Consider the following 144,179-nt stretch of genomic DNA (forward strand, 5'->3'; position numbering starts at 1 on the left):
TCTTTATCATAGTTTATAGTGAATACTTCAATGATGGCGCATATTTGTCAACTATGGATGTTGGCTCCAACAATTCTCATTGGCCTCAAACCAATGAAGTGCATCAAGATAATCATGAATATGAAGTGGATGAGGACGGTGAGGGCATGGTTTGTTGGAGATCGTAGTAATTTCATAATTTTCCTACGCCAAACAAGGATTTATCTATGGAGAAACCAACAACGAGTCAAGGAGTAGAGCATCTTCATACCTTTGAAGATCGCTAAGCGGAAGCGTTGCTAGAACGCGGTTGATGGAGTCATACTCGCAGCGACAGATCGCGGTGGATTCCGATCTATGCGCCGAACAACGGCGCCTCCGCGTTCAACACACGTGCAGCCCGGTGACGTCTCCAACGCCTTGATCCAGCAAGGAGGAAGGAGAGGTTGAGGGAGAGCTCCGGCAACACGACGGGGTGGTGATGGTGGAGCTACGTGGCACTCCGACAGGGCTTCGCCAAGCACTACGGAGGACGACGAGGAGGAGGAGGTGTAGGGCTGCGCCGAGAGAGAGAGAGAAGTTGTCTCTAATCAGCCCCAAAACCCTCACTATATATAAGAGGAGATGGAGGAGGGTGGCCACCCTTAGGGTTTCCCACCCTAAGGGTGCGGCAGCCCTAGATGGCCCTTGGGGCGGCGGCCAAGGGTGGAGGGAGTGGCGCCCTAGGGTGGGCTAGCCCACCACGCCTAGGGTAAGCCCACCTCCCCTCTTCTTGCGCCTTGGGCTGCTGGTGGTGGCGCACCAGCCCACATATGGGCTATTTCCCATCCACATTTTGGCCCATATACCCCTTCGGGGCTGGTGGCCCTTGCTGGTGGACCCCGGAACCCTTCCGGTGGTCCCGGTACATTACCCGTGTCGCCCGAAACAATTCCGGCGACCAAATCCTCACTTCCTATATATAAATGTTTACCTCCGGACCATTCTGAAACTCCTCGTGACGTCCAGGATCTCATTCAGGACTCTAAACTGCCTTCGGTAACCACGTACACTATTCCCCTATAACCCTAGCGTCATCGAACCTTAAGTGTGTAGACCCTACGGGTTCGGGAAGCATGTAGACATGACTGAGACACCTCTTCGGTCAATAACCAACAACGGGGTCTGGATATCCATGTTGGTTCCCACATGTTCCACGATGATCTCATCAGATGAACCACGATGTCGGGGATTCGATCAATCCCCCGTATGCAATTCCCTTTGTCTATCGGTATGATATTTGCACGAGATTCGATCACCGGTATCCCTATACCTTGTTCAATATCGTTACCGTCAAGTCTCTTTACTCGTTCCGTAAGACATCATCCCGTGGCTAACTCCTTAGTCACACTGAACTCAATATGATGATGGATTACCGAGTGGGCCCAGAGATACCTCTCCGTCACACGGAGTGACAAATCCCAGTTTTGATTCGTACAACCCAACATATTCTTTCGGAGATGTGACGTTTGATACACCCAAAGCACTCCTACGGTATCTGGGAGTTGCACAATCTCATGGTCTAAGGAAATGATACTTGACATTAGAAAAGCTTTAGCAGACGAACAACACGATCTAGTGCTATGCTTAGGATTGGGTCTTGTCCATCACATCATTCCCCAATAATGTGATCCCGTTATCAATGACATCCAATGTCCATGATCAGGAAACCATGATCATCTATTGATCAAACGAGCTAGCCAACTAGAGGCTCACTAGGGACACATTGTGATCTATATACTCACACATGTATTACGGTTTCCAGTTAATACAATTATAGCATGATTGAAAGGATCGATATGGTTGACTAGAGGGGGGGGGGTGAATAGGCAACGACCACATTTTAAATAATCTTAGCAAGTCAGGGTAAACTACATACGAGTTCACAAATGTAACAACAATGGGGTGAACCGTAATGAAGCTAACAACGAGAGCTACTAAGACAAGTAAGAGATAGACAACAACATAAGCATTCACAAAGTAAAGGTTAGAGATAACCACAAGTGGAACCAATGAAGACGAGGATGTGTTACCGAAGTTCCTTCCCTTTGACAGGAAGTACGTCTCCGTTGGAGCGGTGTGGAGGCACAATGCTCCCTAATAAGCCACTAAGGCCACCGTATTCTCCTCACGCCCTCGCACGATGCAAGGTACCGTGATTCCACTATAGGTGCCCTTGAAGGCGGCGACCGAACCTTTACAAACGAGGTTGGCGCAAACTCCACACAAAGCTTGGAGGCTCCCAACAAGACCACGAAGCTTCACCACAACGGAATGTGGCTTCGAGGTGACCTCAACCGTCTAGGATGCTCAAACACCCAAGAGTAACAAGATCCGCAAGGGATTGGTGGGGGAATCAACTTTTCTCTTGGTGGAAGTGTAGATCTAGGCCTTCTCAACCAATCCCTAAAGAATCAACAAGATTGATTGGCTAGGGAGAGAGATCGGGCACTTTTGAGCTTAGGGAGCAACAATGGAGCTTGGGAGGGTAAGAGATAAGGTTCCACAGCTAGAAGAACCCCTTATATAGTGGGGGGGGGGGGGGGGAATCCAACCGTTTTCCCACTCACAGCCCATGCCTAGCGGTACTACCGCTGGATGCAGCGGTACTACCGCTAGCACTCCTGCGGTACTACCGCTCGCACTACTACCGCTGGCTGCAGCGGTACTACCGCTGGGCCCATGGTAGTGCATAAGCACTACCACCGCCAAGAAAGTCTTCGCAAAAAGGTCCGTCCAAGTACAACCGCTAGGAGGGCGGTACTAAAATCCTGGAGCGGTACTACCACTGACCAGGGGCGGTACTACCGCCAGCTAGCGGTACTACCGCTGGCTGCAGCGGTACTACCGCTAGGGCTAGCGGTACTACCGCTAGGCCTAGCGGTACTACCGTTGAGGGACCATTTGCAAAGAAGAGAGAAACACAAGGGCGGGAGCCACTCCAAAGTTGCCGGCAAGGGGGAAAAGAGGTGAAGTGTGTGCGTGCAAGATTGATTCCACCCAAACCTTTCCACTACGGTTCCCCTCTTAATAGTACGGCTTTCCTATGACTCAAATAAAGAGAATCGTAGAGAACACTGTGCTTCTGTTCCATGAAAGAGGGGGCGAGTCGTCTTGTGCCGTTGACGTGTGTTATCTGAAATCTTAACACACACGGTTAGTCCTTTGCGGTACTGTCATCAATCACCAAAATTACTTAGGCATAAACTATGCCCTAACAATCTCCCCCTTTTTGGTGGATTGATGACAATACCGGATTTACACAGTGAATAACATGTGAACACAAAGATAGAGATATATGAAAATAAGGAGCATATGACTCACAGCATATGATGGAAATAAATCTCACACTAGTTCATGCTCCACGTCACACAAAGCAAAGATAGCAAAATAGAAGCAAACCAAGTTCGAAGCAAACACGAAAGATAAGCAAAGCTAAGCAAAGTTCAACTCTCAAATCAAATCCAAATCCAGCTCCTAGACTCTCTCCCCCTTTGGCACAAGACACCAAAAAGGGGTACACCTAACGACACAGGTGGTCACTCCTCATCCTCATCATCCGCAGACTCGTCTGTAGCATCCAGATCGTCCTGCTCCTCTTCATTGTCCTCCTCCTCCTCTGCATCAGACCACTGGTAACCTTGAGCCCGCATCCAAGCAGACTCTGGAGTGATGTCGTCCTCTGATTCGCTGGAGATGTCAACATCAAGTGTCCTCAGGACACGATTGTGCCTCTGACGGTTCTCCTTCTGGGCCACGTGCGTCTGATACTGTCCCTTAGCCTGCATACAGAAGAGAGTCTTCATCTTATCCTGCAGTTTCACGGCCCAAGATGGCATGGCAGAAGAGCGGGACTGAGAAGCGGTTCCTCTGTCAGCAGCAGTCTCTGTGTCAGCGTCCATGTGTTGTGATGAAGTTGATTGGTTGGCCCATTTATCCTTGATGCGGAGCTTGATAGGATCGTGCACAAAGTAATCAGCCTGAAGGTGGAACTCCTCAAGCGGATAGGTGTCTTGCCACTTCTGACGAATGTAGGCAAACAAGTAGGGCCCGTAGATGGGAACCTTGCGCATCATGATGCAGTTCCAGAGCTCAGTGAACATCACATCAGAAATATCGAGAGGGGCAGACTCCTTAGTCATAGCCTCCTCACAAAGCAGAAGCATCTCAGCCAGAGAGCCGTGTACCTCGTCGAAGTTGCCAATGCAAGGAAAGAGGGTGTTGCGGAAGATCCGATGCATGATATTCAGATGCCTGGGGAGCACACCTTTCTTCACATAGAGTTGCTGCAACCTGTCCTTGGCGGGGGGCCTATCAGTGGGAGCTGCAGCATGAGGACGCGACCCAAGTGGAGTGTCAGCTCCCTGAAAATCAATCTTGAGAAATGCCATGAATTCACGCCAGGAACCTGTCATCTTCTGAGTCCCAGTCATCCAAACCAGGGAGCGGTCGTCATCAGGCGAGAAGTGAACCGTGACATAGAACTGGACAACAACATCTGGACCAAAGTCTTTCTTGAAGGAGATGATCTCCTTAATGCCCAGCTTGTCAATCAGAGAGAGAGCGTCACCAAAGTAATCCAGGTTCCGCTGAAGGTGAGCCAAGTCAATCCACTGAACGGGAACAAAACTCTTCTTGAAATGCTTGATGATGTCACGATAGATCCTGCAGTGATCCGTTGCCCAGACATGCTCGACATTCCTAATCACAGCCCTCTCTTGGATATAGTGATTTTGGTTGCGGAACCGCAGAAAATCCTTAGGGGGCATAGTGCGAACGTTGACCCCCTTGTCCTTGTGAGTGGCCTTCTTGAAGGCCTTCTTTTTGGGTTGCAGACCTGAAGTGGCGGAACCCTCCGGAGCCTCTGGATTGCGATAATGCTTTGACTGTGTGTCCCCTGGGGGGTTCTACCGGCGAGCACCACCTGTGACACAGAACACACACCAAAAAAGAGCGACAGAAGGAGTCAAGGCAATGAACAAGAAGAGGCATAAAAGTAAACACTCATTGCCAAGCAAATGAACACAAGAAACAGAGTATCCTCCTGGCGGTAGTACCGCTACCCCTGGCGGTAGTACCGCTGGGGTCCTGGCGGTAGTACCGCTATCCCTGGCGGTAGTACCGTTGGGGTCCTAGCGGTAGTACCGCTGGGGTTTGATTTTCAGATCTGAATATGAAAAGAACCCATAGAGATGGCTACATGGAATTTACGAGGGCCATCGGCTGTGTATAATCACTAGGAACTCCACCACAGCCCTAACCACATGAGGATCACACGTACCATCTAAATAAGGACATGCCTAGTCAGGAAAATGCAAGTTTTAGATCTAATCCAAAAATAGAAGACGTGCTTGATCTAAAAGATGAAAATCCTAGGGCATGACAATATAAAAGCAAAGATTCATAGGACCTACACTCCCCTCGAATACCTTCTTCATGCCATCCAAGAACAAAGCACAATATCAAAGACATGGATCCAAACCAATGCTCCTAACCCTAGAACAAGAAAACATCAACCAAGAGAAGAAAGGGAGGAGCTTTATCGGGATCCATGGCACTTGGAGGAGGAAGGAGAAGTGGAGCAAACCCTCCAACTCAACGGAGAGAAGGGGCTCCATGGATAGAGATCCAAATAGGGGGAGTTCGGGGTTGGGGAGGGAGGAGCCACGAGGAAGAAGAAAGAGGCAGGAAAAACGGGCTCCCCCTCCTTTATATAGCCCAAGGGGTACGGGCCAGCGGTAGTACCGTTGTGGTCCTGGCGGTAGTACCGCTACCTGGCGGTAGTACCGCTGGTTGCAGCGGTAGTACCGCTCGGGTCCTGGCGGTAGTACCGGTCCCCCTGGCGGTAGTACCGCTCCCCCTTGAGACAGCCCTAAAAATGTCCTAGTTAGGTCGTGGTAGATTGGGGTCCTGGCGGTAGTACCGCTGCAAATGTCACAACGGGACCTAGGAGACGAGAAGAACGTGGGCAAATGACAAGTTAGTGAAAAAAAGAAGATAGCACCAGCAAGACATACTGACTTGTCATTTTGTATCCTTTCTTCCATATGAGAGAAAGGTGGGGGGGGGGGGGGGCGGTGGCCGAGGCCACCTATGTTTGAGACAAAGGTATGACACCGCGAAGAATTATCCTTGGGTTCATGACCAACGCTCGTCTTTGAAGCACAAGTGCCATTTGGCAATGGCTAAAGTGAAAGACTAGATCGATTTATGCATAATGGGGGGAGGAAGAGTTCATTGAGAGAACAACACTCCCCCTATGTCCATGCCTACATCTAGAACAAGATAGAATGCATAGTAAGGTGCAACGTGCCTAGCTTCAATCCACATTACTTGAATCAATGATATTTAGCTCATGCCTTAACTCCCGGAACCTTGCTTCATCTAGGGGCTTAGTGAAAATATCTGCAAGTTGCTCTTCAGTGTGGATGAAGTGAACCTCAATATCACCTAGCTTGATATGTTCACGAATGAAGTGATGGCGAATATCAATATGCTTGGTTTTGCTATGTTGCATTGGGTTGAGGGAAATCTTGATAGCACTTTGATTGTCACATAGAAGAGGCACTTTGTCACAAGTGACACCGTAATCCTTTAAGGTTTGCCTCATCCATAGCAATTGTGCACAACAACTTGCAGCTGCCACATACTCAGCTTTGGTGGATGATAGAGAGACACAGTTCTGCTTCTTTGAAGACCAACTTACCAGTGAGCGACCAAGGAATTGGCATCCTCCAGAAGTTGACTTCCTCTCCACACAATCTCCTGCCCAATCTGAGTCAGAATAGCCTACTAGGTTGAAGTTTGCTCCTTTGGGATACCATAGGCCAAAGTTTGGGGTATGAGCCAAATATCGAAAGATTCGCTTAACAACCATATAATGACTTTCGTTGGTGCGGATTGAAACCGTGCACATATCCCTACACTCAACATAATATCTGGTCTAGATGCACAAAGGTAAAGGAGGGATCCAATCATGGAGCGATATACCTTTTGATCCACTGCTTTACCATTGGGATCACTGTCAAGCTTGCATCTTGTTGGCATGGGGAACTTGACCGGTTTGACATCTTCAAGCTCGAACCGTTTGAGCATGTCTTGAGTGTACTTGGCTTGTTTGATGAAGGTCCCTTCTAGGCCTTGTTTAATCTCGAACCCGAGGAAGAACTTCAACTCTTCCATCATGGACATCTCAAATTTCTCAGTCATTAGTGCAACAAATTCTTCATTGAAAGAAATGTTAGGAGAGCCAAAGATAATATCATCAACATATAGTTGGCATATGAACAAATCCCCTTTAACCCTCTTAGGAAAAAGAGTGGGATCTATCTTCCCAATTTCAAACCCACGATCTTGTAACAACTCAGTAAGATACTCATACCACGCACGTGGGGCTTGTTTAAGGCCATAGAGTGCCTTATTAAGTTTGTACACATGATTGGGGAGCTTGGGATGTTCGAATCCCGGGGGTTGTTTGACATAGACCAACTCATTTAAAGGACCATTAAGAAAGGCACTTTTCACATCCATTTGCTGTAATTTGAAGTTATGATGAGAAGTAAATGCAAGCAACATGCGAATAGATTCTAGACGAGAAACAGGGGCAAAGGTTTCACCGTAGTCGATACCATCGACTTGGGAGTAGCCTTGAGCCACCAATCTTGCCTTGTTTCGAATCACAATCCCATTGGCATCTTGCTTGTTCTTGAATATCCCCATTTGGTCCCGATGACATTATGTTCCTCCGTTGGCCTTGGTACTAAATCCCAGACTTGGTTACGCTCCAAGTTGTTAAGTTCTTTATGCATGGCCATAAGCCAATCCTCATCATCGAGCGCTTCCTGTACCTGTTGAGGTTCACAATACGAAACAAACGCGTGATGCTCACAATAATTCCAAATCTGTTGACGGGTGGATACTCCCCTTTTTAAACTGCCAAGTACATTCTTCATAAGATGTGACTTGACTCTCAGCTTGTTCGCAATCTTGGCTGCTCGACGCTCCAAGAGTTCTTCATTGGATAACTGGGGAGCATCGACTTGTTTACTTTGCTTGCCCTTGCGTCTTGAGCCTCCCTTGGCACCGGCTGTTGGTGCTGCAGAAGGGAATTGTGAGACAGTATCCTGATCATCTCGACTTTCGACTTGAGCAGGTTCACTTGTTTGTCCTTGTACTTGTGGTTGCTCTTGATCTTGATCTTGTGCTTCTACTTGGTCTGGATCTCGTGGTTGCACTTGATCTTGATCATGAGCAGGTTCGGAGTCTTGGGTGAGTGCTTGAATATCATGGGACACATCATCATTCTTGGGCAATTTATCTTGACCTTGAGCTTGTTCATTTTGTTGAGAGTCTTCTCTTTGTTCATCGGAAGCGTGTGGGGCTTGTGGAGGTGATGGCTCCATTTGAGTAGAGCATTGTCCTTCTCCTTCAGCCACAAGGGGTTCCTCAATGGGGAGTATTTGACCAATCCCCATTCTTCTTATGGCTTGGGGAGGAATTTCATCACCTACAACACACAGACCACTTTGCTCCACTTGGGAGCCATTATTTTCATCAAACTCCACGTTACACGTCTCCTCAATGAGTCCGGTGGACTTGTTGAGGACACGGTAAGCATGAGAGTTTGTAGCATAACTAACAAAGATGCCCTCATGTGCTCTAGAATCAAATTTAGCTAAACGTGCACCTTTCTTGAGAATGAAACACTTACAACCGAATACCCGGAAGTACTTGAGATTGGGTTTGTTTCCAGTTAGAATCTCATATGGAGTCTTGTTCAAGCCTTTGCGGATATAGATCCGATTGGACGCATGACATGCTGTGTTGATGGCCTCTGCCCAAAAGTTATATGGAGATTTGAATTCCGCCATCATTGTTCTTGCAGCGTCTATCAAGGTCCGGTTCTTCCTTTCTGCCACGCCATTTTGTTGAGGGGTATATGGTGCTGAATATTGATGTTTTATTCCCTCATCACCTAGAAACTCATCCAAGGTGTAGTTCTTGAACTCGGTGCCGTTGTCACTTCTAATCATCAAGATCTTTGCTTCATGTTGGCGTTGAGCTTCATTAGCAAAGTTGATGACAGTTTGTTGAGTTTCACTCTTCCTTTTGAAGAAATATACCCAGGTGTATCTTGAGTAGTCGTCAACAATCACCAAGTAGTACTTTATGCCTCCAAGACTATCAAATGATGGAGGGCCGAAAAGATCCATATGGAGGAGCTCCAATGGCCTCTTAGTGTAGATGATAGTCGTTGGAAGATGAGCAGTTTCATGAATCTTTCCTTCAATGCAGGCACTTCAAGCACGATCTTTAGCAAAACTCACATTTGTTAGTCTACGAATATGGTCCCCTGTTAGAATACTTTGCAAAGATCTCATATTGACATGAGCTAATCGGCGATGCCAAAGCCAGCCCACATCAACTTTAGCCATTAAACACGTCGCGGTCTTAGTGGGTCACTTTGAGAAGTTCACCACATAAAGACCATTTTCGACATATCCAACATAGGCTACTTTAAGAGTCTTGCTCCACAGGAGGACGACAGTATCAAGATTAAAGAATGTGGAAAAACCCATAATTGCAAGTTGACGAACCGAAAGTAAATTGTAGGCAAGTGACTCAACAAGCATGACCTTCTCAATAGATAACTCTTGAGAGACGACCACCTTACCAAATCCCAATACCTTTGACGATGATGCATCGGGGAATTGGACATGGGTGGGCATAGATGGAGAAGGATACACATCCACCACTGAGTCCTTGCTTCCGGTCATATGATTTGTTGCTCCACTATCGAGCAACCATGACACCCCACCGGAAGCAAACTCCTGCAATAGATCAAGGCTTGGTTTTAGGTACCCATTTTTAATGGGTCCTTTCATGTTAGAGACAAGGGTCTTAGGAACCCAGATAGCCCATTCAATGTACTCATAGTAGGAACCACAAATCTGGCATAAACATGCCCATCACTAGCACGACATAAGACATAAGAAGAATTGAGTTTGTCGGCTGTGTTAGTAGGAATGGTTTTGCCCTTCTTGACGTTTCCATCGTCCACCTTGTTCCTGTTCACCTTCTGAGTCCCCTCACCCTCTTTGACAAAGATGTCCATGAGGGTAGGAGATCGTTTGTTCCTGTTCCTCCTTTTACCTTTTGACTTGGAGGTAAGTCCAAGTCCCTCCTTTCCTACAACACCTTTTTGAGTGCTCAAGAGGCCGTTCAGGCTCTTCTCACCTTGTATGCATGCCACAAGGCCCTTCTCAAGTTTCTCCTTTAACTTGGCATTTTCCTCCACAAGATGTACATGCTCACAACAGGGATTAGTTGCACAAGCATTATCAATTAACACAAAGGGAGGACAAGTAGAGATCTCCTTGGTAAGCTTTTCTTGGAGTTGATCATGAGACTCTTTCAGAGAGAAATGAACACCTTTCAAGACCTTGTGGGCCTTTTCAAGTGTGTCAAACTCCACTTTGAGTCTGTCATGGCCAACCCCAAGAGCATACTTCTTAGACTTAAGCATACGAGTAAGAACAGTATCATGATCTAGTTTCTTTTGCATTTTAGCGCAGTCATCGTTATATGACTCCTCAAGATCCAAACGAAGAGTGCGCTCCTTTTCTAGAGCAATAGATAATTCAGCAATTTCATCGGCATAGTCACGACTGTGTCCCTGAAGCTCGAAGATGGTCTCCTCATGAGACTCAATGAGGTCATTGGCCTCACCTAGTTGTTCCAAGAGAGCAACAAAGTGCTTCTTGGATTCTCCCTTAATAGTGCACAGAAACTTGTCAAGATCATGCTCATTAAGTTCCCCAACATCACTATCATCAACACAATTTAACAATGAAGGAGCAGTAGCGATGTTGGTCTTAATGATGGGGGTTACCTGATTGATACCTTTTTCCATGAGGCACTTGGTGATGTGGTTCTCGTTGGGGGCATTGAAGAGAGACACCTTCTGGGGAGAGGTAGTGGCAATAGCAACAGTTGCCGTTGCCACTGTATCATCATCATCATCATCATCGGAAGGGTACTCTTCAAGGGCCACCATTCCTTTTGGGTGGGGTTTCTTCACAAAGTTGTTCTTGATTGGAAATGGTTTTCTTTTGTCTTTGCGAATGAGCTTGCCCCCGTTGTCTTCCCTTTTCTCATAGGGACATTCGGCCACGAAGTGGCTCACGTTACCACAGTTATAACATGTCCTCACTCGTTGCTTGGGTTTGAACCCACTCGAGTTGTTCTTGGTGAAGGTGGGTCTTGAGTTCCTCTTGTTGCCCCAGAATTGCCTTGACGCAAGAGCCATGTGCTCATGATAGGCATACTTTGTGTCTTCAGGGCAACTCTCCTCTTCCTCATCCTCTTCTTCTTCTTCAAACATTGCTTTTGCTTTTAACGCAAGGTTGGGTGAAGTTGTCTTTGAGCGAACACGAGCAAGTGCATTGTCAGCTGTTTCGTTCATGATTGACATTGCAATAAATTCATCCAACACCTCACTGGAAGACAAGGAGTGGAAGTCTCGTCGCTGACGAATGACAGATGACATGGCTTTGTTGAAAGGCATGATGGCTTTGAGAAACTTGCGTTTGACCCATGTATCATCCACATCCTTGCTCCCATGATCCTTGAGTGCCACAGCAATAGTAGTCACCCTCCGATAGAGATCACGAGGGTCCTCGTCTTCCTTCATCACAAACTCATCGGCCTTATCAAGTATCACTTCATAGTTGGATCGTTGAATGCTTGAGCTTCCCTTGTACAACACCATAATATGTGCTCCCAACAATCCTTGACCAAGGTGAAGGGACGCAAGTGAGGAAGATCTTCAGGTGGCACTGCGGACTGGAGAATGAACAAAGCGGAGTGATTGTATTGATTGTCTGCATCTTCTCTTGGAGTGAGGTTGCTTGGATCATGGGGATAAAATCCTTGCTCGATGATTCTCCACAAATTTGTTGAGCTGTGATTCAAATGAGACTTAATAGAAAATACCCAGTTAGCAAAGTCACCTTTCACAAGCTTAGGAGGAGGACCAACAGGGTTAAGACGCGGTGTGGGAACGGATCCTCCATAGACAATGGGGGGGGGGACTGAGGCATAGGTTCCAGTCCCATCCTTTTCGTGAGATGAGGAAGGTCGCATACCTTTAGCCACTTCCTTTGAGGAATTGGCCTCCAAATCGGTGATGGTGGGTTTAACCACTAACGCCGGTTCGAGTGGACTTTTAAATCCCTCAATTAACTCTTTAAGCATGGTCTTGACTTTGTTCGTCAATGACGTCTTGAGGGCGGCCATAGCCGTATTCAAGTCGTCCCTTGTGATCGAAGTCAAGTCCATGGCCTCGGGTTGCCCATGGGTAATTCCCTCTTCGCCTTCCATACTCTTCGGGTGGTGAAACCCTAATAAAGAGATGTGGCTCTGATACCAATTGAAAGGATCAATATGGTTGACTAGAGGGGGGGGGGGGGTGAATAGGCAACGACCACTTTTAAATAATCTTAGCAAGTTAGGGCAAACTACATACGGGTTCACGAATATAAGAACAATGGGGTGAACCGTAATGAAGCTAACAACGAGAGCTACTAAGACAAGTAAGAGATAGACAACAACATAAGCATTCACAAAGTAAAGGTTAGAGATAACCACAAGTGGAACCAATGAAGACGAGGATGTGTTACCGAAGTTCCTTCCCTTTGATAGGAAGTACGTCTCCGTTGAAGCGGTGTGGAGGCACAATGCTCCCCAATAAGCCACTAATGCCACCGTATTCTCCTCACGCCCTCGCACAATGCAAGGTACCATGATTCCACTATAGGTGCCCTTGAAGGCGGCGACCGAACCTTTACAAACGAGGTTAGGGCAAACTCCACACAAAGCTTGGAGGCTCCCAACAAGACCACGAAGCTTCACCACAATGGATTGTGGCTTCGAGGTGACCTCAACCGTCTAGGATGCTCAAACACCCAAGAGTAACAAGATCCGCAAGGGATTGGTGGGGGAATCAACTTTTCTCTTGGTGGAAGTGTAGATCTAGGCCTTCTCAACCAATCCCTAAAGAATCAACAAGATTGATTGGCTAGGGAGAGAGATCGGGCACTTTTGAGCTTAGGGAGCAACAATGGAGCTTGGGAGGGTAAGAAATAAGGTTCCACAGCTAGAAGAACCCCTTATATAGTGGGGGGGGGGGAATCCAACCGTTTTCCCACTCACAGCCCGTGCCTAGCGGTACTACCGCTGGATGCAGTGGTACTACCACTGGCACTCCAGCGGTACTACCACTGGCTGCAGCGGTACTACCGCTGGGCCCATGGTAGTGCATAAGCACTACCACCGCCAAGAAAGTCTTCGCAAAAAGGTCCGTCCAAGTACAACCGCTAGGAGGGCGGTACTAAGCTCCTAGAGCGGTACTACCGCTGACCAGGGGCGGTACTACCGCTGGCTGTAGCGGTACTACCGCTAGCACTCCAGCGGTACTACCGCTAGGCCCAGCGGTACTACCGCTGAGGGACCATTTGCAAAGAAGAGAGAAACACAAGGGCGGGAGCCACTCCAAAGTTGCCGGCAAGGGGGAAAAGAGGTGAAGTGTGTCACGCCCAAGATGCGACCCTATCCTCAATTTGGCACGAAGGCCTCGTCAGGGATAGAAGCGCATCTCGTCGTGTCGCAAGAATGGATATCGTCACAATTACATGTACTGAAAAGAAGAGATAAATAAAGAGTTGGCTTACACTCGCCACAAGCTACATCAGAGTCACATCAGTACATCACATAATCATGAAGAGTAAGAGCAGGGTCCGACTACGGACGAAAACAAACGACAAAAGAAGAACGACGTCCATCCTTGCTATCCCAGGCTGCCGGCCTGGAACCCATCCTAGATCGATGAAGAAGAAGAAGAAGAAGCAACTCCAAAGGAACACTCAACACGCTCGCGTCAAGTAACCTTTACCTGTACCTGCAACTGGTGTTGTAGTAATCTGTGAGCCACAGGGGACTCAACAATCTCATTTCCAAAGGTATCAAGACTAGCAAAGCTTGATGCGTGAGGTATGGTTAAGTGGTCAGGTTGCAACAGCGACTAAGCATATATTTGGTGGCTAACTTACGAGTACAAGAATAAAGAGGGGGAAGATCTACGCATAGCGGACGTGAACTACATATGATCAAACGAATGATCCTGAACACCTACCTACGTCAGGCATAACCCCACCATGTCCTCGATCGGAGAAGGATCTCACGAAAGAGACAGTCACGGTTACGCACACAGTTGGCATATTTTAATTAAGTTAACTTCAAGTTATCTAGAACCAGTGTTAAACAAAGCTTCCACGTTGCCACATAACCGCGGGCACGGCTTTCCGAAAGATTTAACCCTGCAGGGGTGCTCCAACTAGTCCATCACAAATTACCACAAGCCGCATAGAAATCCTCAATCACGAAGCTCGCGATCTCGTCGGATTCCCTAGTGGAAAACCTCAACTCTGAGATTACCCAAAGCATCACCGGAATCCCGATGCTCAAGATATCTCGTCAAAGGTAAAACTAATCCAGCAAGGCCGTCCGGCGTGTCGACGATCCCGATAGGAGCCGCGTATCTCTTTCTCAGGACACGACGGATAAGCACAGCGTACGGTGGCCTGATAGAAATCTCCCGAGTTGCCCCGGGTTGGCCCCGCAAACGGCTCTAGTTTTGGACCAGCACCAACAGCACTGGCCCCCCTGTATTATGTGAAATTACTCCTCGGGTTCATGACGCCCTATGCTTTCAGTATTAACAAGTTATTATGTTGGGAAAATGTAGTACCAATGTTGGGCCTTGCCAGACCAGCTTTAATCTAAAACGAATTATCAAGGGGGTCCCCATAACAACCCCGATCGTGTTAGGAGCGCTCGTTTACGGAACATAACACCGGTAGCCAAAACTAAGGGGGCAAAGGTGGAACAAAACACTAGGCTAGAAAGGCCGAGCCTTCCACCTTTTACCAAGTATATAAGTGCATTAAATTAAGTAGCATTAAATATGGTGATATGACAAGGAACCCATGTTATCACATGGAAGCAACTATAGCTGCAACTAGCAACGCTAACAATATGGTAAGCAAACAGTAACATAGCCAATCAGTGGTTTGCTAGGTCGAACAGGTTGAAGGTTATCATGGCATTGTTGAGAGGCTGATATTTAACAAGTGGTAGGTAACGAGACATAATCGATAGAAGCGGTAAACTAGCATGGAAATGATAGTAATGGTATCTGGGGAAATGATCATCTTGCCTGAGATCCCGCTTGGAAGAAGAACAACTCGGAGTAGTCGGCAAACCAACGTAGTCGAACGGGTCCTCACATTCCGACACGCTTGCGGAACTCTATCGAGACGGAGCAAACCGGAAACAAACATCAACACAAGTATTCACCACAACAAGAGCAAGACATGATGCATACCCTAATATGATGCATGATCAGTTCAATGATGCAAGGGATGGCATGGCAAAACACCTCACGCAAACACTACACACTAAATGAAGCTCGATATGCAACGGGTTGCATATCGACGAAACTCCACGTTTAATTATTTAATTCACTCCCGTTAATTATCACAGCAATATTACATTGTGATTATCATGGCAAGGGTGAAGCGATGATCCTACAAGTCCTAGTCGGTTATCACGCGGAGCATAGAACGGAGCTACGACACGAGAGACATGCAACACACGATCATATGCCATGAATGCGTCATGCATGAGAGTTCAACACATCATGTCAAGGAGGGAAATAAGCATGGTGCCGCCATGGCGAGCGAGAGGAAACCATGGCGGCAAATCGGAAACGATGCCACGGCTACGTTCCGGTCCCGATAACTCGAGGAGAAACCGGTGCCAACGTATACGAACACGTGCGGGAACGGTAAATAAAGATGGGGTGATCCCGTATCTCGGGTTCCCATGTGTCGAGGGCACAACGAAAAGGAAGACAACGTGCACGGCCAAACAACAGTGCATACATGCATTCAACTCAATCAACTCATACATCACATTCGTTACACGACACGTCTCATCGGTATACCTTCGAAGCGTGCAATCGGAGCAGTTCGGTTCGGAGAAGGAGACCAAGGATCGTCGTGGAAGTCGTGGATGTCGAGGTACTCGGGTCTCGTCGACGGTAGTCGTACTCGGCGTCGTGGTACAGGGTCTTTGCGTCGGTAGCCGAACTCGTTCCGGGGGTCGTCGAGGACGTCGTGGAGTTCGGTGAATCTTGTCGATGACACGCGACAGCGGGGATGGTGCACGCGGCGACGCAAGTGGCAGCAACACGCAGCACAAGCTAGTATCAGCTAGCAACTAACATCTACCTAGCCTACTACCACAGCAACCGACAACAACCAAGCTAGCATCACCTAGCCTCGGCTAGCAGCAAAGCAGGGCAGGCAGCGAGCAAGCTGGCAAGCATCGACAAGGCAGGCTAGCGACTACACAACAACAGCAAATAGCAACGGCGACAGGTAACGCAGCCACAACAAACTCAGCTACAGCAAGGCAGCAACGTAGCAATCAGCAACAGCAAAACGTAACCACTAGCAAGCAGTGGCATGCACGGCAACAGCAGCAGCAAAACGGCAACGGCTCCAGCTAGCTAGCTAGCAGCAGCAAAGCAATGGCGACAGCACATGCAACAACAACGGTGCATCAGCTAGCAGCAGCTAGCAGCATCGACAACAGCCGGGAGCGGCAGCAGCAACGGCAGCCACGCAGACAGCAAGCGGCACGCGGCAAGCTAGCAGCAGCACAGCGCTGGGCGAGCAGCAAGCACAAACAACACCAGCACAGCACGCAAGCAACAGCAACGGTAGCGGCGTGCTACCTCGGCGTCGGCAAGGGAACGGGCGATCACCGGCGAGCACGGCGACGGGGAGGCGCGGCTCGGGAGGAGGAGGCCGGCGAGGTGCATCTCCTCCAACGGGCGGCAGCAGGCCACGACGCAGGCGGGGCGGAGCTGCTCGGCCGACGGGGCTGGGGGCGAGGTGCTGCGAGGCAGGGGCAACCGGCGAGCAGGCGGCTGGAAGCGGGCGCAGGGGGTCCTGTAGGCGGGCGACGCACCGACGTGCAGCAGCAGCAGAGTACTGCTGCGGCGCGCAGGGGCGGGACGACAATGAGGCGGCTGCGCGGGGCGGCGAGCTGGAGGCGGCGGCGCAAGGCGCTCGGGAGGAGGAGGCCGGCGAGGTCGGCGCGAGGAGGACGAGGCCGGCGGCGGCGGAGCGACACGGCGGCGGTGCCGCACGCGGAAGGGGCGAGGTCGAGGGCGGCTGGGAAGGGAGGCAGCGCAGAGGGGCGAGGCGAGGGGAGGAAGAAGGGAGGAGGCGCTGCCGGCGCGGGGAGCCGCGGCACGGCGAGGGAGGAGCGGCGCTCGGGCTGGTGGCGGCGGAGGAGCATGCGGGGAGAAGGAGGCGGTGACAGGGAAGGAGCTCGGCGCGGGGCACGGGATCTGCAGGCGAGCGGGGGCGAGGGAGGACGAGAGAGGCACGTGACGCTAGGGTTGGAGGGGGCCTGGGCCTTGGCCGGCTGGGCCTTGGTCTGGGTCCTCTCATATTGGTTTTTTTTAAAGCCTTTAAAATAGAATTCTTTAAATAAAGAAAGGATTTCAAGAAAAAAAAATAAAAAAAATGCTTTTTGACTTCTTTAAAACAAACCCCAACTACAAATAGATTGGGCATTTTTTAAAAGAAATAAAAAAATGAAACCTTTCTTAAAGAATAAAAATAAAACCCTAGTTAAAAGAATTAAAAATTCAAAACCCTTTTGAAGAATCAGAATTTAAACCTTTTAACAAAAGATTAAAATCAAACCCCTTTTGAAGAATAAAATAAAACCTCTTTTTATTTAGAGAATAATATAAAAGCTTTTAAAAGAGAGAAGAAAAAGAGACGATTTAACAATAAAACAAAAGGAAAAATAAGATTAAAACCAAAGGGTTACCCCCACATTTAATAAAATGGTTTTAAAAGAAGACACCTTTTTTAGAAGGGTTAAAACGGAAGCTTTAGCAAACCGCAAAAACAAAATAAGAAGGGAGAGAAGGGGAGAAGGTTCACGTCCTCGGGGAGCAGGGGTTTAGCGGAGGCTCTCACGCACGCACTCTCAACACGCCAACAAACGACGTCACACTCATAAAGCTCTAACACCCAACAACACGGTAACAAGCAACACCGCCAAAACACAGTTGACATGATGCCATGCATGATACGATGATGCAAACTTCATGACGATGCAACAAATAAATCTAATCACACGACGGAAACGGAAATAAGGGGGAATCTTCTGGAACGTCGGCATCGGGCTGTCACAACTCTCCTACACTACAAGAAGATCTAGCCCCGAGATCCAAGAATGAAAGGGGGAAGAGGATGAGAAAGAACAAGAGGTAAAAGTTTAGTCGCTTCTTTGACAAACGAGTGAAACCAACGATCCTTGAAGGTGGCAAGGAGATGAGGAATGACATGAGAAAGAAGCCAGAATTCACGGAAAATTTCGGCAGCACTTCGGTAGGAAAATGGGACAAAAAATTCGAAAAGGTAGGAGAATTAGACAATATTCATAACAAACAACTAACTAGAGCAAGGGAACACCATGATCTTGGTAGAACAACAAGATTGACCCAAAAGAGCAATACCACAAAGCCTCCGGAACAATAGAATAGGAACTAGCTCAAGCGGAAGAAGAGAATGAAGAAAGGAATGACAACTATCATCACAAATGAACTTGACAAGCACCCTTGCGAGAAGAATTGAACAGAGTTGTTGGAAAAACAACAACGAAAAGAACAAGACAGTAGTGGGCTTAGGGAAATCATCTCACATTTATGAGGTGACCACCAACCACTAAAAGGAACAAGGATAGATTGGGAGAAACAAGATATGAACAATTTCTTAGACCAAGAGGATACATTGAGAACTTGGATTAATGACAAGCACCATGATAGCAACAATCCATAGGAAAAGCTTTAGGTGAAATCCAAACCAAGATAGCTCGATGAAGAAATCATGGGTTGCAATATCTCATGATCATAGAATTGGTGGGTTTAATTATCTCATTCTTGAGAGGAAAACTCTTCGAGGCTCCTACACTAACAAGAATGCTATAATACCACCTCAAAGAATAAAGGAAGACAAACGCGCTGGAAATGCAAGAGAAAGAATACTTGAGGTACTCCAACAAGAATCCTGAAGAACACTTGAGAATGAATTGAAACCTTGAAGAACCACCAAGAAGGACCTCCGTATACAATTGAATGATGCAACAAATATGAAGGTGGAAAAGAATAAGATTATGACCTTGCCAAGATTTAGATGAAGCAACACGAAGAGATACTTGCGAAAAACTTAGAACTCCGGAAAAGAAAAGATAAGAAACACTTGAGAAAAGAATTGATATCATGAGCCACTCTGGAAGAAGAATTCAGATTAGAACGAACAAGAATAAGAATTATGTTATGCTAATCCTTCATCAAGTTAAATTGACGAAAATCAACGAATTTAGCATACAACTTATTCTTCTTGAAATGATCTTGAAGAGACAGAGAGATAAGCACCATTTGAGGCACAATTGAAGGCAGCACCGGATAGAATTCACAATTGAATGGGAACACCACGAATTAATGGAGATGCAAGATAACGAAGAGATCATGAGCCACCTGAAAGAAAACTAGAACAAGGGACCGGATAAACGAGAGACGAACGAAGAGACAACAATTGAGAAGAATCTGAGAATGAAAGCTGCAAGCTGAGAACGACAAAATCTTCTCGATGATGGCCTTCGGAGGATCGAGAATGAAAACAACTCAGAAAAGCACCGGGTAGCAAGAAAAGGGATACTCATGATTGGAACAAATTCAAGATGATAACATGAAGCTGAAATGACGAATATCCAAGAGAATAGACCAAGATTGAGAGAAACACTCCTTCGGTCTTGAAAGAAGAGATTGATGAGAAGAACACCAGCAAGAATTACTGAGACACTCCGGAATAGAGAAGAATGAAAGGTTGAGCCAAATATGAGAACTAATTTCTGCTAGATCTTGGAGAAGTACTATGACTGTTGACATTCATACTTACGTCATAGTTGAAAATAATTAAAGATCTACGGAAAGAAATTAAAAGAGCCAGGAAAGATCCTGGGAAAGAACCTGTGGGTTATGGGCCCACTCAAGAAACCACCGTTGAAGAGATTACTAGAACGGGAGATATTGCACCGGTAAAAAGAAAACTAGATGAGGTTGAGCACCTCGAAAGAATTAAAAGAATTGAAAACACGAAACTTCCGAGATATTTTCAACACTCCGGATGAAAAGAGAGGAATGAATAACCAAGATAGGCTGAAAGAATCTCCAACATGAAAAAGAATTACAAGGATAATTAGGATATGATGAACACGGACAACTGAATTAACTTCACCGGAAAGATAACAAGATTGAACAAAGATGAACACGAAGCTCCTGAGAATCTTCACAACGAATCACCGGATAAGAGAGAAAAGAACACATAGCGGAAGCACAATGAAAAGAAACTCTTGGATGGAAATTGAATCACTGAGAAAAGGGCGGGAGGGTGGGGAAAAACAAAGACAACTTGGGCTAGATGAGATGAACTCCGGAATACACGAGAGAAAGATCTTGCAAATTGGAGAGGGTTGAATACACTTGGAGAGAAACACACCGGTTGAAAAGACTTGATACGATGACACCGGTTGAAAGGAATTGATAAGACAACTGATTAAGCAAAAGGATTTGCATTCTCACATAAAAATATGAGAACACCTCTTAAAAAGATCTGAAATCACCACTTGACATCGAAGCAACACGAATTACCATATTCAACATAAACAAAAGGTGTGGCTTATGAAACAAGCCAGAACAAACTCATGAGAAATATTTCGTCCGATATTTTCGTGGACAGGATCACACGGGCTCGATTTTACAGTAGTCATCAAGTGCAAGGCAGTGCACCCGACATACGAAGCGTCCCCGAGTCGTAGCAAGCTACAAGGACTATTTAAGACACAACGTGTACCGCTGTAAGTCGACCGTGAACAAACGAATCCACTAGATGTCGAACCCCAACCTAACATCATGCATTTGTTGGAAGACTGTCCTATAAGCAACTACTTGAATTCCCACCTATGAATTCCCGAAATATCTGGTCATGCAATCTGGTACACGGATACAAGGAGTAATATCACACAACTCCTATACTAACCCGTCACCTGTATCACATCCGTCAACACACGACCAGAATCTCGGACCTTCATCTACAGCAGACCCTCGTGATCACAACGATACAAAGTATGGCAGTACTCCCGAACAATCTGCGCCAGTACTGGGGACATCGGGGTTATCTCGCCACTACTAGTATTGAAGCAATTACGAACATCCTTCGTTCTGAGATACTAAGAAATCTGAATGATAACAATGTGCTCAAGAATCCCCTGGAGCTCAACTCCCCGGAAGAAAATCAAGCCAGACAGGAGGCACCAAGACAGAACTCCGTCACATCAGCATCATATAGATCTCAAAAATATCCGCGTGATCCTAAATTTTTTTTGAGTGAGAAGAGGAGTAGAATTAAAATATCACGTCAAGATTCCTCACCAGAGCATAGAAGAGGAGAAAAAAGAATCCTACTCTCCGATATATAACTAAGACTCAAATAGTTTTTCACTAGACTCGACTCGGCCAAGTTCGATCAATCAAGGGGGCTCCTAGGTCGGTACGACTCTGATACCAACTTGTCACGCCCAAGATGCGACCCTATCCTCAATTTAGCACGAAGACCTCGTCACGGATAGAAGCGCATCTCGTCGTGTCGCAAGAATGGATATCGTCACAATTACATGTACTGAAAAGAAGAGATAAATAAAGAGTTGGCTTACACTCGCCACAAGCTACATCAGAGTCACATCAGTACATCACATAATCATCAAGAGTAAGAGCAGGGTCCGACTACGGACGAAAACAAACGACAAAAGAAGAACGACGTCCATCCTTGCTATCCCAGGCTGCCGGCCTGGAACCCATCCTAGATCGATGAAGAAGAAGAAGAAGAAGCAACTCCAAAGGAACACTCAACGCGCTCGCGTCAAGTAACCTTTACCTGTACCTGCAACTGGTGTTGTAGTAATCTGTGAGCCACAGGGGACTCAGCAATATCATTTCCAAAGGTATCAAGACTAGCAAAGCTTGATGGGTGAGGTATGGCTAAGTGGTGAGGTTGCAGCAGCGACTAAGCATATATTTGGTGGCTAACTTACGAGTACAAGAATAAAGAGGGGGAAGATCTACGCATAGCGGACGTGAACTACATATGATCAAACGAATGATCCTGAACACCTACCTACGTCAGGCATAACCCCACCATGTCCTCGATCGGAGAAGGATCTCACGAAAGAGACAGTCACGGTTACGCACACAGTTGGCATATTTTAATTAAGTTAACTTCAAGTTATCTAGAACCAGTGTTAAACAATGCTTCCACGTTGCCACATAACCGCGGGCACGGCTTTCCGAAAGATTTAACCCTGCAGGGGTGCTCCAACTAGTCCATCACAAATTACCACAAGCCGCATAGAAATCCTCAATCACGAAGCTCACGATCTCGTCGGATTCCCTAGTGGAAAACCTCAACTCTGAGATTACCCAAAGCATCACCGGAATCCCGATGCTCAAGATATCTCGTCAAAGGTAAAACTAATCCAGCAAGGCCGTCCGGCGTGTCGACGATCCCGATAGGAGCCGCGTATCTCGTTCTCAGGACACGACGGATAAGCACAACGTACGGTGGCCTGATAGAAATCTCCCGAGTTGCCCCGGGTTGGCCCCGCAAACGGCTCTAGTTTTGGACCAGCACCAACAACACTGGCCCCCCTGTATTATGTGAAATTACTCCTCGGGTTCATGACGCCCTATGCTTTCAGTATTAACAAGTTATTATGTTGGGAAAATGTAGTACCAATGTTGGGCCTTGCCAGACCAGCTTTAATCTAAAACGAATTATCAAGGGGGTCCCCATAACAACCCCGATCGTGTTAGGAGCGCTCGTTTACGGAACATAACACCGGTAGCAGAAACTAAGGGGGCAAAGGTGGAACAAAACACCAGGCTAGAAAGGCCGAGCCTTCCACCTTTTACCAAGTATATAGGTGCATTAAATTAAGTAGCATTAAATATGGTGATATGACAAGGAACCCATGTTATCACATGGAAGCAACTACAGCTGCAACTAGCAACGCTAACAACATGGTAAGCAAACAGTAACATAGCCAATCAGTGGTTTGCTAGGTCGAACAGGTTGAAGGTTATCATGGCATTGTTGAGAGGCTGATATTTAACAAGTGGTAGGTAACGAGACATAATCGATAGAAGCGGTAAACTAGCATGGAAATGATAGTAATGGTATCTGGGGAAATGATCATCTTGCCTGAGATCCCGCTTGGAAGAAGAACAACTCAGAGTAGTCGGCAAACCAACGTAGTCGAACGGGTCCTCACATTCCGACATGCTTGCGGAACTCTATCGAGACGGAGCAAACCGGAAACAAACATCAACACAAGTATTCACCACAACAAGAGCAAGACATGATGCATACCCTAATATGATGCATGATCAGTTCAATGATGCAAGGGATGGCATGGCAAAACACCTCACGCAAACACTACACATTAAATGAAGCTCGATATGCAACGGGTTGCATATCGACGAAACTCCACGTTTAATTATTTAATTCACTCCCTTTAATTATCACAACAATATTACATTGTGGTTATCATGTCAAGGGTGAAGCGATGATCCTACAAGTCCTAGTCGGTTATCACGCGGAGCATAGAACGGAGCTACGACACGAGAGACATGCAACACACGATCATATGCCATGAATGCGTCATGCATGAGAGTTCAACACATCACGTCAAGGAGGGAAATAAGCATGGTGCCGCCATTGCGAGCGAGAGGAAACCATGGCGGCAAATCGAAAACGATGCCACGGCTACGTTCCGGTCCCGATAACTCGAGGAGAAACCGGTGCCAACGTATACGAACACGTGCGGGAACGGTAAATAAAGATGGGGTGATCCCGTATCTCGGGTTCCCATGTGTCGAGGGCACGACGAAAAGGAAGACAACGTGCACGGCCAAACAACGGTGCATACATGCATTCAACTCAATCAACTCATACATCACATTCGTTACACGACACGTCTCATCGGTATACCTTCGAAGCGTGCAATCGGAGCGGTTCGGTTCGGAGAAGGAGACCAACGATCGTCGTGGAAGTCGTGGATGTCGAGGTACTCGGGTCTCGTCGACGGTAGTCGTACTCGGCGTCGTGGTACAGGGTCTTTGCGTCGGTAGCCGAACTCGTTCCGGGGGTTGTCGAGGACGTCGTTGAGTTCGGTGAATCTTGTCGATGACACGCGACAGCGGGGATGGTGCACGCGGCGACGCAAGCGGCAGCAACACGCAACAGAAGCTAGCATCAGCTAGCAACTAACATCTACCTAGCCTACTACCACAGCAACCGGCAACAAGCAAGCTAGCATCAGCTAGCCTCGGCTAGCAGCAAAGCAGGGCAGACAGCGAGCAAGCTGGCAAGCATCGGCAAGGAAGGCAAGCGACTACACAACAACAGCAAATAGCAACGGCGACAGGTAACGCAGCCACAACAAACTCAGCTACAGCAAGGCAGCAACGTAGCAATCAGCAACAGCAAAACGTAACCACTAGCAAGCAGTGGCATGCACGGCAACAGCAGCAGCAAAACGGCAACGGCTCCAGCTAGCTAGCTAGCAGCAGCAAAGCAATGGCGACAGCACATGCAACAACAACGGTGCATCAGCTAGCAGCATCGGCAACAGCCGGGAGCGGCAGCAGCAACAACCGGCAGCAGCAACGGCAGCCACGCAGACAGCAAGCGGCACGCGGCAAGCTAGCAGCAGCACAACGCTGGGCGAGCAGCAAGCACAAACAGCACCAACATAGCACGCAAGCAACAGCAACGGCAGCGGCGTGCTACCTCGGCGTCGGCAAGGGAACGGGCGGTCACCGGCGAGCACGCGACGGGGAGGCGCGACTCGGGAGGAGGAGGCCGGCGAGGTGCATCTCCTGCAACGGGCGGCAGCAGGCCACGACGCAGGCGGGGCGGAGCTGCTCGGGCGGCGGGGCTGGGGGCGAGGTGCTGCGAGGCAGGGGCAACCGGCGAGGAGGCGTCTGGAGGCGGGCGCAGGGGGTCCTGCAGGCGGGCGGCGCACCGACGTGCAGCAGCAGCAGAGTACGGCTGCGGCGCGCAGGGGCGGGACGACGACGAGGCGGCTGCGCGGGGCGGCGAGCTGGAGGCGGCGGCGCAGGGCGCTCGGGAGGAGGAGGCCGGCGAGATGGGCGCGAGGAGGACGAGGCCGGCGGCGGCGGCGCCGCACGCGGAAGGGGTGAGGTCGAGGGCGGCTGGGAAGGGAGGCAGCGCAGAGGGGCGAGGCAAGGGGAGGAAGAAGGGAGGAGGCGCTGCCGGCGCGGGGAGCCGTGGCACGACGAGGGAGGAGCGGCGCTCGGGCTGGTGGCGGCGGAGGAGCACGCGGGGAGAAGGAAGCGGCGGCAGGGAAGGAGCTCGGCGTGGGGCACGGGACCTGCAGGCGAGCGGGGGCGAGGGAGGACGAGAGAGGCACGGGACGCTAGGGTTGGAGGGGGCCTGGGCCTTGGTCTGGGTCCTCTCCTATTGGTTTTTTTAAAGCCTTTAAAACAGAAATCTTTAAATAAAGAAAGGATTTCAACAAAAATAAAATAAAATAAATGCTTTTTGACTTCTTTAAAACAAACCCCAACTACAAATAGATTGGGCATTTTTTAAAAGAAATAAAAAGATGAAACCTTTCTTAAAGAATAAAAATAAAACCCTAGTTAAAAGAATTAAAAAATTCAAAACCCTTTTGAAGAATCAGAATTTAAACCTTTTAACAAAATATTAAAATCAAACCCCTTTTGAAGAATAAAATAAAACCTCTTTTTATTTAGAGAATAAAATAAAAGCTTTTAAAAGAGAGAAGAAAAAGAGACGGTTTAACAATAAAACAAAAGGAAAAATAAGATTAAAACCAAAGGGTTACCCCCACATTTAATAAAATGGTTTTAAAAGAAGACGCCTTTTTTTAGAAGGGTTAAAACGGAAGCTTTAGCAAACCGCAAAAACAAAATAAGAAGGGAGAGAAGGGGAGAAGATTCACGTCCTCGGGGAGCAGGGGTTTAGCGGAGGCTCTCACGCACGCACTCTCAACACGCCAACAAACAACGTCACACTCACAAAGCTCTAACACCCAACAACACGGTAACAAGAAACACCGCCAAAACACATTTGACATGATGCCATGCATGATACGATGATGCAAACTTCATGACGATGCAACGAATAAATCTAATCACACGACGGAAACGGAAATAAAGGGGAATCTTCTGGAACGTCGGCATCGGGCTGTCACAAAGTGTGTGCGTGCAAGATTGATTCCACCCAAACCTTTCCACTACGGTTCCTCTCTTAATAGTACGGCTTTCCTATGACTCAAATAAAGAGAATCGTAGAGAACACCGTGCTTCTATTCCATGAAAGAGGGGGCGAGTCGTCTTGTGCCGTTGACGTGTGTTATCTAAAATCTTAACACACACGGTTAGTCCTTTTTGGTACTGTCATCAATCACCAAAATTACTTAGGCATAAACTATGCCCTAACACATGAGTGATAGACAATCATCATGAACTAGGAAATATAATAATAACCACTTTATTATTGCCTTTGGGGCATATTTCCAACATGGTTGATGCACCGAGAGGAAGGGCTTGCAACTACACCGTGGACAAAGACATCTTGCTATGCAAGATATGGTTGAATGTGTCTATGGATCCAACCGTTAGGGGAGAGGTGACCGAACTAGAGATACATATTGGGATCTGACGAAGGAGTACTTTGATGCAAAAAAATAAGAGTGAAATTGAACGCACCAATAGATTTTTTGCTCCCGTTGGTCGACGATCAACATAGATTGCCAACGGTAAGCGGCGGCAATGTCATCCATTGACAAGATAAACCCAAGTGACACTAATGGTAGAGATAGGGCAAGTGCCATTTCTTTATGTTCCATGTTCATGCTTCATCTTTTGTGTTTCAAGTGGTAACTTGTTCTTTTGTTTGTAGCACAATATTGCACAAAGCTTGTTTCGAGGAGAAGAAAAGAAGACCAAGAAAGACAAGGTTAAGAGAGGGAGACCATTTGTGTTGCCCCATTGTTACGAAGTGTTGAAGGATGAGGAGAAATGGAAGAAACGTGATGATGTTAATTATGAGACCAAGAAAGGCAATGTTGATGCGGTGGTCTTAGATGACGATGACGAGGAGGCATCAAGTGATGGCACAAAGAGAAGCCCTACAACCAACTCGGTTGCCTACTCCAAGCCAAAAAGACCAAGTGGAGTTGCAAAACAAAAGAAGAAGAAGAAGAAGAAGGGAGGAGATGATGACGTAAAGAATGCTATGGATGCTATTGCGATGGAAAGAAAGGAAGCAAACGAGGTGAGGAAGGTGGCAAGGAGACAAAAGTCAGCTGGCACGTTGACGGGAGACTATCTTGACTTGATCCTCCCCGGCAATGGCGCCAGAAATTCCTTTTGATGTCGCTTGAACTACGTCGGTATTTTCCCCAAAGAGGAAGGGACGATGCAACACATCAACGTAGGTATTTCCCTCAGTGATGAGACAAAGGTTATCGAACCAGTAGGATAATCATGCAAAACTATGTAGATGGCACCTGCTCACAAATAACAAACACTTGCTACCCGATGAAAGAGAGGGGTTGTCAATCCCTTACGGGTAAAAAGATAGATAGTTTGATGATAGTTTGGATAAATAGACCTCCCATAAACGCGAAATAAAAGAAGTAACAAAAAAGTGCAACAAGGTATTTTTCTGTTTTTGGTAATATAGATCTGAAAATAAAAGTTGCAAATAAAGGAAAAGGCAAATAACAATATGGATCTCAAAGTATGATGATGAAATAGACCCCGGGGCCGTAGATTTCACTAGTGGCTTCTCTCAAGAAAATAGCAATGGTGGGTGAACAAATTACTGTTGGGAAATTGATAGAACAACAAATAATTATGACGATATCCAAGACAATGATCATGTATATAGGCATCACGTCCAAGATTAGTAGACCGACTCCTGCTTGCATCTACTACTATTGCTCCACACATCGACCGCTAACCAGCATGCATCTAGTATTAAGTTCAAGGAAAAACGTAGTAATGCAATAAGAACGATGACATGATGTAGACAAGATCTATTCATGTAGGAATAGACTCCATCTTTTTATCCTTAATAGCAATGATACATGCGTACCTTGCTGCCTCTTCTCTCACTGGGAAAGGACACCGCAAGATCGAACCCATCACAAAGCACCTCACGGGAGACATGGCCGGCATGGGAGTCATGGGAGCACATACGGGAGGCATTGGAGGTATGGACGTCATGGGAGGCATGGGAGCACCTACGGGAGGCATTGGAGGCATGGTCGGCATGGGAGGCTTGGAAGCTACGATGGAAGGCATGAGTTTTGGGTCTCTTGCGGGAGGAATGGGAGCACCTCGCATGACACCTCACATGCCTTTGGAGATAATGCAAACACCGTTCGAGGTTCCAATGATACGGAGGTGCTTGAGGATGGTGAAGAGGAGGAGGACGGGAAGGATGAAGAGGAGGAAGAAGAGAAGCAAGAAGATGGAGCATGATTCTCGATGTTTCATTTATTTGTGTGAACTTATTTGTCATGAACTTGCTTGTGGTAGATGATTTTGAACCGTGCCATGAATTTGAACTATGCTATGTTTCTCAACTCATCGTTTTGCAATTTTTTTAATTTTTAAAATCATTTTGTAATTTGTTCACAAATTATACATATGTGCCAAGCGGTTGGGCGCGTGCGCTGTATATTTAGCACCACTCTTGGGCGCGACCTGCGACATGCTAAATTTTGTAATGCCTCCTGTCGTGGTAACGATTCCGACAATAGAAAGGGGGTAGGATAACGGAGCATGATCTATCAAGATGCACATGGGTGACACGGTGGTTTTAGCGAGTTCAGGCCTCTCATAGTGGAGATAACAATCCTACGTCTCGTGCTCCGGAGAGGCTTTGTTTTATGTGTCATGGACATGAGTTACATGGTATAGAGAGAGCGAGAGATCCAAGGAAAGAATGAGCCCGCCGGGGGAGAAGAAAACCCTCTCCTAAGCTACGTGGTGGGGGTGGCTTATATAGAGTGCGTCACCCCCTCACCTCCTATGTTACAAGATGGAGCATTAGTGCCATGATGACAACCCACTATGAAACCTCCACTATGAGTATGATGCTTCGACTACCCTGTTGGTCTTCACATATCCGAGTGAGACATATGGCCGAGTGGTTTATCATCGTCCGAGTGGATAGTGTGTACTTGTCCGAGTGGATCCATACCGAGTGGATTAGATGTTGTCGTGATCCAGCCAGAATTTCCCTTGTAGTCCTAATAATGAGGTGCACTTGGGTAGGACATATAGGTCAGGCCTATGACCCTACCCTAGGGCTGTATCCCCGTCATTAGCCCCCGAATGGATCAGGGTCCGAGTGGTGAAGGTGCTAATGTAAATCTTGTAGCAGCAGACCGAACTTGAACGTGCTTAAGGGCCTTACAGAACTGTGCGTAGATTGAAGTATCCATTATTCGCCCTGATCGATTCTGCTGAGTAGTATGTTCGAGTGAACTTGAGAATTGAAGTAGATCCGAGTGACCAACATGATCTTGAGACTCTAACTGATTGTTGGTAGTCGGTTGGAGTCTGTTGAATCTGTTGAACTTGAATGTTGTTGCTGGACCTGACCAAGCAGAATGTTTTTTTGTATTTCTCTTCCTGTGGGGGCACGCTCAGTGCACCCACTGGGTGTAGTCCCCGAGCCTCTGTCGAACTAGATGAGTCTGGCACAAGGTTTAAGACTTCCAGTGCTTGTCATGTTGAATGTTTGTTGAATCTGCATTATATGATTTCTGGATCAAAGTCAAGTCTCCAAGTGTATTTTTTAACTTAGACGATACGGGGTCACAGCTAAGTTCCTTAGTGTGGAGTGTATATGTACCCGGAGTAGTTTTTAACTTAGGCGATAAGGAGTCGCAGCTAAGTCCCCGAGTGTGGAGCATATCCGCACCCGGAGTAGTTTTTAACTTAGGAGATACAGAGTCGCAGCTAAGTCTCTGAGTGTGGAGCATGTCCGCACTCAGAGTTGTTATTAACTTAGGCGATACAGACTCGCAGCTAAGCCCCCGAGTGTGGAGCGTGTCCGTACTTGGAGTTGTTTTAACTTAGGCGATACGGAGTCGCAGCTAAGTTCCCGAGCGTGGAACGTGTCCGTACACGGAGTAGTTTTTAACTTAAGCGATACGGAGTCGCAGCTAAGCCCCCGAGTGTGGAGCGTGTCCGTACTCGGAGTTGTTTTAGCTTAGGCGATACGGAGTCGCAGCTAAGTTCCCGAGTGTGGAACGTGTCCGTACTCAGAGTAATTTTAACTTAGGCGACACGGAGTCACATCTAAGCCCCCAAGTGTGGAGCGTGTCCGTACTCGAAGTTGTTTTAACTTACGCGATACGGAGTCGCAGCTAAGTTCCCGAGTGTGGAACGTGTCCGTACTCGGAGTAATTTTAATATAGGCGACACGGAGTCACAACTAAGTTCCCGAGTGTGGAGCGTGTCTGTACTCGTAGTAGTTTTAACTTAGGCGATACGGAATCACAGCTAAGTTCCCGAGTGTGGAGCGTGTCCGTACTCATAGTAGTTTTAACTTTAGGCGATACGGAGTCGTAGCTAAGTTCCTGAGTGTGGAGCGTGTCCGTACTCGTAGTAGTTTTAACTTAGGCGATACGGAGTCGCAGCTAAGTTCCCGAGTGTGGAGCGTGTTCTGTACTCGTAGTAGTTTTAATTTAGGTGATACGGAGTCGCAGCTAAGTTCCCGAGTGTGGAGCGTGTCCGTAATCGTAGTAGTTTTAACTTTAGGCGATACGGAGTCGCAGCTAAGTTCCCGAGTGTGGAGCGTGTCTGTACTCGTAGTAGTTTTAACTTAGGCGATACGGAGTCGCAGCTAAGTTCCCGAATGTGGAGCGTGTATGTACTCGTAGTAGTTTTAACTTTAGGCGATACGGAGTCGCAGCTAAGTTTCCGAGTGTGGAGCGTGTCCGTACTCGTAGTAGTTTTAACTTAGACGATACGGAGTCGCAGCTAAGTTCCCGAGTGTGGAGCGTGTCCGTACTCGAAGTAGTTTTAACTTAGGCGATACAGAGTCGCAGCTAAGTTCCCGAGTGTGGAGCGTGTCCGTACTGGTAGTAGTTTTAACTTAGGCGATACGGAGTCGCAGCTAAGTTCCCGAGTGTGGAGCGTGTCCGTACTCGTAGTAGTTTTAACTTAGGCGATACGGAGTCGCAGCTAAGCCGAGCGGTGCCGCGCGGGGCGTCCGAGTGATGAAGATGTGCCACACGGAGTGGCGATGCGTGGGGCATCCGAGTGAGGTAGACGAGTCCGACTGAGTGGCAACGTGTGGGGCGTCCAAGTGATGTATGTCGAGGAGGCGTCCGACCCACTGACGGCACGAGGGGCGGCCGTGTCCACTACGTCATCGAAGGGGCTTCCGTACACGTGAAAACGTACAAATGATTGTTGCGGCGACTGAGCCTGAGTAGCGACGAGGATGGCACACGGATGCGTCGAGTGATCGCGTAACCTGTGTATGAAAAATAGCACAAGCCAGCATGAAAATTTATCAAAGTAATTTGACCTTTTGTGAAATAGTTTGTGTAAATAACACCCATAGACACCCACTGGGTGTGCCAGGTGATTGTACTTGTGCAGGATCCGACTATACTTATGCAAGTGAAGGATTCGACTGAACTCGTTTGAGTACTGGACCAAAACGAAGCGGAAGTGAAGTGTTCCACATAAAAATAAAGCGCAGAGGTACACTCGAAGGCATGGCCTCCGAGTGAACGTCATGTGCGACTTACTTTACACTCGTTAATGCATAAATAATTATTTAACTGAATGCACTGTGTGAAGAATGACTTAGCTGGCTAACGACGCATGAAGCAGTCGAGTGCTGACGACACGTCTGACTGAGCATGGCATGCAGGGCGGCCGAGTGATGACGACGCGTCCGACTCAGGGACAGCGCATGGGGCGGCCCAATGCTGACGACGTATTCGACTAAGGGACGGCGCGCGGGGCGGCGGAGTGATGACGACGCGTCCGACTGAGGGGCGGCGCACGGGGCGGCCGAGTGTTGACGACCCGTCCGACTGAGCAACGACGCACGGGATGGTCGAGTGTTGACGACGTGTCCGACTGAGGGACGGCGCGCGGGGCGACCGATTGATGACGACGCGTCCGACTGAGCGACGGCCCATAGAGCATCCGAGTGATGACGACGCGTCCGATTGAGTGATGAGCGCGGGGCAGCCGAATGATGAAGACTCATCCTACGAAGTGGCGACATGTGGGACGGCCGAATGATGAAGACGCATCCTGCGGGAGTGACGATGCGTGCGGCGGCCGATTGATGTAGACGCATTCTGCAGAGTGGCGACACGTGGGGCAGGCGACTCGCTGCATGTTGCTCGTGTGTACATAAATTCCATCTACGCGTCATCGTATTAATAGTTCGAATGAAATGTCCGTCCGAGTAAACCGTTGTCCGCAGACGACGACGGACGAGTGATCTCAGCCGAAACGGTTAGTCCATGTTTAATGCATGGAATTGATCCTCCACCCAATTAACCCGACGTTAAAGGCCTGGCCAGCCTGTTCCGCAGGTATTCGTCACATCGCTTCTCCACCAATGAGACCGTCGCCGGCGACCGGCATCGGAGGAAGGAGCGTGCACGCCTGTGCCGTGTCGGGCATATGTCTCCAACACGGAGGTCGTCGTCCAGCGACCAAGAACATAAGGCCGGAGTCGACGACAAGACGAACGGTGTTGACTCCGCTCAACGACGTCGTTGGAGACGACGCGGGCGGTTGTTCGCGACAACAGTGAGGTAGACATCATCGGTAGCCGCGCGAGACTACGACGAGGCAGATGGCGCCGGTAGCCGCGCGTAACGATGATGAAGCACACGACGCCGGTAGCTGTACGTGGAGGCGCAGTCATCTGTGCAAGGCCGGGGTCTTCTGCTTCCACGCCACCGTTGCTGCTTGGATGCATATCTATTTTTCTGTTGCTTGCGATGCATTGCTCGTCGTGAAGATGAAAAATACAAAAAATGTGTTAAGCATGAAAATGAAACCGAATAGAGGGCATCAGCAGAAATCGATCTGCCGCTGGTAGTTAAAAGAAATAACCATCTGCATCATAGCTCGATAGACGCCATGCCCCACGGTGGGCGCCAAATGTCGTGGTAACGATTCCGACAATAGAAAGGGGGTAGGATAACGAAGCATGATCTATCAAGATGCACATGGGTGACACGGTGGTTTTAGCGAGTTCAGGCCTCTCACAGTGGAGATAACAACCCTACATCTCGTGCTCCGGAGAGGCTTTGTTTTATGTGTCATGGACATGAGTTACATGGTATAGAGAGAGCGAGAGCTCCATGGAAAGAATGAGCCCGCCGGGGGAGAAGAAAACCCTCTCCTAAGCTACGTGGTGGGGGTGGCTTATATAGAGTGCGTCACCCCCTCACCTCCTATGTTACAAGATGGAGCATTAGTGCCATGATGACAACCCACTATGAAACCTCCACTATGAGTATGATGCTTCGACTACCCTGTTTGTCTTCGCATATCCGAGTGAGACATATGGCCGAGTGGTTTACCTCGTCCGAGTGGATAGTGTATACTTGTCCGAGTGGATCCATACCGAGTGGATTAGATGTTGTCGCGATCCAGCCAGAATTTCGCTTGTAGTCCTAATAATGAGGTGTCCTTGGGTAGGACATATAGGTCAGGCCTATGACCCTACCCTAGGGCTGTATCCCCGTCACCTCCTAAAGCTACAACACGTCCGCGCATGCTAAAACTTTATTTCATCGCCCAAATTTTTTTTAGCGCGCCGCGGTCGCGTGCGTATGTTGGAGATGCTCTTAGTGGGGGTGTGACTTTCCCATGCAGGTTGCAGGACGATGTGGTATGCTTGCATGCTAAGAGAAATAGTTAGTGATGACTAGTTATTTAGATATAGAAGATTTGAGCTCCATTTAATATAACAAGACAAAGTTTCCGCATTTCTAAATATTTCATTTTAATTCTCGCATTTACTAAATTTCATTTACATCTCCTCCATATGTATTAAATAATAGAGATGTGAAGATATAAGTTGTACCACTTTATTTGCCGATTTGGAACTCACTCTTCCCTAATAATGGCCACCGGAAATTCATCTATATAAAGGACCCATCCCTTATAATTCTCTTGCATCTCATCATGTCTAAACTTAATCTAGGATTACATATTCTTGCCATATATGTTGTTTTCATTGCTTACCAAATCCATGGAGGTGGACTGCATCCAACCAGCCAAAAGGTAAACATGTTGTTCCTACAGATTTGAGTAATTAGTAGCTCGAACCAAGGGGTGATATAGTAGTGAAAATACAAAGGATTGTCCATTATATAGAAAAAGAATAATCCGTAGAAAAAGAACGTGAAAATAGAGGAATGCAACTATGTGATGAACTACAACCCTTTCTCTCATGGCGAAGGTGTAGGAGTTTGGAGTATAGGAGTTGCTGGGGTTATTCAAACTGGATTTTCTTTTAGTTTCCTAATTTTCATCTCTGTACTATGTATGAGTGGTTTATTTTGATATGAATGGCAAATCTGCATGGATTGATTACCACAAAGGCATGGGGATATGGCTTACGCCTCTTAGATTCGATGCATGGTACGTGATTGGCTGAACTTACACATTATAGTTTGTTTTCTAGTATTTAAAATGTATATTTTGTACTTTACATGTTTTAATTTAAGCTATGCGTATTTAGTTTTGCTTTTAAAATGTATATTTTGTACATGGAAGGTTTTTCAGTCACCCATTATACCTATTTAAGCTACACATATTTAGTTTTTGCCTTTAAAATGTATATTCTGTTCTCTACATGTTTCAATTTTTGTAAAGGCAACAAAAGCCGAACAAGCAATATCTGGATTTGCATACTCACTCTGAAGCCTTACAGGCATGGTATGCACATGCTTCTCCGTCAAAATATTCCAATGACATCGTTTATGTGAGTCACCCTATCATGCAACTTTTAACAAGCCAATGTTTTCTTACTGTCACTCACCAAGCTTTAAACTTTCTGCCTTCTATAGTTTGCGGCACATAGGACACATCCCGGTAGCTACTATGGACTTGCTGCTACAATGGATGTGTTTGGACACAATATCAGTGCTGGTCATATCATAACATCTATTTGGATTGCTAACATGGAGGGTGATCCAAAGACAAACGAGAATGCAATTTGGGTTGGATGGCAAGTAAGTCGTAATTTACATATATGATGATTTTTTACATATTGTATACTCCCCCGTCTCAAAATAAGTGTCTTAACTTTGTACTAGTTCTAGTACAAAGTTGTACTAAGCTTGAGACAGTTATTTTGGGACGGAGAAAAAGTACATCTTACCATCATTAATTTGGACATACTCAATGCCATTTAATGCTCTTAATAAATCTTCAATTTGTTCCCAGGTTGACCCGAAAAAATATGGGGACTCACATAGTCACTTCTTCACGTGTTGGACGGTATGTTTCTACCTTTTCACTCAAATTATCTTCCTCAACTATAGCACACAAAGTTAGAATATCTGGTGACCATATAGCTTTTGTGTGAAACAGAGAGACACATATCATACAGGGTGCTATGACATGGATTGTCCCGGTTTCCAGCTAGCGAAGGGGGCACCAATAGTTCCGGGTGGTACAATAAAACCAGTCTCTCATGTTCATGGTGCACGTCAAAAGATTACAATTAAAGTGTTTAGGGTAATTAAATATATCTTGCTTACATACTTGCCAATTGTAAGCATGTGGATCATAATGATCTAATCACATGTTGTTGAATTTGTGGCTTACATTACTCAAATTGCTTCTATCATATGGCAGGAAAAATCCACCAGAAATTGGTGGATACATTATGGCTTCAACAAGGTTCCCACACCGGTGGGCTATTACCCAGCAAAACTGTTTGACAAGTTATCGAAGAAGGCGACTCAAATTTCAATTGGTAGCGTTGTTGGAGGGAGTCCGTCTGTCCCATCCCCTCCAATGGGCAGTGGATTCTTGCCGTCTGATAAAGCTGCATTAATCACAGATATTTCACTTATTGGGCAAGATGGCAGGATGACACCTTTTACTGTGAATACAGACAGATTAGAGAGTAAGAGTAGCTGTTACTCTATCACACCTATCGAAGGTGCAAAATGTTCATATGGAGGACCAGGAGGTTGCTCCGCCTAGCTTAAGTAGATTTTACTCATAGGTACATGGATGTGTTGCCATGAGTCATGTAAACGCTTAAGAATAATGATTTGGCTTCAAACTCATGTTCTTTTATTTCAAGCATGGGTACGTCTTGAACCTTTTCAAACCATAGGGATTATGCAGATAACCAAAGCCAACAAAAATAATGCAACTTCTATTAACACGTAAAACCAAGCCAATTAGATGTCACCACATGGCATGCTAAGAGCCCAGGAAAACCATAAAGTCTTATAATTTGAAGGTGATTGGTCAGCACTTCAATGACGCAATATTGCGAGTGAGAAGGCGGTGATGCAGTAGAATGCATGACAAATACATTCGTGCGTCGAAATGATCTCGCATATAATATTTTTTTGATAAACTACTGATATACACACATAACAGTATGGTTGTCGACGACAATTGCTTTTGTCTACTAAGTCTTTAGCATTTCCTCATTGATTTTGTTACTCTCGGAGGTTGGAGACCCCTAGGTGATAGGAGTACTCCGATGAGGAATGAGTTATTGTGAGTCACCCTAGAAAGTTTGTGAGGGTTTGTAGGTCACGTAAAGGTCTACCGTTAGTTATGATATATATCTTAAAAAGAATAGGGTTAACCTTTGTGGTAACACACATTCCTTCAACAGTGATTGGCTTCCTTTTAAGGAAGTGAACATCGGGGTACATCCTAGTCTCTGAAGTTTCGTTTATCTCTAATTCTAACTCCTTACTTATGGTTACTTTATCTTTTGCCCTTACTTGTTATGTCTCATTGCTGTTACTTGCCTACCAATTCTTCTGTTGTTCATTATATTACTAGCACTAGCATCATCTTTGCAATAGTTAGATCCACTTTCATATTTCGCATATAGTCTAAAATTACTAAGCAGTGATTAAAGTTTGTAATCGTACCTATTTAACCCTGTTTAGATCCATCCCAATCTTTTCACTGTCAAAAGTGATGTTCTGATTCCAAACTCACACGTACCTTGGTGAACAGTACAATCCAAAAACATAACAACAATATTTTAAAATCTATCTATTTTTGGCAACAAACATTGACGAGTATTTTACCCGCATACAAATTTTTGTGATGAAATGACATCCGCGGAGGTCTGGGCAAAAATAAAATAAAATAGATACAAAAAAGATTAAAATATGGAAAATATTACCTTCTACCGGCCAATCGCGTGCGAGCGTCCGTCATCTCCGTGTCCGTCAGATTGACTCTACATCATACAGTCGAGAGCAAGACCATCCGTGTCCATGTTTTTCTGCAACTAAGCATTTGTTTCAGAAAAAAGAGAGTTTACAGCGACGGAGACTCGTGCGGTTGGAAGGGCAACGAAGATGAGGATTTCTAGCTGGATCTCGTCGGATCCGACGAGGATGACATGCAGGGACTTCCAGGAGCGACGGAGGCCGAGACTCGTGCGGATAGGAGGACGACGACATAGAGGATTCCAACTAGATCCGACGAGGATGGCATGCGGGCAAGAGGCGGGGACGTCTGCGAGCGGCGGTGGCTAGGCTCAGCGAGGTCCAGCGGGGTTGGAGGCGAGCTTCTCAGCGAGGACCGTGACAGTAGCGGTGACACTTGTGCGGAGCTCGCCGGCGGCTTCGCGAAGGAGGGGACGAGTGGCGCCAATCCTCTGTCACCACTATCTAGCAGAGCTCGCGATGAACACAGTGACACTTCTTTCTGCAACTTCCTCTTTGTTGCAAGATTTTCTGTAACATCAATCAAGTTGCAAAACATTTCTTTCGTAACATCATACAAAGATGAATACAAAATAATTCTGCAACATTACCACTGTCGCAAAGTTTTTTCTGCAACAAAACCTTCGTTGCAAAAGATTTTTGCAATAAGACATCCTTTTAAAATAAGACTATCAAGGTTTTGTTGGAGGATGTTTGCAACGAAGGTTTTGTTGCAATAAGACTATCAAGTTTGCGATCCTACTGCTATCAAGGAGGAGGATGTTTTGTAAAAAGTATCTGATAGACGCGTAACATGCCCCTTAAAATATTATTTTTGTATCAATTTTTCTGTCGAGACCTTCATTCCATGGCAATAATTTGCACACAAATAGAACTTTCATGAATGTTTATAAAAGTATTTAGATTATTGTCTTTGTAGAACCTTCAGCCACTTACTTACCTTTATTTAGGGGCGTTTATTACTATTCACAGTACGGTGCCTCGGACCAGAAGCTCCATGTCCCTACGCAGCTCTGTTTTCTCTCCGCGCGACCGTGCGCCAGACTTGCCGCCGGGAGGGAACATTCCTCCCGCAGCCCACGACGGACTGACCCAACCAGCGGTGGTGGGTAGCGGGAGGGAACATTCCTCCCGACGGGGGCTTGGATGGAGCTTCTCGTGGCGAACAACCGCAGATCTAGGTTTTTCCGTGCTCCGGCCGCCGCATCCATCTGCAGTTCCCCCTCACCCCACATCATCCATGCCAGAGTTACGGCATACATCTGCATCAGGTCAGGTGGCGAGGTGGGTGGAGCAGATACCTCTGGCCTCTGGCCTCTGGGCTTCTCGTTGCTGCAGCTCGACGTCTTCTTCACGGGGACAACGTTTCCAAGGTTATGCGGACAAACGCAAGTCAATATGATTTCAAGTGTTGGTTGCACAGATGATTGTACTAGCAACCCGTGTGAGGATTGTAGAGTAACCCAACGCCTGTATTCATAAATTCAACTGCCAGACTTATATACTGCACGCCATCTACTCTTTACAGATTGTTTTTTTCTATAATATAAGATGATGTAACTAATCGACTAGTGAATTACATTTAGGAGAGATGGACTTGTTCATGGATGTATTGGTTGTCTTTAAAAATCTGTGCAAATGTTCTTTTTCTTTCTTGCTACTATCATCATTTCGCAGTCTTAACTTCTTGCTTACTTGGGTGATACTGAACTTGAGCAATAATATTTGGTAGTCAGACCGTACTTGCTCCCATTAGACAAAAAAAAAAGGTACCAGTATGTCTATCTATATAATATAATAGTGGAAATCCTGATCCATTTGAACCAATGCCAGACATACATTATGAAACAATGGAGTATCCCTGTCATACCATTTTGTTGCTGCATGAGTGCAGATGATGCTATGACTGGGGCTGTATTTTCTTTGAGAGGTAACCTGCTCTTAGCTGTGTAAAGCCTAGACTCTGTAAGGACCCTCTCTTCCTTTTGTCTGGTCATAGATCTGGGTACTGGGATTTACATTCTCCGTGATAAATATTTTGGAACAACTGACGGGATGCTAAGTTCGATTTCTGGTTGTTTTGTGTTTTGTGCAGGTTTCTTTGTGACAATATGGATTGTCGTGCTGATGTTCAAGTTCAGTTATATTCCATGAAGGTAGGCTGCTTTGAAGGTTCATGCTTGTTTGTTGAACTTTTGGTGCACACTAATAAATGGATTAAATAATAAGTGTACAATTATTTATAGTCTGAACAACAAGTTATATTCATAAGTTCCATTGCCAGAATTATTACTGCACACCATCTATAATCTGGAGTATTGTAAGAACGATTTGATGTAAGTTATATTATATCGTCCTCCGTCCATTCAGACGAGATTTTGTAGTTTTCCCTGTTGTACAGCAACCACATATACCAGAACCCAGTTTCTAGACTAAATTATATAAATGATGGGGAAGTATGTACATAACTCTCTACAAGCAATTATGTGCATATGCATACATAGCTGTACATAAGCATGCTCAAGCTACATTGAACTGAGTAATGATTTCTCAATTTTCAATCGTATGTGTATAATTGTTTATCGATTCTTTTCCGTGGAATGCCCTCTTAGTGCTCTTCCTTTGTCCTACTAATTTTGCTCTGTTTTTTTATCTTTGAAGTTTCCCCATCAATCTTGATGGTGGAAGTGGAGCTATATAGAGCAGCTGGAGATACTTGAGAGTATAACAAGGTCAGAGCTGTTCTTTCCCACTTGCAGTTACACCACTTCTGCCTTTGCAGTCAATATGTCTAGGTGTAAGATTGCATTGTGTTATTTTGAACTCGCACCCTCTGTTTTCCATAAGACTGCAACTGAGACCATATATATATATATTAGGCTCAGTGTAACTCACAGTTCAGGCGTAAGATTGTTCTGTTGTAAAGTGAAAAACATCATACACTGTTGTAGCCACAAAGAGCTTTTCAGAAAATATGTCTTGACTTCTTTAATAAACTCCTACAGTTACTGTGGAGTGGGGTAGTAGTGAACTCTATTGTTTTCTTTGTTTGTTAGCAAGAACGGTTAAAACTCTTACATGGGTAAGCATTTGATTACTCGTGGGGTGGTTACTGAATTCAACAACAATTTCTCCAGTAACTTAGTGCTTTTTGTCCATTGTTATGTAAAAGTAACTATCTGCAAAAACTAGAAATCTAAGATTAACTAGATGTGAAGTTGTCTATTTGACGTCAATTTACTCTTCGCAACTTCACATGTTCAGGTAGAAAAACAGCAAGAACAACAAAGCCTTTAGTCCCAAACAAGTTGAGGTAGGCTAGAGGTGAAACCCATAAGATCTCGTGACCAACTCATGATTCTGGCACATGGATAGCAAGCTATCACGCACCATTGTACATGGCTAGTTCTTTGGTGATACTCCAGTCCTTCAGATCTTTCTTTACGGATTCCTCCCATGTCAAGTTCGGTCTACCCGACCTCTTTTGACATTATCAGCACGCTTTAGTCAATTCAGCATCGATTTTTAATGTATCATATCATGATTAGTATTGCTCGATTTGCTGCTTTCTTGAGCTTTGCTTAGTGCATTTGCCACTTCAACGAAGACTTACCATCTTTCCTTTGGTGCAGTTTAATTCTAGTTAAAAACAAAGAACCATGTAATATCATTTTGGTTTGTACACTTTATCTTTATATGCTCAAATACCACCTCTTGCTATTCTAGAAAGCAGCAGGTGCTGTCATGCTGAGTTTAGCTTGTTGATGGTGCTAGTTTGCCCAGCCTGGTACTAATGGCTTCTCTCCACCCCTCCTCTCTCTCTCTCTTTCCAGTGTAGTGTTGCTGTTCTTGCTCTATGGCTAGCACAGGTAGGTTGCCATCAAAACTTCTCCCAGATATGTTTTAGGAAATGAGTGTTTCTTGTTTTTTTGATGTTTTAGGAAACAACAGATGTTATCATCGGCAAGTTTAGCTTACTGATAGTGCTAGTGTTCTCAGCGTAGGAATCCTCATCCTCCTCTCCCCCCCCCCCCCCCCCCCCCCTCTCTCTTTCTCATGGCTGCTGGTGCGCCAGGTCTTCCACATGACCCAAGCCATTTTCTTCCCCTTCCAGCACCTGTATGTGAGGATTGTAGAGCAACCCAACACTGATATTCATAAATTCAACTGCCAGAGCTATATACTGAACACTATCTACTCTTTACAATTAGTTTTTCGAAGATGATGCTACTAATCGATTGGTAAATTACATTTAGGGGAGATAAAGTTGTTCATGGATGTATTGGTTGTCTGTTAACAATTTGTGCAAATGTTCTTTTGCTTGTTTGCAACTATCATCATTTCACAATCTGTGACAGCCCGCTTACCTGGGTAGTACTGAACTTAAGCAATATTTGGTAGTCAGACCGTACTTCCTCCCATTAGACAGGAAAATACCAGTATGTCTATCTTTGTGATAGTGGCAATCATGATCCATTTCAACCAATGTCAGACATACATTATGAAACAGATGAAGTATGGCTATTCTGTCATAGCCTTTTGTTTCTTTTTCTCCCTGATGCACGACTGCAGATGATGCTATGACTCGGGCTGTATTTTTGTATGAGAGGTGACCTATTCTTAGCTGTGTAAAGCCTATACTCCGTAAGGACTCTCTGTTTGTTTTGCTTGGTCATAGATCTGGGTAGTAGGGTCACATTCAATGTGGTAAAGTTTTTGGAGGAAATGGTGGAATGCTAATTTGGTTTCTGGCTATTTTGTGCAGGTTTCTTTGTGACAATCTGGATTGCCGTGGTGATGTCAAAGTAAAATTATATTGCATGAAGGTAGGCTGATTTTAAGGTTCATGCTTTTGTTGTTGAACTTTTCGTGATTGAGTAGTAACGTGAAACCATCCCCTTTCCTTGTGTGTTGGTTACTGTTCTTCACTTTTTTTCTCCGGTCATCTTCCAACGCTCAAAGACATGGATGTAACTTTTGACCAGAGTTTCAGACTTCACATGACGTGTAGTTAACTTTGATTAGTGTTCAACATCATTGATGATTTGAACTTATTATTAAGGAACTAAATAATAAGTGTATAGTTATTTTGAAGTTTGAACAGCAAGTTATGTTCATAAATTCAACTGCTATAAACCAGAGTATTGTAAAAACGATTTGATGTAAGTTATATTGTAGCGTCGCGCGTCCATTTAGATGCGATTTTGTAGTTTTTCCTGTTGTACAGCAACCACATATACCATAAACCAGTTTCTAGACTAAATTATGTAAATGATGGGGAAATATGTACATAACTCTCTACAAGTAATTATGTGCATATGCATACACAGTTGTACGTAAGCGTGCACAAGCTATATTGAATTGAGTAACGATTTCTCAAATTTCAGTATTACTGATATAATTGTCTATTGATTCTTTCTCATGGAATGCCCCCTTAGCGCTCTTCCTTTCTTCTACTAATTTTGCTCTGTTTTTTTTATCTTTGAAGTTTCCCCATCAATCTTGATGGTGGAAGTGGAACTATATCGAGCAGCTGGAGATACTTGAGAGTATAACAAGGTCAGAGTTGTTCTTTCCCACTTGTAGTTGCACCATTTCTGCCTTTGCAATCAATATGAGTAGGTGCAAGACTGCATTGTGTTCTTTTGCACTTGCACTTGAAGTCTTTCTGGTGCTAATTTGAAATGATATGCTGATCTATAGGATGGTGCTCTGTTTTTTCGTCCCCTCAATACTGGCTGCACTTACTGATAGTTGCATGATGTTTTCTCTACAATTTCGAGAAGTACGTTGAAATTGTACAATGTTGGCAATTCACTGTAATCTTTCTGCTTCTGATCATAGCTATTCAGCATTGATGTTATTCTACTGTGTGATGACTATTCTTGCTCGATTTGCTGCTTTCTTGAGCTTTGCTAGGTCAGGTAGTGCATTTGCCACTTCAATGAATGGAAGACTTACTATCTTTCCTTTAGTGCAGTTTAATTCTAGTTAAAAACAAAGAACCATGTAATATCTATTTTTGCACGTACACTTTATCTTTATATGCTCAAATACAACCTTTTCCTATTCTAAAAAGCAGCAGATGCTATCATACTGAGTTTAGCTTATTGATGCTGCTAATTTACCCAACCTGCTACTAATGGCTTCTCTCTCTCTCTCTCTGTCCAGTGTAGTTTTGCTGTTCTTGCTTTATGGTTAGGACACGTAGGTTGCCGTCAGAATTTCTCCCAAGATATGTTTTAGGAAATGAGTGTTTCATGTTTTTTGACGTTTTAGGAAACAGCAGGTGTTATCATCGCTGAGTTTAGCTACTGATAGTGCTAGTGTTCTCAGCATAAGGACTCCTCTTCCTTCTCCCTCCCCATCAATTTCTTTCTCTCTGTCTCATGGCTGCCGGTGCGCCAAGTCTTCCATATGATACAATCCAGTTTCTTCCCCCTCCAGCACCTCCAGCGAGCCTCACTTTCTGGGAGATCCTTGGAATCGCCCTCATCATCATCATCGTAGGTGTAGCTGTCCTTGTGGTTTTAGTCCTTGGTGGAGTATAACATTCTGCTGAAGCTTATGCTCAAGCAGCAGCGAAGCCACCCAGGAAATGATGGTGGCGGCGGGGATGTGGAGTTCTCGGCCATAGCAGAGCTTCCACCAGCTCCCCGGCATGACCCACATTTGCGCCCTGCGGCGTGACTGCATGAGGTATGTGCGTCCTGCTGTTTTTCTTTCTCGCTATGGCTTGTTTGGTTGTCCAGAACCCCCCGAGATCCTGGCATAATGCCTGGCAGAGGAATCCACATCCTCGCTCCCATCCTTGACTTCATATGCCTCCCTCCGACGATTGCTGCTCACACAGCCTCTTCCTTAAGCAGATCCGGTACCTGCCTCCCGCATACCTGGCATCTTCCCAGCTCAGATCTCATGGCTCCTCCTCCGACCTTTTCACTGCATGGGTCAAGCAGCGGCTATGCTGCGATTCTTCACCTGTTTGGAGCACTAGCCACCGCTGCCCCTCGCAATTGTGGCCATGCTGCGATTCTTCACCTGACAAGCCTCTGCCTGACAATGTTGGATTTCCAGCCCTAACATGAACTAAGAATCCTACAGGAAGCGTTACTACACACACAAAAAGTAAAGTCTTCCTTTGCAAATAATTATACACCTGTGTCACTTTTATCTCTGAATATTCATGTCAGTCTTCAGGTTTGATTATAGGTCCAAAATAAAATACTACACTTATTCTGCACCAACATGGTTATTTGTATATCGCTGAGCTGAATATTCATGTCAATCTGCAGGTTTGGCAGAAGCTCCAAAATACTTGTCTCTTCAGGGATGCTTATGTTGGCGTAGAACAAGGACTTGGCCCTATAAACTTCGTGTGTGTATGTTGGTGCAGAACAAGAGCTTGCTGTGTTGCATGGATTTTATGAATGAGCTGAATAATGGTTGCGAGAACAATACTTTTCCAGGAGATGTGTTATTGCTATTTGAATATCTGAATACTGCAGTTCTTCTGAGAGTTGTCTAGTCATCTATATATCTCTGAATATTGTAGCTCTTGTTAGAGGAAGGACTTGAAATCGTTGTCAGTTATGTAGCCTGTGCATGCCCTGAACAGTGTCCTTAGCATCTTCTTTTTCCTTTGTGCTACCCCTTATGAATCAAAATCTCCTTTTTGTCCAATCAAAGCTACTCCCTCCGTCCGGTAAGATCTTATATTATGGGATGGAGGGAGTACAAAACACTGGAGGAAACACGCTCTGCAAACCTCACTCTCTTTGTAAAGATGAAAAGAGATGATCAGCTAAGCAGATTTCTTCAGCCTTGCGTATTAACATCTTACGGATTTGATAACATTATACTCCATCCGTTCTTAAATATAAATCTTTTTAGAGATATCATTAGAGACTACATACGAAGAAAAAATTAGTGAACTGTTAGTTCAGTTATCGTGTCATAGCCTAGTGGTAGAGGTTTGTGTCTCGTGTGGGAGAGGTGGTGGGTTTGAACCCCCACCAAGCCTATTTTTTCTTTTCTTTCCATTTCAGCTATTGTGTGTGGGGTGTGTGTGACAGTTGGGCCACAGTGCCACATGTCATACTAGGGGCCCTGGTGTCTATGGGTTTAGGGGTTTAGGATTTTTAGGGTTTAGGGAATACGTTTATATACATCTGTATGTAGTCGGTAGTAAAACATCTAAAACGTCTATGAGGCCAACGAAGAGGTCAACATTGAACATGAACCATTGGTAGAGGCTAATGATGAGCACGATGATGATGAGAATGATGGTAATGTTCTTCATGACAACAATCTTGGTGATTTGGACAAATATAATTTGCAAGAGACAATGGACCATTCCATTCCGTACTCACGTGGCTATGCCTCTGAGTTTGACGATGAGGGTCCCGATGAAGAAGTTGATGAGGAAGGGTTCACGGCAAAGGAGGCTGAAGCTTTCACGAAGGTATTAAAGCGTGATCACCGGACACCATTGTTCGAGGATCTTAGCCTTGCGGATGAAGCCGTGGTTGACGGAGGCGAAGGCATATTGTTTGGAGTTAGGCCACCTTCTCATCGGGACACACATGGGAAGAATATTATTTTGCCGGGGTCAAAGTTCGAAACATTCTTTGAACTGAAGATGTGGTTGGATGAATATTCTGTTACGCATTATAGGCCACACAAAGTTGTTCATTCAAACATGAAGCTGCGTTACACGGTTGCATGTGAGGATAGAGGTTGTCCTTGGATTGTCCGTGCAAGACCATGGAAAGGAGGGCCAGGATGGAACATTGTCAGTTGTATGCCTCACATGTGTCGAGGCAAGAGGGTTGATGGTGCCCTTTCGTCGCAAAGCCATAGACAAATAACCTCCGAGTTCATCGCTTATAGGCTTTCCAACTTCATCTCCTCTCTTCCTACAATGAGCATAAAAAGCGTACAAGACCTTGTGAAAGCCCTCTTTCACTACGAGGTGAAATATGGTAAGGCATGGAAAGCAAAGCAAGCCGCATTCAAGATGTTGTATGATGATTGGGAGGAAGCATACAACCGCATACCTAGGTTGTTGGGAGCTATTGCCCACACTAACCCGGGCATGGTTCATGTGGTCGAGCCGTATGGGGAGAAAACAAGGATTCTGAATGGAAATAGGGTCCGCGTATTTGGCCATGCATTTTGGGCATTTGAGCAATGTGTGAGGGCTTTCCAGCACTGTCGTCCTGTCATCTCCCTCGATGGCACGTTTTTGACCGGACAATTCAAGGGCACTTTGTTGGTTGCAATAGAAAGTGATGCCAATAACCGGTTGATGCCTTTGGCTTTTGCTTTGGTTGAGGCAGAGAACAATGTTAACTGGGAATGGTTCTTGCATATTTTGAGAACCAAAGTATTACCGTTTGAGAGGGAAATATGTGTCATATCGGATCGCCATCAAGGCATACTTAACGCGGTTGACATTGTCATTCCCGGCCATGCTCCTTTGCATCATCGATGGTGCATGAGGCATTTCTGTGCAAACTTCTACCGGGCATGTGGTAGCAAGGAGTCGGCGGATGATCTTCAAGATTGTTGTCAAGCATTTTCGGACAAACGATTTGCAAGATTGTACAATGCTTTGCTTGTAAACAAAAAACTTGATGCAGGTGGGCTTGAGTTTCTTAACAGGCACATTGAACTTCAGGCCAAGTGGGCACGAGCTTATGAAGAAGATGGCCGAAGATATGGTCAAATGACAAGTAACATGGCAGAATGCTTCAACCGGGTGTTGAAGGGTGTCCGAGTTCTCGATCATGACCACGAAGCATACATGGGCTCCTAGATTTGAACCATACTTTGACCAATCACAATGGCCGGAGTATCATGGAGTACAACTATGGCCCGACCCAGAGTGGAAGGTTGTGAAACTGGGAAGACGAAAGACAAAGCGTTTTAGAGGAGACATGGATGGATGGGGCCATGGTGGTGGCAGAGAAATGGGGAACAACCAATTCCAAGAGCCTACTGAGAGATCACATTGTGGAGATTGCGGTGTAACAGGGCACAACACAAGAAGGTGTACGACGCGAAAGAAGAAGTCCAAAAACAATGATTCCAGGTCAAGCCAACCAAGTCCTAGCCAACCAAGTTCAAACCAACAAGGGACGGGTCAAGGAAGCACGAGCCAACAAGGGACGGGTCAAGCAAGCACAACCCAACAAGTTCCTACTCAACATGTTCCTAGCCGACTTGGCCTTACTAGAGGACGTGGTGCTAGAGGAAGTGGTGGTGGTAGAGGCAGGGGTGGGATAGGTCGTGGTGGTGCTAGAGGCAGGGGTGGGATAGGTGGTGCTACTGCTAGAGGCAGTGGTGGGATAGGTGGTGGACTTACTAGGATTGGTATGCGTGGATACCTACGAGGACCATTTCCGTATGTCACATATTTCACTTATCTTTATCATGTTGTTTTTCATGCTCCTTTGTGTGTTATTTTACTAACTATGAGCTTTGATGCCTGTTTTGTAGGTATGGCCGCTTCTCAACCCAACAAGGCAAAAGCGGAGTGGGGGGAGGAGAAGGATGCAGCCAGTGAGGAGCAGCGGTTGATGGAGAGGGTTGCAAAGAAGTTGAGAGAGGAGGATGCAGCGGAAGCGCGAAAGAAGAAGGATGAGGAGCATAAGGCAAAGATGGATGAGGAGTGGCAAATGTTCCTTGAGCATAAGCGATATGAGGCTAGGATAAAGGAGAATGACAGGAAGACACTAGAGAAACGTAAAAAAGAATATGAAGCTAACTTTAAGAAGATGTGGGCAGAGGCCGCAGCAAAGAGAGAGCGGGAGCATCAACGCTTCACGGAGAGGGTTAAGGAAGAGGCTTCAAAAATGCGCAAAAGGGAAGAGGAAGAGGAAGAAGAGAGGAAGAAGAAGAAGGGAAAGGGGCCTTGCTCGACCCAATAGAGCCGGATGCTTCTATTCTATGTGTTGTTGAACCTTGTTCGCTTCCGCTCTTTCTTACTATGAAACTCCACTATGTATGCACTTTTGGACGTATGTTACTTCAAGAACCCTATGTATGTTTGAACTCCACCCTCTTTGTGTTGTATGTTTTAACGTATGTATTATTGTGTTGTATATTTGTGCTTATTTGTGATGTATATTTGAACTCCTCCACCACTATGTGCTGCAGTTTTCAGCATGACAGAATGTGTGGCGCCTAAGCCTTGGGCGTTGCACATGTGTGGCACCTAAGGCTTAGGCGCCACACATGTGAAATAGAGTAACAGAAAGTGTACATTTGGGATCCCAAATGTACACTTTCTGTTACTCTATTTCACATGTGTGGCGCCTAAGCCTTAGGCGCCACATATCACATGTGTGGCGTCTAAGGCTTAGGCGCCACACATGTGAAACAGAGTAACTTGGCTACTCTTTTGATGAGTAATGCTCATCCTTGATCCTTATCCTTTTGTTGGTCTTAGTTTCACTATGTTCCCATTTTGTTCTCATTTTGGTCTTAGTTTCACTATGTTGGTCTTAGTTTCACTTTGTTCTCATTTTGGTCTTAGTTTCACTTTGTTCTCTGTTTCATCAAGACTATGTTTCTCATTTCATAACTCTGTTGATCCTTATCCTTATCTTAGTCTTCTCAAGTGTTTCTACAACTTGCTGATACAACTTGTTGAAATTAAGATACAACTTGCTGAAATTAAGATACAACTTTCTCATACAACTTTGTGAAATCTACTGAGTCCAACGTGGATATTTTCCTTTTCCACCACTGGCTTCTTCTGCTGCCTTGGCCGCACGAGCTCTTTCTCTCTTTCTCTCCCTCTCAACTTCACGGGCTTGTTCCCGCTGTCTGTAAACCTCCTCCAGCCGTAGTTTCTCTTCTTGGTTTTTCCTTATCATCTCATCAAGAAAAGCCCACTGCTCCACACAGTACTCTTCCCACTCTTTCTTCTGCGCTGCTTTCTCCTCTGCTTCAGCCTTCTCACGGCGCTCTTCCAAGTCCCAGCTAGCCCATGCACGGCGAGCTCTTTCACGAATCTCGGTCACCGCCTAGTCCGACATTTTCGTGTCAATCCAACGATAGTACATGCAGAGAGGAGGAGGAGACTACCAGGAGGATCAGATTCAAGTAAACAATAATATCAAGTAAACAATAATCTGGATGACTTGAGCATACCGGAGGCCTGATGTACGCAGAAATACATTCGGGTGGATCAGATTCATAATTGGCGCACATGAAAAACTTCATGCCCAACCAATCTGAAAAATCCTCCACCTCCTTCACCTTGCAGAGATCACCGCACCAACATGGAACTGCTTCCACACCCCGAGGTAAACTCGCACTCTTCATTTTCTTAGGCCTGATGCTTTGATCCGAGCAAGGCAAACTCATATTGACTAAAGCGGTTGTAGTGTTCTCAAGTGAGGCTGGATGACGGAGGAAGGCAGTCCAATGCCTCCTTTTATAGACTGGAGGAGGGAAAGGTGGCGGGAACGGAGGAGGGAAAGGTGGCGGGAAAGGAAACGTGGAAATTTAGGCGGGAACGGAGGAGGGAAAGGTGGCGGGAAAGAAGACGTGGAAATTTTGGCGGGAACGGAGGAGGGAAAGGTGGCGGGAAATAACATATCATATATTTAGACAACATTTTTTACAGGATCATCATCCTATATTTAGACAACAACTAAATGGTTCACAAGAAGTGCAACAACAACTAAATGGTTCACAACTCGAAATAGTTCACAACAAAAGTAAATAGTTCACAACAAAAGTAAATGGTTCACAACACAAGTGCAACACCAACTCCAAATGGCTCCGGTTCACATCTTGGGGCCTCGTCCCCTCTTAGAAACTAGCTTCTTTCTTCTGGCAACCACCAATTGCTCCATGTCATCCGACTCATCGTCATCGTCATCCTCATCCTCATCGTCCATGCTTCTCATCCTTGACAAACGAGAGCCCCCGGCGACTGGGTTCTTTCCTTTCGCATAATCATCCGGTGAGTACCGCCTAAATTCCTTCCTAGGCTTCAACATGTAAGCGGAGCGTTGGAAAGCCTTCAACGTCATCCCGTCCGCAACCTAATACATATGAAGGTTCAAAGTTCAAAGTTGAAGGTTGAAAGTTCAAGGTTGAAAGTGCAAAATGTTTTATGGCTATGTCATACCTCAGTAGTGTCAACATCATCCTCTACAGTATTTCTTTGGGTATTAGCTGCCGAGGTAATGTCACCATCGTCCATACGAGCGCCTGAAGAAGCTGAATCGTCTAGAGTATTTTTTCGGATGAACCGGATCTCGAAGGTGAAACATATTCAGGGTCACGGCAACCTAAAATGTTGGATAGGCGCCGTAACTTCTGGCCCTGTTCCTGTTAGATTCAAATATAAATGACATATATTAGGTAACCTATAATGTTGCATTCGTGGGCAAAATAATAATAATGACACAACACCTTTATGAATAGACGAAGTGCAGATTCTCCCTTTTTCCCTCCAGGTGTGTTATCTAGAATATCTTCGGACTCATCAGCTTGTTTCTTGACCTCTTCGCGCTATGATCACAAGACAATGACATGCAAGTGAATAGGTGCACTAGAATTCATATGATACATAGGTGAGCACACTTACCACAAAGTTCAGGACAGGGGCCTACCAAAATTACAAGAACAGACATGTTGATGCCTGTTCTTTTCACCTTGCTTGCCTAAAATACAATTTGAACTATCACACAGTTGTACAACCAAACCAGAAACGCAGGGTACACTGGGGCACTGGGCAACATTGTTTGCTTTTGTCAGCAAAGTTCAAAGATATTCCGAAACAACAAAACCATGCTTATTTCTGTGATGCAGCTAAACTTGTTGTAACGGCTTTGGGCAAGTGCATCGTACTCAGTGGGTTCTTCCAATATGTCCTCCTCGTAAGCCGGCGGACAAATCTCGACACGAGTACTCGCCTGAAACCATCTTAAGTAGTTGCTGAACGCAAGCGGACAATGCTGGCGGTACTGGGTTCGTCGTATGCTCGAAGCTGCCTGCACACTTTGCTCGAACATAACGACATAGCTGTTATGATGCTTCTGCCAATCCTTGATCTTTCGCTGCCTCCTCCTATCCAACCTACTTTCAACAAAACACATCAGTAGCTCGCTCAACACTAAGAACAAAACTAATCAGTACTTCTTTTTTGTTACCTGTGAAGCTGTGTGTCCGTGTCCACCCACTCCGGCGGGTGTGGCTGAAAGTACCCAAATTGACGCATCACACGATGCGGGAGATGAAACTCAACCGCCAAATTTCATATAAGGGGACAACGCATTAGCCAAAGATGTCTTTCCTGCACGCATAGTGGATTGAGATCGAACGTGTGTGCATCACCAAAGTTTGGCCCGACACCATATGGCTCCCATTCAACCTACAACACAAAATGAAAGGCACAATTCATTTTACTCACAACATAGAAGCTGGAAGTCAACTCTGAAACCATCTTACCTGCTCGGGGGTAAGCAAATCCATCTCGTTGGTGTATTGCTTGTACAATAGGTTCACTTCGCTTGCCACCTCCGATACCAAGTCCCACTTGTAAGCCCATGTAGGTTGCCGTACAGGGTTGCCGTGCTCATCCCAGGTATTCCACTGTGAGCTTTTAGGGCATCCAACAGGTAGGCGTTCCCAGCTCCATACTGAAAGTAGGATCATACAACCACCAACTCCATCGTCCTTTGTCGTCCTGCGACAAGCATCATCCAACTACAAATAACAACAAACATGCATCAGTTTAGCAGAAAAAGATAACAGAGAGTACTTAATACTAACAATTTATTACCTGCCGATACAAGTAAGCCAGTGCGGCCGAGCCCCAGCTGAACTTGTTGTCGAAAACAGTCAACGCCTTCAGCCACATCCATGGAGCATTCTTGCATGTGCCGTCAGCAAAGATAGTCCTAGAGATGACGTACCACATGTACACGCGGGCATACCTCTGGATCACCTCGTCATCTGCGTCCTCAGGACAATGAGCAAAGTTCGCGGCAATCCAAGTGAAAGGAGCGCCGGCCGGGACTCTATCTTTCTTCCCTCCATCTTCTACCTCTGGCTCCCGCGGCGACATACCAATAAGAGCCTTCATTTGTTGCCGCCATCCCTCGGAATCAGTGCTCATACAAAGAGGCTTCCCCTCGATCGGAAGTGCGGTGATCATGGAAACATCTTGAAGAGTAACCGTCATCTCTCCGGTCCGGAGGTGAAAACTATGTGTCTTCGGCCTCCAACGATCAATAAGTGCTATGACTGCCGCAGCGTTCAGATTGGGAGTTGACCGACTCACAAGCTGCACGAATGGAAGGAGTCCTGTCATCTCGATGTATGGGGTGTACCGCTCATCGTACTGCATTACAGAGGATGCCCCATGAGACCGGATCTTCAAGGGCGTAAGCTCCTGCAAACATATAGGAGAAGAAGATATCAAGTGCTTATTACATTTTCACAAAATTACTCATCTACTAATCATTTTCTACTTACCATCTTCTTCTCCGACATGAAATAGGCCCGGTGTTCAACGTCATAAACATTATTCAGAAGCCACACCATCCTACAAATCACAAAAAAAATTACTCATCTACTCATATACTAACTAATATTCAAAAAATTACTCATCTACTCATATACTAACTAATATTCAAAAAATACTCATATTCAAAAAATTACACCATCCTACAATCCTAAGAACTCAAATCCTAACTACTCAAATCCTAAGAACTCAAATTACTCATCTACTCATATACTAACTCATATTCACCATATCCTAACTACTCAAATCCTAAGAACTCATATGAACTATTACTACTCATATACTCATATACTAACTACAAATATGAACTACTACTACTAATATACTCATATACTAACTATTAATACTAACTACAAATATGAACTACTACTACTAATATACTCATATACTAACTACTAATACTAACTACAAATATGAACTACTACTACTCATCTACTCATATACTAACTCATATCCTAACTAGTCAAATCCTAAGAACCTACTCAAATCAATCTACTCAACAAAAACCTAATACACTTGGATAGAAGGATGGGAAACGGAAGGGATGGGGGAGGAGATTACCTTGGGGGATCAATCCAAGAAAGAAATCACCAGATCTGAAGGAGATGGGGGAGGGGATTAGGGAGGGGGTGAGAGCCAGCCGCCGCCGCCGTTGCAGTTTCTGTTTGAATGAGGGAGGGGGTGGGGAGGGGGGCTGGCCCGTGGCCAGTTAAGTCCATGTGTGGCGCCTAAGCGTTCGGCGCCACATATTACAATGTGTGACGCCTGAGGCTTAGGCGTCACACGGCATGGGGGGTGGGCCCTCCCTGCCAGGTGGTCGGGGGGTGTGGCGCCGAACGGCTAGGCGTCACACAGTGTAGTGTGGCGCCTAGGTGTCGGGCGCCACACAAAAGGGTCAGGCCGGTGAAACATTTTCCCCGAGGGGTCACTCCGTGAGTTCTTTCCCCCTAGGGGTCATTTTTGTCAATTTTACCGGCGACAGTAGAACGGAAGTCGTTGAGTCTGCGCCACGTAGAGGCAGGGCTACCACTGGTCGCCAGTGGCGTACCAGGATTGAAATGGTGGGTGTGCACACTTTAAATTTATTGATTGGCATATTGCTCATTATGCTTGGGGTTGGTTAAAATTGATTAATTTGGCTGAGACCCTATATATGATGATAAATACGTCAAAATTGTAGGTGTGCCACGGCACACCCGCTAGCTACGTCAATGCTGGTCGCCTAGTCTCCTTCGCGTGGGGCATCATCTGGGCGATGGGCCGCCCAGGCCACACGCTCGAGAACGAGGAGCTCATCGGCCTCATGCATCCCGAACACACACAGAGAAACAAATAGAAATGTAGGATAGTTCCTCTTCCCTAAAAGAAAATAATAGTTCCTACAAAAACATGAATAATATAAGACGGAAAAACACATCATCAGTGAAAAACGTCACGGCAAGGTGCACGATATCCACGTCGCCTACTAAACTCTCATTCCCTCTCCTCATTGTAGCCAAAACAAATGCGCTGCAAGTGTTGAGCGGATGTGTTTATGTGTTGGCGACGGTTGATCGGATGGCAAACGGAGCCTGAATAATCTCTACGGATTATTTTTCATTTTGATGGCTATTTATTTATGTTATTACTCATGAATTATTTTGGATTTTACGTTTTTTTTGTCGAATGCTTGTATGCTTGTGTAATTTAATCGCTTGTCATTTATGAGAAAAATCTTCGTCATGCGTGACGGTTTTCAAGTATTATAACCGAATAACAGTAACTCTCGGGAATACTCCCTCCGTCTCGGTTTATAAGCCATCTTACGAAAACCAAATAATCCCAAAACACTAAGGCGTGATTCATTAACTTCCACCTCGTTTCTTGTTTTTTTAACATGAATAAAGAAATCAACCAATAAAAGACGTGGGGTGTGTATATTTTGAATGACTTGAGACTAACTAGCACGACATGTAGTGGTGAATTCATTGCATTCAATGGTATTAATTAACAAATTAACATTAATTTTCTCTCGTTTTCCTCTTCATCTTAGTCGGGGTGCACAACCGAAGATGACTTATAAACCAAGATGGAGGGAGTACTTTTTGTGTGTGGCTGCAGCTAACATTAGTCCCATGAATGCACCATTTTCCCGTCTATTTATACCACCCATTTTTACGCCTTTGCTATACTAGTGATCTCCATCAAACGAGAGGTTAGTTATAATGGTGGAGGACGAACACAACCATATAGTTTCTTTACCTATCTTGCTTAAGGATAGGAGGCGCCAGGGAAAACTAATGGAAAAATTTAGGGAATGCTATTGCTCCGTGTGATCATCTTGCTGCAGTCGTCGAGGGAAATGACTCCCGATCTTCCCACCGAGCAGCCCCTCCTATGATTTGCAATCTACTCGCATGACAACATCTTCGACATCGAGAAAATTAAACTAGAATATGCTACTAGACAATGCCAGATCACAGACCGGCTTTGCGTTCCTACATGATGTTACTGCTATATCATGGAAGTCTTCAAAATAGACTCTCGTGGCAACATCTATCAATCATTCTGAAATAATTTCATTATGTAAAACATCGTGTGAATGTGTATGGCTTCGTAGAATGATAAACCACATACAACATTCATGTTGAATTGGTTCAATAGAATCACCCACCATTATCTATGAGGATAATGTGGCATGTGTTGCACAGATCCAAACATGATACATCAAGAGTAATATCACTAAGCATATTTCTCCTAAATGATTTTCCCCCATAATCTTCAGAAAAGCAGGGAAATAAGCATCTTGCAAGTCAAAATCATGAGATATGTATCACAAACATTCCTATAAGTATCACAAACATTCCTAGAGATGGTGCTACAATAACACCATATGGTACAGATCAATCAACTCTAATGTCACCTAGATACTCCAATATCATCACAATTATCTGTGAGTTAATTATTCGATATGTATCAAACAATTTTAAATTCATAATATTCAGTCCAACACAAAGAACTTCAACGATTGCCCAAAGTTTCTATCGGAGAAACTAAGATGAAAACGTATATCAACCTATGTGCGGAGATTACTCCAATGCCACTTCAAAAATCCGTAAATTGATTACCAAAGCATACATCATAGCAACAATTTACAAAGGCCCTTTACCAGTTCATCATGGACACTAGTGGGGACAGGGCCTATAGCCCCGGCCAGTAAGGGCTTTAGTCCCGGTTCACCAACCGGGACTAAAGGGGTGGGACTAAAGGCCTAACCTTTTCGTCCCAGTCCTCTTACACGCCGGGACTAAAGGTGCTCCACGTGGGCGCCTCGTAGCGCCCCAGGGGCAGGCCTTTAGTCCCGGTTTGTTACACGGTCCGGGACTAAAGATTTTCAGATTTTGCTGGTTTTTGGGTTTTTTTGAATGAAAATTATTTTTGGGTTTTAGGGTTTTAGGGTTTAGGTGTTCGGGAGATTAACGAGATGCCTCGTTTGGTGTTCGGAAATTAGTTTTTATATAATTTAAATAAAAATAATTATGCGTATATATATAAGATTAACTTATCTTACAAGCGAGCATATATATACAATTATATGCAGATCTGAATTATCGGGACTAGAGCCCGTCTATTCGATTACATGGACGAACATCAGTAATGACCCCTATTTACACTAAATCGTCCTTTGTCATCTATAGCTTCCGTTCTCAGAAATCCCGCAAGCTCCTCTGCAACAGCAATCGCGCGTTGCTCTGATAGGACCTTCGTCCTCATGGTCGTGTGCTATATAAGAAGAGAAGATGAATATGAATATCAATCATGATAACAAAGAATGACGGGTAAAAATAGAGGTGTGAATGTTCATTGCTTACGTCGAATCTGTGCTCCTTGAGCTCAGAGGTAAACGTGCGAATGGTCTCGCAAACATAGTATCCGCATAGATGTGTTCCCCGTGGCTGCTGGTCGCACTTTACGAGAATAGAATATATATAATCAAAATAATAATCTAGCATTATAAATGTATTGAAAATTAATAGAAGTATATCATACTACTACTTACCTGAGTCGCTCTAAAGGTCAGCTTCTCAGGAAATTTACCGGGAGTCACGCACTTGAACCGCTTTCAAACCCTGCCCGACAAGGATAATGATTTGCTAAATTTTTCATTAATTGGTATATCAGAAAATCATCGAAAGAGACCGATAGAGCGCAAGAATGATTAAAATTACCCTTGGAGCATGTCCTGCAGGCTTTGAAACTGTTCCAAGGGTCTCGATAATGGGTCGAAGGCATCAATTCTTCCCTTATCAATTTGAATGTCCAACAGAATTCAATGAAAGCTGCACATGTATATATATATATATATATATATATATGTGTGTGTGTGTGTGTGTGTGTGTGTGTGTGTGTGTGTGTGTGTGTGTGTGTAACTTATCAATTACACTTATAAGTGAATGTACACAATAGAGTAAAGACCCTCACTTGAAGTTGTATGGAAACAGTATGTGGTCACAGAAATTTTGATCTGTTAGAAACCTTAGAAGGTTTTCCTCCGTCTCCTTGGGATAATTAGTTAGTGTCGCTATATGTATTTTATCTGGGTCAATAAACCCAATATTTATGATGCTCTTACTTTTACAATCCAGAATCTTCATTCTGCATAATAGAGTACAAGTTATATATAGACAATGAATTGAAATAACTAAACAAGTTATATGTAGACAACGAATTGAAAAACTTACAGACAATAGCAACTCATAAGCGATTTGTCGATGGCGTCGCCATTGTACATCTGGAAGAGTTCATCAAAGTCGATATGAATTTCTTCGGGGCGGCCGTAGTACTCCCGTGGCACACTCAGCACGATCATCGTTCTCCCCTTCTTTGATTCACTTAAGTACCATGTATGCAAGTAACGCATATTTGTTGGGAGATCATCTTTGCTGACCAAAGGCTCACCCGGCCAAGATCATCAGCGGGCTCATCTGATTCCCGTTCTTCATCCTGATCTTCTTCTTCATTGTCTTCCATTGCGGTATCAGCATACTCAGGGAATATAGATCGGTAGTTGTCATCATCGTTCTCTTCTTCTTCATCGTCGTCTTCCATCATAACCCCTCTTTCTCCGTGCTTGGTCCAAACATTATAGCCCGACATAAAACCGGACCGAAGCAGGTGGCTCTGAATGACTCTTGAGGAAGTGTAATCCTTCTCATTCCGACATTCAACACATGGACAAAACATATAGCCACCACCATGCTTGTTCGCATCGGCTGCATCTCGAAAAGAATGCACGCCTTCTTTGTAAGCGGCTGTGCGTCGATCACCGTACATCCATGGATGGCTCATCTGTGTTATACGACAGAATATCAAATACAATCACGATCCTAAAAATTAGTACCGCACGGTCTAAACGAGGAAATGTAGTTGCTAACCTTTTAGAATAAGTAGAAATAAAGAGGAAGAGGTTTAAGCGTGGCTCAGACATCTCATATCGTAGTTGTGTTCGGTGAACTGAAGCGGCATCGCTCTAACACACATTTCAACAAACACCTCTAGTGCATCAAAAAAAGTGGAGAGCAAGCACCCAGCCACAATCCTCCATCCAAGAAAAATGCAAGGAAGAGGGGAGAGGGGGGATGTGCTATATATAGGCAGAGGACTTTAGTCCCGGTTTAAGACACAAACCGGGACTAAAGGTGACGCACATGCGGGCTGCCTCCCGGTTTGAGACACAAACCGGGATTAAAGGTGGCGCACATGCGGGCTGCCAACCGCGTAGTCCTTTAGTCCCGGTTTGGGACACGAACCGGGACTAAAAGTTCCTTACGGGCCGGGACTAAAGCCTCGAGGGAGGCATTGGGAATTGGGGCGACGTGGCCGGACCTTTAGTCCCAGCCCAGAGGCAAGCCGGGACTAAAGGGTCCAGGCCAAAGGCCCGTTTTCCACTAGTGGGAAACCAATCCCATAGGGAGCTTCACGTGAATGATGTAGCCCAAAAGTGAATGTACTATGTTTATCTTATTAAAAATGAACACATGCTTCATGTTCCCTAATATGTATCACACATGGTGAAAATAAAAGTCATATGGTTACTTCTTTTATTGTCATTGCAACCTTATTCACACAATTATTTAATTTAAAAGTGAAATTCAACGTATTGGTTGCAGCGTGCCGTCAAAATTCACTTGCACAACAAAGACAAAGACATCATATATAAACACAACGTATTGGTTGCAGCGTGCCGTCAAAATTCACTTACACAACAAAGACAAAGACATCATGTATAAACATATCTTATTGAGTGCAGCGGCAGACATCTTATTGAGTGCGGCCTGCCGCCACGCATGGTTGTAATAAATCTACTTATTTGTCATCTTCAATATAAATATATATTTGGGCCTCTCTTTAATTGATAACGCATAACTATTTATTACTCTATTGTTTGGACCATAGTCTACATAGTCACGACTTATTGACGGGCGCGTCGTGTCGCCGCACGGGCTATGCTAGTTAATATCTATGTATGTAATGTTCGTGTCTATATAGCAAGGGAATATATTAATTGAACTTGAATTTATATTAATGTGACGTATATTACTTGAATTTATATCATCAATACGTGGCGGCGCAACTCTCCGTGTATATTTACGTAAATAAAGGATTATTAGAAAATTCGAGCAGTGCCTATGTGGAAACAACAAATGACGGTGATCCAGTTTCGCATGCTCGTCAATCCCACACGTGAGCAAAATCAGTGTAGGGCCCGTCAGTCCCACACATGAGCTAAATCAGTGTAGGATTAACCAGCCACCCAAAATCCAACAATGTATACGGCCAAATGTCTCTTCCAGGCAACTGTATGCATCGGCGATGTGAATGCATGCGGCCTTACACGTTGATTCCACGTGTCAGCACTGACGATGCGAACGCATGCGGCTTTACATGTCGGTCCCACGCGTAAGCACCGACGATGCAAACATATATGGACATGCGGCCTTACTTGTGGATCCCACGCGTCAGCACTGGCATAGTGACGGTCAAAGGCTTTGACCAGACGACAAAGCATAATTTGTCCTCTCGTGAGGCACGGGTGAGTGGAGGAGGGGGGAAGTGAGTACTGTAGGTTGGATAGGGCAAAAATAAGATGAACTAAGGAAGAGAGGTCATGAAAATAGAAATCCCTAATATATTATATTCGATTATATATGTACATATCAATTATTTAATATTGGTAACATGCACGATGCATGTTAGAGGGGTCTTTTTCTCATGTATAGTGGCATGGTGAAATGAAATTAGCGGGGCGTGCATAGTGACATGAGAGTTGACATAGTTGTATGTTAAGATAATTGAATTTATTGAATGAACTATTTAAGTATATAGGATTACCCTGGAGTGTGTCGTTCTTGTGGTTGCTGTTTTCTTTTGGATACAACCCTTAGATGTCGGCCGCGGGCGCACAAAGCCTCATGTTATAACGAGGTCAATACTTTTATTCTTATAATACAACACATGTCTTGTGTATTCTTGAAAAAAAAAAACTTTTTGCATCCATTACCTATTTTCCACCTCCAAAAAAATTGACACATACATTCAATCTTTTTGCTGCATGAGCAGCCCACGTCCCCTTCCAAAATTGCGATGGGAGGAGCCTTTCGAAACAAAAACAACGGGTCTATAGGATTTGAAACCCACCAGTCAACTACTCCCTTCGTCCCAAAATTCTTGTCTTAGATTTATTTAGATATGAATGTATCTGGTCATGTTTTAGTATTTTGATACATCCATTTCCAGACAAACATAAGACAAAAAATTTGGGACGGAGGGAATATTTGCTAACACCTCTAGTCTATAGGACTTTAAAAAAAAAATCTCAGCACACATGGCCATACGCTTTCTTGTAATCAAGTTTGATTATCACCCCTAGTCCTTTCACTCGATGGATGTTATGCAACACTTCGTGAGCCACCCCAACATTTTATGGAGTTTTCTGTTACCGAAAAATCAATCGTTGAACAATCTTGTTATGCTTATTTTATTTTAAAGGTGGAATTGTAACTGGCCGTGTAATATTCTTTTTACTTTCAGGGTGGAATCATATTGATTATGTCAACGTTAATTGATCCCGAGGATAAAAAAGTTATTAAGTCCCTTTATATAGATCTACAAACACTTCGAGTTGTAATGGGAGAATACGATTAAATAACAAGCCAGTCAAATGTGTTTTTAGCACAGTTTAGAAGGTACAACTATTTAATGTTGCAAGGAGTTTGGATTGATGTCTCCATTTCTTCTTTTGTGTTGAATAATGCATGTCTCCACTTTGTACACCAGGGAAATCTCCCTCAGCATCAACTAGTCCATGTTAAGAGGCTATTGCAGAGTTCCTGGCAGGGGATCAACAATTTGAAAACAGACATGTTTTTGCTGCCTAAGTTATAATACATAAATTTGCTTCGAGGAGTAGGAGAGCTTTATTGTTTACAAGTACCTCCCCAACAAGAGACTAGACAGCCACGTCTATGATATGTGTTTGTTGCTACTTGTGATCATAGTACCAATGCCAATGATGGAGCTTAGTGTAAGCCAGTGGGGGCCATTGCCCCCCACCCCACCCCGGTTCTACAAAGTTGTGAAGATTTTTTTCCTGAATTTTATCCCCGAATCAATCTTCTCAAGCTCCACCATTAACCAATGCAATCTATCTATATTATGACGCGCATGCATATCTTTTCTATACATTCTACCTTTTCCCCCTTACAGATGCGGCGAAACGCACTAAGCTATAGTGTTCATGATCATATATGGTACAGCCCGAGGCTTGCAATACCTGCATGAGGATTCACATGGAGGGACCACTCCTCGAGATTTGGAAGATCAAATATCCTATTGGATGGTGATTTGAAACGTAAAATTTCGGACTTTGGGCTAACAAGTGTTTGGAGGCAATAGATCCCACGAGGTGGCGTGCAATGCTGTCAACCTGCTAGGTTCCCTGGACCTTGCAATCTCAAACTACTTACTATAAAAATAATTCCCCAATACGTTCGTTGTTTACCATAACACTGGTTACATGCCCCCCGAATATGTGATGAGTGGGCGCTCTTGCAACAAATCAGACATTTACAGCTTTTTTATTCTCCTTTTAGAGATTGCCACGAGCAAACGAAACGGTGGTGCCTATATCCTTACTCTGGTGACTTTGCACCACGCGCCTTTTGGTCTGCTTTTCATTTGAGTTGAGTTGAGATGGTAAAATTGGTGTTATTGATATTGATCGGTTACCAAATCAAATTAGGTTTGGCGGCATTGGAGAAATGGAACCATATTGGACATGGTGGATTCATTTTTGAGCAGGCACTGTTCTGTAGATAAGATAATATGATGTATCCATAATGGGATGCCATGCATTCAAGATGATCCTGCTAAGAGGCCAATTGTGTCAACCTATGGTAGAGCTACATGCAACTTGGAATGGGGGCATCCCCCCCCCCCCCCCGGGGCGGAGCCCAACAGGCTCACCCTATGGCACAGGCTACAGGGTCCAAATATATTTCTAGTACTGATTACCAAGTATAAAGCTCAAGGCATCGGGTAGGCAATCAACAATGCTACACGGTCCATGAAATCTGCCTTTAGAAAGCTCTCATGCTCAACGCTGATCCATTCAATCCGTTTCCTTGTCATTTACATACACTGCAGCCCACATCAGGAACATTTGCTGCACATGGTAGGCACTTACGCACGCACGTACGAGCAATCGATCCATTTTCTATTTAACGAACATAGCGCAATCCATCCCCTGATTAGGGTTTTCTCAAATAACTGATTAGGATTCCGTCTCCTCTCATCTGCTATTTGTTGTTCCGACTTCTGAACAGGCGAGAACAGCCAACGCGCGCAGCGGTGGCCGCCGGCGAGCAATCCACATACATCCCCTGTCTATATTGATTGATATTTGATTTGATCGGTTCCTATGCCGAGTGGCCAGGCGCCTGGCACACAGCCACGCGGCGACCCGCGGCAGCGACATCCCGCCAGGAAGTGAGGCAAGCCGGCTCCTATTACTTTTCTCCCCTCTCTTCTATATTTTTTTTCTACAGATTACAATCATGACTCCCTTGATTCTAATTCTGCTTTGTATACAGTTTTATGTATTATTTTTCCTAAAAAATTACAAGTTGTAAAGATTCTACTGACTTAAACCCTATTTAAATACATTTACATGAATGTGTTTTGGCTAAACGTGGGGCATTGGCCAATGTTTTAACATGAATAACTATATATATAGTTCATGTCAGGCTAGTTCTTTATTTTATTGTTATATTAAAAAAATATTGCAATTTGTTTTTATACATCAACGCCGGTTATGTCTGAAATACAACCTTACTCTGTACATCGGTGCTTGAAAAATATTTAGTTCATCGGTGCTTGAAAATTTTATGCTATAGTTAAATGGTGCATCAGGGTCACATTAGCTCCAGCTCCGCCCCTGCCCCTGCCCCTCCCCCCCCCCCCACACACACACACACACATGCATATGTTCATTTTCACCGCCATTCATGTCAATTTTGAACATTATGCTCAACAACACCAACACACTCCTCGGAGATATCCATCTAATCCTCTAATGGCATACTTGGCCCCCGACGCATCTGAGACAATAGCTTCGGCCACTAAAAGGTTGCTGACGCACATAACAAAGCTATAAATGTTTCTATTTGAGTTGCTTGGTCATGCATATTATTTGGAATGGGGTGCTTCACTAGGCTAGTTTAAGTGAGATAGTGCCACACGCTTTGCTGTCTCTATACGATTGGTGGCACAATGCCATGCTCATTACTCAAGGAACTAAGAGGAAATCTCTGAACTCCTTGGTTCACTTGATCATCATGGAGCATATGGCGTCGCTTCACGTCTTTACCAAATGTCATTGATCAAATAAAACATGACGCTAGGCAGTGGGAGGCAGCGAGCTTTGGTCGTTTGGTACTTCATCAGCTGCAGGTTATTGTGTTCGGCTTGTAGGGACTTTTCTTTTTGCCTTGTTAGCTGTCCTTCGGTTGGGTGTGTAATCTGTTTTTTTTTGTTTCTTTTTGAGTTGTTTTTGGGCTGCTCGTGTTGTCCATCCATCGCTCTTTAATATAACTAGTCAGCGTGCACGTGCAATGCACGTGTCATACAGAAACAATTTTCTCTCTCCCAACCTCTTTCCATTGAGGCGACAAGAGCGACGACAGTTTGCCCCATCCCCTTTTCACTTCGGCGATGCAAGAGGGAAAGGACATCGGCGCTTCAAATCTAGCATCTTGATATGGTGTTTGCAGGGTGACACATTGGTGGCAATGATGGTCTTGCATCAAAATAATCCTCGTGCTTTCTTGCCACCTTAGTTGTGCTCTGATCATAGTCGTTCAGGAGTGGGTAGCTTGGTCATCTCAGTGGTCTCCCGACCTAGCGAGTTATTTTAAGTTTGGGAAAGAATAATATGGTGTTGTCGGTGGGGCATGTGGAGCAGTATTCTTCAACCGTGTGGGATGAAGATGGCGCCAGGATGATCCCTGGGTGATGTGCCACAAAGCCTCGGTCTCATAATGTGTGGTGGTCGGTCGGTTCATCTCTCGAAGAGCAACATTGCATGCTTAAGTTGCTTTTATAGATTTGGGCGTGGAGACAGTTCTCCTCCTTCTCTAGCGGTGGTATGACGACATCAAAGGCGAATGTTGAGCAACGATTCGATAAGGCACAATTCTTCGTAACCTTATTGTTTAATGAAACATGTGGGTAATGACTAATATTAAGCAATTAAAATCATGATTCCAAACTCCAAACGTGACAATTTTCAATTTTAAAGCTAGTAGTAGCGGAAATTATCCGAACTTGCCAATCAAATAGTGTCCATTTCTCATATCAAAGATATCTCAATGAATAATCCATCTCACCCATGCACTATTACTATCAGATCATCCTGTAGAAGAGTTAGAGTGCAAACATGATAGATAAACGAAAAGAGATATTGAAAGTACTAAAATGAATATTGTTTAGTTGTATGGACCACCGTAGTGAACTAAAAATTGACCGACAATACCGAGCAATCTATTAATCATCATGAAAAGGGTTTACTCTGTCACTTCCAAGTAGCTTCCTAAAAGCACCAAGGTATTCATCTCACCAAGGTTCATGAATACCTAATTTTCTTGCCAATGTAGCTAGATCATGTGCTACTTTATTACTCTCTCCCAACGTCTTTTACAACGAAATCAGTTAACAAACTCTTTAAACAACCAATTTGGCTGCTCCTAGCGAGTGACTGGGGAATACTTCAAATCGCGCGGGCTAAGATTTGATATAGGCAAGGCATCTAAACGAACTCAAACAACACCCTCAGAGCTTGACTAAGGCTATGTCCTTAACGCAGGACCCTTAAAATGGTGACACAAAGCAATGCAAGCAGGATCAGTGAACTACACGAAACGTATTAAAGAAAAAAGGACTTGATGAAACCTATCTTGATTCCCCGTGAATCTCGCCGGGTTCACAAGCGGGGAAGAAAATGAATAAATGATACTACAAGAGAAAGAGACTTTTTCTCTGAAGGAAAAAAATGACAATGCGAGGAAAAGTGGATAGCAGCTGGCAGCTTCGTGTGTTTCTCCCCAAGATTTTTTCAGATTTTAGCCTCGTCAAACTGGACGAATTCTCGGTCAAATAGGTTACCATCATGCCAGTTCTCCACAGTTAACACGTCCGGACAAAGTTGCAACAAATGTAACACCTAAAGAACCAATCAATTCCTTACGAAAATGTATATACAAGAATTTACAGCACAACTGAAGACCATGCCTCAAGTTTCGGCACATGCATCATCTCAAAACACAACAACTATACACGCCTCCCATTACCGAAATGAAAAAGGAAATAGCTACACAAAATTACAGAAGCTGCTAGTAGATTTGAAACAAGATGAGGCACATACAAAAACAGCGTGCGATGGCTACTTTTACTTGAAGAGAAAAAGAAGCAACCTCAAGACGGCAACTATCTACACTTCGAGGCGTGTGATTTCGAAGGACGTGGATGGACCCGACGCCGTGTGATTTCGAAGGAGGCGGATGGACCCGACGCCGACGATCCGAACGACCCTTCCCGCTCCACCGAGTAGGCCACCAACAGCTTCACCACATGCCGGTACCGCCTCCGGTACGTCGGGAACTTGGACATGCTCCTCACTATCCCCACCATCGTGCAAGCAACAACATCATCATCAAGAAGAAAAACAGCAACAATCTGACAGACATTACCAATAGAAACAACCACTGACATCTCAAACGAAACACTAAAACACAAATAAGCAGTTGCAGGAGACAGCACAGCTTTTACTGATCGCCTAGATCTGCGCCATCCTCACGGGATCACGGGGTGTCTCGGCGCCGTTATCCCACACGTCTGCACCAGCAGTAGCAGAACTACTGCCGACGAAAAGAGTCGACCTCTCCAGGAACCTCACTTCCTGCTCAGTCATCTTCAGCACCTGCATCTGATCCTTGAGCACCAGCACGGGGTGGAAGAACCAGTCCAACAGCAGGTCCTGCGGCCGGTTCTGCTGATCGACCTCCACGCCGTTGCCGAGAAGTAGCCCCGTGGAACCAGCCTTGACCGAGTGGAGGACGGTGCACAGCATATCATAAGAAGGCAGTCCCAGGTTTATCGTCTCATTGCCACTGTCTTTTGTTCTTAGCCACTCGGTCAGGTCAACACTGGTTATGACATTCAAATTCAGTAGGTCCCTGCCCCTTTGCTCACATGACTTCATAACGTTTTCCCATATCTGCAGATCAGAGAGAATGATTAGAAATTCAGGCAGGACTTGACATTCAAGATGAAACACCATGTACACTGCGGTGCTGAAAAATATTTCAATCCACTGCCTTGCACGTACACCAAAGTTAAACCTAGTACATCTAATTATATGTTTCTGCTTCACATATACATCTCATGACATTCAAGTACACTATTTGTTCAGGCTCGTCTATGATCTATCCATTATATATTTGACAGCAAAGTTAAAAGAAGCTTCCACTTTGCTCTGAGAGGATAGAGATTCCAACATTGATCAGAGAGGAAGATGAAGGAACGATACTACTTATTTGGGTTTGGTACAGATTATATGGACATATATTAGGGAGCATACAGTTGTCCAACACCTTTTCTAGGCAGAAGGTGCTGCCAACTTCTCATATCTTTGAATTAAAGTCTGTATCCTAATTGTGGCCACTGGCCAAGTCAGTAGCTACCATACAATCTTGTAAGTTTAGAAGGCCAGCATTCCTTCTTTTATGTGCTTCTTTTGATCGGCACATCACGACATTACCTCATTTAAATCGAGCCCCCCAAACCTAAGGAACAATAGATTCAGTAGCTATACTGTTCAACTATTCCTTCTGCTGTTATTTCATCCTTGCATATACAACACTTCCTCAGTTAGAGAGCTAGCTCGCCTAATCTAAGAGACCATGGACCCCAACAACTAACACAATTTCATTTCTGATGGTACCATCTCATTTATGGCATTACTGCCTCACTTGGGGCTAGCTCACACCTAATCTACAGATCATGGATGCCAGAATAAAAATGTATAGATATGCACCAAAGAGGAAGCATGGATCGCAAAGCGTATCCATTGCCTTTTCTTCCCAGACATGTGAAGAACATTGATGGTACTGAAACAATGAATGCACTTGTTACCAAGTCTGAGTATTTTCCACAAATTTTCCTCAAAGAGGGAGCTCGAGCTGCATACATCTAGTGACGTTTCTTGGTATGAGACGGGGGTTTGGTAAGAAGTAAACATAGGTGACAAACGGACCTGGACCATTTTGACCTCTTGTATGGCCTCCCTGACGGATCTCGTCGGAACCAACATTGCTGGTGCTTCACTGGATGAACCAGGGTGCTCACCTCCCCTAACAGAAACATTTGGCCGGACCGAGAACTCGACGGAATTGGACGATTTCCTCTTCCGATAGGATGGCCTGGTGGAAAACACTTGCACCGTGAGGGATGAATAAAGCAGCACATAACAAAGTACAATAAGCTACTACAGTACAACCCAAAGTTTTCGAAAATAGCAGAGGAGAACACTTTACTTTGGAAGAACAGTGCCTTCGCGAAGGTAAAGCCAGTCGTTGGTGTACTCGTCAAACTCGGCGACCATGGTCACCACGTACGAAGCCCCCCCTCCGGAACGACTTCTCCTGCGACGTCAAACAATCTTGAGCACATCAGGCAATCTCATAGTGATGGATTTTAAAGACATCTAATTATGAATCATATGACATACAGTTGTTGGAGCATAAAAAAATCATTAGGAAATCGCAATGTACATCAATATATTTAAGATTAAGAAGAAGAAAACATGCAAGGAACAATACATGAATCCAGAGTACAAAAGAAAAAACAGTCTTCTTAACACACCCTAAAGATAATGAGTGTCTAATGTCTAACCTTATGGAAGCTGATGTTGTCATCCATTGGTAATACCCCATGCAGCCCTTGTATTACACAGCTAATGGTTGGCGATGTGGCATGCAATTAGGAGAATTGGTACCATGTTCAGCTCAAGGCTCTTGTTGTGAGCAGCCTCTCCCAATTAAATTACGCTGGCAAAATAATCCAAACGGGGGTAAGAAATTCAATCAACGATTTCGACATGGAAGGCAAAAAAAAGCAACCACAAATCAAACAAATTCCTCGATCCATCCATTCAATCTCCCTCTCGTCGGAAATAAATAAAAAGTAGAAGTAGAATAAAACAAGATAGCATCTCTCTTTCTTTCATGGCAATGGCAGGAGGCATCCGGGATGAGCGCAGCAGCAACCGGCCTGACTTGAAATCGTTGCCTTATTCTAAAGGAAAATCTGCAGTGCTCCTAACTTGAAAGTAAAAAATAAAGAGAGAGGCTCGGCTCCTGTTGTGTTGTGAGCAGCCTCTCCCAATCACGCTGGAAAAAATAATCGAAAAGGGGACAAGAGATTAAGGCAACGATTTCAACATGAATGACAAAACCGCGTCAGAAATCAAACGAATTTAACTCGCAAACTCTTAAATCCAGCCGGCCTAGACGACGGTGTAGAGGATGATCTCCGTGGCGTCGACGGCGGCGCGCTGCTACCTCTTCATCATGGCCACGGCGCCGGCGGCCGCGCCTCTCGCGGGCACCATCCCGCCGCCGTCGCCGACACCGGGGGCGGCCGAGGAGGCGGGAGGGTGGTAGTAGAGCCGGCCGTCTGCGGGCAGTGGGAGTGGAACCGCGTCACAATGCGCACCCCCATGTCCAGCAGCTCCACGTACTTCCCCATGGATCTCGCTTGAATCTGGCCTCCTTCCTCTCTCTCTCTGCTCGACGAAGATTGATGGCCGGGACGGACGGACGGAGAGGACGGAGAGGGCGGTCGGGAACTGGGAAGGACGGCGGTGCTAGGCGGTGGTCTCGTGGAATGGGGAGGCCCAGGAACTGGGGGCGGCCATGCGTGGGGTGGAGGAGAGCAGGGGCGCGAGAGTCGTCGTTGGCACGCGCGCCCTGCGCCCACGGCGGCGGGGAGAGAGACGGGCGCAGGGAGAGCGCGAGCCCGACCGCCGCCGTTTGGTTGACTGGGTTTGATGGGGCGGGCGAGCGAGCGATGCGGGCGGGGGCGGGCAGCCTGGGCGAGGCGGGCGAGTGGGGCGATTGACCGGGAGACGACGTGGGGTGGGCAATTAGCGTTAACGAAAACTGTCTACTTTCGTTAACGACATTTTTAGGCCCTTGATGGTGTAATCAGACGGTCCAGATGTGTAGTTGGATCTGCCCTCTCGTGTTTTTAATAGTACAGAAGATACACGCAGCTCTCCTACATGGTCAAAAAACAGATATAGGCTTCATTCTTATCTAATGTGCAGATAACGAATGTCCCACTAAAAATGTTAATCTAAGCAACACTGAGTTGTAACTTCACTAATTTGTACGTGACAATATTTACTTGAGGTTTTCTTGGATACCGCACCTCCCTAAAAACCTTAGAAGGGCATTTTCATCCGAAAATGTCGTTTGGAGGCCGAGCACCATGCAGGCTGTAATCTGGCGCGTTAATCTTCGTAGGGATCAGCTGACATACTGTATTATTTTACGTATTTTAATCTGACACCTTTTTGCTACCCACAGTATTCTCAATTTATGCACAGTGTTTGCCCATGTTAATGATGCTGCCCTGCCAAGCTCTTCACGAACATGGGCGGGAGTACATGTGAGACGCTAAAACATCAGCAACAACGAAAAAAACACCATCTCGTGATGTGCTATTTAAACTTGCCAGCCTCTTTTTAAACATTGGGATTTGTGCTCAAAATTACTTGAGTCGAGCAATTAAGCTATCCATTACTGCTGGACGAATCGTAGGGATATATGCCTAGAATTATTTGAGTGGAACATGTGATTTTTCCATACGAACCTATTGTTCTCAAACCTGTCATGCTATTAGTTTAACACTTGCTAAAAAATATTCTCACTGTCCAAAAAAAAAGTCCATGCGTTGTCGTCGGCGTTGTTGCCGGTCTGCCTCGTCTCTCTCTAGTGACCCTAGGGTCATGGAGACGTGGTGGATCCTAGCATTTGTCGAAGGGAGGTTTTGTTTTTAGATTTTTCTTTTGATTTTGTTAGGATTTGTGTACTGCTCATGAAGTTGAAATGACGACGACTTTCTGAAAATGGTATAAGCCTTTTTCTCGGCTAGACCCCTTTTCAGTGGTTTGTCTAGCATCATCGGAGGGCTTGTGTCTCCGGCGGATCTCGCATAATTCGATCAATGGTTGTCTTTGGTGGATCTATTCGTATCCATTTTTCGTTCGTCGATGTTCGCGTGTCTTCAATTTCGTGCTTTCGATCTACGTGTTTCTTCATCGGTGATGGTTGTTATTCTAGGTGTCTTAGCACATTGACTTTTCAATTGTCTACTACAATAATTTTCGTCCAGCTCCGGCGAGAGGGGGGGGGGGGGGGGGGTGATGATGACGGTGAGCCATTGACTCGATTTAGTGCTTGTAGTCATTACTAGCAGGTGGTCTATGAATCTAGATGCAATTTTTATTAGTTCTAATATTCGTTGTATTGAGCTATGACTCCCCCCTCCCCCTCCCCCTCCCACTCCCCCCAGCTTCCGCTCTACTCGCCTATGTACCGCTACCGGCGGCGGGCCGACTTTTCCCCGCACGAGTGTTTGGGGGGGCGTGGGGGCTCTTTGACTGCGGCGGTGTTGCTCAGCATGTGTTGCAACCACAAAAAAAAAGTTTCCTCGTATTGTACTGTAAGGCATTACAACAAATGTCCGTTTCTTTGTTAAATTTCTCATTTTGTTTTCTGTTATTTCTTTTTTTAATATATGCTAAAATGTTCATGGTGCAGAAAATGTATGACTCACATTTTAAAAAAGTTTGTCACGTTGTTTTGCAAAGTGTCCACTTTTGTTGTAAAAAAATGTCCATCACATTTTTAAAAACTGTTCAACTTGTATTTTGAAAATGATTCATCGTGTATTGAAAAAAATGTTCAACGCGTTAAAGAAAAGTTGGTCATATATTTTAAAGTTATGCATCGCGTACTTTTACAAAGTGTTCAGCGTGTATTTAAAAAAATTCATTGTGTAGTTTCAAATCTGTTCATCGCATTCTTAATAAATAGGTAACTATGTATTGAGAATAATGTACAACGTGGATCAAGAAATTTTTTAGCATATATTTTAGAAGTGATCATCGTATATTTTAGTAATATGTGACCAATTTCAAAATTTGAAGAAAAACTTCATATATACTTGACACTTTTATCCTTGCAACTAGTGAAATATGTTTTCTTCAAAAGGTATATATGTCTAGTGGGTTCAAAGAAGAACTCGAGATCGTCCATAACGAATGGACGCTTCGGCAACCTGCACACGGGAAGGGGGTGAATGGCCTAACCAGAGAAAAAGAAGCAACGCTTTGTGGAGTTATCTCGCTGCAGCGATAGATGTGCCCATCAAACCGAAATTAAAGAACACCAGCCCAACCTACCCGGCCAGCTGCATATGATTTTTTCAAACAGCACACCAGACACATTACGTGCTTAAGCCCAAGGCCCATGTGATGGCATGCCTGTTCATCGCAGCATGTATTTCCGTTTATCAGACAGTGTATAAAAGCAAGGAAATAGACTAGCACATATCTCATTGCTATGTTGCACGGGGCAGGATTCCGGCCTCCAGGTAGCTCTACCACCAAAACGCCATTCTCATTTTCATCCATCAATATCAATTAAGAGATTAAACTTCTCCAAACCAAATCCTAGAATTAAAATTAAATCTATACTACTCCCGCAAAAAGATACATTGTTCGGTTCTTGTTGTGTCGATGAGTCCCCTTGGCAAGACGATCGGTCACGGAGGCCTGCGTTGCGTGTATCGTTGAGTGGTCCTTCATTGGTGACATGTGCATCTGGAGGAGTGAGAGCATGGACATGTGGGATCTTGAGCAGTGAGGAGAGTTTGGACGTGGGCGGGGATAAGCTGGTCGTAATGGGAGTATCATAAGTAGTATCATGCATGTCAATTAGGCATATTTGATGAAGTGTCATGAAATTAAATAAAGAAAGAGAGGGTTGAGTATCATATTATGATAGCGTATCATATTAAATGTTGTGCTACTCCCTCCGTTCCTAAATATAAGACCTTTTAGAGATTGAACTATGAACTACATACGGATGTACATAGACGTATTTTAGAGTATAGATTCATTCATTTTGCTCCGAACGTAGTCTCCTAGTAGAATCTTTAAAAGGTCTTATATTTTGGAACGGAGGGAGTACTATGTGTCGTGCATGGCAATAAATAAATTCTTTTATGATACTAACACATGATACTACGCATTACGAATGTAGTATCACACACTAGTATCATATGCATGATACTAGTATATGATATTCACCATTACAACCAACTTAAGGGAAGAAAATTCCATGTGAGGGGCCTCATAGTCCGCCTCCTCGGGCCCCTTCCCGGATTTGGCCACGTCATACTTTACACACATCTCAAGCGAGCTTAAATTCCCAATCAATTTGATATGTATTTGGAAGGGGTATGGTAGTATGGTTACGAAACGTTATCAATCACGTCGATACTTTCCATCTAACATGACAAAAGCTATCGATCTTTTCCATCTAGAACAGAACATAGCGATTGTATCACACGTTGTTGTATCGTCATCTCTCCGCCGCGCCGGACATGGAGGCACCGTCTTGACCTCTCCCTACGCCGGTGATGACGACCTTTCCCTCCGCTCATGACGACGACTTGCTTTCCATACCTCACGGAAGTGACGGTGTCGAGCACATGCACATGCCTGTAAACGCGCACCACATTTTCATTTTGTCATGCCGGCCACAGACACACCGCATGTCAAGCACTAGCGATCAATGGCCTTGATGGTTTTGTGGTTCATCTGAAAGGAGCGAGGTGATCACATTTTCAGGAATGTCGAGTGACAGTTCGAGCAAGTGTTCACCCTTCTGGTCGATGAATCTAAGCAGTGGGTGCTGACAGGGGGACGACATTTGATCTGTGAGGAGTAGCACCATTTTACGCACAACCACATCTTGTTTTTTTCTTTTTCGTTTCTCTTTCTTTGATGTCTTTGTACAGTTGGTTGACAGCCGTCCTTTATGCTTCAAAAAAGAAAGAAACATTTGCTTTTGTCATGCTGGGTGTTATGATTTTTTCACGACAGATATCCTTGTAGGAGAACTTAGTTGTGAGGCCATTGTAGCTATGTGGTAGCTTGAATGGGGTTGATCCAGAACGAGATACGAGGGTTTACCCAGGTTCGACCCCTCCGATGGAGGTAAAAGCCCACGTAACGGTTTTTGTGTTTATTGATGATGATGATGATCTCGATTACAAGGGTGCTATTTTACTACCTCTAGTCTTGAGAGCTTCTTTTTTGAACTTTTCTAAAACTTGTGTGTGTGTCCTGATTTTTTCCTCTTGGGGTGTCTTGCCTCTTCTTATATAAGTTGAAGAGGCCGGCTTATATATAGAGTCCTAGTAGGACTATAATTAGTATCTTTTCTATTACAAGACATATATTAGTCCGGGTCTTGCTTCCCTTAATCGGAGTCCTACTCTAAATCTTATAGGTCGTCTTTGTCTTCCTAGTTAAGAATCCCTCTTGAGTATTCTTCATGAGATGTCACTTCGGGTTCCCTCTTGAGCTGGCCTTTGACCAGGTCTCATTCTGGGCCTTTGGGCCATTAGTCACCAAATAATTGAAAATTGTTTTGGGGAAAGTCTAAGTAAAAGTTGCACATACTAAATTATCATATATTCTACTATGATTCCTTGCACTCAAAGTATATTTTTAGAACAAATAGCATTTGTTAAACACAAAGAGAAATAGAGACTTAATGTTTCGCTTCCCAACTTACTTATCATAGAGATAATTGTCAACAATAATAATTCATGATCAAATATATTTGAGTGCATATATGTGCCTGGATCTTTTCCCAACAAACAATGCTTGCCAAGTGGAGAATAACTGAGGTTGAAATAAGGAGCTGACTCAAGATAAAAAGTAAACGAATATTCCATTGATAGAGGGAAGCAAGGATTTGCTCATGTGTGAGAGCTCATTGTTTAAAACAGAGAAAATTTCATTTGAGAGGTGTACTTTTTCTGTCAACAGTTTAATCACAAAGTTTTCAATATCTTCCATGTCAAACGCGTTAATGGGGGTTCCCAAATAGAAATGAATTTTTTACTCCCTATCCACCATAAAAAATGCTTCCATGGTTAGCCGAATGCACGGGTGCCCTCCAATCAATCAATTTTCTAGGGGGGGGGGGCGTGTTATTAATTTTTTTATATTAAGCAGGACTGGAAATCCTTTTTAGCAGCCTTCCTCGGAGTTGACAAGTGAAAAACTATCGTCGACGAGTAAAGCATACTTGGCATGGAAGATATTGGCTACCTCATCGCTCCATGAACGATACGAGCACACAAAACAGAAGTTGATTTGAAGTTTTTGGAGATGGCACGTGAAAATTTACTTGAAATGTGAGTGAAATAACGTGTGTGTGTGTGTGTGTGTGTGTGTGATGGACTCTCGTGACAAGAAACTAGGTTTAAGGGCTTTTGGATGCATAAATAGTATATATACTTGATACGAAATTTTGGCTAGTAAAAGGTTATGAGCAAACTTCACATGTTGTAGGATCCATAACAATATAACTTCTATGCAAATATATCCAAACATAACTCATTACGTTGTCTTCCTTCTCCAACTTCAATTGATTTGTTCAAGTTTGAATATAATTAATGAGTATTCATAATCATAAAAGATATCAAAGATAATATATTTGTATCTGAAATTTGTCTTACATATATTAATCTTTTATTGATTGCTTGTATGACCAATATTATGATTATTAAATTTTAATATATTTTACTTTCTAAACTCAATGTGAAACTATTGCTATGCATATGAAATATGTTTAATTTTAGATTATAATATTCAATTCATTCAACAATTTGTTCTTAGGATATAAGTGTAACACACGAGTTAATGACAAACTACTTCAATTTACTCTGTACGTTGGGTAATGCTTTTGCCTGCACGGACACAGACGGACGACTAAATGGGTCGCTGCATTGGAGCCCCTTTTACCTTCTCTGTTAGGGCCCAAACCTAGGGGGGAAATGCATGTGTGTACCCATTTGTACATCTAGTAGACAAGACGCTCCTTCATACATGCCCCCATACTGTGGTCAATATTTTATTCACGACACACATCGACGTCACCGTCTACAAAACGGTCCCTCGATCAAGCCACCGTTGGGTGCCATCCACTACCACCACTCGCAGTCCAGACCACGAGACGAAGCAACGGCCAGAGACCCGTAGAAGTGATGCGAGGAGGATGAAGGCAAGGAACCCTTGGCCAGCGGCGCTAGGGTTCCAGTGAGTGATCCACGCGGGGTGCGTCGCGGGAACAAAAGAGGAAAAACATATGTACACTTCTACATCAAGATAATTTTGGTTTCTTGTTTATCTTTCCTCCTGGAATGGAAAAAGGAAATGAAGGGAAAAGAGAATACCGTACATGTGTATACCTTTGTCCGTGGCCACATCGATCCAGGAGCTAGCTAGCTCGTCCGTGGCTAGATCGATCCAGGAGATTGCTAGCTAGCTAGCCCGTCCGTAATCTAGGAGTTTGCTAGCTAGCTAGCTCGTCCGTGGCCGGATCGATCCAGGAGCTCCTCCTTCGTCATCGTAGTGAGCTCCTCTATAGCTGCTCGATTTTATGTCGAGTTTTCAACAAAATTCCAGCGAGTTCCATGGCAAAAGGTCATCGGAGCCCGTATGCGCACGGTGGAATTTTCTTGTCGCATAGTGTTGGTCGGTTTACAGGGTTCTCTCAGTTTTGCCTTTAAATCTGTAAATAAAAATGTCACGGTGTAGATTCTCAGTGATTGTAAATTTTTTATGGGTTTAACCACCTTTACGGGCTGTATTCAGGGTGTGTTTTTTAACATCACGAAAGTAAAAAAAACGTTATTTTATACGGGTTTAATCATTTTTGATGGATCTGCTGGAGTTACTCATAGGGGCTGTTTGATTGTAGACCTTACACTGCCACACTTTACCACACATTTTTACTAAACATACTTAAGATTAGTTCAATAAAATGAGAGCCACGGCCCACGGCTAGTCTGCAAGAAAATGGATGAATCGTCGAAGCTGGAGTGAATCGCAACCGCACGAATCCGCATTCGGGTCTCCAACGCCTGCAGCAATGCCAATCACCAGCCGAAACAGGAGGGATGCCAGCTTCGACCAGCCAAGGCGGAGTTGGCAGAGCGCTGAAATCGCCATGGCGGCGGCGCCGGCGCGCTGCCGGCCTGAGAATATCCGCCGTCTGTTCCCAGACGAAACGATTCCCTTCCGTCGCTCGCTCGCACTCTCCGCCCGCCCGCGCCAAGCTCCAACGCGCACCGCGGCGGCACGTCAAAGTTAATACTCAGTACAAGCACCAATTAAGAGCAGGCAGAGCTGGGGAAGCTCTTCTCGGCAGCTGCTGGTTCCGATGGCGAGCGACGGCGACGAGGCTCCCGCGGGGGTGGTCGGGAAGGTGACCTGCGCCGCGTGGATACGCAGGTCGGTCGGCGGTCCGGCCGTGTCCAGCAGCCGCAGACTCCTCGTGGTGTACGGCCGCGGCGCCACCGCCTCGTCCCCGCCATTCCTCGACCTCCTCGCCTTCGACACCACGGCGTGCGAGCTCGCCTCCGAGCCCCTGGTAAGCGATCGGCCCGTGCGCGCGCGCTCGGCGGGGTTTCGGCGCCTGCTGCTGCTGCTGCTACGGCCGGGTCTCTGACCGTGGGTTTAATGGATTTTGCAGCTGAGGGTCGTGATGGGCGAGGAGGGAGCCGACGTGGACGAGCCGCGCGCCATCGCCGTGCACCCCGCCGGCGACGAGTTCGTCTGCGCCACCGCCAAAGGCTGCAGGTGCGTGCCTGCTCGTCACCTTTCTTGTGCCCACATCGAATTGCCCGGCCTCAGTCAGTATGATTCCCTTGATATCTGAACATACAAGCGCAAAAATAAAATAAAATAACATCGTAACATACACTGAGAGAATGATCAGTAGGAGATCATATTCATGGGCATTCTTCAGGCTTCTGATAGCAGAAATGGAACCCTTTCCTTTTCTCTTCTTTCATTCATACTCTCAAGTTCACCTGGATAAGACAGTCACTCTATCACATTTGCAGGCTGTTCAAGCTAGTATATGAAGACTTCACTATCAACCTTGTTTCAAGAGATTCTCCGCCGCTCCAATCAGTTGGGCCTCAGCGATGTTTGGCATTCAGTACTGATGGTACTAAGTTTGCTATTGGTGGTGAGGTATCAGGCCATTTTGCTTTGCTTTTTTTTTTCTCGTGCATTTACTGTATATAAATCATACGACTCGGCTATTGCTTATCATGTACTGCTAGTTGTTAAGTCTCTTCTGTTTAGAGTTATGTAACTTTTTATTATAGGAAAAGTTATGCAACTTTTGATGACATGTTTTGATCCGTGTGAACAATAAATTATCATTCCATTCTGAACTTCAGCTTCTGCAAATCAGAAATTTGAGTTCCTAACTAAACTTTCCTATTATTATTCCACTAAAACAGGATGGGCATCTAATAATATTTCACTGGCCAAATCTCAGTGTGCTTTTGGATGAACCTAAAGCTCATAAATCCTTCCGGGACATGGACATCAGGTGAATGAAACTATGAAAGTAGACACCTTTTTGTTTTAAGAATGGTCTTGCATTAATCGACAAAATGATTATTACCTTGTGGATTAATAGGATCTGATGAATTGCACATACCAAAGCTGTTGGGCGTGTCTTGATACTTCAGTATACACTTTACTTAGGGCAATTAGCCAATTAGCCAATTGCTATTTGTTCATTAAATTACAAAGAAAGCTCCTTTTGGTAGCATATTTAATCCTGAAATGCCTCTTCCTCATGTAGCTTGGATTCAGCGTTTTTAGTATCAACTTCGACTGATGGTTCCGCAAGAATATGGAAGATTGATGAGGGAGCTCCACTCGTAAATTTGACTAGATCTTCGGTATAGTGTGCTAAAATCCATGTATTATTCGCTTTACAATAACTTAAAACTCGATTGGTTATTTGACCATACTGTTTACATTTCTTCTTGTAAATGCTTTACAGGATGAGAAGATTGAGTGTTGCCGCTTTTCAAGGGATGGAAAGAAACCTTTCCTGTTTTGCACACTTGTAAAAGGTAATCACGTCGATAATGTCAAGAAATGCAACACCGGACAACCTTCATTGAACATTTATTGATGAAATAGGAAATGATACCGTTACTATGGTCAATAAAGTCAATAGACTCAACACTGGACAGCCATAATTTGAACCTCTATTGATGAAACAGGAAATGATATTGTGACTGTGGTTTTGAACATAAGTAACTGGAAGCGAATTGGATACAAAAGACTCCTGCGAAAGCCTATTTCCACACTTTCGGTTAGCCTGGATGGGAAGTATCTCGCACTGTAAGTTGATGAGATGGTGCATCTCATGTAAAACACACTGTGGCAATACCTCCATATTTAGCGTTTCTAGGCATACCTGCATTGCCAAGGTTTGATGTTATTCAGAATAGTTATTCCTTTCCAAGAATTGAAACAATTTATGAATCGTCATACCTCACACTTCTCAGCTGCAATCCATCTCGTTCTACATTTCATTGCATCTTTACGGAACATGGCGAAAGCTGCTGCATTAGTACCTGAGGTGTGTCCAGTTGACTGAACAAAATGTTGGTTGGTCACCTCGTAATGCCGTTACCAGGCTCTGAAACAATCATCTTACTGAAATAAACCACTTATCTGCTATTCTGCTACAGTTTGTAACAAAGAGAGCTTGTCCGTATGTCATAATACTTGTTAGTTGTCCGATTTAACGTGCTTGCATAAATCTGCTGAGCCTTCCGCATCGACCCTTCATCGTTCTTTTGGCTGTGAAGTGGTACTGACATGGATACATTTCCCTTCTTTATCTAGAGGAAGCCGTGATGGCGACTGTTGTGTTGCCGATGTAAAGAGCATGGAAGTTTCTCACATGATCAAGAAGGTTCACCTTGGCTCCCCAGTTTCCTCCATTGAATTCTGCCCTACTGAAAGGTAATGGTAATTTAGGAACCCAACTGCTTAATCATGATCACTGACTGTATCCAGAAGAAATGTTCTTATACATAAATTGTCTTCCTGAAACACTGCCAAACTAGTGAAGTACTCCCTCTGTCCCATAATATAAGAGCGTTTTCGGCACTAGTATGGTGTAAAAAACTCTCGGCACTAGTATGGTGTAAAAAACTCTCTTATATTATGGGACGGAGGGAGTAGTAACTTTTTTTTGAAAGGGAGGAAGCGAGCCCCCGGCCTCTGCATCAATCGATGCATGCAGCCATATTATTAAAATTAGTTCAAAGTAACATCTTAGGTCCACAAAGCTCTGAAGCTCGAAATGAAAAAGCAAAGCAAAAATGATATGAAGGAAAAACTGCCACATCCGGCATAACTAATAGCAGACTACGATGCCTATACACCTAGCCTATTATTAGCACGCCATCCAAACCGGTTGAAGATAACCCGTGCGACCATCTCCCATCGGTTGCACCCAATATCCATAAGCTCTCTGGAGTCCGCATGGCTGAGTAACGACCACGTACGGATCCAAGATGTTGCTCTGAAGATAACCTGCAAAAAGTTGTTGAAGTTCTTGCCATTAAAAATCATGTCATTCCTGGTATTCCATATAGCCCAAAATAGAGCACATATCCCAATTCTAACAAGTTTCGATATTTTAACGTCAACTCCATTGAACCACGTCGTAAATATGGAGGTAATACATGTAGGTGGGATAACATTAAAGGCTATATGAACAGTGCGCCATAGTAGTTTTGCAAGAGGACAATCCAGAAAAAGGTGTCTTATTGTTTCATTTTGCTCACAATAGCAACAATTAGATCTACCTCTCCAACTACGTTTAATTAAGTTATCTTTGGTTAATACCACACCTTTGTGTATAAACCACATGAAAATTTTAATCCTTAGCGGCACTTTGATATTCTAAATATGTAAAGATCTGGATAAGGGTCCCGTGTTTATTAAATTCGTATACATGGACTTTACTGAAGATACTCCATTCATAGCTAAAATTCAGCGAACACTATCTGGCTCATCAGATAATTGCGCTTGCATTAGTCTTCTGACCAAATGCAACCATGCCTCCCAGCGTGCTTCCACTAAAGCTCATTTGAACTGCATATTAAGAGGTACCGATTGTAGTACCGTGGACACATAGTCCTCTTTACGTTGTGTAATATTATAAAGCATGGGATATTGAAATGCTAGAGGTGTGTCCCCAAGCCAAGTATCCTCCCAAAATCTTGTTGAGGCACCATCACCTACTATAAATTTCACCCTCTGGAAAAAAGTCACATTTATCTTCATTAACCCTTTCCAGAAAGGTGAGTCATTTGGTCTACTTGTAACATGGGCTAAAGTTTTTGAATTTAGGTATTTATTCTTCAGTATTTGAATCCACATTCCTTCGGTCTCTGTGGATAACCTATAAAGCCATTTGCTAAGCAAGCATCTATTCTTCACTTCTAGATTTTCAATGCCCAAACCCCCCCGGTCTTTCGGTCTGCATATAATATCCCAAAGTGTCAATCTGTATTTCTTCTTAGCCTCATCACTTTGTCAGAAGAAACGAGATCTATAAAAATCTAGTCTTTTCCGTACCCCTACTGGTATTTCAAAAAAAGACAAGAGGAACATGGGTAGGCTTGTTAACACGGAGTTTATTAATACAAGCCTCCCTCCGTATGACATAAGCTTGCCCTTCCAACAGCTTAGCTTTTTTTCAAATCTATCTTCAATACATTTTCATTCTTTATTTGTCAGTCGCCTATGATGTATAGGAATCCCGAGATAGCTAAATGGAAGTGATCCCATTTCACATCCAAATAACTGTCTGTAAGCGTCTTGCTCTTCTTTTGCCTTCCCAAAGCATAGAATTTCGCTTTTGTTAAAATTAATTTTCAGCCCCGATAGCTGTTCGAATAAGCACAATAATAGTTTCATATTCCTCGCTTTAGCCATATCGTGTTCCATTTAAATAATTGTATCATCCGCATATTGTAATATGGACACACCTCCATCTACCAGATGTGGAATGAGGCCACCTACTTGGCCCTTCTCTTTGGCTCTGGCAATGAGTATTGTCAACATGTCTACTACTATGTTGAACAACACTGGAGACATTGAATCACCATGCCTTAATCCTTTATGTGTTTGAAAATAATGACCTATGTCATCATTAACTTTAACTCCTACACTGCCTTTCTGAATGAAAGTATCAACCTGATCCCTCCATTTTCATTGAATCCTTTCATACGTAAGGCCTGTTGAAGAAAAGGCCATTTTACTTTATCATAGGCTTTCTCGAAATCCACTTTAAAGATAATCCCATCTAGTTTCTTTGTATGAATTTCGTGCAGCGTTTCATGTAGGACAACCACACCCTGTAAGATGTGTCTTCCAGGCATGAACGCGGACTGCGTCGGTTGGACAACTAAATGAGCTATCTTCATCAATCTATTCGTGCCAACCTTTGTAAGGATTTTGAAGCTAACATTGAGTAGACATATCGGTCTAAACTGTTCAATGCGTATAGCCTCCGCCTTTTTTGGCAACAACATAATTGTTCCAAAGTTAAGGTGGAATAGCTGCAACTGACCATTAAATAAATCTTGAAACATAGGCATGAGGTCCCCCTTGATGATATGCCAGCACTTTTTATAAAATTCTGCCGGGAACCCGTCCGGCCCCGGTGCCTTATTCTGTTTCATTTGTGCTATTGAATCAAACACCTCTTTCTCTGTGAATGGAGCTAATAACACCTCATTCTCCTCTGCATTGAGTTGAGGTATATCATGAATTGTGCTTTCATCCAAAGTGACCACCGACTCTTCCGGTGCACCAATTAGTTTCTTGTAATATTCAGAGATATATAATTTTAATTTCTCGTGACCTAGTATTGTTCCTTCATCTTGCTCAAGTTGTGTAATGTTTTTCTTTCTATGTTTGCCATTTGCAATCATGTGAAAGAATTGAGTATTATCGTCCCCATGGACCACCTTTGTCACCTTAGCTCTTAGTGCCCATTTCATTTCCTCTTCTCTCAAAAGTTTTTGCAACTTCTTCTCAGCATCAATCTTGTTATTCCTATCAGTAAGATTGAGCTGAGCCGACTCGGCTTTCACGTCTAATTCATCAATCAAACATGTGAGTCGTTCTTTTTCTATTTTATATATGCCGCTCTGATTTTTCGCCCATCCTCTCAGGAACTGACGCAAATGTCTGATTTTGTTTTGCCATCTTTCTATATTCGTGGATCCACCTAAGTCTCTAGCCCATTCAGCAGATATGAGATCCATGAAACCTTCTCTTTCAAACCAACTTAGTTCAAAAGAGAAGACATTTCTATTACCCTCATGGTTGGCCTCCCCTAAGTCAACAATGAGAGGTGTGTGATCTGAGATGGCTCTTTGTAATGCATGTACTGTGACCAAAGGGTACTTCTGCTCCCACTCGACACTGGTCAGTACTCGGTCCAACTTCTCATATGTTGGCACCGGCAGTGAGTTTGCCCATGTGAATTGTCTACCAGTGAGGTCAATCTCCCTGAGATCAAGACTCTCAATAACCATGTTGAACATAAGTGACAACCGCGTGTCGAAGTTATCATTGTAACTAGTTCAGTATTTGTTTATAGTAAACTCATATTACTTCCTTAAGCCATTCACTTGGAGATTACTCCAAACTTGAATGCAAGCATTGAATGACCTCTTGTTTGCTCATGTTACAGGATAGCGATCTCCACCTCGCACCAATGGGGAGCAGAGATTACTAAGCTCGACGTCCCTGCCGACTGGAGAGGTACATACATGCATGTTTCTGCAGATGGCGTTCTTGTATGATGCACATAAGTATTTACCAAGATTTCCGGTGTATGCTTTCCACATTGCAGTTTGGCAAATCTGGCTGGTATTCTTGAGCCTCTTCGTGGTATCAGCGATCCTGTTCTACATGTTCTTCAAGCACACAAACCTGGTGTAACTCCGCAGGATGCGCATTCCGGAGCAAATGTCCTCGAGTGTCTGAATTCTGATGATCAGAGTCCATGCCTAACAACGAGAACTTACCTTATCCACTGTTCTTGTTGACAAATGCCTCGTCCTCATGAGCCCTTTCATTGTATGATCAAATTGTTTTGTGTTTCAAAATGACCATTGTACTAGTCCTCAGCAAGCATAGTTTTGTACACCAAGTGTTGAATTCTTACTGTTATATTATACATGGTACTGTCAGTAACCGAAGAAGTTTGTAAGACGTTCGTGTGTAACCGCGATAAATCGAAAGCCCTTCCAACTTTTCACAGTTACACATATTCAGATAATTCTTACCAGTACTGGTGGTGCCTACCAAAATTACAAGAACAGACATGTTGATGCCTGTTCTTTTCACCTTGCTTGCCTAAAATACAATTTGAACTATCACACAGTTGTACAACCAAACCAGAAACGCAGGGTACACTGGGGCACTGGGCAACATTGTTTGCTTTTGTCAGCAAAGTTCAAAGATATTCCGAAACAACAAAACCATGCTTATTTCTGTGATGCAGCTTAAGCAGCAGCAGCAGAAGAGTGAGCCCAGCAAAACACAACGGGCACACACATCATTTGCCCATTTCCCAGACAATGCCGCCATCCTCTGCATGCAGCAATTTAACAACAAAAAAGTAAGATGACGCAAGAAAACACAATCGATGAAGCAAAATAGATATGCACAATGCATTTGATGACTTCCGTGGTACAGTCCAAGATCCTGGATTTCCAGATAGAGCAGTTTTCTTAAGGTAAGTGGTTTCTCCAGGCTCCGGCCATGAAAGACAGGATTTTACCTTTGATTTTTTTGTTTATCCAAACCTCAAGCAACATCCCTGCACCAACTCCAGCGGCACAAACAGCACCATAGATTGCCAGTGCAGAAGGCAAAGATCGTCGAGGCAGAAAGTAACACTCAGGGACTTGTCTGATTTTCTTCGGAAGGCGCTTCCTAACAACCGGCTGACTTGACTCAGTAACTGCACCACTCACTGTCTTCCAGTCTGCATTCTTCAGCATATCTTTAGAGTCTTCAGTAGCCATCCTGAAATTGCCTATACACAAAGGTTAATCAGAATCTGTCACCATATAGCATAACACTGAAATAATAGCCATTATAATTAAAATACCATGCTACTACATTTAAGAATATAAACAATAGAGTAAAACCTCTGTTAGCTTTACACTAGTACAGTGGAAGGTTAGAGTTGGATTAGCATTTGCTAGTTACACTAGACATACCGATACAACCAAATTATGAAGCGCACTAAAAGAAATGTGACAAGAACTACAAGAGACATGCCCAGGGGGTCTTTAGGACATACACCATTTATCTTACCCAGGGGGTAAATACATGAAATGATGAAAATACCCCTCTACTACTAAGCACGACTGCGCTATCCAGGAACAGAGCAAAACACTATGTTCAGCGTTTATTTCTCCTTTACTTTCAGCAAAGAAAGTATGTCAATTTTCTCAAAAAAGCAAGAAAGTATGTCAATTCATTTGACAAGAAATGATTTGTTCCAAGCTAAATTGATGCTCTCATCCGTTGACCCAAAGAAGTAATTTCCCCCATATATATGACAACAAAGATGGATTCTTACAGACATATGACAGAAGAATGTGAATCCTTTGTAAACCCTCAGCAATATTTATGCCGGCCGGCGTGTGCTCTCGCTCCACGGCGATTCGGGTTTCCGCCCTCCGTCGCGGCACTTGAATCCGGCGTGGGGAACGACCGCGACGTGCAGACGCGCGACCCGCGGGCTGCTCCTCCTCCTTCTTCCACGGTGGCCGCCGGCGTTCGCTCCCTCCCCTGTTCACTGGCCTCGACTCGAAGTGATCCTATCCTACAGTCGCGGGATGGCGCGGCAAGTCTTTAAGGGAGGAGGAAGGAAGGGATGCGGCGGAGGAGGCTGCACTCCGGCGAGGGATTTGGGGGAGGAGTCGATCGGAGTTGAGATCGATGCCGTATGACACGGGACTCCTGCGCCGAACAGAGCGGGCGACCCGACTGAGCCGGCCTAGTTCTGTTTCTTTTTTTTCCTCTTACTTTTTTCCTTTTCTGTTTATTTCCTTTGTTTTCGTTCATTTTTTATTTTATTTTTCTTTTTGAAGCAAAAACATTTTTAGAATTTTATGAACAATTTTGAAAATCATGAATAAATTTAGAAGCGTGAATAATTTTTTAAAGCACGAACATTTTCTGAATCTTGAGAACAAAATAAATTTAGAAGCGTGAATACAGAACCGCGAGGTGGTAGGCCGGACGTGCAGGCCAAGAGGCAGGAGGCCGAACATGTGAACGTTATCTATTTTGTCCACGTATAGACGTGTGGTCCGTTTCTTTTACACATCACACGGGACGATTGCCAAGACTACCTTAACGCACGCCCACATGTATGGGCAATATCAATACCCTATTATTATTAGCCAAACTAGAAGCAACCGGTCTGACTTAACAACATTCACGATCATGTGCTATTACATATGATACCTCGTCGCGTCATGAATGAAAATCGTACCTCCTACCCCTCCCTCCCAAGATCCATAAATTCACCATTTTCCTGCCTTTTTATACCTCCCCAGGTCGGTGTCTTTGCTAAACCATATACAATAGTGCAGCGGTAACACCTATAGCAAGCAAGAGGAGAGATGGTCTTGTGAAGAGGTAGCAAATGTGTGAAATAAACGAGAGGCTAGCTAAAACGGAGAAAGAAGAAAATGCAACTAAGGACCACAAAGTTTTGTGGTGTGTTTCTGCTTATGAATAGGAGGCGTCGGGGAAAACTAGTGGGAAAAGTCTGGGGGCGGTATTGTTTTCATGCTGCGACCTCTTGACACTTCTTGCAGTCATTGCCTGCACCTCTTTCTGGCGGCGGAGCCATGGCTCGGCTACTCCGGGCAGCGGCTCCAGTTGTGCCCTGGCTTGGTCATTGAAGCAGTAACTGTAAATGAAGAACTAAACAACGGTTTCCATGGATGAATGGTTGTAGGCGAGTAGTCTTTATACTTTGCCGAGGATCTCTGACGGAGCTCAACATATCACTGCCTTCTCGTCAGAGGATGGCCAGCACCTCATCTTGTTGCAGTCACAGAATTCCTTTCATGTCCTTGTAGGAAAATGGCATCTTGCTGTCGAGCAGGCCATCCAAATATTCTTTAATTATTAGAACAAACTAGTTCCAGATGAACGTCCAGTCGGGCCATCGGATGCACAGCTTAGTTGTATTAGAGCAGAGCATGGAGAAGACGGGTCGTGAACTCCTGCTTCGCTATGGTGTTGTGCGCGCGTGCGTGCTATATAAAATGCTACAACCACATGTGACAGAGTAGCAAGTATGCACTCATGCACCAAGCTAACCATAGAGGATATAACTAAGCTAATACTACATCTGTTTACATTAGCATAATCATACAAGAGTTTCGCTTGATTCCTGTTAGACAAGGATCTAGTACAAATCAATATGTGTATCAGCCCATCAAAAATAGAAAAATCAATGCACGCACTAACCTGGCTGGCTGTCCTCTTCTCCTTAAGTTTCTGTTTCTACGCAACTCCAATTCTCCACCTCCCTACCACATCCGCTCCTCATATTGTATACCGTAGGTCGTCGTACATGTACGTGGTTATATATTGTATACGTATAATGACCTGTAGTTTACAGTACAAAAGGTGGGTATACGTTTTTCCTTCAATTTTGTACTAAATGTGGGCACCTGGACTTTCTCTTGAAACTTTTAACTCCCGATAATTTATATTTGGTTCACGCAATGCATCAAACAAATACAATGCAGCACACAAGAGACACACATAGAGTCTCCAAGCATGCCGGGCGCACACATCACACATGCAAGCAACCGCCGAATTCATTGTTTCCTCTTACGCCCAATCACATACAAGCAACGTCATGGCTGAAACTTGTGACATCTAAATTTATTTGTTTCCTGTGGTGTGTATTGTGGAATCATGAACTGCGATTTACTTGTTTGTTGTTGGTCTATAATAGCATGGAACCCCGAACACTGAATTTATGCGTGTGTCCTTTTTAGGTAACATTGTGGGAAATATTATTTTTCAATTTGGTGATTTTGGTTGAATCGTTTAATTGCTACTCCGTATCTTAGTGTGGATGCATGTCGTAGCGCTTATTAAGTTAATGCACCGGTGCGGGTAGTGTTTAATATTTGAATCGCTGGAAAAAATAGCGTGCTATGGCGTCGCTAATAGCACGCTATAGGGTGTAGAAAATCGGCTCGTTAAATTGACCAGTGTACAATATCTTGCTAATAACATGTTAATAGCATATTTTCAGGGGCCACGCTATTTTATATAGCGTGTTATTTTTTGCTATTTTTTAATATTACAATTTTTTTTATTGATTTTGAGTGCCTCATTTGAATTTTTTTCGAAAATGTGGTACTGCCGGTTTAGCCAAGACCAATTAGTCCCTGTCGGCTATGGCAAGGCTGACAGGTCTGTCAGCTTTGCATGTGGGCTTTTATTGGCCTTAGTTAGGCCGATTATTACTAATCGGCCTAGCCGTGCCTAATTATTACTAATTGGCCTAGCCCTGACCGATTAGGACTAATTAGTGTTGGCAAAACTAATAAATGCATGATTTTTTTGCCACGTAATGCATAATTTTTTATGTCCACGATACCCTCAATAAATTTTCCCGCCCTTTCTTTCCCGCGAGGCTTTCCTGCCAATTTCTTTCTCGCCTCGTTTCCCGTCAATTTCTTTCCTCCCTCGTTTCCCGCCATTTTTTCTGCCTCGGTTCCCGCCATTGCCCTTGTCATCTGAGTCTATAAAAGGAGGCACTAGACTATCTTCCTCCATCATCCAGCCACACTTGAAAACACAAACGCTCCAGCCACATTATGTGTTATCCCCGCTAAACTAACTGAGCATAGAAATCTCATACATAAAACAGACGTATGTCTCATACATAATTAGATAACCATGTCTCTAATGATAGATAGAAGTCTCATACATAAAATAGACATATGTCTCATACATAATTAGATAGCCATGTCTCTAATGATAGATAGAAGTATCATACATAAAATAGACATATGTCTCATACATAATTAAATAGCCATATCTCAACATAGATAGAAGCCTCACTGACGACATTTGCCTTGGCGCTCTCGGGGTGTGAGAGGCGTACTCCATCCAAACCTGTGGGGTGGCCTAATGTTACGAAGAGGAATCTCGAACCCGCCTTGGTCATTCTGTGTATCCTGCATGGGCCATGATGGAGGAGTCGAAAACATGTCCAACCATATGTTTTGTTGCGATGGTGGTTCTTCTTGTTCACTCGCGCACCCCGATCCGGACGCCGACGCCTCCTGATATGCATAGGATCCTGAAGGAGGGATCATACCAGTTGGATGTGGTTGAAACATGAAACCCGAAGTGGGACCGTGATGTTGTGGTGTTAGCTGAAACGCGAAGCTCGACGAGGGAGCATGGTGCTGTCGGTGATGCCACGCCAAACTGCTAGCCTGGTCAGGAGGTGGTGGATGGGGCGTCGGTTGTTGTTCCATACGTGGATGCAGCTGCTGTCGATGCATGGAGGGACGGAGGTGTTGTTGGTGCTGGTGCTACTCGTGCTGCCACTAGTAGAAAACGGGGCTATAGTCCAGGTTGGTAAGGGCCTATAGTCCCGATTCTCCAACCGAGACTACTAACTTAGGACTAAAGACCCCTCCCCCCCTTTAGTCCCGGTTTGCCACGAACCGGTACTAAAGACCCTTCACGTGGTTGCTCGGGCTCGAGGACCTTTAGTCCCGGTTGGTGTTACCAACCCGGACTAAAAATATTTTTTCAATTTAAAAAAAAACATTTTTTTGATTTTTTTAAATAATTTTTTTACGATTTTAAAATCTTTCAATTATTTGATAATTTAATCTCTAATCACCCCTACTCACTCCTCCAGCGTGGATCACTCACTTCAAATCGTTCCAAGTCTCCACTTGTTTGTTTTCTTGACAATAATAAGCTATAAATCCAATTAACCCTTAGGTCTTGATGTCACATGATTTAATTTTTAAAATTATAAACAATTATTCAAATAAATAACAATGTTTAATAAACAACAATAATTAATTTAAAAACTTAAAAAAACTTCAAAAAGAAAAAAATCAAAGAAACTCAAATAATTCTTAAAAAGCATAAAAACAAAAAATCCGAAATAACTAAAAATTCAAAATAAAATAAGTAATAATAATATTGAATTTCAATGAAAATCAAAAAGTAATAATATTATTTTATTCATTTTTTTGCCATTTATTCATTTAATATGGCATAATTAATATCTTTAAATCTATAAATCAAAATTCGAAAAAATATATATCTATTATTATCATAAAAATGTGAGGAATCTAAATATGACACCCTTTTTAAAAATAAAATTACAAACAACTAGCATAGCAATAAAGTAATACTAATTAATTACAAAAACAAAATTATTGTCAAACAACACAAATTAAAGTTAATTATATTAAGTTGGCTTAGAATGGTGCATAGTAAATGCACAAAAAGTCTGGAGTTGAAATAAGATAAAAAAAAATAAAATGGCTTTGTAAGAGATGAGTATTCGTCTAAAACCCTGATACTTCGAAAGAGATAGTCCAGTTTGTACACGAAGTACATCCTGCTTTTGTCTTAACCCTGCCAACTTTTTAGCACATGACATGTGGGTGAAATGATGATATCGTGTCAAATTTTAGCCTTTTCCGAGTTGATTTGTAGCGCTTTTCAATTTCAGGGTCATTTAGCTCAAAAAAAATCATTAAATGTATGAAAAATAGCAAATAAAGTTAGAAAGTGTTGAAATTTAAAGATGTGGCTTAGAATGATGCGTATTGAATGCACAAAAAGTCTGGAGGTGAAATAAGATAAAAAATAAAATAGCTTTGTAAGAGATGAGTATTCGTCCAGAACTGTGATACTTCAAAAGAGATAGTCCAATTTATACACGAAGTGTATCCTGCTTTTTTCGTAACCCTTCCAACTTTTTAGCACATGCCATGTTGGTGAAATAATGATACCATGACAAGTTTCAGTCTTTTCCGACTTGATTTGTAGCGCTTTTCAATTTTAGAGTCATTTAACTCAAAATTTCAAAAGTCTCTAACTTCATTTCCTATTTTTCATGCATTTAATGATTTTTTTAGATAAATGACTCTGAAATTAAAAAGCACTACAAATGAACTCTAAAAAGGTTGAAACTTGACATGGTAGGCATACATCACAATGCTCCATAAATCTTGCTCACATCATATTTAAAGAGGGACATAAATAAAAATAGTCATCCAAGCTAGAGATCCCCAAGGAGTACATAATATATAATATCTTGAAATAGAAGTGTTCGTCGTTGCGAACACTACTCGTCTGAATCAGAATATCCCCAAATTGGTGGTGGTGGTGCTTGATGTACGAGGTGACGCTGGCCATAGTTCATGTTTTGAATCTTGTGGTACAACTCGTATACAACGTACGCATCTTTTGTTGCATACTCAATGTTGATACCGTTAAGTGGGGTCGTCTCCCACTCTTTGTGCTGGTCCAAGAAGAATTTGGTCTTCATATTAGCGTACTCCTCGTCGATCATGGCGACTACCATATGAGGCATCGAAGTCCTCATATGTTCAAGTCTGAATATGTCTTTGATATCAATGTGGCAGTCAATTGGCATCTCAATACCGAAGATGTGCCTCAGCTTGAGCTTGTCATTCCTTATATCAACGCTAGCAAAACGTATGCCACTACGAAGGAAGTCCATGAGTACTGGATAGTGCTTGTCACTACTTCAACAACAACGAATTAAAATGGAACAAATGTTACATACTGCTATAAACAAGTATATTTCGGCAAAAGTATAATAATTAAGAATCATAACAAGTATATTTTGGCACAAGAATACTATGCAACTATGAAGGAAAATGCATTCACTTCAACAAAAGAGGAATCAAAAGAAGCCCTAGATATTGCTATCCTATGCAATTTTCATATATGAATCAAAAGAATAAATATATGCAACAAGGAAAATTCTTTCACTACAACTAAAGAGGAATAGATATTTCCCATAGGATTCAAATGGAACATATTGCTATCCTATGCAATTTTCATATCCTATGTATTGATCAAGAAACCCTAAATAAACTATGACATATATGTTCTCCCACAATTTTGCCAATATGCAACAAGGAAAATTGTTTCACTACAAATAAAGAGAAATTGATCTTTAGGATTCAAATGGAACATATTGCTATACTATGCAATTTTCATAACCTTTGATCAAAGGAAAGCCTCAAAACTTACCTCGCCCATTGGAAGACCATGACATTTCTGTTGAAACAAAGTTGGATGACGACAACACCTTCTTGATTGGTCGTGTACTCCAGATCAAGCCCCATGACCTTGTCTTTCTCCTCCGCCACTTCAAGCCGTTCCTCGAAATAGGAAAGAAAACGAGGCACCATGGCGCTGTCGTTCGTGTAGACGACATTGAGTTTTGTTGGGCCATGTGCAAGCACCTCCCAGTAGCGAGTGATTGGATCATCCATGGTGGAAGATATGGGGAATAGGAGAGGAGAGCGAATAGGAGACGATAATGGCCGCGCGCGATTACTGTAGCCCCCGAGAATGGCCACTTATCCTATTTTTCATCGCGCGAAATGACGCGGGATGAGAACGGATTGAACCTTAAGTCCCGGTTTGAGACACCAACCGGGACTAAAGGGGATCGCACCAGGCGAACGTTTGCCACCACCCCTTTAGTCCCGGTTTGTGGCTCAACCCAGGACTAAAGGACCTTAACGAACCGGGACAAAAGTCATTTGGCCTCCAGCCGCTCGAACCGGGACTAATCGTCACATTAGTCCCGGTTCAAAACCAAACCGGGACTAAAGGGTCAAACGGAAGACCTGTTTTCTACTAGTGAGATGTTGAACAACGTCCGAAGTGCGGGTGCATGATACGTCCATTTTGCATCATGCTTTCATGTTGATATTTATCTCTTTATGGACTGTTATCATACTTTGTGGTACCATACTTATGCCTTTTCCCTCATATTTTGCAAGGTTTATTTGAAGAGGGAGAATACCGACAGCTGGAATTCTGGACTGGAAAAGGAGCAAGTCTGAGTCCTCTATTATGCGCAACTCCAAATGCCCTGAAAATCAACGTGGATTTTTTTGGGAATATATAAAAAATACTGGGCGAAAGAAGTGTCAGAGGGGAGCAACCAGGGGCCCACAAGCCTGGTTGCCGCGGCCTACCCCCTGGCCGCGGCAACAGGGCTTGTGGGCACCCTGGTGGCCCAATGGCCCCCCTCTTTTGCTATATGAAGGGTTTTGTCCGAGAAAAAAATCAGGGTGGAGCTTTTTCGTGGATTCTACGCCGCCACGAGGCGGAACTTGAGCAGATCCAATCTAGAGCTCCGGCAGGACGATCCTGGCGGGAAAACTTCCCTCCCGGAGGGGGAAATCGTCGCCATCGTCATCACCAACACTCCTCTCGTCGGAGGGGAGTCATCTCCATCAACATCTTCATCAGCACCATCTCCTCTCCAAACCCTAGTTCATCTCTTGTAACCAATTAATACGTCTCAAACGTATCTATAATTTTTGATGATTTCACGCTGTTATCTTGCCTTCTTTGTATGTTTTATGTACCTTTTTATATCTTTTTGGGACTAACTTATTAATTCAGTGCCAAGTGCCAGTTCCTGTTTTTTCCGTGTTTTTGACTCTTTTCAGATCTGATTTTGGAACAAAGTCCAAACGGAAGAAAACCCCGAAATGATTTTTTCCGGAACGGAAGAAGTCCAGGGCCTTTTGGGCCAAGCCAGGTGGGCTCCAGGGAGCCCACAAACCCCCACTCTGCCACCAGAGGGAGGCAGCGGAGGGCAGGCTTGTGGCCTCCCTGGCCGCCCCCTGACCTAGGTCTTTGGCCTATAAATTCCCAAATATTCTGCAAAAAATTAGGGGAGCCTCGAAAATACTTTTCCACCGCCGCAAGCTTCCGTTTCCGCGAGATCTCATCTGGAGACCCTTCCCGGCACCCTGCCGGAGGGGACTTTGGAGTTGGAGGGCTTCTTCATCATCATCATCATCGCCCTTCCAATGACTCGTGAGTAGTTCACTTCAGACCTACGGGTCCGTAGTTAGTAGCTAGATGGCTTCTTCTCGCTCTTGGATCTTCAATACAAAGTTCTCCATGATCTTCATGGAGATCTATCCGATGTAATCTTCTTTGGCAGTGTGATTGTCGAGATCCGATGAATTGTGGACTTGTGATCAGATTATCTATGATATATATTTGAGTCTTTGCTGATTTCTTATATGCATGATTTGATATCCTTGTAAGTCTCTCCGAGTCTTGGGTTTAGTTTGGCCAACTAGATCTATGATTCTTGCAATGGGAGAAGTGCTTGGTTTTGGGTTCTGCCATGTGGTGACCTTTCCCAGTGACAGTAGGGGCAGCAAGGCACACATCAAGCAGTTGCCATCAAGGGTAAAAAAGATGGGGGTTTTATCATTGGTATGAGATTATCCCTCCACATCATGTCATATTGCTTAAGGCGTTACTCTGTTCTTATGGACTTAATACACTAGATGCATGCTGGATAGCTGTCGACGTGTGGAGTAATAGTAGTAGATGTAGAAAGTATCGGTCTACTTGTTTCGAACGTGATGCCTATAGAAATAATCATTGCATAGATATCGTCACGACTCTGCACAGTTCTATCAATTGCTCGACAGTAATTTGTTCACCCACCGTCTACTTGCTTTCATGAGAGAAGCCACTAGTAAACACTATGGCCCCCGGGTCTATTCACATCCATCGTTTACAACTCCGCTTTTACTTCGCTTTGTTACTTTGTTGCTTTCAGTTCTCACTTGGCAAACAATCTATAAGGGATTGACAACCCCTTCATAGCGTTGGGTGCAAGCTTTTGTGTTTGTGCAGGATCTTAACATACTCCTCCGCCGGATTGATACCTTGGTTCTCAAACTGAGGGAAATACTTACCTCCGCTGTGCTACATCATCCTCTCCGCTTCGAGGGAACACCAACGCAGAAGGATTCCTGGTGTCGTCAACGTGCCCATTTCTGGCGCCACTGGAAGGTCTTTTGTGCAGTAGCATAACGGACATCAGAAGCATTTCTGGCGCCATTGCCAGGGAGGAGAAATCAAGATCTATCCAAGTAGGTCTCACAAACTCTTCTCTTGCATTTACTTTTGTTGCCAGTTGCCTCTCATTTTCCTCTCCCCCACTTCACATTTGCCGTTTTCATTTGCCTTTCGCTTTCGCTGTCTTCTTTTGCCCGTTTCACTCTCTCTTCCTGCTCGTTTGTGTGTGAGATAGTCCATCAATGGCTAGACCCACCACTCCAAACGACACCCCTGAAAATGAAGTTCTCAATTTCAGGAAGAATGAGGAAGAAAATTTGAAGGACGCTTGGTACAGGATTTGCAATGCTCAAAGTAGATCTACTCATAAGCAATCCACGACCGTCCTCCTTCGAAGTTTCTATGTTGGAATTTCTCCTTGGAATAGGTATATCCTTGATACCATTGTAGGCGGGAACTTTTTGGGGAGCCATACTGTTGACTCCTATAGAGCTATCATTAATTTGGTAGGCTCACCCCCGCTCATGGTTAATGGAACTATCTTGACCTTGGAACACGTGATGCAAAGGCTTGACGCTATTGAAAACAAAATTGCCACAGTTGAACTTATTGAGGGTTTGGATAGAAAGATCCACAATCAAATCTCTCAGTATGGATCCAAAGTGGGAAACTTTTTGAAAAATTTAAAGGAGAAGGAACTTATAGTTAATGATTCTTCTAGAATTGCCAAATTAGAAGATGTCATAACTAACTTGGGTTCCGCTTTTGCCGCTGTGCAAAATACTCCAAATCTTACTCTCAAAAAGACCGTCAAGCCTGTTTTTGTTCCTAGATCTAGTGGTGAGTCATCTAATAAAGATGAAAATCTTAAGATGATAAATGATCACGCTACCTATGGTTTGAGTAACAAAGATGACTATACATGATTCCATCACTTTCGCCTAGCTAAGGGCGTTAAACAAAAGCGCTTGTTGGGAGGCAACCCAACGAGTTTATCCTTTTTCTTTCTATTTTGTGTTTTCCACACTTTCATAGTTCTGTTATGATTGTGTTTTGTGTTTTTCTTTTTTGCGTTTGTGCCAAGCAAAACCGTTATGATTAGTCTTGAGGATGATAGTTTGGTCATGCTGAAAAAGACAGAAACTTTCTGCTCACGAAAAGAATTTTCGTTTTTTTCTGTAAGAGCTTTTGAGTTGATTCTTTTTGTTGCTGATGGCTACGCAAATTCTTCAGACTGTCGTAATTTTTCAGAATTTGTGAAGTACTAGAGGTATACGAAACATACAGATTGCTACAGACTGGTCTGCTGTTAACAGATTCTATTTTTGTTATGTTGGTTGCTTATTTTGATGAAACTATGGATAGTATCGGGGGGTATTAGCCATGGAAGATTGAAAGTACAGTAACCCAACATCAGCGCAAGTAGAATTTAAGTTTGCTACAGTACCTAAGGAAGTGGTGGTTTGCTTTCTTGTACTAATGTTATCACGAGTTTCTGTTTAAGTTTCGTGTTGTGAAGTTTTCAAGTTTTGGGTGAAGTTCTTATGGACAAAAGGATAAAGAGTAGCAAGAGCTCAAGCTTGGGTATGCCCAAGGCACCCAAAGAGATTCAAGGATGCTGTAAAAGCCTAAGCTTGGGGATGCCCCGGGAAGGCATCCCCTCTCTCGTCTTCAATCCATCGGTAACGTTACTTGGGGCTATATTTTTATTCACCACATGTTATGTGTTTTTGCTTGGAGCGTCTTGTATCATAGGAGTCTTTTATTTTTGTTGTGTCACAATCATCCTTGCTGCACACCTAGAGAGAGAGAGATGCACACATCATGATTTTGTCGAGCTTCACTTATATCTTTTGGTAGACAATTCAACTCACATGTGCTTCACTTATATCTTTTGAGCTAGATATTTTTTCTCTATGTGCTTCACTTATATATTTTAGAGCACAACGGTGCGTGACTTGGTATCTGATCTATGCTTTGAAAGTAGTCTCAAAAGGGGTAGTTATCCAAAGGGATACGAAAACTTCCACCTTCATGTGCATTGAATACTTAGAGAAGTTTGATTCATCTCAATTAGTTTTGAGTTGTGGTTATGGTAATATTGAAGTCATGCTAGTAAGGTGTTGTGGATCTAGAAATACTTGTGTTGAAGTTAGTGATTCCCGTAGCATGCACGTATGGTGAACCGCTATGTGATGAAATCTGAGCATGATTAGTATATTGACTGTCATCCTTTGCGTGGTGGTCGGGATCGCGCGATGGTTTATACCTACCAACCCTTCCCCTAGGAATATGCGTTGAATGCTTTGTTTCGATTACTAATAAAACTTTTGCAACAAGTATATGAGTTCTTCATGACTAATGTTGAGTCCATGGTTTAGATGCACTTTCACCTTCCACCATCACTATCTTCTTAGTGCCGCGCAACTTTCGCCAATGCAGAAAACCCACCATTAGCCTCCCTCAAAATAGGCACCATACCTACCTACTATGGCGTTTTCAAAGTCATTCCGAGATATATTGCCATGCAACTACCACCATGACATGTGCCACCACGTCTACATTGCCTTTGCATGATCATAAGATAGCTAGCATGATGTTTCCATTGATGTCTATGCCATGCTAGATCATTGCCACGGTACACTACCGAAGGCATTCCATATAGAGTCATAGTTGCTCCAAGTTTTGAGTTGAAAGTGTGATGATCATCATTATTGGAGCATTGTCCCATGTGAGGAAATAAAAGAGGCCAAAGAAGCCCATAAAAAAAGAGGCCAAAGAGCCCACCAAAATAAAAAATATATGTATAAAAAAAGAGAGAAAAAGAGAGAATGGACAATGCTACCACTTTTTCCACACTTGTGCATATTAAGCACCATGATCTTCATGATTGAGAGTCTCTCGTTTTGTCACCACCATATAGCTAGTGGGAAATTTTCATTATATAACTTGGCTTGTATATTCCAATGATAGGTTTCCTCAAAATTGCCTTAGGTCTTCGTGAGCAAGCAAGTTGTATGCACACCCACTAGTTTTCTTTAAGAGCTTTCACATACTTGTAGCTCTAGTGCATCATTTGTATGGCAATCCCTACTCATTCACATTGATATCTATTGATGAGCATCTCCATAGCTCATTGATATGCCAATGTGACTATCTTCTCCTTTTTGTCTTGCAACCTCCACCACATTCCACACCATCTATAGTGCTATAACCATGGCTCACGCTCATGTATTGCGTGAGAGTTGAAAATGTTTGAGAAAGTAAAGGTGTGAAACAATTACTTGGCCAATACCGGGGTTGTGCATGATTTAAATTCATTGTGCAATGATGATAGAGCATAGCCAGACTATATGCTTTTCTAGGGATAACTTTCTTTTGGCCTTGTTATTTTGAAAGTTCATGATTACTTTGCTAGTTTGCTTGAATTATTATTGTTTCCACGTCAATAGCAAACTATTGTTTTGAATCTAATGGATCTGAACATTCACGTCACATAAGAGGAATTACAAAGGAAACCTATGCTAGGTAGCATGAAAGCATCAAAAATTCATTCTTATCACTTCCCTACTCGAGGACGAGCAGGAGTTAAGCTTGGGGATGCTTGATACGTCTCAAACGTATCTATAATTTTTGATGATTTCACGCTGTTATCTTGCCTTCTTTGTATGTTTTATGTACCTTTTTATATGTTTTTGGGACTAACTTATTAATTCAGTGCCAAGTGCCAGTTCCTGTTTTTTCCGTGTTTTTGACTCTTTTCAGATCTGATTTTGGAACGGAGTCCAAACGGAAGAAAACCCCCAAAATGATTTTTTCCCAAACGGAAGAAGTCCAGGGGGCTTTTGGGCCAATCCAGGTGGGCTCTAGGGAGCCCACAAGCCCCCACTCCGCCACCAGTGGGAGGCGGCGGTGGGAAGGCTTGTGGCCTCCCTGGCCGCCCCCTGACCTAGGTCTTTGGCCTATAAATTCCCAAATATTCTGCAAAAAATCAGGGGAGCCTCGAAAATACTTTTCCGCCGCCGCAAGCTTCCATTTCCGCGAGATCTCATCTGGAGACCCTTCCCGGCACCCTACCGGAGGGGACTTTGGAGTTGGAGGGCTTCTTCATCATCATCATCACCCTTCCAATGACTCGTGAGTAGTTCACTTCAGACCTACGGGTCCATAGTTAGTAGCTAGATGGCTTCTTCTCTCTCTTGGATCTTGAATACAAAGTTCTCCATGATCTTCTTGGAGATCTATCCGATGTAATCTTCTTTGGCGGTGTGTTTGTCGAGTTCCGATGAATTGTGGACTTGTGATCAGATTATCTATGATATATATTTAAGTCTTTGCTGATTTCTTATATGCATGATTTGATATCCTTGTAAGTCTCTCTGAGTCTTGGGTTTAGTTTGGCCAACTAGATCTATGATTCTTGCAATGAGAGAAGTGCTTGGTTTTGGGTTCTGCCATGTGGTGACCTTTCCCAGTGACAGTAGGGGAAGCAAGGCACACATCAAGCAGTTGCCATCAAGGGTAAAAAGATGGGGTTTTTATCATTGGTTTGAGATTATCCCTCTACATCATGTCATCTTGCTTAAGGCATTACTCTGTTCTTATGCACTTAATACACTAGATGCATGCTGGATAACGGTCGACGTGTGGAGTAATAGTAGTAGATGCAAAAAGTATCGGTCTACTTGTTTCGGACATGATGCCTATAGAAATAAGCATTGCATAGATATCGTCACGACTTTGCACAGTTCTATCAATTGCTCGACAATAATTTGTTCACCCACCGTCTACTTGATTTCATGAGAGAAGCCACTAGTAAACACTATGGCCCCCGGGTCTATTCACATCCATCGTTTACAACTCCGCTTTTACTTTGCTTTGTTACTTTGTTGCTTTCAGTTCTCACTTGGCAAACAATCTATAAGGGATTGACAACCCCTTCATAGCGTTTGGTGCAAGCTTTTGTGTTTGTGCAGGATCTTGAGATACTCCTCCGCCGGATTGATACCTTGGTTCTCAAACTGAGGGAAATACTTACCTCCGCTGTGCTACATCATCCTCTCCGCTTTGAGGGAACACCAACGCAGAAGGATTCCTGGTGTCGTCAACGTGCCTATTTCTGGCGCCACTGGAATGTATTTTGTGTAGTAGGATTACGGACATCACCAATCTCCATCTCGCGACTCCGATTGGTACTTGTAAGGTTGCTAGTAGTGTTGATTACTCTTTGTAGTTGATGCTAGTTGGATTACTTGGTGGAAGAGTTTATGTTCAGATCCTTGATGCTACTCATTACACCTCTGATCATGATTATGATTATGCTTTGTGAGTAATTGCTTTTGTTTCTGAGGACATGGGATAAGTCATGCTGATAATAGTCATGTGAATTTGGTATTCGTTCGGTATTTTGATATGTTGTATGTTGTATTTTCCTCTAGTGGTGTTATGTGAACGTCGACTACATAACACTTCACCATACTTGGGCCTAGAGGAAGGCATTGGGGAGTAGTAAGTAGATGATGGGTTGCTAGAGTGACAGAAGCTTAAACCCCAGTCTATGCGTTGGTTCGTAAGGGGCTGATTTGGATCCACTAGTTTAATGCTATGGTTAGACGTTGTCTTAATTCTTCTTTTGTAGTTGCGGATGCTTGCGAGAGGGGTTAATCATAAGTGGGATGCTTGTCCAAGTAAGGGCAGTACCCAAGCGCCGGTCCACCCACATATCAAACTATCAAAGTAACGAACGCGAATCGTACGAACATGATGAAACTAGCATGACAGAAATTCCCGTGTGTCCTCGGGAGCGTTTTTCCTCTTATAAGACTTTGTTCAGGCTTGTCCCTTGCTACAAACGGGGTTGGGCCACTTTGATGCACCGTTGCTACTACTTGTTACTTGTTACTTTTCGCTTGCTATGTTTCACCTCACTACACCATCACTTGTTACCGCTACTTTCAGTGCTTGCAGTTATTACCTTGCTGAAAACTGTTTATCAGAGCCTTCTGCTCCTCGTTGGGTTCGACACTCTTACTTATCAAAAGGACTACGATTGATCCCCTATACTTGTGGGTCATCAAGACTCTTTTCTGGCACCGTTGCCGGGGAGTGAAGCGCCTTTGGTAAGCGGAATTTGGTAAGGAAACATTTATATACTGTGCTGAAATTTATTGTCACTTGTCACTATGGAAACTGTTCCTTTGAAGAGTTTGTTCGGGGTATCTTCACCACGAATGGAAGCACGAGGGGTTTCTCCTCAACCTGAGGTACTTACTGAAAATATCTTTTATGAAATTCCTTCGGGTATGCTTGAGAAACTGCTGGCTAATCCTTTTATAGGAGATGGATCATCACATCCAGACTTGCATCTAATCTATGTAGATGAAGTTTGTGGTTTATTTAAGCTTGCAGGTTTTCCCGAGGATGAGGTAAAGAAGAAAGTCTTTCCTTTATCTTTGAAGGATAAGGTGTTGACATGGTATATGCTATGTGATGATACTGGATCATGGGACTACAATCGGTTGAAATTAGAATTTCATCAAAAGTTCTATCCTATGCATTTAGTACATCGTGATCGGAATTATATTTATAACTTTTGGCCTCGTGACAGGGAAAGCATAGCTCAAGCTTGGGGGAGGCTTAAATCAATGCTATATTCATGCCCCAATCATGAGCTCTCGAGAGAAATTGTCACTCAAAACTTTTATGCTTGGCTTTCTCATGAAGATCGTACCATGCTTGACACTTCTTGTACCGGTTCTTTTATGAAGAAGGATATTGATCACAAGTGGAATTTATTGGAAAGAATCAAACGTAACTCTGAAGATTGGGAGCTTGAAGAAGGTAAGGGGTCAGGTATGAATTTCCAGTTTGATTGCGTTAAATCTTTTGTTGAAACAAGCACCTCTGGAGATTTTAGCGCTAAGTATGGACTTGACTCTGAGATAGTAGCTTCTCTATGTGAATCTTTTGCTGCTCATGTTGATCTTCCCAAAGAGAAGTGGTTTAAGTAGCATCCGCCTGTAGAAGTCAACATAGTTAAACCCAATCTAGTTGAAGAGAAAGTCATTGCCTTTAGTGATCCTATTGTTCCTTGTGCCTACGCTGAGAAAGTACCTTAACCTGCTAGGAAAAAGGATTATTCTAAAGCTCCAGCTGTGATACGTAGGGGTTACATTAGACCACTTGCACCCCCTGAGGAAATTAGAGTTGAACCTAGTGTTGCTATTATCAAAGATCTCTTAGCCGAAGACATAGACGGGCATGTTATCAAATTCTGTGAGGACTCCGCTAGAATTGCTAAACCTCACGCGAAAGAAAAATACGGACCTGTAGTTGGCCTGCCGGTTGTTTCTGTCAAGATAGGAGATCACTGTTATCATGGTTTATGTGATATGGGTGCTAGTGTTAGTGCAATACCCCGGTCCCTATATGATGAAATCAAAGATGAGATTCCACCTGCTGAGTTAGAATCCATTGATGTCACTATTACGCTAGCTAATAGAGACACTATCTGCCCTCTGGGAATTGTGAGAGACGTAAAAGTCCTGTGTGGTAAGACGAAGTATCCTACTGATTTCCTCGTCCTTGCTACTGCACAATATAGATTTTGTCCCATCATATTTGGTAGACCCTTTCTCAACACTGTCAATGCTCATATTGATTGTAGTAAACAGACTGTCACTGTTAGTTTCGAGGGTGTGTCTCATGAATTTAACTTCTCCAAGTTTGGAAGACAACCCCATGAAAAGGAGCCGTCTGGTAGGGATGAAATCATTGCTCTTGCCTCTATTGTCGTACCTCCTACGGATCCTTTAGAGCAATATTTGCTTGAGCATGAAAATGATATGCATATGGATGAAAGAGATGAGATAGATAAAATTGTTTTAGAACAATATCCTATTCTCAAGAATAATCTGCCTGTTGAACTGCTTGGGGATCCTCCCCCACCAAAGGGTGATCCTGCGTTCGAGGTAAAACAGTTACCAGATACTCTTAAGTATGCCTATCTTGATGAGAAGGAGCTATATCCTGTTATTATTAGTGCTCACCTCTCGAATCACGAAGAGAAGAAGTTATTAAAAACTTTGAGGAAGCACCGTGCTGCTATTGGATATACTCTTGATGATCTAAAGGGTATTAGTCCCACTCTATGTCAGCACAAGATTAAAACCGATCCTGATTCTAAGCCAGTTGTTGATCATCAACGGAGATTAAATCCGAGGATGAAAGAGGTCGTGAGAAAAGAAATATTAAAGCTTCTGGAGGCAAGAATCATTTATCCTGTTGCTCAGTGATTGGGTAAGCCCAGTACATTGCGTACCTAAGAAGGGAGGTATCACCATCGTTCCTAATGATAAGGATGAACTAATCCCATAGAGGATTATTACTGGCTATAGGATGGTGATAGACTTCCGGAAACTGAACAAGGCAACCAGGAAAGACCATTATCCTTTTCCGTTTATCGACCAAATGCTAGAAAGGCTATCCAAACACACACACTTCTGCTTTCTAGACGGTTATTCAGGTTTCTCGCAAATACCTGTTGCACAATCTGATCAGGAGAAAACCATGTTCACCTGCCCTTCGGTACATTTGCTTATAGACGTATGCCTTTTGGCTTATGCAATGAACCTGCCACCTTTCAAAGATGTATGATGGCAATATTCTCTGACTTTTGTGAAAAGATTGTTGAGGTTTTCATGGATGATTTCTCCGTTTACGGTTCTTCCTTTGACGATTGCCTCAGCAACCTTGATCGAGTCTTACAGAGATGCAAAGATACTAACCTCGTCTTGAACTGGGAGAAGTGCCACTTCATGGTTAATGAAGGCATCGTCTTAGGACACAAAATCTTTGAGAAAGGCATTGAAGTTGATAAGGCTAAGGTTGATGCAATTGAGAAAATGCCTTGCCCCACAGATATCAGAGGTATACGAAGTTTCCTAGGTCATGTTGGTTTCTATAGAAGGTTCATTAAAGACTTCTCTAAGATTTCTAGGCCTCTTACCAACCTCTTGCAGAAGGATGTTCCTTTTGTTTTTGATGAGGATTTTGAAGAAGCTTTCGAAATACTTAAGAAGGCCTTGATAACCGCACCTATTGTTCAACCACCCGATTGGAACTTGCCCTTTGAAATCATGTGCGACGCTAGTGATTACGCTGTTGGTGCTGTTCTAGGACAAAGAGTTGACAATAAGTTGAATGTTATTCACTACGCTAGTAAAACTCTAGGCAGTGCCCAAAGAAACTAAGCCACTACGGAGAAGGAGTTTTTAGCAGTCGTGTTTGCATGTGAAAAGTTCAGATCTTATATAGTTGACTCCAAAGTCACTATTCACTCTGATCATGCTGTTATTAAGTACCTTATGGAGAAGAAGGACGCTAAGCCTAGGCTAATCAGATGGGTTCTCCTGCTACAGGAATTTGATTTGCACGTTGTTGACCGAAAGGGTGCTGATAACCCTGTAGCAGATAACTTGTCTTGGCTAGAGAATGTCCTTGATGACCCACGACCGATCGATGACAACTTTCCTGATGAGCAATTGAATGTCATCCGCACTTCACATAATTCACTGTGGTATGCTGATTACGCAAACAATATTGTAGCCAAATACATACCACCCAGTTTCACCTACCAGCAAAAGAAGAAATTTTTCTTTGATTTGAGACACTACTTTTGGGATGATCCGCACTGTTGTGGTTTTGTCACGGCAGATGTCCTCGTGAAAGGACATAGTACTGGAGCCATCGCACTTTGGTGGCGACTCAAAGGGGTTGAACGGGAGTGAGACGGCGATTTACCCAGGTTCGGCCCCTTGTGAGGAGGTAAAAGCCTACGTCCTGCTTTGAGTTGTATTGATGGAGTTTCGATTACAAGGAGGGCGTAACTCGCCAGACCTAGTACTCGATGACTTCTAACCTGTCCTCTTCTCCTCTGGGACTCGCCTTTATATACAGGTCGAGTCCTTAGGGTTTACAAGGATCCTTTCCTTTACACAAATCGTGACTCTTGCGATCTCTAAGTCGCCTCCTTCCGAAGCTTGGAGACCTTCTTTATTATGGACTCCTTCCGAAAGTCATAAACCGCCATACTACTCTTGGCTCTACCAGACCAAGGCCCAAACTACATTTTAGATGAGTCGCCAGCTTTGGTGACCCGGCCCAACTAGGGTGGGTTATCAACAGATAATATCCCCAACATTAGCCTTTATAAGGAAGGAGTAGATGGTGTTATTAGACGTTGTGTGCCTGAACATGAACAGGGACAGATCCTGCAGAAGTGTCATTCCGAGGCTTACGGAGGACACCATGCTAGAGACAGAACTGCTCATAAGGTATTGCAATCAGGTTTCTATTGGCCCACTCTCTTCAAGGATGCACGTAAGTTTGTCTTGTCTTGTGACGAATGCCAAAGAATAGGGAACATCAGTAAGCGTCAGGAAATGCCTATGAACTATTCACTTGTCATTGAACCACTCGATGTGTGGGGCTTTTATTATATGGGACCTTTCCCAAGTTCCAATGGGTATACTCACATCTTAGTTGCTCTGGATTACGTCACTAAGTGGGTAGAAGCTATCCCCACTAGAAATGTTGATCACCACACCTCTATTAAGATGCTTAAAGAAGTCATTTTCCCAAGATTTGGAGTCCCTAGATATCTGATGACTGATGGCGGTTCACACTTCATTCATGGTGTTTTCCGCAAGATGCTCGCTAAGTATGATGTCAACCATAGAGTTGCATCTCCTTATCATCCCCAGTCTAGTGGTCAAGTGGAATTGAGTAATAGGGAGATCAAATTGATCTTACAAAAGACCGTCAATAGATCCCGAAAGAATTGGTCTAGCAAACTTGACGATGCACTATGGGCTTATAGGACTGCTTATAAGAATCCCATGGGCATGTCGCCGTATAAAATGGTTTACGGTAAGGCCTGTCATTTACCTCTTGAGCTGGAACACAAAGCTTATTGGGCAATCAAAGAGCTCAACTTCGATTTCAAACTTGCCGGTGAGAAGCGGTTGTTTGATATCAGCTCGTTAGATGAATGGAGGGCCCAGGCATATGAGAATGCCAAGTTGTTCAAGGAAAAGGTTAAGAGATGGCACGATAAAAGAATACAAAAACGAGAGTTAAATGTAGGTGATTATGTCCTGCTATACAATTCTCGTTTAAGATTCTTCGCACGCAAGCTTCTCTCTAAATGGGAAGGTCCCTACGTTGTCGAGGAAGTATATCGTTCCGGTGCCATCAAAATCAATAACACGGAAGGTAATTTTCCTAGAGTGGTAAATGGGCAAAGAATCAAGCATTATATCTCTGGTACTCCCATAAATGTTGAGACTAATATCATCAATATCATAACTCCATAGGAGTACATAAGGGATGTTTATCAGCCTGTTTCAGACAGTGAAAACGAAGAGGTATGTGTTTCGGTAAGTAATTGGACTCCGAAACTTTTCCAATAGGAATTTTTCTCTGTTTTAGAATTTATGGAAAATTAGAAAAATAAAAAGCAGTCCGGAGAGCGCACGAGGCGGTGATACGTCTCCATCGTATCTACTTTTCCAAACTCTTTTGCCCTTGTTTTGGACTCTAATTTGCATGATTTGAATGGAACTAACCTGGACTGACGCTGTTTTCAGCAGAATTGCCTTGGTGTTATTTTTGTGCAGAAATCAAAGTTCTCCAAACGTCCCGAAAATTTACGGGGAGAAATTTTGGAAAATATCAAAAATATCTGCGCCAAGTTCCACCTCAGGGGGTGGGCCAGTGGGCCACAAGCCCCTGCTCCGCCACCACCCCCCTGGTGGCGGTGGGCAGGCTTGTGGGGCCCACAGGCACCTGCCGCCCCCAACTCCAGCTCTATAAGTTGCCTTTCGTCCCGGAAAAAATAAAAAGAGAAGTTTTCATCGCGTTTTCGATACGGAGGCACCGCCACCTCCTGTTCTTCATCTGGAGGGCAGATCTGGAGTTCGTCTTGGGCTCCGGAGAGGGCAAATCGTCGCCATCGTCATCATCAACCTTCTTCCCTCTCCAATTCCACGAAGCTCTTCGTCGTTCGTGAGTAATCTATTCGTAGGCTCGCTGGGCGGTGATGTGTAGGATGAGATCTATCATGTAATCGAGTTACTTTTGATGGGGATTGATCCCTAGTATCCACTATGTTCTGAGATTGATGTTGCTACTACTTAGCCATGCTTAATGCTTGTCACTAGGGCCCGAGTGTCATGATTTCAGATCTGAAATTATTATGTTGTCACCAATATATGTGTGTTTTAGATCCGATCTTGCAAGTTCTAGTTACCTACTATGTGTTATGATCCGGCAACCCCAGAGTGACAATAACCGGAACCACTCCCGGTGATGACCATAGTTTGAGGAGTTCATGTGTTCACCAAGTGCTAATGCGTTGGTCCGGTTCTTTATTAAAAGGAGAACCTTAATATCCCGTAGTTTCCTTTTGGACCCCGCTGCCATGGGAGGGATGGACAATAGATGTCATGCAAGTTCTTTTCCCTAAGCACGTATGACGACACACGGAATGCATGCCTACACCACATTGACGAACGGGAGCTAGTCACATATCTCTCTGTGTTATAGTTGTTGCATGATGAATATCATCCAAACAAATCACCGACCCATTGCCTACAAGTTTGTACTACTGTTGCTACTGTTGTTACTTGTCTTGCTCTGCTGCTACTACTGTTGCTACTGTTGTTACTTGTCTTGCTCTGCTGCTACTACTGTCATTTGCTACTATTGCTACTTGGTACTGCTGTCACTACTCCTGTTCCTTTCCACTGCTATTGCTCGTTACACTGCTGCTACCTGTTACACTCTTGGTTCACCGGACGTTGAAGGGAACTGACAACTTCCGTCAACGCGGCAACGGAGGCGCCATTGATACAATCGTTAGGAATAGTCTGCCGTCAACAGATCATTTCTGACACCGTTGTTATCATACTACTTTGCTGTTACTACTATGCTTGCAGATACTAATCTTTCAGGTGTGGTTGAATCCGACAAATTCAGCTGCTAATACTCGAGAGTATTCTCTCACCTCCTTCAGGCGATCTACAAATTTGGGTCGAATACTCTACCCTCGAAAACTGCTGCGAACCCACGCGCTGGTGGGCCGTCAACAACATTCTTCTAGTTTCATTACCGGGGAGTGCTATCAGCATTCTTCTAGTGCCGTTGCAGGAGAAGGTTTGTTGTCATAAGCATTCGTCTAGCTAACGCCAGAGATTGCGCGATCAGCATTTTTCTGGCGCTGTTGCCGGGGAGGTATTGTTATATTCTCTGAGTCACTTGGGATTTATATCTGCTGATCACTATGAAGAATCTGAAGGATTCGAAGACCAAATTCTTGCCCTCAACTACGAGGGGAGGTAAGGAATTGCCATCTAGCTCTGCACTTGATTCACCTTCAGTTATGAGTAAGTTTGCGACATCACCTCCTGCTAGAAATCTTGATATGTCGCATGTGCTTGATGCTATGCTTGATACTGCTAGAGATGCTATGCTTGATACTATGCCTGATACTGCTAGAGATGCTATGCTTGATACTATGCCTGATGATACTATGCTTGATACTATGCCTGATACTGCTAGAGATGCTATGCTTGATACTGCTTTGCCTAATGATGCTATGCTTGATACTGCTAGAGATACTCCTTTGCCTGATGTTCCACTAGGAGTGTTCTTTGATGCTCATATTGCTAGAGTTACTGCCAATGCTCGTGATGCTTCTGATACTGCCGATGTTATTGAGATTGAACCTGCCTAGATATGAATTGCCTGATATACCTGAGGGTTATGTTATGGAGGGAGAGATAGCTGAGGATTTTCTTGCGTGTAAGGATGCCTATGACGCTGAGAAATTAATTCTCAAGTGGAAGGAAAAATCTCGTGAAGCTAGGATGAAAAATGACCCGAAGTTTGCCACTTCGCCTATCTTTGTCGCCGATAAGGATTATGAATTCTCTGTCGACCCTGAGATAATCTCTTTAGTCGAATCTGATCCTTTTCATGGTTATGAGTCTGAGACGGTCATAGCCCATCTTGCCAAACTATCCGAAATAGCCAACCTTTTCACTAATGAGGAGAAGATCCGCCACTACTATATCCTTAAGCTGTTTCCTTTCTCTCTAAAGGATGATGCTAAAGCCTGGTTCACCTCTCTTGCTTCTGGATGTGTGCGTAGTCCCCAGGAGATGGTCTATTACTTCTGTGAGAAATATTTCCCTGCCCATAAGAAGCAAGCTGCCTTGCAGGAAATATACAACTTTGCTCAACTCCAAGAAGAGAGTCTTCCACAAGCTTGGGGGAGGCTCGTCCAGCTACAGAATGCTTTGCCTGATCACCCTCTTAAGAAGAACGAGATACTTGATATCCTCTATAACGGACTTACCGATGCCTCTAGAGACCACCTAGATAAATGTGCCGGTTGTGTTTTTAGGGAACAAACTGTAGAACAAGCTGAGACCCTACTGAATAACCTCTTGATCAACGATAATGCTTGGACTATTCTCGAACCACCTCCTAAGCCAACTCCTAAGAAAAGAGGTATTCTATTCCTCAGTCCTGAAGATATGCAAGAAGCCAAGAAATCTATGAAAGATAAAGGCATTAGATCTGAACATGTCAAAAATCTACCACCTATCGAAGAGATCCATGGTCTTGATAACCCGATACAGGTAGTAGAAGTGAATTCTCTGCGTAGGTTTGACGAGAGTGATATTCCTTTTGATAAACCTGCTAGCCTATGCTTTGATGAATTTGACAACTTTGTTGCCAAACAACAGAGTCTCAATGATTATTTTAGCAGACATTTGGAGCAAAGTGCTCGTATGCTTAGCCATTTAAGTGCTTGTGTAGGCAGAAATGTCAATGCTCTGAAACTTCTGAGTAAACATGCCTCTATGATTACTACTCAGGTAGAACAAGTACTTGAAGCTCAGAATGACTTGCTCAATGAATTAAATGACAACTCTGTCAGAGTCATTACTAGAGGAGGCAAAATGACTCAGGAACCTTTGTATCCTGAAGGTCATCCAAAGAGAATTGATCAAGATTCTCAAGGAATCAATGCTGATACACCTAGTCATCCTAAGGAGAAGAAGAAGGATGATAGAAACCTGCACGCCAGTTCACCAAATACTGTCACACCTGAAGAACCTAATGATATTTCTGCGTCTGATGCGGAAACGTAATCTGGTGATGAACATGAACCTGGTGACAATATGGACAGTGATGTTCATAATAATGCTCAACCTAGCAATGATGAGGATGTGGAGATTGAACCTACGGTTAATCCTGATAATCCACAACCTAAGAGATACGACAAGAATAACTTCACTGCTAGGAAGCATGGTAAAGAAAGGTAGCCATGGGTTCAGAGACCTATGCCCTTTCCTCCTAAGCCATCCAAGAAAAAGGATGATGAGGATTTTGAGTGCTTTGTTGAGATGATAAGACCCGTCTTTCTACAAATGCGGTTAACTGATATGCTCAAGATGTCTCCATATGCCAAGTACATGAAAGATATTGTGACTAATAAACGGAAGATACCATATCTTGAGATCTCCACCATGCTTGACAACTACACTTTCAAAGGTGGAACTCCTAAGAAACTTGGTGATCCCGGAGTGCCCACTATACCTTGCTCCATTAAAGGAAACTATGTAAGAACTGCCTTATGTGACCTTGGAGCTGGTGTTAGTGTTATGCCGCTCTCTCTTTATCGTAGACTTGAGTTGGATAAGTTGACACCCACTGAAATTTCTCTGCAAATGGCCGACAAATCAACTGCTTTCCCTATCGGCGTTTGCGAGGATGTGCCTGTTGTGGTTGCTAATACCACTATCTTAACAGACTTCGTTATCTTGGATATTCCCGAGGACGATGCCATGGCTATCATCCTCGGAAGACCCTTTTGAAACACTGCAGGGGCTGTTATAGATTGCAACAAAGGCAATGTCACTTTCCATGTCAACGGTAATGAGCACACCGTGCACTTTCCGAAGAAACGATATCCAGTACATTGCATCAAGGCTATCGAAAAGACTTCATCGATTCTTATTGGGAGCTTTGAATGCCCTATTCCTCGTGTCAAGATGAAGTATGATTTGTTTGTTGGGGAGATTCATATCCCCACTGAGGTGACTTAGTGGCTATTCAAAAATTCTCCGTTCTCTCTTGCGATTCGAGAAGGTTTTGTCATAAGGACTTGATCAACCCCATTGATGAATTTCTTCCGATGACCTTGAAACAGATGAATCAGAGAGTCACATACCTCTGTTTTGAGTCTTCATTTTCTATTGCTTAGAAGAAAAATGATAGAATTAGTTTAGTTTTTCCTGTTTTCTGTTTTAGCGTCCCGGAGAAAAATACCTCGAAAATAAAAGTTCTCCGATGGTCCTAAAAATTTAGTATGATTTTTTATGGAATTTTTGAAAATTTCTGGGCCTGAGAGCTGGCCAGGGGGCCTGACCAGTGGGCCACAAGCCCCCCCACCGCCACCTACCCCCCTGGTGGCGGGGTGTAAGCTTGTGGAGCCCACAGGCATCCCCTCCACTCATTCCAGCTCTCAGCCTCTTCTTCCACCTCCAGAAAAATTGTTTCGCAGCTCAAACCCGTGTTCTTGCTCATTTGGCTGTCATTTTTGATCTCCTTGCTCAAAGCACCATTCTCCGAACTGTTTTGGGGAAATTACTCCTTGGTAAGTGACTCCTCCATTGGTCCAATTAGTTTTTGCTCTAGTGCTTTATCCTTCGTGAATTCTTGCTACCTTGGTGACCCTGTTATTGAGCTATAAATGTTGATTTTAGCTGGTTCCAAGTAGTTTTAGCGCGTGATACGGTCTCTAGGCACTAGTAGGAGTAGTTGCTACAAGTTGGGTTAATCCTTATTCACTTTTCTTCTGAAGTCTCTAAAAATTTCAGAATTTTAGAGCTAGAAAAAGGAAGAGATGAGGAGGTTCTTGAGAGGCTCTTCAAGCCGTAACCACAAGGAGGACGAGAAGAACCACCCCAAGTACATAGTCCCTCGAGTCACAGAAGTTCCAGCTTGCGAGTGGCCAAGTGATGAATTTTTGCGCGCCGCCGGACTTTATGAAGACTTTTATTACTTGGTGGAGAACGCAGGTCTTACTGCGTTCTTTGAAGATAAGTGCCCACAATATCTCCTCCTCCCCAATATTTTTGTTCAAAGCTTCAACTTTTATCCGAGGAAGAATCCTCCCATGGTTGAGTTCATGATTTACGATATGCCCCAGTGCATGACGCTGCAGGACTTTTGCAATGTATGCAAATTACCTTATGTTGGGGATATCCGTGACCCTCGTCCACGGGACTTGGAGGATTTCATTTGTTCTATTGCTGTTGGAGAGGAGAGAGGAGTGTCTCGCGCTAGAATTGCTAGCATACATTTTCCTGTGCTTCGGTACTTCTCACTATTTGTGGGAAAATGTTTGATTGGCCGTGGGGAGGCTGGATCACTCAGTTCTCCAGACCTTGCGGTTTTGCGCAAAGGCCTTTATAACGATAAGACCTATAGCATGGGCGCTATAGTAGCTCAACGGTTGAACCTGAACCGTTCTAAAGGTGTTGTCTATGGAGGTATCTATGCTACCTGTCTTGCCAGACACTTCAAGATACCCATTAGACTGGGAGAGGAAGGAGAGATGCTCCTCCCTGAGAGATATCTGGATTATGATAACATGGTTCGCCATGATTTTTTGGATAGAGATGCTAGTAGACGGATGATTTATAACCTGGTATTTAGTCAGGGTACTCGAGAGACTATTACTTTGCCTGCTCCTTCTTTGTTTGATCTTCATGCAGGTAGGTACACTATTATGCCTGCGGACATCTATGCATATTGGGGCTTGGCCCAACCACAAGCACCCGTGCCCGAGCCGCCAGTCGAGTAGCAGACGCCAGTTTATCAGTGGGAGCCAGAGGAGCTCGCACATTAGTGGCATCCGCAGTCTGCTGTGGAGTATCCTGGAGCTGGTTATTTCCCACCATGGGAGTAGACCAAGCTAGGACAAAATCCTAAGCTTTGGGGACTACGTGTTCTCACCGACTTTATATTCATGCTTATGCTTTCACTTTGTTAGCCGGTGTTTACACTTTGCCACTGTATTATCCATGCTAGTTTCTTTTTGTTTTCTTGTTTTCTCGTTTTGTGTCCTTTTGAGAAAACCCAAAAAGATTTTTCTTTCTTCTTTTGCTTGTTGGGAGCTTTCCCGTGTAAATATTTTTCTTTTTCTTTGTGTCAAGGTAGAAGATATTGGTTACAATGCTTAGTGGTTCTTACATGCTTACCTGTTTAGCTTTCAAAGAGCCATATTATTTTGTCTTCTCCTTTGTGTTTTCCTGCAGATTCAGCTTAGTCCAATGCGCTTATTATCGTTTTCATCGTTCGATCGTGCAAATGAAAGGCAACAATGATGGTATATGATGAAGTGATTGAGACTGAAAAGCTGGTATGAACTCTATGTATTTTGTTTTTGTAAATATGACTAGCTTGTCAACCCAGATTTAGCTTTGTTGTGAGAGAACCATGTTTGCAATGACAACTTAGAGATCATAGTTTCTGATGCCATGCTTATTTAGCTGAGAGCTTATAATGGTTTGTCTTTATTGCCAACATAGATTTTGAGATGACTGTGATGTAGTATGATAGGATGGTATTCTCCTTTGAATGTTTCAAGTGGCTTGACTTGGCGCATGTTCATGCATGTAGTTGAAACAAAATCAACATAGCCTCTATGATGTTCGTGTTCATGGTGATTTATATCCTGTTCATGCTTGCATTTAATGTTAGTCAAACTCATTGCACCTTGATGACTATTGTCGCTCTCTAGTTGGTCGCTTCCGAGTCTTTTGCTAGCCTTCACTTGTACTAAGCGGGAATACTGCTTGTGCATCCACTTCCATAAACCCAAAAGTTTTTCCATGAGAGTCCACCATACCTACCTATTTGCGGTATCTACCTTCCGTTCCAAGTAAATTTGCATGTGACATTCTCTAAACCTTCAAGAAATAATCTGCTTTGCATGCCCAAACCGCTCATGTGGTGACAGAGGGATATTGGTATCTTCCATGCTAGGAGTGTTATCCTCGACATGTGTTTATTCACAGTCATTCACGAGAAAGGGGCTGGTATTTGGGATGCCCAGTTCCATGCTTAAATCGAAAACATAACTGTAAAACAAGACTCCCCCTGGATTTATGTTAGTATGGACGGTACCTGAGGATTCGGCTAGCCGTGGATTGTGATTGATTGGTGGTGGGGGAGTTAAAACTTTACTTTTCTATTTGGGAACCGCCTATAACATGAGTAGCATGGAAGATATTGAGAACTCTTGGTCATTGCGTTGACAATGAAAGCATGCCACCCAAAATTATTATCTCTATTTTCAAAGCTTGAGCTCTGGCACCTCTGCAAATCAATGCTTCCCCCTGCGAAGGGCTTGTCTATTTATTTTCCTGTCGAGTCATCCTCCTCTTATATAAGCACCAATTAGAGGGCACCTCTATCATTTTTATGCTTTGCTTTTGATTGATATTGAGTATGACTATGACTGGATCTTCGTTGCTATGAATTACAATGTTTAGTCAGCCCTTGATCTTTGAAAGTGCTGTGCATTTATGTTTTGCGGTCTCAAAAAGAGCTAGCGAGATACCACCTATTCATATTGCTTCATGCTTGTTTTGATTGAAGTGTTGGTATTTGAAACTCATTATTATTTGCTCGTTAGCTGATTATGCCATTGATATTAGTTTACCGTGGGACCTTTGCGTCATTTGCTTATGTGGTTAACTTGTGATCTTGCTGAAATTCTGGTTATGAGTTAGACATAGTTGCAACAACAAGATCAAATAGAGTTTGTCAAAGTTTTTCTTTCTCTCTCAGTTTGTCAACTGAGTTGCTTGAGGACAAGCAAGGTTTTAAGCTTGGGGGAGTTGATACGTCTCCATCGTATCTACTTTTCCAAACTCTTTTGCCCTTGTTTTGGACTCTAATTTGCATGATTTGAATGGAACTAACCTGGACTGACGATGTTTTCAGCAGAATTGCCTTGGTGTTATTTTTGTGCAGAAATCAAAGTTCTCCAAACGTCCTGAAAATTTACGGGGAGCAGTTTTGGAAAATATCAAAAATATCTACGCGAAGTTCCACCTCAGGGGGTGGGCCAGTGGGCCACAAGCCCCTACCCCGCCACCACCCCCCTGGTGGCGGTGGGCAGGCTTGTGGGGCCCACAGGCACCTGCCGCCCCCAATTCCAGCTCTATAAGTTGCCTTTCATCCCAGAAAAAAAGAGAAGTTTTCGTCGCGTTTTCGATACGGAGGCGCCGCCACCTCCTGTTCTTCATCTGGAGGGCAGATCTGGAGTCCGTCTTGGGCTTCGGAGAGGGGAAATCGTCGCCATCGTCATCATCAACCTTCTTCCCTCTCCAATTCCATGAAGCTCTTCGTCGTTCGTGAGTAATCTATTCATAGGCTCGCTGGGCGGTGATGAGTAGGATGAGATCTATCATGTAATCGAGTTAGTTTTGATGGGGATTGATCCCTAGTATCCACTATGTTCTGAGATTGATGTTGCTACTACTTTGCCATGCTTAATGCTTGTCACTAGGGCCCAAGTGCCATGATTTCAGATCTGAAATTATTATGTTGTCACCAATATATGTGTGTTTTAGATCCGATCTTGCAAGTTGTAGTTACCTACTATGTGTTATGATCCGGCAACCCCGGAGTGACAATAACCGTAACCACTCCCGGTGATGACCATAGTTTGAGGAGTTCATGTCTTCACCAAGTGCTAATGCGTTGGTCTGGTTCTTTATTAAAAGGAGAACCTTAATATCCCGTAGTTTCCTTTTGGACCCCGCTGCCACGGGAGGGATGGACAATAGATGTCATGCAAGTTCTTTTCCCTAAGCACGTATGACGACACACGGAATGCATGCCTACACCACATTGACGAACGGGAGCTAGTCACATATCTCTCCGTGTTATAGCTGTTGCATGATGAATATCATACAAACAAATCACCGACCCATTGCCTACGAGTTAGTACTACTGTTGCTACTGATATTACTTGTCTTGCTCTGCTGCTACTACTGTTGCTACTGTTGTTACTTGTCTTGCTCTGCTGCTACTACTGTTGCTACTGTTGTTACTTATCTTGCTCTGCTGCTACTACTGTCGCTTGCTACTGTTGCTACTTGCTACTGCTGTCACTACTGCTGTTCCTAGCCACTCCTATTGCTCGTTACACTACTGCTACCTGTTACACTGTTGGTTCACCGGACGTTGACGGGAACTGACAACTTCCGTCAACGCGGCAACGGAGGCACCATTGATACAATCGTTAGGAATAGTCTACCGTCAACAGATCGTTTCTGACACCGTTGTTATCGTACTGCTTTGCTGTTACTACTGTGCTTGCAGATACTAATCTTTCAGGTGTGGTTGAATCCGATAAATTCAGCTGCTAATACTCGAGAGTATTCTCTCACCTCCTTCAGGTGATCTACAAATTGGGGTCGAATACTCTACCCTCAAAAACTGCTGCGAACCCACGCGCTGGTGGGCCGTCAACAACATTCTTCTATTTTCATTACCGGGGAGTGCTATCAGCATTCTTCTGGTGCCGTTGCAGGAGAAGGTTTGTTGTCATAAGCATTCGTCTAGCTAACGCCAGAGATTGCACGATCAGGCGGCCACAAGCTTGGTTGCCGCGGCCTCCCCCCTGGCCGCGGCAACAGGGCTTGTGGGCACCTCGTGTGCCTCCCGGACTCCGTTTTCTTGCGGAGCACTCCTTTTGGTCCAGAAAAAATCATTATATATACGCCCGAGGGTTTTGATCTCCGTATCGCGCAGTTTTCCTCTATTTTTGTTTCGAGCCAGTTTTCTGCCGCAGATCTAGGTCAAGATGTCTTCGCAGGATTCAGAGGGGGAGAGCTATGTGGCTGATTACCTTGCTAACCCCAAGGGCTATGGGGACTTGGAACCATATGGCTGGACCACTGACGAGGAAGAGGACTATGATCCCAAGGGGAAGGAACAAACGAGTTCCGATGAAGAGGAGGCTCCTCTACCTCAACCTAGGCGCACTCATGTGGAGTTCAAGAAGTCAAGTCTCCCTAACCAAAGGAAGAAGCCTAAGACCTTGTTTATCCCTTCTCGTTTCTTGCAGGAGAGTAAGCAGGAACTTTTCCATAGAGTGTTGAAGCTTGAGGAGGAAAATGACGATCTGAGGGAGCAGAACTTTATGCTCAAGTGGAAATTAGACAAGCTCAAGACTGCTTCAACAACTCCACCACCATCACCACCAAAGGAAGACAACTATGCATTGGTATGGGCAAATCCCTTGGCTTATGCCAAGCTTGGGGGAGTTGCCCTGGTATCGTATCACCTTTATATCTTTTGCTTTTACCTTTGTTTTAGTTCTTTCCTTTTCAGTTTTTATTTCTTCTCTTAGTGGAATAAGTCTTTAGTGTTTAGTTTGAGTCTTCTTCTTTGTGTCTCCCCCGATGTATTCGAGCTTGCGAGCTTTATAATAAAGAGTATCTTAGTCAAGGGCTTTGTTTTGTGCCATGATCAAAAGTACGAAAAGAACGATAGCATGAAAAATCATGAGATGATCTTATGGAAAGTGATAACTTCACATATAAAAAGTATGATGATTGAAACTTGTTGAGGATAGACCAACATAGACCTCAGTCATTGTTGCAATTAATAAGAAGTAATAAGGAAAGAGAGGTTCACATATAAATACATCATCTTAGACACTTTCTATAATTGTGAGCACTCACCAAACTATTACATGCTTAGAAGTAGATGTTGGACAAGGAAGACAACATAATGAATTGTGTTTGCTTGGTTCCAAACAATGTTATATGATTAGAGATCCCTTAGCATGTGACGATTGCTTTCACCTCATATTAGCCAAAACTCCCGCACCAAGTAGAGATACTGCTTGTGCATCCATAAACCTTCAACCCAGTTTTGCCATGAGTGTCCACCATACCTACCGATGGATTGAATAAGATCCCTCAAGTAAGTTGTCATCGGTGCAATCAATCAAAATTGCTCTCTAATATGTATGATCTATTAGTGTGTGGAAAATAAGCTTTATACGAACCTGTGATGAGGAAAACATAAAAGCGACAGACTGCATAATAAAGTTCTTTATCACAGGGGGTAATATAAAGTGACGTTCCTCCGCACTAAGAGGACACGCATCCAAACCTCAAAAGCGCATGACAACCTCTGCTTCCCTCTGCGAAGGGCCTATCTTGTACCATTACTTTTTGCCCTTGTAAGAGTCATGGTGATCTTCACCAATTCCTTATTTAGCCTTTTTCTTGGTGAACGTCATATGCTTGGAAAGATCTATATTCATATATCAACTTGGAGATGAGTACTTATGCTTTATTATTGTTGACTTTACCCTTGAGGTAAATGGTTGGGAGGCAAAACTATAAGCCCCTATCTTTCTCTGTGTCCAACTGAAACTTTGATACCATGAGTACCACGTGAGTTGTAACAATTGTGGAAAACAAAAGAGATGATTGAGTATGTGGATTTTCTTTACAAGCTCTTATTTGACTCTTTCTGATGTTATGATAAATTGCAATTGCTTCAATGACTATGGACTGTTGTTGGCTACTTCTCGGTAAGGTTTTTATTTCATACTTTGCTTTGTGAAGGAATTGTTACTTTCCCATAAGAATCTCTATGATGTATTGTCGTTCTATGTGTGATCATGACGTCCTCATGTCCGTATTATGTTTTATCGACACCTTCATCCCTAAACATGTGGACATGTTTTGGTTCTTGGTTTTCGCTTGAGGACAAGCGAGGTCTAAGCTTGGGGGAGTTGATACGTCCATTTTGCATCATGCTTTCATGTTGATATTTATCACTTTATGGACTGTTATTATACTTTGTGGTACCATACTTATGCCTTTTCTCTCTTATTTTGCAAGGTTTATTTGAAGAGGGAGAATACCGGCAGCTGGAATTCTGGACTGAAAAAGGAGCAAGACTGAGTCCTCTATTCTGCGCAACTCCAAATGCCCTGAAAATCATAGTGGATTTTTTGGGAATATATAAAAAATACTGGGCGAAAGAAGTGTTAGAGGGGAGCAACCAGGGGCCCACAAGCCTGGTTGCCGCGACCTACCCCCTGGCCGCGGCAACAGGGCTTGTGGGCACCCTGGTGGCCCACTGGCCCCCCTCTTTTGCTATATGAAGGGTTTCGTCCGAGAAAAAATCAGGGTGGAGCTTTTTCGTGGATTCTCCGCCGCCACGAGGCGGAACTTGAGCAGATCCAATCTAGAGCTCCGGTAGGACGATCTTGCCGGGGAAACTTCCCTTTCGGGGGGGGGGGAATCGTCGCCATCGTCATCACCAACACTCCTCTCGTCGGAGGGGAGTCATCTCCATCAACATATTCATCAGCACCATCTCCTCTCCAAACCCTAGTTCATCTCTTGTAACCAATCTCCATCTCGCGACTCCGATTGGTACTTGTAAGGTTGCTAGTAGTGTTGATTACTCTTTGTAGTTGATGCAAGTTCGATTACTTGGTGGAAGAGTTTATGTTCAGATCCTTGATGCTACTCATTACACCTCTGATCATGATTATGATTATGCTTTGTGAGTAGTTGCTTTTGTTCCTGAGGACACGGGATAAGTCATGCTTATAATAGTCATGTGAATTTGGTATTCGTTCGGTATTTTGATATGTTGTATGTTGTCTTTTCCTATAGTGGTGTTATGCGAACGTCGACTACATAACACTTCACCATACTTGGGCCTAGAGGAAGGCATTGGGGAGTAGTAAGTAGATGATGGGTTGCTAGAGTGACAGAAGCTTAAACCCCAGTCTATGTGTTGCTTCGTAAGGGGCTGATTTGGATCCACTAGTTTAATGTTATGGTTAGACGTTGTCTTAATTCTTCTTTCGTAGTTGCGGATGCTTGCGAGAGGGGTTAATCATAAGTGGGATGCTTGTCCAAGTAAGGGCAGTACCCAAGCGCCGGTCCACCCACATATCAAACTATCAAAGTAATGAACGCGAATCATATGAACATGATGAAACTAGCATGACAGATATTCCCGTGTGTCCTCGAGAGCGTTTTTCCTCTTATAAGACTTTGTTCAGGCTTGTCCCTTGCTACAAAAGGGATTGGGCCACTTTGCTGCACCGTTGCTACTACTAGTTACTTGTTACTTTTCGCTTGCTACGTTTCACCTCACTACACCACCACTTGTTACCGCTACTTTCAGTGCTTGCAGTTATTACCTTGCTGAAAACTGTTTATCAGAGCCTTCTGCTCCTCGTTGGGTTCGACACTCTTACTTATCAAAAGGTCTACGATTGATCCACCTATACGTGTGGGTCATCAGTGTACGTGATAGCTTTATAGACATCTCGTATCTTCTGCTCCACGCGCGTGAACCATGGCTGGAGCTGAGAGCTCGGTACGAGAAGAGGTCCAGTTGACAGTTGTCTTCCATAGTTCATCACCTCGGTATGAAGAATGTATGCTAACTCACCCTGAAATTGTAATGATGATAAAAAAGTACGGAAGACAAATTATGTAACAACAAGTTGTATTAGGTAAAGATAATAAATATTACCACGTACTGTGTGGAGCCAGAAGTATCATAGGCCGGGTACGTATTCGACGTCAGAGGGTCCGGTATCACATCTGTATTAGAGTGTTGAACAATGCGTAATCGTGTCCCTCTCATGTACCGATCCAAATAGGCATTGTATGCAACGTGATCAAATGCGACAGCTTCATGCCAGAGACGTTCAGGGGCAGTATCCGAGTCTGTAACGTACTGCTGAAGCCTCTGTAGCCATTGAGCGTGTGTCATGTTGCTTCCCTTCCTTGTCATCCTGTAATGATGATGTTGTTAGTTTAACCATAGACCATAGTGAAAGACAACGTAATATGCAGTAAGTATATAATACCTGTGGACTACTCCTTGCAGCTGGTTCTCTGTAGGACGTGGATTCGCTGCTGCGGCATCTCATCAACGAAGACATCAAAGATGATCTTCGATTTCGTCATCCAATAACCCCGATCTCTCGTGCATAGTTCAGAAATACCACTCGGATATCTCGCAGTTATGGCCGCTTCCGTGTATGGTTGCCCGATAACTCCAGTGTACGTGTCGAACTGCTCATTTAGTGCAGTGTAGGCTCGCCTAGTCTGTTCACTAGCATAGCTTCTCTACGCAAGACATAAGTGAGTTTCAGCCATAGTGTACACAAAGAATGTCGATAACATTATACCATGAGACATACCTTGCGACGTGTCCAACACAGACCGAAAGTAGGCATGTCGATGGTTTCAACATCAAACATGTTGCCCACATCAAAATCCCGGTCGACATATGTTTGGTCGCCCTATGAAGAACCTCTCCCAGGACCACGGTTGCAAAAATAGAGGGCAACCAAGAAGGGCCGACTTGGCTGTGGAAAGCTGGCAACCGTTGCACATACCTCGGTATGTACCTGCTAATACCACCAAACCCCAACTCCTCGGTGTGATCTCATCCGGCGTCTCAGCACTCGTGATTTCGAGTGCAATGGGGATGTAGCGCCCACTAACAGTGTTGCATGGTTCTCTGTGAATATCACCTTCCCGTGAAGCCACATCAGGTATGCCTCCAGGCTACGAGTAATTTGTGTTGCACTCAAAGGGACTTGTCGATACCCTGAAAATTTCTGGATCTGTAATCACGTCAGCACAAAGTATTTGTTAATAACTTGAAGCATGTGAAATGAAAGATATGTGGCTTCAGAACTAACCCTAAAATGTTGTAACCAGTCATACTTAGGTCCGTGTGGCTCTGACGCTAGAGCCGAAGCCTGGTCATATATATTCAAGAAACGGGCTTCCAAAGATTGTTGTCACTCTGGTGGGTCCTCCAACCGTCCTATGGTAGGTCCCGCCAACGGTAGCCCGAGCAACATTGAGACATCTTCCAGAGTAGGAGCCATCTCACCCCAGCGGAAGTGGAACATGTGGGTCTCAGGCCTCCATCGGTTCACTAAGCAAGTGAGCAAAGAAGAGTCAATGGTGAGGTGCCTCGATGTCTCAATGGCCTCAACTAAACGTGCGAAAGGTAAAATCCGGGCCCATTTGAGTCTGCATATCCACTAACATAAAAAAATTGTTACCGTATATTTTTAATACACGTGCTTCAAGTTTACGATACAAATAAAATATTTACCTGTCAACCCAGCAAGGACAAATTTTAGAAGAAGGACCTAAATCAGACATCTCTCTGACCTAAAAAATTATTCAACAAGGACAAATTTTAGAAGAAGGACCTAAATATATTTCCCAAATCTACGAGATCAGCTAAAAATAATTAAACAACTTAATTAACATTTTCTGAATTAACAAAAAATTAGAAGACCTACATATATTTCCAAAATCTACCGGAGCAACTAAAATTAATTAAAGAACTTAATTGACATTTTCTGAATCAACTAAAAATTAGAAAACCTAAATATATTTCCCAAATCTACCGGAGTACCTAAAAATTATTCAACAATGCTACGGGAACAAATGTTGAGTTTTACCCTTGAAGCGTGCGAAGAAATGATGAACGACGAACGTCGAACACCACCACCTCCAACTCCACCACAACCACAACCTTTACCCACACTCCACCACCACCCCACCACCACCTCCATCTCAACCTCCACCACCACCACCTCCACCTCAACCTTCACCACCACCATCAAAAAATGGTCAACACAACCACTATGAACTACCCCATCGCGAGTAAGACGGATGGCTTGGCTGCCCTAACCCTATACAATACAACTACGATTGAAAATGTGAGAAAAACGGTTAGAATTTAGTGTAGAGATGGGAGAGTGTTAGGCTGGGGGAGAAGAAAGAGGAGAAGGATTGAAAGAAAGAGATAAGGAGGAGGAGGAGGAAGAAGGGGAGGGAGGTGGCTATCTCAGATCGGCCACCTATCGGCCTCGCCAAGGCCGAAAGGCCTATCGGCCACGCGAGGGCCGACTGGCCACCCTCTAGGCCGAGTGGGCGCGAGCGACGTGGCCCGGTCAATAGTCGGCTACCACATGGCCGACTGGGGGCTAATCGGTCACACCAAGGCCGACTGGGCGCACTCGTCTACTGCTAGGCCGACTCAAGCCACTCGGCTTCGGTCAGGCCGTGGACGTTATATTTTTGAAAAAAAATCAAACGGCGCAATATTTTTCAGAATCAATAAAAATGCAATATTTTTTTAAAAATAGCATATTTTTCCCTTGATTTGAATATGTTTCAACAAACGGAAGTACCTAAGCTTGTCCGTCTCTGTGGGCTTGCATTGCTTGTGTTGAATCTGGCAGGTAGGGATGAAAATGGAGTAGAAACTTTCTGTTTTTTCGGAGGAAAAATGAAAATGAAGAGGAAATATGAAAACGGAAATGGAAATTTGCAAAACAAAAATGGAAATGGAATATTTTATGCATAAGTGGAAACAAAAACGGAAGAGTGTTTTTCGATGGAACATAGGTGGAAACGGAACTTTCCGTTTCTGTGAATATGAAATTTTCATTTTTTGTTTAGGCCTATAGCTACTTTGTAGCCCAACTACCAAACAATGCACAATGACACAATGATCATAATTGGTCATTTGAGACCTAATTGCCACATACATAGTTAACTAGACCCTATACACAATTGTCCAATACTACTACTATACTATGCTAAGGTGTTAATATAATTATATTATTTTTAGTCATGGTAACATTTCATTATATTTTTCGCTTTATCTTTATTTCTACACGCCTCAAGGGGTTTAAATTGTCGGACAATGCCCACTTAAGTTTCCGTGTCCGCTCCGTATTCGCTGTGTGTCTATTTCCTCAATATTAGGGCAATAAATAAGCTAATTCATTATCTGTTGGTGAACTCTCTACTTCTACCTCCTCAATATTAGGGCAAGAGTGGCTGGATTATCCATGGAACAACCATGTATGATACCCCTCCATGAAACCCTCACATATCAAATGTTCACACACTTCAGTTGCGGTTCTCCATTTAGAGTTCAAACATATCTTGCAAGGACATAATATTTTGTTTCCATTTGTTGAATTAATAAAAGCAAACTCTATAAAGTTGTCTACCCTCTCTAGATACTCATTTGCGTGCCTACATGCAATTTTTTAGATATCAAAACAATTCATAACATAATTATACCGCTTATTAGTTGGCAAGAAAAAATCTTGATATACCTAGGCTTAGACAACCATGTCTTGTCCATGATACACCCTTAATATCGCATTTGCCAACATTCTGAATTTGGCCAATGCGGCAGTGTTAGCTTTGCATAGGTGAATTGACAATCATAATTCAAGCAATAGAAATACAAAACAAACAATATTTAAGCAACAAACATTGCATATGGTTCGAGTTCAGCAATGCACAAACAGACATCAGTACATAGGAAATCAAAAATGCACAAAGAGATAACTGCATATGGTTCAAGTTCAGCAACTGCATATGGTTCAAGTTCAGCAACTTTCTATTCACAAGGAAAACTGGCTAGTCAAGACTAATACACTCCAATTTAATTCAGATATATTTGTTACAGCTCAGCGCACTTCATAAAAAAATCTTCATCTTTATGTATAATTTTTGGCAATTTGCTAATTCATTTACTATTTTTGTTTACACTTAAACTTGCAGCAAACTACTAAAGAGTTGTTCTCTGTTTTCAAAACTAGTTGATCCGTACAAGCTTCAAGAGATTCATCTAAAAGGCCAAAGAGAGAATATTACATGAGACGGGAGGAGGCACACACATACCGTGGATGTGAGGGGACTCGAGGACGGTAGATGGTGGGCGTCGGGGTGGAGCTTGGGGGAAGATGGGCGTTGGGACGAAGCGCGGCATCGGCGTGGAGGCTGGGCGTCGGGGAGGAGAGAAATAGCGGCAGAGCAGCGGCGACTGGACGTCAGGGCGGAGACTGGGCATCGGGGAGGAGAGCAATGACGACGGAGCAACGGTAGCTGGGCGGAGGATGGGCGTCGGGGCGGAGGCTGTTAGGTAAGCACGACATGGAGTACGTCTCCAATGTTATGTCTGTGTCCGTGTACTACTAGAGTTTAAAGCTGAATAGGTTTAGCTAAGGGAGCTGGCTTTAGTAGTATATATACATGTATACCCCGTGACACCAGATCATCAAGAGAAGAAATATAAAGTGTTCCAGGCTCGAGACGGACCTGCGGCAATACATCGTTCGGCGCCTTGCTACGTCGACAGAAACCTTCCATCGTCTCTTGAGCTTGGGTTGGTTTTCCCTTGAAGAGGAAAGGGTGATGCAGCACAGGAATAGTAAGTATTTCCCTCAGTTTGAGAACCAAGGTATCAATCCAGTAGGAGAATCTTGTCAAGTCCAGAGTACCTGCACAAACACAAAGAGCTTGCACCCAACGCTATAAAGGGGTTGTCAATCCCTTCAAGATTGTTTGCAAAGTGAGATCTAAAGGCGGAAAGTGCAACGAAGTAAAAGTGTAAGGCTGAAAATATGGTGTGGAGTAGACCCGGTGGCCATAGTGTTCACTAGAGGCTTCTCAAAAAATAGCAAATATTACGGTGGGTGAACAAATTACTATCAAGCAATTGATAGAACTGCGCAAAGTCATGACGATATCTAACGCAATGATCATACTTATAGGCATCACGTCCGAGACAAGTAGACCAATACTTTCTGCATCTACTACTATTACTCCACACATCGACCGCTATCCAGCATGCATCTAGTGTATTGAGTTCATGACGAACAGAGTAACGCCTTAAGCAAGATGACATGATGTAGAGGGATAATCTCAAACCAATGATGAAAACCCCATCTTTTTACCCTTGATGGCAACAACACAATGCGTGCCTCGCTACCCCTTCTGTCACTGGGTGAGGTCACTGCACGGTATGAACCCAAACCAAGCACTTATCCCATTGCAAGAATCATAGATCTAGTTGGCCAAACAAAACTCACAACTCGAAGAGAATTACAAGGATGTGAAATCATTTATAAGAGAGATCAGAAGAAACTCAAATAAGATTCATAGATAATCTGATAATAAATCCACAATTCACAAACACACCGCAAAAGAAGATTACATCGGATAGATCTCCATGAAGATCTTGGAGAACTTTGTATTGAAGACCCATGAGAGAGAAGAAGCCATCTAGCTACTAGCTATGGACCCGTAGGTCTATGGTGAACTACTCACGCATCATCGGAGAGGTCATGGTGTTGATGAAGAAGCCCTCCGTATCCGAATCCCCCCTCCGCCAGGGCACCAAAACGTGCCCTAGATGGGATCTTGCGGAGACATAAGCTTGCGGCGGCGGAAAAGTACTTTCGATGATCTCCTGATTTTTTCTAGGATTTTAGAGAATTTATAGGAGAAAGACCTAGGGCAGAGGTGGCCCAGGGAGCCCACAAGCCTGGGAGGCGCGGGCCCCCCTGGCCGCGGCTAGGAGGCTTGTGGGGTCCCTGGTGGCCCCCTGCCCTGATTCTCACGCTTCCCAATCTTTTTCTGTTTCGGAAAAAATCTTTTTGGCAGTTTCGTTCCGTTTGGACTCCGTTTAAAATCCTCCTCTGAAAGGGGTCAAAAACATGAAAAAAATAGGAACTGGCACTTGGCACTGAGTTAATAAGTTAGTATCAAAAAAGATTTAAAAGGCATACAAAACATCCAAAGTTTGACAAGATAATAGCATGAAACCATCAAAAATTATAGATACGTTGGAGACGTATCAAGCATCCCCAAGCTTAACTCCTGCTCGTCCTCGAGTAGGGAAGTGATAAAGACTAAATTTTTGATGTGGAATGCTACCTAGCATAGTTGTCCTTTGCAACTTCTTTCGTGTGACTTGAATTTTTAGATCCGTAAGATTCAAAACAATAGTTTGCTATTGACATGAAAACAATAATACTTCAAGAAAACTAGCAAGGTAATCATGAACTTTCAAAATAACAAGGCCAAGGAAAGTTATCCCTACAAAATCATATAGTGTGGCTATGCTCCATCATCCTCACACAACTAATGTAAATCATTCACAACCCCGGTATTGGCCAAGTAATTGTTTTCGCACTCTTAGTTTCTCAAACTTTTTATAACTATCACGCAATACATGAGCGTGAGCCATGGATATAGCACTATAGGTGGAATAGAGTGTGGTGGTGGTTGTGAGACAAAAAGGAGGAGATGGTCACATTGACTCGGCGTATCAAAGGGCTATGGAGATGCCCATTAATAGATATCAATGTGAATGAGTAGGGATTGCCATACAAAGGATGCACTAGAGCTATAAGTATGTGAAAGCTCAAAAGGAGAACTAGTGGGTGTGCATCCAACTTGCTTGCTCACGAAGACCTTGGGCAATTTGAGGAAGCCCATCATTGGAATATACAAGCCAAGTTATATAATGGAAGATTCCCACTAGCATATGGTAGTGACGAAACGAGAGGCTCTCAAACAAGAAGAACATGGTGCTGTTACCCTTGATGGCAACCACACGATGTGTGCCTTGCTGCCCCTACTGTCACTGGGAAAGGTCACCACACGGTAAGAACCCAAAACCAAGCACTTCTCCCATTGCAAGAATCATAGAGGGAAATACTTACTGCTACTGTGCTGCATCACCCTTTCCTCTTCAAGGGAAAAACCAACGCAAGCTCAAGAGGTAGCAAGAAGAATTTTTGGCGCCGTTGTGGGGAAGTATCAAGTCAAGAATAGTCTCCCTTCAACGTGTCAATTTCTGGTGCCGGGGACTATTCTAAGTGAAGCTTATCCAAGTAACTGTCGCAAACTCATCTCTTGCATTTACTTTTTTGCCTTTTGCCTCTCGTTTTCCTCTCCCCCACTTTTGAAAAACAAAAAATTACAAAAATATTTGCCTTTTTGGTTCGCCCTTTTTATTTCGCTTGCTTTCTGTTCGCTTGTGCGTTTGTGTGCCTGCTATGACCTATATGTCCCAACCAAAGGATTATGATGCTTACTATAAAAGGTTGGAAGAGATTGAAACTAGTGTTAAAGGCTTCATGTCTACACAGTTTGATTATAATAGCTACTTTCGTAGAGAACTAAGGGAGCAAAATTCTTTTATAGCTTTTATGAATAAAGAAGTTGATGATATGGCCAAAGAATTCTTTGCGTTAAATTCTCAGTTTGCTCGTCTTGAAAAATTGGTAGGCCAAATTTCTAATAAACTGGCTACCTTAGTCAATAAAATGGCTGCTAAACCTGAAATATGTGATGAGAATCACGAAGATCTTAAAGTGCTTGGTGTGACTCCTATTGAATCCTTGTTTTATAATGTCAAACCTAATGATGATGGGGCTGGATATGAATCCACTTTGGTTGAGAAACGCCCCAATGATTAGGAGTCTATCTATCTTGATGCTAAAAGCACTGAAAGTGGAGTAGAGGATATCAAAACTTTGAGTAGTAATGAAATTACTACTTTGGATCTCAAGGAATTCAATTATGATAGTTGCTCTTTGATTGAATGTATTTCCTTGATGCAGTCCATGCTAAACTCTCCACACGCTTATAGCTAAAATAAGACCTTTACCGATCATATCGTTGATGCTATGATGAAATCTCTTGAAGAGAAACTTGAGTTGGAGATATCTATTCCTAGAAAACTTCACGATGAGTGGGAAAATACTATCAAAATCAAGATTAAAAACTATGAATGCAATGCTTTGTGTGATTTGGGTGCTAGTGTTTCCGCTATTCCAAAGTCTTTATGTGATGTTCTAGGCTTCAACGAGATTGATGAGTGCTCTCTTAATTTGCATCTTGCGGATTCTACTGTTAAGAAACCTATGGGAAGGATCAATGATGTTCTTATTATTGCAAATAGGAACTATGTACCCATAGATTTCATTGTGCTTGATATTGATTGCAATCTGACATGTCCCATCATTCTTGGTAGACCTTTCCTTAGGACTATTGGTTCTATCATCGATATGAAGAAACCTATTAGATTTCAATTTCCATTAAAGAAGGGCATGGAACACTTTCCTAGAAAGAAAATAAGATTGCCTTATGAATCCATGATGAGGGATACTTATGGTTTGAGCACCAAAGACGATGATACTTGATTCTATCGCCTTATGCCTAGCTAAGGGCGTTAAACAATAGCGCTTGTTGGGAGGCAACCCAATGAATTTATCTTTGCTTTTTGCTTTCTGTTTTTTTGTGTCCACACCATCATAATTCTGTTATGATTGTGTTTTTTGTGTTTCCTTTTGTGTTTGAGCCAAGTAAAACCTTTATGACTAGTTTTGGTGATGGTTGTTTGATCTTGCTGAAAAAGACAGAAACTTTGCGCTCACGAAATTATTTTTAATTCCTATACAGGAAGAGCTTTTGAGTTTATTCTTTTTGCTGCTTGTTGATATGACAATTGCCCTAATTGTCATAAGTTTTCAGAATTTGTGAGATACCAGAACTATACAAAGTATATAGATTGCTACAGACTTGTCTGTTTTTGACAGATTCTGTTTTTGTTGTGTTGATTGCTTATTTTGATGAAAATATGGATAGTATCGGGGTGTACTAGCCATGGAAAAGTGAGAATACAGTAACCTAACATCAATCTAAATAGAAATCAAGTTTACTACAGTACCTAAAGAGTTGGTAGTTTGTTTTCTTATGTTAATGATATCACGAGTTTCTGTTTTGGTTTTGTGTTGTGAAGTTTTCAAGTTCTGGGTGATGTTCTCATGGACAATGGGATTAAGAGTGGAAAGAGCTCAAGCTTGGGGATGACCAAGCCATCCCAAGCCAAATTCAAGGACACCAAAAAGCCTAAGTGTCACGCCTAAGAGGCGACCCTATCCTCAATTTGGCACGAAGGCCTCGTCAGGGATAGAAGCGCATCTCGTCGTGTCGCAAGAATGGATATCGTTACAAGTACATGTACTGAAAAGAAGAGATATATAAATAGAGTTGGCTTACAATCGCCACAAGCTACATCAGAGTCACAGCAGTACGGTACATAATCATCATGAAGAAGAGCAGGGTCCGACTACGGACGAAAACAAACGAGAAAAGAAGAACGACGTCCATCCTTGCTATCCCAGGCTGCCGGCCTGAAACCCATCCTAGATCGAAGAAGAAGAAGAAGAAGAAGCAACTCCAAATGAACAATCAACGCGCTCACGTCAAGTAATCTTTACGTGTACCTGCAACTGGTGTTGTAGTAATCTGTGAGCCACAGGGGACTCATCAATCTCATTTCCAAAGGTATCAAGACTAGCAAAGCTTAATGGGTGAGGCATGGTTAAGTGGTGAGGTTGCAGCGGCGGCTAAGCATATATTTGGTGGATAACTTACGAGTACAAGAAATAAGAGGGGGAAGATCTACGCATAACGGACGTGTCTACTGATGATCAAATGAATGATCCTGAACACCTACCTACGTCAGACATAACCCCACCGTGTCCTTGATCGGAGAAGGAACTCACAAAAGAGACAGTCACGGTTATGCACACAGTTGGCATATTTTAATTAAGTTACTTCAAGTTATCTAGAACCAGTGTTAAAAAAAGTTTCCACGTTGCCACATAACCGCGGGCACGGCTTTCCGAAAAGATTTAACCCTGCAGGGGTGCTCCAACTAGTCCATCACAAATTACCACAAGCCGCATAGAAATCCTCAATCACGAAGCTCGCGATCTCGTTGGATTCCCTAGTGGAAAACCTCAACTCTGAGATTACCCAAAGCATCACCGGAATCCCGATGCACAAGATATTCCGTCAAAGGTAAAACTAACCCAGCAAGGCCGCCCGACGTGTCGACGAACCCGATAGGAGTTGCGTACCTCGTTCTCAGGACACGGCGGATGGAAAAGCCTACAGGTACCAAACCTCGAGTTGCCCCGTGGTGGCCCCGCAGTCTGTCCATTTTGGACCAACACTCATGAGGAGCACTGGCCCGGGGGTTGATTAAATTATCCTCGGGTTAATTACTCCCTATGCAGTTCATTAGTTATTAGGCAAATGTAGTACCAAAGTTGGGCCTTGCCAGACCAGCTTTAATCTAAAACGAATTATCAAGGGGGTCCCCATAACAACCCCGATCGTGTTAGGAGTGCTCGTTTATGGAACATAACACCGGTAGCCGAAACTAAGGGGGCAAAGGTGGAACAAAACACCAGGCTACAAAGGTCGAGCCTTCCACCTTTTACCAAGTATATAGGTGCATTAAATTAAATAGCATTAATATATGGTGATATGACAAGGGACCCATGTTATCACATGGAAGCATCTGCACCTGGAACTAGCAACGCTAACAACAGGGTTAAGCAAGCAGTAACATAGCCAATCAGTGGTTTGCTAGGTCGTACAGGTTGAAGGTGATCATGGCATTGTTGAGAGGCTGACATTTAACATGTGGTAGGCAACGAGACATAACCGATAGAAGCGATAAAACTAGCATGGCAATGATAGTAATGGTATCTAGGGAAATGGTCATCTTGCCTGAGATCCCGCTTGGAAGAAGAATGACTCCGTGAAGCAGACGAACCAACGTAGTCGAACGGTTCCTCACTTTCCGACACGCTTGCGGAACTCTATCGGAACGGAGAAAACCGGAAACAAACATCAACACAGATATTCACCACACGATGCACAACATGATGCACAACCTACTATGATGCATGATCAGGTCAACATGCAAGGGATGGCATGGCAATTCACCTCACGCAAACACTACAGATTAAGTGAAGCTCGATATACAACGAGTTGCATATCGACGAAACTCCACGATTAATTATTTAATTCACTCCCGATTATTTACACGGCAATATTAAATGTTGTTAACATGGCAAGGGTGTAGCGAGTGATTCTACCTGACATCCTAGTTGGTTAACACGCGGAGCATAGATCGGAGCTACGTCACAAGAAACATTCAACACATATATCATGCCATGAATGCGTCATGCATGCGAGCTCATTACAACATGGGCAAGAAGAGAAGACGCATATGTCGCCACGGCGAGCGAGAGGGAACCATGGCGGAAAAACGGAAACGATGCCACGGCAACGTTTCTTTCCCGATAACTCGTCGAGATATCGTGCCAACGTATAGGAAGCGTGTGAGGGAACGCTAAATAAAGATGGGGTGATCCCGGTTACCGGGTTCCCATGTGTCGAGGGCACAACGAAAAGGAAGACAACGTGCACGGGCAAACACACGGCGCATACATACGACACAACTCATACAACATGCATACGATTCACGACACGTTCCAATGGTATACCTTCGAAGCGTGCAAATCGGAGGGGATCGGATCGTAGCGGACGTCGTGGAAGTAGTCGTACACGGTCTTGTCGACGGTAGTCGTTCTCTTGCATCGGTAGACGGGTCTTCGGCGACGATAGTCGAACACGCTCCGGGGTGTCGTCGAGGACGACGTGGTACTCGTGAACTCGTTGAAGGACCACGGTGGCGGGGATGGTGCACGCGGCGACGGCATGCGACACAACATCAACATCAACTAGCAAAGCGGCAACTAGCACTAGCATACTACGGTGACTAGCAGCAAGTAAGCAACACTGCACCAAGCGTCAAGCAAACATCTACCCAGCAGCAGCAATCGGCAGCAGTGGTTACCTACTAGTAGGCAAGCAAGCAGCGGCATAGGCAACGGCTAGCAGCAACTAACAAATAATACGAGCAGCACCTACAGCAAGCAGCTGCTACAGCAACTAGCTTCTACTAGCAATAGCAACTAGCAACTAGCTACGACAAGGCACAGGGGACTCCAGCAGCTAGCACAACAACACGGGATGGCACGCAGCAGCATGGCAGCAACAACAAGCACATCAACAACGGCTAGCAGCAAAACGCGGCCACAACAATATCAACAACAAAACAACGACAGACAGCGGCCAAGCAGCAGCAAGATGAAGAGGGGGCCACAGCTTTCCGAGGCGAGCGGGACCTCTCCGGCAGCCCACCATGGGAACGGCGGCAGGGCCCGGGCGCGGGAGGCCAAGGGTGGCTCGTGCTCGACCTGGGGTTGCGGCTCCTGCAGCAGGCAACAGCAACCGGCGCGGGAGACGGACGAGGTTGGCACCTGCAGGGGAGCGCGGGCAGCAGCAAGAGCAACAGGCGGCGGGCAAGAACAGAAGCACGCACACAGGCAGGGCGGCACCAGCGTGCTCGACACTCGAGCGGCGGCGAGGAGACGAGCTCCGGCTCCGGCGAGGGGAGACCACAGCGCAGCGGCTCTCTGCAGCAAGGCGACGGGGCGACCATGGCGGCGGCCACGCGAGCTCGGGAGGGACGAGGCCGTGGACCCCTGGCGCGGGAGGCGAGCTCCATGGGCGGCGACCATGGCAAGGGTGAGGCCGAGGCGAGGGCGAGGGGAGGCTCCGGCGAGAGGAGGCCAAGGGCGAGCACTGCTCCCTGGCGAGCGAGGGCGAGGAAGAGGGCACGCGGTCTTCGGAACGGGAGGAGGGAACGGGATCGAGAGGGCAGGGAGACGCTGTGGGATCGAGAGGGGGAGGGGGATCGGGCTGAGGAAGACGGCGTAGGGGGAGAACGAGAGGGAATCGGGCGAGGGAACCTAGGGTTGGGGGAGGCCTTCGGCCTGGCAGGCTCCCTCTTCATTTTTTTTCCTTTTAAAAAAAACAGCAACTCAAACAAAACAAAAGAAATAGGTTTTAAACAAAAATAAAAAAATAAATGTTGTTGACTCCTTGTGAAAAAAATATACCCCAACTATAAAATAGCTTGGGCATTTTTTAAACAAATAAAAATGAAACCCTTTTAAGAATTAAAATAAAACCCTTTTAACAAGAGAATAAAATAAAACCCTTTTATTTAAAGAATAAAATAAAAGGCTCTTTAAAGGAGAAAAGAAAAGAGTATGTTTTAGAAAATAAACAAAGGAAAAAAATAAAGGAAACCCAAGGGGTTGTCCCCACATTAATAAAAGGACTTTTATTGAAAAGAAGAAGACGAACCCTTTTTAAATAGGGGTTTAAAAGGGGAAACTTTAGCAAACCGCAAAAACAAAATAAGAGGGGAGAGGGGGAGTTTCTATCGCACTAAGACTCGGTGAGCACTCGAAGCACACACACTCAAAACACCACACGCGACACACGATGCAAGATGCCATGCATGATGCGACGATGCAAACTAAATGATGATGCAACTAAATAAAATAACCACACGACGGAAACGGAAATAAAGGGGAATCTTCTGGGGCGTCGGCATCGGGCTGTCACACTAAGCTTGAGGATGCCCCGGGAAGGCATCCCCTCTTTCGTCTTCAATCCATCGGTAACATTACTTGGAGCTATATTTTTATTCACGACATGATATGTGTTTTACTTGGAGCGTCGTGTATTATAGGAGTCTTTTATTTTTGTTGTGTCACAATCATCCTTTCTACACACCTTTTGAGAGAGACATGCACTCATCGTGAATTTTCTAGAATACTCATTGAGCTTCACTTATATCTTTTGAGTTAGGCAATTTAGCTCGCATGTGCCTCACTTATATCTTTTGAGCTAGATAACTTTGCTCTAGTGCTTCACTTAGATATTTTTAGAGCACGGCGGTGTCATATTTTGGAGAAATAAAAACTCTCGATCTTCACTTATATCGTTTTGAGAGTGCTCTCTCTAAGTAACTTGGTAATTCGCTTGTGCTATGAAAGTAGTCCTGAAGATGATAGACATCCAAAGAGGATACAATAAAAACTTCCATAATTCAAGTGCATTGATTAGTAAGATAAGTTTGATTCCTAACAATTAAGTTTTGAGATATGGATTTGGTAATATTAGAGTTATGTTAGTAGGGTGTTGTGAATCTAGAAATACTTGTGTTGAAGTTAGTGATTCCCGTAGCATGCACGTATGGTGAACCGCGGTGTTAGGAAGTCGGAGCATAATTGATTTATTGATTGTCATCCTTTGTGTGGTGGTCGGGATCGCGCGATGGTTAACACCTACCAACCCTTCCCCTAGGAGTATGCGTTTAGCACTTTGTTTCGATTACTAATAAAACTTTCGCAATAAGTATATGAGTTCTTCATGACTAATGTGAGTCCATGGTATAGATCCACTTTCACCTTCCACCATTGCTAGCCTCTCTAGTGCCACACAACTTCTGTCGGTGCACAAACCCACCATATACCTTCCTCAAAACAGCCACCATACCTACCTATTATGTCATTTTCATAGCCATTCCGAGATATATTGCCATGCAACTCCCACCGTTCCGTCTCATGACTTGTGCTGTCACTTTCATATTGCCATTGCATGATCGTAAGATAGCTAGCGAGATGTTTCAACGTCATACGCCAAGCTAGATCGTTGCACATCCCGGTACACTACCGGAGGCATTTCCTATAGAGTCATCATTGTTCTAAGCATTGAGCTGTGAGTAAATAAAAGTGTGATGATCATCATTATTAGAGCATTATCCCATGTGAGGAAATAAAAAAAGAGGCCAAAGATGCCCACCAAAAAAATGAAAAGAGGCCAAAGTGCCCAAACAAAAAAATGAGAGAAAAAGAGAGAAGGGACAATGCTACTATCTTTTTCCACACTTGTGCTTCAAAATAGCACCATGTTATTCATCATAGAGAGTCTCTTGTTTTGACACTTCCATATACTAGTGGGAATCTTCATTATATAACTTGGCTTGTATATTCCAATGATGGGCTTCCTCAAAATTGCGCTAGGTTTTCGTGAGCAAGCAAGTTGGATGCACACCCACTAGTTCTCCTTTTGAGCTTTCACACACTTATAGCTCTAAGTGCATCCGTTGCATGGTAATCCCTACTCATTCACATTGATATCTATTGATGGGCATCTCCATAGCCCGTTGATACGCCGAGTCGATGTGACCATCTCCTCCTTTTTGCCTCGCAACCTCCACCAGACTCTATTCCACCTTTAGTGCTATATCCATGGCTCATGCTCATGTATTGCGTGAGAGTTGAAAAGGTTTGAGAAAGTAAGAGTGTGAAAACAATTACTTGGCCAATACCGGGGTTGTGCATGATTTAAATTTGTTGTGTGGGGATGATGGAGCATAGCCAGACTATATGATTTTGTAGGGATAACTTTCTTTGGCCTTGTTATTTCAAAAGTTCATGTTTGCCTTGCTAGTTTGCTTGAAGTATTATTGTTTTCATGTCAATAGTAAACTATTGTTTTGAATCTTACGTATCTGAACATTCATGTCACAAGAAAGAAATTACAAAGGACAAATATGTTAGGTAGCATTCCACATCAAAAATTCAGTCTTTATCACTTCCCTACTCGAGGACGAGAAGGAGTTAAGCTTGGGGATGCTTGATACGTCTCCAACGTATCTATAAATTTTGATGGTTCCATGTTATTATCTTGTCAACTTTGGATGTTTTATATGCATGAATATGTTATTTTATATCTTTTTTGGGACTAACCTATTAACTCACTGCCAAGTGCCAGTTCCTGTTTTTTCCGTGTTTTTGACCCTTTTCGGAGAAGAATATTAAACGGAGTCCAAACGGAATAAAACATGCGGAATGATTTTTTCCATAACAGAAGAATATTATAGCACTCTCAAAACGATATAACTGCAACGAGATGGTCACTTTGAAAAGAATTGTCCGGAGCCTGACAAGCGGGAGATCAAGGCAAATTTGGCAAAGCAGGAAGACGAAGGTCCAGGTCTTCTGATGGCAGAAGTTTGTGATCTCGCCGAAACGATGGTTGTGAAACCAAGTCGGAAGGTGCTACTTCATGAGAAGAATGTGACACCTAAGTTATCCGGGGATCATAACGTGTTGTGGTATCTCGACACGGGTGCCAGTAACCACATGACGGGATGCAAGGAGAAATTTCTCGAGCTAGAATATGATGTTGAAGGCTCGGTAAAGTTTGGTGATGGTTCAAATGTGGAGATTTGTGGGCAAGGATTTGTCCTCTTCGAGGGTCTCACAAGCAAACATCGCATACTCACCGGAGTGTACTACATCCCACGGCTTAGCAACAACATCATCTCTATTGGGAAGCTTGACGAGAATGGATGCAAGGTGGATATTGAGAACGGAGTGATGACGATCTTCGACAACCTCCGAAACGTGCTAGCTCGTGTTAATCGCACACGGAACAGGCTCTATATCCTCAACCTTGATCAATCTCAACTGGACTGTTGGCTCACCAAGAGTGATGATGATTCGTGGTTATGGCATGCTAGATTTGGACACGTTAACTTCTACGCCTTGAAGAAGATGACAAAGATGGAGATGGTATCCGGGATGCCATTTATCGACAATGTTGATCAAGTATGTGACGGGTGCTTGGTTGGCAAACAACACGGCAGGCCGTTCCCTGCTCATTCTACCTATCGTGCAAGTGATGCACTCGAGCTGCTCCATGGTGATCTATGTGGCCCTATCACCCCGTCAACTCACGCGGGAAAGAAGTATTTCTTCCTTGTGATAGACGACTACTCGAGATATATGTGGGTCGTTCTCCTATGATCTAAAGATGAGGCGTTTGAAGCGTTCAAGAAGCTGAAGGCTGCAACGGAGATGGAACACAAGGTGAAGGTTCGCGCTCTACGGACAGATCACGGCGGAGTGTTTACGTCGAATGTGTTCAACGACTACTGTGAGAAGATTGGCATAAAAAGGTTCCTCACAACACCTTACACGTCACAGCAGAACGGGGTCGTTGAAAGGCGCAATCGAACCGTCGTTGACATGGCAAGGAGTTTACTCAAGAGCAAGAACCTGCCCGAGACTTTTTGGGGAGAAGCTGTCTCGACGGCGGTCTATCTTCTCAACCGGACTCCAACGAAGGCGGTGATCGGCAAGACTCCGTATGAAGCAATTTACGGACGTAAGCCGAATGTGTCTCATCTACGGACGTTCGGATGCGTGGCACATGTGAAGACGACGGAGCCGCATCCCTCAAAGCTTGCTGATCGTAGCACCAAGATGGTGTTCATCGGATACGAGAGGAGTTCTGGCACCAAGGCATACCGCTTCTACGATCCACAAACCAAGCGTCTACGAATTTCACGCGACGTCGTATTTGACGAAAATCAATTCTGGAATTGGAGCGCTGCAGCCGACGATGCTCCAAACGATAACATATTCACGGTTGAATTTCCAACTGATGATGATGCAGGGGAGGATGTCCAGGTGGTTGGCAAGACGCCCAACCAAGGTGACCACAATGGTAGTGATCATCATGGTGCCAACACCGACGACGACACACATAGGTCGCAAGAAGATAGCGACAATGACGCGCATGGCACGGGCGGAGATCTCGACAACAACATCGACAACGAGGCGCATAGTGACGACGACAATCAAGATGATGCTCACGGTCACGACGACTACGCCGATGACACAGATGTCGATGAGACGCCCGGGAGTGAGCCGTCTTCCTCAAGTGCATGAACACCGACACGATTTGTGTCGCCTCCTTCGCAAGCCACAACGGACTCCTCATGGCCTCGTCACTACAAGACCCTCAAGAAAGTCTACAAGTACACAAAGCCAGTTACGCTCGAGTACTCCGGACGCACGCCATGGATGAGGAGATGAACGACATTGAGAGCAATGGCACGTGGACTTTGGTAACCCGACCTCTGAACAAAAAGGCGATTGGTTTGAAGTGGGTTTACAAGTTAAAGAAGGACACGGAGGGTGCCATTGTGAAGTACAAGGCAAGACTCGTTGCAAAGGGCTACGTACAACGTCAATGAGTTGACTATGATGAGGTGTTTGCACCGGTTGCTCGACTCTAGACGGTGAGAGTGCTCCTAGCTTTGGCAGCACAAGAGGATTGGAAGGTTCATCATATGGATGCTAAATCCGCTTTCCTCAACGACGATCTCACAGAAGAAGTGTACGTGGAACAACCCCTCGGCTACGAGAAAAAATGCAAAGAAGGAAAAGTTTACAAGTTTAAGAAGGCACTTTACGGGATGATGCAAGCGCCAAGAGCTTGGGATTTAAAGTTAGACCAAAGTATGGTCACGAACGGGTACAAAAGATGTGCCCTCGATGATTCGAAGGAGAGTCTACAAAGCACCGAAGAAGAGGTGAAGATTGAAGACGCGACCAAGAAGGAGTGTTGTCATCGAGCTACGGATGAGCCGACAATAGTAAATATGATCCATAAAATGCTGCAAGGGACGGCTAAGGCAATGCCGATGATAACAATTATGAGAAGCAGCAATCGCATTTGGGACCCAGGTCGGTAGTGACGACCATGTCATGTTTAGGGGGGTGAATATTAGGTAAGCACGACATGGAGTACGTCTCCAATGTTATGTCCGTGTCCGTGTACTACTAGAGTTTAAAGCTGAATAGGTTTAGCTAAGGGAGCTGGCTTTTGTAGTATATAATCATGTATACCCCGTGACACCAGATCATCAAGAGAATAAATATAGCGTTCCAGGCTCGAGACGGGGACGGGCCTGCAGCAATATCTCGTTCGGCGCCTTCCGTATAGAGTTTTTGCCGAGCCGTTCCGTCGAGATTGATCACCGCGTTAAGCTAACTCTAGTTGGCGTACGAGGCCAGAATCCATTAAGGTGCCTCCTAGCTTGCTTGCTTTGCATGTACGTGTGTGTGCTGCTGCTCTGGTGATTTGATCTAGGGATCAAAAGCCAACAGAGGCTGGGCGTCAGGAAGGAGAGCGACAGCGGTAGAGCAGCGGCAGCTGGGCGTCAGGGTGGAGCGGGGCGACGGGGGCGGAGCAGCGGCAGCTGGACGTCGGGTGGAGAGGGGCGACGGCGGCTGGGCGACGAGGCAGAGCGTGGCGACGGCGACAGCTGGGCGACGGGGCGGACCGCGATGGCTGCGGTGGTTGGGGGCTGTATCTAGTGAGGAGCAGCGACGGCGCGGGCAAGTGGTGGATTTTTTTATGAAGGAGCACCGACGACACGCACGAGCAAGGGATATTTCGCCCGGGCAGGCGGCAGAATGGCCAAAAGAATTCCTCTTCGGGCCTAAATCACTCGCCAAGTCTTACGCTGACACTTAGTAAGCATCATATACCCTACATACACCGACACATGTGACGTCGTTATGTGTGTATTTACGCCGATAGATAAACTGCCAAGGTTAATACACATGACGTGTTTGTTAAAAAAATGCTGACAGATGCATTGTGGCTTTGTGGTTGCCGACACTTATTGCGTCCACAATGACATGTGTTCATCGACACATGATTTGAAGACAAAACTTAAAATCTACGCTGACGGTTATTTTGTGGAGATCAGTGGACCTTTGCCCACACAATCATGTCATGTAACCTCTACTGTGGTGTAGTGAAAGTTGGGGCCTTTTATCCCGATTTCAGAACCAGGACCGATGCCTTGTTTTCTATTAGTGCCAAACTAAGTTTGAAATTCCATATTTGATTATATGTGAAGCATAATGAGTAAGGATTTGTTCCCAAATAATTAACTTATGTTGCTAATTGATGAAAAAGTAAATATAACTGTTACTAAAATATTTACATTTGGAGTTTTGTTTCTCCCGGTTTTGGTTTACATTTACACAATTGGAGTTGAGATTTTTTTTGGCTTATTTCGGTTAATAGAAGGACTTCACAATCAAAAGAATTCCATTTATTCAAACAGTAATAGATTTGCCAAATCCACTGAATTTATGGGTGCACCTAACATTAGTCATGAACATCAATCCGGCAAATCTTTATTATTACTAGCCATATGACAAGCAACCGGCCTGAGTTAAATAACACTCTCGATCATGTGCTATTACACATCGTAGTTCCTTGTGTGATGAACAAGTATTATACCCCCCCGCCAACTCTCACCATCCCCATCGTTTTGTTATACCGCCCCGTGTTCGAGTCTTTGCTATACCATTGATCTCCATCAAACTATATAGAATAGTGAAGTGGCAACAACCACCGCAAGCAACAAGGAGAGAAATGGTCTAGTGTTGAGGTAGCAGATCATGTGTCCAAGAAACCAGAGTGTAGTTAAAATGGTGGAAGAAGAACATGTAACTAGGACCATAGAGTTTTGTGGTGTGTGTTGTTTAAGAATAGGAGGCGTCGGGGGTGATTTTTGGCAAAACCTAGGTAGGGAACGGTATTATTTGTGTGCTCGGGCCTCTTGCTTCTTGCTCCAGTGATCGTTTACACCTTTTGTTTCAGCGACCGGTGTCCCATCATCTTCGTGTGATCTGCGTTCAAGTAGAGAAGGAGGGTAGTCTGCATGACCCACATCTCCAACTGCACCAACTATGGATGCACGCAGAGGATTTACTAGAATATCTCCTTCTGTATCTGTGTAGTAACAGTGAGGTTTGCTAATATATTGGTGCATATGAATATGATCACATGTTGTAATAGGCGCTGAGATTTGAACAACTGTGTTAGTAAGAAGATTCCAGTCAGATGAGTTGTCAACATGTCATGTTTTGCTATTCTAACTGGCCATATAGTAGTGATCTCTTAGCATGTCATCTGAGATGAAATTGGAATTCTATATCAAATACTCATATCGTTCCTTTTTGTGCATATCCCCGTTATAGTACTTTCTGGATTTCAAAAAAATCTACCGTATGGCGAGTTCATAAAAATCTTGTAAACATATGCCATGGCATCGTCATCATTTTTCTTAGCTTCGTGTCTGCTGTCGAAGAGGTCTGACACAAAACTTTTGAATGGACTAATCATCTCCTCATACAAGTAATCCCTGAGTGGTATGATCTTGGTAACCCAAATGACCTCCCATGCATGGAAGAATGACTTTTCTCGACATTTGAATACACAGGAGCAGCACGGGCGCGCTGCCGGCCTGAGAATATGCCGTCGTCCATCCCTAGACGAACCGATTCCTTGTGTTCGGTCGCACTGTTCGCCCGAGCAAGAATCCTCCAACACGCACCGCGGCGGCACGATAACGATATACAAGCGCTAACTAAGAGCAGACAGAGCTGGAGAAGCCCGTGCTAGCAGCGATGAAGCTCTCAACAACTGTTGGTTGGTTTCGATGGCGAGCGACGACGACGACGAGGCTCCCGTGGGGGGTGGTCGGGAAGGTGACCTACGCGCCGTGGATACACAGGCTGGTCGGTGGGCCGGCCTTGTCCAGCACCCGCAATCTCCTCGTGGTGTACGGTCGAGGCGATACTGCCTCGTCCCCGCCATTCCTCGACCTCTCCCCCTTTGACACCAGAGCATGCGAGCTCGCCTCCGAGCCGTCTGCTTCCTCTGGCTCTGCTACGGCCTTGTCTTTGATCGCTGGTTTTTTCTTTTGTCCATTGAATCGCTCTTCTTAGCTCAGCCTGTCTTTGATCGCTGGTTTTTTCTTTTGTCCATTGAATCGCTCTTCTTAGCTCAGCCTGTCTTTGATCGCTGGACACATTACTACATGTGACAAATTTAAGTATGATATTTCTCTTATATAAAAACCACAGCGGTTTCCCTATATATGTACCACGTTTCGTAATTTTTGGTTTAAATTTTGCCTGTCAGCTCCTTTTTCTTTCGTATTTCTTTTTCACCCTATTTTTATTTTTTTAATTCATGATTTTTAAATATCTTGAACTTTTCTTAAATTCATTTTCTCCTTTTTGATATTTATTATTCTTTTGAAACTTATTGAATAAATTGAAAAATAGTTTAGAATACCAAAATTACGATTTAAGTAATAGTTCAAATTTTGCATGGGTCATTTTTATGTTCATTCTCACTTGCTGACAAAAGTTGGATAGATTCGATAAACGTATGCATGTACATCATGTGAAACACATGGATGTTGGTAAGGACGAAAGGGGTCTTATAATGCAATGATGTTATTCCGAGTCATGAAATGGACCCAATTTTAGTTTATGCACAATTTTGGAATTTCAAATTATGTATGAACTTTTTATAAAGTTCTGCACATTTTCCAAAGTTGTTAACAACTTCCCAACAATTTAGGGTTTAGAATACCAAAATTACGGTTTAAGTAATAGTTCATCAATTTTTAAAATAACAGATCATCACCTTTATAAAAAGTTTATTAACTTTCTAGAAAAGTTCCCCTATTTGAGGAATAGTTCACGAATTTAGAAAAAAACTTCATCAATTTGTGAAAAAAATCACCTATTTTGAAGAAAAATTGATGAACTTGAAGAAAAATCATCATTTTCAAAAACAAATGGTGCGATGTTTAAAAAGCTAACACATTTAGAAAGGAAAAGGAAATCAAAAAAAGAAAAAAAAACAGAGAATACTGCGTTCCTGGAGTTTTTTAATGGAGTAAAAAACAATTGTAGCACATGAGGTCTTGTTGCCTAGATGATTATTGCAGTTGTGGTAATACCTTAAGGTGCATGGTCCGAATCATGCTTCTAACATTACTATTTTGACGGTTTCAAAAATAGAGAAAACATGAACATGCATGTCCAGCAGAGGAGGACGTGTACACATGAAAAAAAATACAGCGTATACGTGAATATAATCATCCTATCATTTCCTTTATTATGAAGAGATATCGATTAATCTGAACCATCCTTGTGTTTAGGGGTACCGAAGCAGAAGTGTAATAAATGTCCATGAATACTACTAGAAAGACTTTGATACAGATAAAATTTAATAAAAATCTATTAGAATCACTCATTGCTCTGACTTAATTCCCAAACCAGAAAGCTTATCAAAACCAATAAAATTTTTCCAAAAAATTGAAGAAAAATATTCACATGCTATACAACAATATATACTGCAAACTATAAGTAGCGCAGCATGCCGCCGCACGGGTATTATCTAGTGTTTTTTTATAAAATACTTGCATGTT

The 144,179-nt window shown here is 44.0% G+C and overlaps 3 protein-coding genes, 1 long non-coding RNA gene and 1 pseudogene across 4 annotated transcripts; 3 read left to right on the top strand and 2 right to left on the bottom strand.

Annotated features, from left to right (window-relative positions):
• The first annotated feature begins 34,505 nt into the window (after positions 1–34,505).
• On the top strand, positions 34,506–36,645 carry LOC123398913. The gene is made up of 6 exons (XM_045093354.1): positions 34,506–34,624; positions 35,277–35,327; positions 35,413–35,577; positions 35,792–35,845; positions 35,939–36,085; positions 36,206–36,645. Exons 1-6 carry the CDS (start codon positions 34,526–34,528, stop codon positions 36,557–36,559), a joined length of 870 nt encoding a protein of 289 aa, XP_044949289.1. The 5' UTR covers positions 34,506–34,525; the 3' UTR covers positions 36,560–36,645.
• Positions 36,646–39,071: 2,426 nt separating this feature from the next.
• Positions 39,072–45,382, top strand: LOC123452770. The gene is made up of 6 exons (XR_006632654.1): positions 39,072–39,158; positions 39,881–39,941; positions 40,447–40,517; positions 42,551–42,611; positions 43,274–43,344; positions 45,081–45,382. It is a non-coding gene; the product is annotated as an uncharacterized LOC123452770 (long non-coding RNA).
• A 24,055-nt stretch (positions 45,383–69,437) lies between these two features.
• LOC123395780 lies at positions 69,438–69,753 on the bottom strand (annotated as a pseudogene).
• Positions 69,754–77,463: 7,710 nt separating this feature from the next.
• LOC123397248 (SEC12-like protein 1) lies at positions 77,464–84,092 on the top strand. The gene is made up of 10 exons (XM_045091873.1): positions 77,464–77,673; positions 77,776–77,882; positions 78,149–78,281; positions 78,557–78,648; positions 78,907–79,006; positions 79,111–79,183; positions 79,337–79,457; positions 79,968–80,087; positions 83,842–83,912; positions 84,004–84,092. The coding sequence occupies exons 1-10, from the start codon at positions 77,464–77,466 to the stop codon at positions 84,090–84,092; spliced, it is 1,116 nt and encodes a 371-aa protein (XP_044947808.1).
• Positions 84,093–84,367: 275 nt separating this feature from the next.
• LOC123398918 lies at positions 84,368–86,167 on the bottom strand. The gene is made up of 3 exons (XM_045093357.1): positions 85,747–86,167; positions 84,937–85,194; positions 84,368–84,746 (listed from the first exon to the last, which is right to left on the bottom strand). The coding sequence occupies exons 2-3, from the start codon at positions 85,181–85,183 to the stop codon at positions 84,712–84,714; spliced, it is 282 nt and encodes a 93-aa protein (XP_044949292.1). The 5' UTR covers positions 85,184–85,194; positions 85,747–86,167; the 3' UTR covers positions 84,368–84,711.
• Positions 86,168–144,179: the final 58,012 nt, after the last annotated feature.

This window comes from Hordeum vulgare, chromosome 5H (assembly GCF_904849725.1).
Source record: "Hordeum vulgare subsp. vulgare chromosome 5H, MorexV3_pseudomolecules_assembly, whole genome shotgun sequence".
NCBI classification, from domain to species: domain Eukaryota; kingdom Viridiplantae; phylum Streptophyta; class Magnoliopsida; order Poales; family Poaceae; genus Hordeum; species Hordeum vulgare.

What these genes read in the sequence shown, in the direction of transcription:
- LOC123398913 (XM_045093354.1), top strand. Translation starts at nt 34,526, where the DNA reads ATGTCTAAACTTAATCTAGGATTACATATTCTTGCCATATATGTTGTT. An exon ending in TGCATCCAACCAGCCAAAAG is followed by an intron (nt 34,625 to 35,276) that starts GTAAACATGTTG and finishes GAAGCCTTACAG; the next exon opens with GCATGGTATGCACATGCTTC. An exon ending in CAATTTGGGTTGGATGGCAA is followed by an intron (nt 35,578 to 35,791) that starts GTAAGTCGTAAT and finishes ATTTGTTCCCAG; the next exon opens with GTTGACCCGAAAAAATATGG.
- LOC123397248 (XM_045091873.1), top strand. Translation starts at nt 77,464, where the DNA reads ATGGCGAGCGACGGCGACGAGGCTCCCGCGGGGGTGGTCGGGAAGGTG. An exon ending in GCCACCGCCAAAGGCTGCAG is followed by an intron (nt 77,883 to 78,148) that starts GTGCGTGCCTGC and finishes TCACATTTGCAG; the next exon opens with GCTGTTCAAGCTAGTATATG. An exon ending in GAATTCTGCCCTACTGAAAG is followed by an intron (nt 80,088 to 83,841) that starts GTAATGGTAATT and finishes CTCATGTTACAG; the next exon opens with GATAGCGATCTCCACCTCGC.
- LOC123398918 (XM_045093357.1), bottom strand. Translation starts at nt 85,183, where the DNA reads ATGGCTACTGAAGACTCTAAAGATATGCTGAAGAATGCAGACTGGAAG. An exon ending in GATAAACAAAAAAATCAAAG is followed by an intron (nt 84,747 to 84,936) that starts GTAAAATCCTGT and finishes TGCTGCATGCAG; the next exon opens with AGGATGGCGGCATTGTCTGG.